Source organism: Myxine glutinosa, chromosome 2 (assembly GCF_964187855.1).
Source record: "Myxine glutinosa chromosome 2, kmMyxGlut1.1, whole genome shotgun sequence".
Taxonomy (NCBI): domain Eukaryota; kingdom Metazoa; phylum Chordata; class Myxini; order Myxiniformes; family Myxinidae; genus Myxine; species Myxine glutinosa.
The window spans coordinates 253,120,144-253,264,322 of NC_136262.1; the positions used below are offsets into that span (position 1 = coordinate 253,120,144).

General features: G+C 45.0%; 2 protein-coding genes and 1 long non-coding RNA gene across 3 annotated transcripts; 1 reads left to right on the forward strand and 2 right to left on the reverse strand.

Annotated features, from left to right (window-relative positions):
• Positions 1 to 17,687: 17,687 nt before the first annotated feature.
• Positions 17,688 to 112,173, forward strand: LOC144890739 (mixed lineage kinase domain-like protein). The gene is made up of 11 exons (XM_078772444.1): positions 17,688 to 17,879; positions 25,659 to 26,084; positions 28,508 to 28,594; positions 33,315 to 33,480; positions 33,706 to 33,815; positions 57,164 to 57,299; positions 58,169 to 58,250; positions 73,743 to 73,882; positions 99,770 to 99,819; positions 101,232 to 101,366; positions 109,077 to 112,173. Exons 1-11 carry the CDS (start codon positions 17,855 to 17,857, stop codon positions 109,121 to 109,123), a joined length of 1,404 nt encoding a protein of 467 aa, XP_078628570.1. The 5' UTR covers positions 17,688 to 17,854; the 3' UTR covers positions 109,124 to 112,173.
• On the reverse strand, positions 70,098 to 70,367 carry LOC144890957 (uncharacterized). The gene is made up of 2 exons (XR_013622611.1): positions 70,247 to 70,367; positions 70,098 to 70,139 (listed from the first exon to the last, which is right to left on the reverse strand). It is a non-coding gene; the product is annotated as an uncharacterized LOC144890957 (long non-coding RNA).
• Positions 112,174 to 138,589: 26,416 nt separating the features above from the next.
• Positions 138,590 to 141,719, reverse strand: LOC144890958 (uncharacterized). Its single transcript, XM_078772839.1, has 3 exons — positions 139,641 to 141,719; positions 139,376 to 139,513; positions 138,590 to 139,284 (listed from the first exon to the last, which is right to left on the reverse strand). The coding sequence occupies exons 1-3, from the start codon at positions 141,475 to 141,477 to the stop codon at positions 139,115 to 139,117; spliced, it is 2,145 nt and encodes a 714-aa protein (XP_078628965.1). The 5' UTR covers positions 141,478 to 141,719; the 3' UTR covers positions 138,590 to 139,114.
• Positions 141,720 to 144,179: the final 2,460 nt, after the last annotated feature.

A 144,179-nucleotide genomic window follows, 5' to 3' on the forward strand; every position in this document is an offset into this window, starting at 1 on the left:
AGAGCAGTGCGCCAATGTGACGTGATCAGCCAGGGATATTATCGAGGGTCGGACGCCATTTTCGGCGGTCCCGGTGTGAGTTGAGATGAGAGCAGAGCGCTGACTTGAGTCAAGAGTTTGAGTGCAGTTCGGAGGTGCGCTGAACCAAGTTGAGAAGAGTTCTGCAGAAGAGTTGGTTCGAAGGAGTTCACAGCTTGAGAGAGTCCCGGTGCGATCCTGAGTTGGCTTGTGAGCAGGGTCCTGGCCCGGAGTTGGCTGTCGTGTGGAAGATCGCCGTCGAGGTGGTTGGAGCTCGCTCCTTTTTGCTGGGTGGATTCGCGCTAGCCTGCTGTGGGACCAAGTGGTGACCGGTGCTTGGTGCTCGGAGCTTGGAGCGGGACCTCGGGTGCAGCGGCGAGGGCATTGGCTCGGGCCTAGCGGGGTGTGCAAGGCGGACGGAGGATTTGTCCAGGCCAAGAAGAGGACGACGAGACAGATAAGCCGCATCCGCGTACATTTTGACACAAAGGACGTGTTTATTTTCCTTAATTCAAATTCCCTCGTTTGTATTTGATATCAGTCGTGTGGGGACGTCCTGATTTAGGATATTAGATTTACTGGCGCGTGCTTTTTCCCTGTCTTTACTTTTCATCAATAAATCCTTGCATTATTTTTGTACATATATCTGAACGCAGTTTTCCTGGGTGTTTGATTTTAATAGGTAAGGCTGCAGAGCTCTCGCTGTGTCCCGCCATTCCGCGCGTTGAATGTATGTATGTATACTGAAACGCAAAATAAACTTACCACCTTTGAAACCTTTAAATATCAACAATAACACTGCGTGTAGTAAATGTGTGAACTTATTTGTGCACAATAGTGTCCTCACTGTCAGACAAAACGGTCACGGATGGTCACTTGAACCTTCAATGGTCACTTCATAGCACAGCTGTTGAACAGCCGTTTTGACTGTCAGTGATTAGCCAAGGGGTACGGGATGATTTTAATGAGCTGCACGTGATGTCTTGATATTGGCTTTAAAAAGGCCAGTGCAAAATGGGCATTTCAATCAACATGCCACGATTGTCAAGGGATCAAGATCCTGGGGGGACAGGGCCTTCTCCATCGCTGCTCCCACCCTCTGGAACTCACTACCTCACACCATCAGAGACTCCTCCTCACTCACCACATTCAAAACATCACTAAAGACCCACCTGTTCAACGCTGCATTCAACATTCAACCCACAGCATTTAACCCCTGACTATCTCTTCTCCTTCTCCCTCCTTTTGCTTTAAATATTTCCCTATTGATTCTTGTCTTTTTGCAATTGTTGTTTTCATGTATTGTTATGCATTATGTTTGCCACTCTGTCAAAGCGCCTTTGGGCTTCTGGAAAAGCGCTATACAAAATAAATGAATTATTATTATTATTATTATCAACAGCAGCGTGCCCTGGCCATGCTGCAAGGCGGACTGAGCTACCGTGAGGTGGCACGTCGCCTTGGCTGTTCACACCAGACGATATCGGCCCTGGTGGACAGAGACACCCTCCACAACTCTGCAGATGACAGACCTCGATCAGGGAGGCCAAGAGTCACCACTGCAAGGCAGGACAGGCAGATGGTCCGAAGTCACCTGCGGGATCGATTCCGTCCAGCATCCCGCACTGCGGCAGAAACTCCGGGGCATGCAAACCCACGGATCTCCAATGATACTGCACGAAGACGACTGCATGACTATGGTCTGACTGCCAGAAGACCATACAGAGGCCCCGTGATGACGGCTGCCCATCGCCGCAACCGACAGAGATGGTGCCAGCAGCATCAGCGGTGGACCTTGGCGCAGTGGAACGAGGGCGCTTTCAGCGATGAGTCAAGGTTCTGTGTGGACAGTCCTGATGGGCGTGAGCGTGTCTGGAGAAGAACTGGCGAGCGATATGCCGATTGTTGCGTGCGTCAAGCCAACAGGTGGGGTGGCCCAAGTGTGATGGTGTGGGCCGCCATATCAGGCCGGTACAGGACGCCACTGGTGGTTGTGGATGGGAATCTTAACGCCCAGTGGTATGTGGATAACATCCTGCGACCTCATCTGCTGCCATTCCTGCTAGACCACCCAGTACTGAGAACCTTTCAGCATGACAACGCTCGTCCCCATGCTGCTCGCTTTACCACTGCATTTCTCCAAGGCGAGAACATCAACACCATGCAGTGGCCTGCACTCTCCCCTGACCTGAATCCCATAGAGCACCTGTGGGATGAGCTTGGGAGATGCGTAGTTGGCAGGGCCAGGACACGGGCAGAGCTGCTTCAGACATTGAGGACTGAGTGGGACAGAATCCAGCAGCAATCCATCCAAAGACTGGTAGGCAGTATACGCCAACGATGCACTGCCTGTATCCAAAACAATTGTGGCCACACACGCTATTGAAAGGGGACTGACATTGCACCCTGTGCTGTTCTGTACTGTAGAACAAACTGATGAGATGGTGTATCTTGGTCAAAAACTTGACATGTCATCAATAAAATGCCAATGTTTCAATTAGCAATTGTTGGTTTGTTTTATTTTGAACTGTTACAATTTTATTACATTTCAAACAAGTGGTAAGTTGTATGGTCTTCTGGCAGTCAGACCATAGTCATGCAGTCGTCTTCGTGCAGTATCATTGGAGATCCGTGGGTTTGCACGCCCCGGAGTTTCTGCCGCAGTGCGGGATGCTGGACGGAATCGATCCCGCAGGTGGCTTCGGACCATCTGCCTGTCCTGCCTTGCAGTGGTGACTCTTGGCCTCCCTGATCGAGGTCTGTCATCTGCAGAGTTGTGGAGGGTGTCTCTGTCCACCAGGGCCGATATCGTCTGGTGTGAACAGCCAAGGCGACGTGCCACCTCACGGTAGCTCAGTCCGCCAGGGCACGCTGCCGTTGATCCCTTGACAATCATGGCATGTTGATTGAAATGCCCATTTTGCACTGGCCTTTTTAAAGCCAATATCAAGACATCACGTGCAGCTCAATAAAATCATCCCCGTACCCCTTGGCTAATCACTGACAGTCAAAACGGCTGTTCAACAGCTGTGCTATGAAGTGACCATTGAAGGTTCAAGTGACCATCCGTGACCGTTTTGTCTGACAGTGAGGACACTATTGTCCACAAATAAGTTCACACATTTACTACACGCAGTGTTATTGTTGATATTTAAAGGTTTCAAAGGTGGTAAGTTTCTTTTGCGTTTCAGTATATGTATGTATGTATATACAGGGTGATTGAAAAGTAACTCCCTATTTTAAAATATTTAGAAATTATTTATTTATTGTAATATTTTTCTCAAATTTTTAGTGTTTGTTCCTTAATGTATGAGAATTTAATCTGTGTTGGTTTTTTTTCAGATTATTTTTTGTTTGAAATTCGGAAGCCCTACAAACATGGCTGGACGTCTTACCCTGCAGGAGCGTGCCCAGCTAGTGGTATGAAGATTGGTCTGATCTCTTTAAAAATATTCTCTGGTCTGATGAAGCGGTATTTCACATCGGTGGGTTTGTGAACCGTCACAACTGCTATTACTGGGCAGGAGAAGATCCTCGTGTTATTTCTGAAAAAACGCAATATCGGCCCAAGGTAACGGTGTGGTGTGGAATGACTTCGGAAAGGATTGTAGGTCCCTTCATTCTTCGCGATACCATAAATGCCAAAAGGTACCTCACCATGCTGCAAGACGAAATCTGGCCAATTATCAGTGCTTCGGAGAATGTTGAAGATTTGATTTTCATGCAAGATGGCGCTCCTCCACATTTTGCTATTGTTGTTCGTGAATGGCTGAATGCCCACTTCCCTGGGAGATGGATGGGTCGTCGTGGTCCGTATGAGTGGCCAGCCAGGAGCCCTGACTTAACACCATGTGACTTTTTTCTTTGGGGTTGGGTAAAAGAGCAAGTCTACTGTACCAAACCAACGACTTTGGAAGAACTTGAAGGGCGAATACGAGAAGTTATGTCTTCCATCCCACAAGAGTTCCTGGTGAAATCAGTTGACGCGGTTCCTGGGCGGCTTGAAAAGCTGGTGGCGAATTCTGGTGCCCATATCGAATTTTAAATAAAACTTCATGCTATACGCTTTCTTCTTATATCCATTTCCTGTAAAAATTATAGTTAATAAATAAATTATAAGTATTTTAAAATAGGGAGTTACTTTTCAATCACCCTGTATATATATATATATGTATATATATATATATATATTGTTGTGGATCCGGGGGTCGGCGCTCCCCTTACCAAGGGGGGGGGGGGTTAATCCCCTTGTCTTTTATACTGGCTGATTTCCCCCAGTCCTGGAAATTACACGCTCCTTTGCGGGGTGAGATTGGCCAGGGTGATTGGTCAATGGGTTCCCAGATATACCTTTGCCAATCCCTCCACAAAGCAGGGATATAATTCCCTGCTCAGACCCGGACAAGATGGAAATTGCCGAGCGGTTTTAGCAATCCGAGGTCCGAGCCGTTAGCGGTTGACTAACCCGATTCTGAGCGGTTCCTATATCGTGCCACAGGTATTCAATTGGGAAATCACAAAGACGAAACGGATGTAAAGGAAAGAAAGGCAAGGTAGGAAGAACAAATATAATTTATTACTAACTATTTACAAGTCAAAAAGAAACCAAGAAAGGAGGAAGAATAATAAAATAAAGACAGAAAGAAGCAATGAGACACAGTGCAAATATTAGCTTACCTATTGCAGTCTTACTTAAACCCAGGGACAAGACAAAAGACAGACTACAAGCACACTTACACGGGGGATGATGACAGGAATGGCAGGAGGTGGATGGCTGGAGGGAGAGGCAGGTTCAGCTGGAACCGGAGCACGGTCGGGCCGGGAGTGAGCAGCCGCCGCCCTTTCTCGATGCGCGCGTTCAGCAGCCGCCGTTCCTTCGCGGCCACGGTCGAAACTGCCGTCAAAGCCCCGAAGCTGTGGTCGTTCAAAGCTGCGATGGTTCCAAAGCTGCGTGGTGGATTCAAAGCTCCGTTGGTTCAAGCTGCTGTCTCTGCCGCATCTGATGTGGGGGCATTGCGTGACGGGTTCTCTCTCTGACGCATCTCCTTTTTGCAATCCTTCCCCACACTCTTTTATAAGGCCTGTCGCGATCAAGCCGCGCCACGCCCGTGATGGTGTCTCACCAGCCCTGATTGGCTGGTGGGGGCTCGCTGGGCTCCACCTTCTCATGACGAGTGGAGGGCAACGCCCTTCTTCCCCGAGACGGAGCACATGGCCAATGGCGGCAAATGCTGAAAACCGCCCGATGCAGTTGGCAACGGAGGCTTTGGGAATGGAAGGGAATGTATATATATATATATATGTTGCGGATCTCAACGTCGGCCCCTTTTCCCCTTAAGAAGGGGGGATTAATCCCCTTGTTTGTGACTGACCGACGTGAGTCCTGAAGCTGCTCAGCTCCCTCCGGAGAGGCAGGTGAGCAACCTCGTTCGCGACCGCGGACAAGATGTTAATTGCCGAGCGGATTAGCAGCCGCGGCACGAACCATTAGCAGAAACTAGACCCGATTCTGAAACGTTCGCCAAATCGTGCCACAGGTATTCAATGAGGGAAAAGACAAGGATGAACGGATGTGAAGGAAAGAAGGCAAGGTAGGAAGAACAGGATTTATTACTAACTATTATGTACAAGACCAAAAGTAACCAAGGAGAAGGAAAGAAACGAAAATAATTTACAGAAGGATGGAAGGACCAGAAGGACACAGAGCAATTCTAGCTTACCTATGCAGTCTTACTTAAACCCCAGGACAACACAGAAGACGGACGACAATCAGACTTACCCAAATGGGGGAGGAAGGCAGGAACGAATGGCTGGAAGGAGAGGAATGTTCAGGTGGGACTGCAGAACGGCCGGGCCGGGAGCGAGCAGCCGCCGACTCTCCACACTCGGGTCCACACGGTCGGGATGCTCGCAGCAACACGTCGGAGCTTGTCGTGGCAAGGCTGGTTGGAACAGCGTCTCCTTTCCCAGAGCTCTCTATTCGGGCTCCTTCAACTCTCTGGCTCCCTCAATGACTTCGTCCTTCACCTCTTTCACCAAGCAGTCCCTCCACTGAACTCTTGCGCGCATCTCTCTCCCTCAATCATCTCTTCGTGGGGGCGTCACGACGCGTGTTATATAGCCACGCCCTACCAAGCCATGGCCACACCTTACCAAGCCGTGCCCACCGAGTCCTGGTTGGGCACAAGGGCTTCCTGGCTCCACCTCCTGAAGACGATGGGCCGGCCACGCCCTTCTCCCCCGAGTTGACCGCGTGCGCAATGGAGTTTGGGGTGAAGAAAACAGCGCAGAAAACCGCCCAAAATTGTTGCGGCGAACGCCGCCGTACTGGCGCTTTTTAGGAGGCCATGGGGGTGTCGGAGGGATCCTATCTTATTTCAATTCGGTGCAATGCAGTGTCAATTAATTGGAGACAGAGCCTTAAACTAATGCACATAATAAGGAAATAACTATTTAGAAGGGTATATGATTTTCTACGTGCATGCGATGGACTAACTAAAAGGACGACCTTTGACCTTTACACAACGGAGGTATTTACAAGAATCACTAGAGGGGCATATTTACAAACAGGATTCTCAAATCCGCAACACTGCACCCTCATCCTCCAGGCACGTCCCGGGCCTATAAAACTTAACTTAGTGTGGCACGTAGGTGTAATTCCCTCTACAATTAACCTGACCCTGAGTGCGACAGTTTTAAAACACAAATAAGTATGTCCCTCTGTTGCATTGCACCCTACCTAACAGAATCACGCCCACAGGATAACCGAATTGCGGAATTGTTTTCAAACTACACATGAACGGTGGGGAGCATTATTTACAAGTGACCCTGATTGTATTTACACTGCAACCCAGGACCTGTGATTTTTCTTTTGGGGGGGGGGGGGGGGGGGACAGCCAGCACCAATAAAGAGCACCATAGAGCACCAAAACGCACCAGAGTGCACAGTCACCATAGTTATAAATAAAAAAACAAAACCCTGTTGGTGGCCTTGTTCTTCGGCTCCCTCTGCTGGCCATTGTGCTTCCAGATGTTGTCAACTTCATGTTCTTCTTGGTTGCGGCCTATTTGATGAAAAAAAAAAAAAAAAGCACAACCGTGTCCACTGTTTTCATTTATGGCCCACAGGGGCCGACTATGAGTGGTTCACCTGTGGGATTGGTGCCACCTCACCGGGTCCGCAAGCAAGATCTTGGGCCATCATGGCCGGTCGCAGCAGAGGGGCCATGCCCCAACCCGTGGGTTCCATGAGTGGTGCTCAGCCACAGACATGTGGTCCATAAGTGGTGCGTGGATGCAAGCAGCTGGTTGTAAGGATTCGGGCACACCGACGCGGCCCCCCCGCACGCTCGCCTCAGTGCCCGGAGAGCACGATCCATGGGTCGGGGAAGGAAGACAGAGAAGACAGGTGAGTGAGGAGTAAGGTCACAAGGGTACACATCAACGAAGGCAATGCAGAGTGAGGTGCGTCTGGAGACTGAGCGGAGAAAAGCTCGTCCCTACCGTACGTCACCCCCCCTGTTACCTACTCTACCCTTGCCCTTACCCCATATGTACACAAAAAATCTGCACATTTACAAATCCGTCACTACGTCTCGTCCTCCCCATATCTCCCAATACCAAATTCGTCACAATCCCATTAACCCAAAATTTGCCATCACCAATTCATCATCAATCCTCATAAGGAGGGAGAGATGGAACATCAGCACAATGTCACACCCACGTCATGGTGCGTCTCACAATCCAAAACATTTGCACAGAAAAATAAAAACATGGCATGGTGTGGCGTTCTGTCACCTCAGGTGAATGGATGTAGATGGTGCGAGGAGATTTCAATCCTAACTACTTTCTAAATGACTAACACACTTTACCCTACCTGGGGTCTTTCCCTGCCAATCCATTGGCCATCTTACTCTATGCGGTTTTAAGAACCAATTCCCATTGACTAAACTGTGGTCCTTCCTCAATTTGGGGTCTCACTCCCCCGATTCAACTCCCTGTGCCTTGGCACAATTTCAGGACTGGGTCGTGTGTCTCTCCAAGCAGGTCTACCCACCTGCACACCTCCACCACGGCAGTTGCCTCCGAGCTTACCTGCTCCTTACCCTAACTGATCTACCTGGGGAAGGCCCTCTGGCGCTCTCCCCACACGGTGCCCTCTGGCACTGGGCTATCCGTGTCCGTCCTCCGGATCCTCGGGCCTCATCCACAACTACCCTACCGGCTCCCACAGCCCACCTGCGGCCTCACCTGGCCGACATCCTAACAGTGGCAGAGTGCCCATTTAACTACAAACACTAACAGGCCACACGCCCAGCCATTTCCACGACACTAATGCTTCAGTCACATTTGGCTCGGCGGCCGTAGGGTCTAAAAAATCTACGGCCACTAGCAATTATAGGGCGGCCACAGTATTTCCACGGTCACACAATGTAGCAGTCACATATGTTTTTATTTTTCGGGTAGCCGCACGGGGTATTTAGAAATTGTGGAGACCGAAAACGTGGGGGTGCCGTACGGTCTTTGATTTGATGTCGCACGGTGACCTTAGGGCGTCCCTGCGGCGGCCATAGAATTTTCAAGGCAGATGCAAGGTAGCCTCAAGGTGCCCGCAAGGCGAACACAGGGGGGCCCTAAGGCGAACGTGCGGCCAGACGGACGGTAACGAGTGGGTATATATACCAGTTCTGTTTCATATGTATATCATATCTCATATCGTCATGGCTACGGCTTGTCGAATTGCTACGGCCACCCTAGAAATGAAAAAAGTTATAACTCCGCGCTATAATTCCACGGCGACGCCTACGGCCTGTAAAAGATAGCCATACGCCCTAGGGCCACCCTGAGGCCACCTCAGAAACTCTGCGGCCGCCGCACGTTTCTGTCAATTTAGGGGAGGTACGGCCGCCGTATCCTAGCCGTAGAGCAAATGTGACTGAGGAGTTATGCACCCATCCAAACACCATTCTTCCACATGCACCACAGATGCCAATATCCAACCACAATTTACCTACTCCCTCTACCTAACTCTTAAACTACCCTCCCCGGGTATTCGTGATGGGGTCCATCCTCCCCATCCACACCTTCGCACCATCCACTCCACTCCACAGTTTTCACCATACTCACTCCGCACCATCCATTCCATACTCCATATATTCCATACCATTCATTTCATTCAACCATGCTCACCTGTATTGGCACACCTGCGCAATCACCCCTACACCTGGTGCTTCCTGCACCCTCCTTCCTCCAGGACCATTTGGTCAACACAACACACAATCACCATTACTCACTCATACACTGCTCCATACACGTGTTCACTTGCACACCTGTGCAATCACACCTGGTGCCTCCTGCACCCTCCTTCCTCCCAGGCTTCTTCAATCACTCAATACAATGCACAACCTCAATTGTTCCTTATGCACTGCTCCATACACTTCCACGCTCAATACAACTCACAATCTCCTCACTCTTTTCACAATACACTTCCGAATCCCAAACACATGGCATCATCTGATCTACCTGGTTTCCCTCTAACTTGGTTCTCCCCGTTTTCCCTTTAAACTAAGCACATCCCACGTCGTTATCATCCATTCTAACCTCTCTATGTCCCCGACTACCTGTCCAATGTCGCTACTTACCTCTACCGTTACCTATGGTCATCTCGAGGTCCCGATACATTATCCGAACCCTCCCGGGCTAGTTTTCACTGCAAAACCCCATAGCTATTGCTCATGTGCCCCATGTGAGGGATGGCAGATTTGCCATCCCTCCACATCGGACATCTCTCACTACCAATTTCGCCATCAAATCCCAACCAATCAAAATTTGCCAATCATTCTACCAATCATCAATCTGCCAATCAAATTTTTGCCAATCACAAATTCCCTATCACTACCAAATGTCCTTTAACTTGAGCCTTGGTGCGTCTTTACATTTTCAAAGCCCGGTTTCGTGGAGCCGAGCAATGAATGCGGGTGGTTTGTTGCCGGCGGTTGGATTCGTCCGGCATTCGGTGTAGGGAAGGGGGCTTACTCGGGCCGATATTCCACGCACCATCTCGGCACGGAGCCGTCCGATGGCCCGATCTCACCCTGCCGGAACGCCTCAACCACAAGGGGTCGCCGTGCCGACCCTTCCTACCGGGCCGCCCGCTCTGCTTAGCGGAGCATGGACGCGACCGTTTAGAGCGAGGCCCGGCATGGATCCCACACGGCGGTTCTTTCGAAACCGCCGTGGTTACGATCTCCGCTGGTTCCCGCTGCACCCAAAGCCCGGCACGAACCGAGGGCTCGCTTCAGCTAAAAGTCTATCTAACCGCTGCTCCGTTTAACGTCGATGCTTCACTTGCATGCTCACACCACGTCTTCCGTTCCTTGCTCACACATCCAGCTGTCTCCATACTCTCTGTCATTGTACCTTCTCTTACACCCCCCCCCCCCCCCCCAGGTACACTCATACACTTTGTCACACACCTGACCACCGCACACCTTGGCACACACTCGTCGTTTGCACACCTCATCAACACACCTCTTCATGCCCACTCCTCGGTCACATCCTCTGTGACAACCACGGGTGTGCACTCATCGGCACACCCAATCACGTGCTTTACTACCAACTCAAGTGTGCATTCCCACACGCGCTCGACCATTCCAGGTGTGCATCCTTTCATTCCAGGTGTACATTCTCTCTCACCTGTCACAACCAACTCGTGCTCCGTGTCACTCTCACTACTCTCACCACCACACTCGGTCGTGCATTCACCCTTACTCTTGACAGCGCACTCTGTAATCATGCACTCCTCTGTTATACACCTTTCTCGCGCGTCCTCTTGTGCACACTCTCCCGTTACACCCTCCGTCACACTCACCACAGGTGTGCACTCTTCCGTTACATCCCCTGTAACACTCCCCATCACGCGCTTCCATGTGCCCTCTCGCACCTGCGCCACGACAAACTCACTCTCGACAGCACACTCACTCCTCGGCGCGCACTTTTTCCTCACACACCCCATAGTCGGACATCCTCGCACACCCCCTCCTTCACACTCTGTACCTGTCGCACACTTTACCAGCGGCCTCTCACGAACACCCGGGTCCACACCAACACTCAAGCTGACTGAATCTCCCCTCACACCATATACATTTCCGAGTATATCGCCACTCACCTCGGCACCTCGTCTTCGCTCCTCCTCCGCCACCTGCAAACTCTTTATTTGGTCAGTAAGCACATCATCACGATTTGAGCACAGACCTTGCACCAATTCCATCACCTCCTCCTTTATCTCTCTCTGAGTTTCCCTCCGTCTCTTCTTAATTTCACTTACCCCCTCTTCCACATCCTCTAATTTTTGCTTCACCTCTTTCATTTCCCGGTGCGCCCCTCAATTTCGTCCTCTAAGGCCACCTTGATCGTTTCTATGTGCGTCCTCACCTCCCGTTCTTTCGTCTCCATTGCCTCTGTCACCTCGTCCAACCTCTTTGTCAACCCCTCATGTACCATCTGACATTCCCTCTTCGTCGCTACCTGTTCCTTTTTTATTTCTTTCTGTGTCGCCTTTAACCCCCCGATTTATCGCAGTGTTCTTTTCCACTTGCTCCACTAATTCCTTCTGTCCCACCGTCAGCTGTTCTACTCCCCTCGTCAGATCCTCTATGTCGCCCTGTAACCTAGCCGTACTATTTCTTACCTCTTTCTCCATACACTCCTCACCTCGCTTTACCTCCTCGCGTACCCCCGCCACCTCCTCGCCCACACCTCGTCTGATCTCCTCCCCCATTTCTCCAATCTCTTTCGTAGATGCTGCCCTCATCTGTTCCAAATCATTCCTCTGGGCATCCAATTTGGTTTCTAACCCGATTTTCACCTCCTCTATTTGATCTCCCATCTGTTTAATTTCCCGGGTGGATTGCTCCCCTATTTCCCTCAATTTTCCTTCCATTGTGTTTTCTAACCCCGTTAACCCATTCTTCACCCCTTTCATCCCGTTGTCTAACCCCTCAAATTTGTTGTCTAAACCCCCAAATTTATTGTCGAAACCCTCAAATTTGGCTTCTAGCCCCCCGATTTTGCCGTCGAGCCCCACGATTTGGCTTCCCATATCATTCCTCAATTCCCCTATTTGATTTTCTAATCCCCCAAATTTACTGTCTAAACCCTCAAATTTATTTCCCATATTACTTAACCCGTCTCTCAATTGCTCACTGGTACCCCTTCCTTCGTCCCTCATTGCTCCCATTTGGCCTCCCAGCCCCCTGTTCTCTTCCATGAAGGCCCGCATTTGCAGCATGAATAGGCCCCAGTCCATTGGCGGCGCTGCTACGGTCACGGGCGCGGCGACATTTGGTGCCGCTGCAACCGCGTGCGCGAGGGCGCTATCTTGTGCGCCTGAAACCTCTGCAACCACATCCTCACTGCACTCCTCCTCCATCATTACTCCCACCTCCTCCCTGGGGTCCTGGGTTGATTCTAACCCCTCTTCTAACTCACCCACCAGCATCCGATCGCCTTGACTATCCATGGAACGATTTTAAATTTAGGATGTTAAATAAAATAAAATCTTGGGCCACTCGTAATTTTGAGTGCGCTAAGCGCACTTCAAGTCCGAATCTCGCTCCTGACACCAATTGTTGCGGATCTCAACGTCAGCCCCTTTTCCCCTTAAGAAGGGGGGATTAATCCCCTTGTTTGTGACTGACTGACGTGAGTCCTGAAGCTGCTCAGCTCCCTCCGGAGAGGCAGGTGAGCAACCTCGTTCGCGACCGCGGACAAGATGTTAATTGCCGAGCGGATTAGCAGCCGTGGCACGAACCATTAGCAGAAACTAGACCCAATTCTGAAACGTTGGCCAAATTGTGCCACAGGTATTCAATGAGGGAAAAGACAAGGACGAACGGATGTGAAGGAAAGAAGGCAAGGTAGGAAGAACAGGATTTATTACTAACTATTATGTACAAGACCAAAGTAACCAAGGAGAAGGAAAGAAACGAAAATAATTTACAGAAGGATGGAAGGACCAGAAGGACACAGAGCAATTCTAGCTTACCTATGCAGTCTTACTTAAACCCCAGGACAACACAGAAGACGGATGACAATCAGACTTACACAAATGGGAGAGGAAGGCAGGAACGAATGGCTGGAAGGAGAGGAAGGTTCAGATGGGACTGCAGAATGGCCGGGCCGGGAGCGAGCAGCCGCCGACTCTCCACACTCGGGTCCACACGGCCGGGATGCTCGCAGCAACACGTTGGAGCTTGTCGTGGCAAGGCTGGTTGGAACAGCGTCTCCTTTCCCAGAGCTCTCTATTCGGGTTCCTTCAACTCTCTGGCTCCCTCAATGACTTCGTCCTTCACCTCTTTCACGAAGCAGTCCCTCCACTGAACTCTTGCGTGCATCTCTCCCTCAATCATCTCTTCGTGGGGGCGTCACGCCGTGGGTTATATAGCCACGCCCTACCAAGCCATGGCCACACCTTACCAAGCCGTGCCCACCGAGTCCTGGTTGGGTGCAAGGGCTTCCTGGCTCCACCTCCTGAAGACGATGGGCCGGCCACGCCCTTCTCCCCCGAGTTGACCGCGTGCGCAATGGAGTCTGGGGTGAAGAAAACAGCGCAGAAAACCGCCCAAAATTGTTGCGGGCGGCACTTTTTAGGAGGCCATGGGGGTGTCTGAGGGATCCTATCTTATTTCAATTCGGTGCAATGCAGTGTCAATTAATGGGAGACAGAGCCTTAAACTAATACACATAATAAGTAAATAACTATTTAGAAGGGTATATGATTTTCTACGTGCATGCGATGGACTAACTAAAAGGACGACCTTTGACCTTTACACAACGGAGGTATTTACAAGAATCACTAGAGGGGCATATTTACAAACAGGATTCTCAAATCCGCAACAATATATATACAGATCAAACCCCCTCGAATAGATCGAACTTGACTCCTCTTTGCTGATGACTTCACTCTCTGCCGCTCCATTCCTCATCCCTCAGATCGGCAGTCTGCATCCTCTGCAGACCTGGACAAAATCAGACTGGTTCCACAAGTGAAACTTCTCTTTCAATCCTTACAAATCTCACACTTTCACTTTGTCTTTCAGAGAAGACCATCTGCACAACACTCCCATCTACTTTCTCAACAATCCTCTCCAAGAAGTTCTGTCACTCAAGTTTTTGGGTCTCACTATCTGCCATGATGTTTCCTGGGAAAACCACATTTCCAAGCTGGCCTCCAAAGCCAGTCGCCGACTGGGAATCCTTCCTTGCAAAGTGCAAGTTTCGTTTAAGTTTGCAAGTGCAAGTGCAATCCTTCCTCCCGTGCAAAGTCCTTGTTTGGCACACCCGGGCTCCTGACCACATACAAGGCTTTCATCCGCAGCTCAATGGAATACTCTTCCCCTCTCTGGGCTGGTGCTCCTGCCTCACACCTAGCTCGGCTTCACACTGTTGAAACCAAAGCTTTCAGAATCATTGGAATTTCCTGCGATGAAGTTATTGATCTCTGAGGATGATGAAAGATGAAGATCTCCGAGGGCCTTTCTCTCACTCACCGCAGGCAGGTTGGTGGTCTTTTTGTCTTCTACCGACTCCTCCCTGGCCCTAGCTCCCCTCCCCACCCCCCCACCCCCCAGCCCTGTCTGTGCTCTGTCCCCCAAATATTCCTGCAGGTGGCACAAGATCTGCCAGCAACCCTCTTCTGGTGAAATTGCCAAAATCAAGACTCTCCTCTCACCTTCATTCCTCTTTACTCCCCCCTCTGGACCAAACTCCCTCACTCTCTTCAATCCCACTTTTCCCTCCAGGTCTTTAAAACAGCTGTTCACCACCATCTCTTATCTTCCCCCATCCAAAACCTTGATCTCTTCTTCCCCCGTTAATTCACCCCAGATCCATTTTTTTTTGTTGAAATACCGACTTCTTTCCGACTTCTCTGCTGTTGTACTTGTGTGCTTCCCTCTCTCCCCCCCATCTTGTCTCCCGCTCCCTTTATTGTGTTTTATGTGTCCATTTGGTTTTTTTTTTGTGATTGATGTTAGCTCGTACACGAGCCTCGATCTTGTATACAAAAAAATATATAAACTTGACCAGCAAAGCACAGATCGAGTCTCTGTCACACCTTGACGTTTTAGCCAGCGTACGCCGACGTATCAAAATTTATCTAAAACGCTGGCGTACGCTGAACTATCTATGTTTTTTTCCAGTTTTGGGCGTGTAATAGCGTATTCATAACAAGCTGGACATATGCATAACGTATTAGTAACGTACACAGAACGGTTCGATAACTTATAGATAACTTATACCAACGAATGCTTAGCGTGTTGTCGGCGTTCACAACTTATGCCCAACGATAGTCTAACGTATGCATAGCGCGCGGCAGCGTATCGCCGACGATCACGTGGCGTAGCATATAAAAGGCTGCCGCCGACGATTCAAATCATAACCGCACTAGACATAGAAGTGTCAACATCAGGAATCACTGACTCCCTTTGGGTCCATATAAATATATATGTTTATTCATACACTTTGAAAAAGGTATAATAATATAATGTACAGTTAATACAAACGTATTACAAAGTAACAAGAACATTTTTTATTTGTTGAATTGTACATGTATATTGCAAAGTGCATCATTGAAAAAAAGCTTTTTATACGATGTTCATTTCAAGAGGAATCTTACTGTCTCTGAGGTCCTTTATTGCCTGAACAATGCAGTAATACAAATATCTAAATCATCCTATCTTGCCACGGAACTGCGCCAGCTGGGGAGTTAACCCAGTGCTTGAGGAGATTCCTCTGTTTCTTTCCGTCCTTGGAGGCAGTGTTGGGGCCAGTAGCTGTCTGTGTATCCTCCAAGTGATGTCCCTCTCGCCATGCTCCTGGAACAAGGTCGCGGTTCTCATTCTCTGCCCGGTCAAGCTGCTGGTTCTGTAGTCCTGGGTACCTGGAATTTGAATTTGATTTTATTTACTTATAAAGCGCACCTATAATAAAAACATATATTCTAATGCGCTGTAAAATAAAAAGTAATATAATGATACATATAACATTTAAGGTAAATCATATAATGTTTATAAGCATAGGCTAAAAGTTAAATTGCATTGTATACTGTATAATATATGCGATGTAAACATGAATTACCTGGTCCTTATGAGGTTGTGCAGGATCAAGCATGCTTTGACAATGAGCTTGACAGTGGAGGGGTGATGCTGCATGGCCTTGCCGGATCCTCCATCTCTCGGATGACATGGACATCTGCTCACCATGGAGTCTGGAACACTGACGGGTTCCTCCTGTGAACCCAATTTATATCAATTCCCCTAAACGCTGCCAATACGCCATTATACGGTAGCTGTAACGTTCAGTAAGTTCTGTGGTCGTCCGGAAGACGTCAAATACGTCTACATACGTCAATATGCGTTGGAGATACGTTACACATAGGTTCAAAGCACGTTACTCATAGGTTAGAAATAAGTTTCGGGTACGCTAGACATTATCTCGACGTATTTCGACTTACAAGTAACGTGTGTCGACGTGTGTCAACGATCGCCTAACGTGCCTACAACTTGTGGCCAGCGTATGCGGAACGTGTGAGTCATACGCTGGCATACGTCGACAGATTTTGTGCATGCACAAAATTTGTCGACTGCCTCGGCGTACTACGACGTATGCCAGCATGCTTCAGCGTGCTTTTAACGTATACAAAACTTACCCATAACGTATTCGACGTGTGCCAGCGTATTCACCAAATTTTTCATACGTGTGTCGCTGGCCAGCTGGCTAAAACGTCAAGGTGTGACAGCCCCTTTAGCAACAAGTGTCGCCTGCCATGCGAACACATTGTCTCGGCCCTGCTGATCACCAGTCAGGAGGTTTGCAGTCGTCATGTGCATAAATTATACCAATGCATCACCTCCAAACTACTAATGCATCCGTATGGTACTCAATTCTTTGCAGACTGAGATTAAAGCTCTATGGTCACAAATGGATGAAGGCAGGGATATCGATGTACATTTCGCCGTTGTTGTGGCCTCATCAGACAAACATACTGCTGATCGTTTTTTTGTGACCAAACTCAGCTCCCAATAAACGTTCGTCTCTCCAGAGACCCCGATGACCCAAAATAATGAAAAGACCCTTACCCTTGACATATTGTGTGTGTGTGTGTGTGTGTGTGTGTGTGTGTGTGTGTGTGTGTGTGTGTGTGTGTGTGTGTGTGTACATATATACAGTATATATACATACACATAGTGATACAGTTTTGCAATTGCTTTCTGAGAAGCGGTTCGTGCTGGCGTCTGAGATGCCAACAGGACTTGACTTTGCATATCTCTCACAATATTACGTTGTCGGGTTTAGTCAAGCTGGGAAAACAATAAATAAAATCTTTCATTCTTCCAGATAGATGTGTGTCTCGCAGGGAATATGCAACACACTTTATACTTTTTAGCTTGTAAATAAACCACGAAAAGGCAATCAAAATAAGATAATTATTTATGTTTAACACAACACAATTAAAATCTGCATTTCTTGCTGCAAAATCAACAAAGTTATCAATTTATAATTGCAAAAACGTTTCGGAATTTCGCTTGCGGTGTAGAGGGTGGTATGTTAGCAGGTGGTATAAACATCGGTTTAGTTTTTGCCTCTTCCATATTTTGTCGTTTCTCCTGCTAATCCCATATAAGCTGTTATATTTTGAGACATTTGAATGCATGTCGATTTGAGAGAGTGATTAATTATACGTGAAGAATAATTTTGAGCACAGAGCTTGGTATTCACACTCGCACGTCTGTGTCCGTGTGGTCACTTCGCTTTGGTACTCCCGAGTTATCTGAGAATGGACTGTTTGGAGCCTTTTTCTGGTACGTATTGACTATAACAGAAGATTTACAGTAACAGACGAAGTTTGTGTTACGATATAGAATACTTTCTTTGTTAAAGTTTGTTTTTCCAAAACTTTTGAACCAACCGATGCGTATCTTTTCTAGTCATAGGAATGGGAAGGCAACTTTTAATCCTCATTCCTGACAAGATAAACAAGACAAATATAGTCTGTGGGCGCTGCGAATTTTGTTTTATCGATCGATGATGAGAAACTACATGGCTTTGGTAACTTCCTGGATGACCCGCCCTGGTAGAAAATGGTGTTGTCCTCCACACGGCGCTGCGTGGCTTCACAACCTGTTTACCCAGCAATGGAATGCACACCTCAGCTCCTGCTTTCTTAACACGGTTTGATGAAAATACCCAAATTGCACCTGTTGGGAATTCTGCACCACAATGAATGGATAAGGTCACCGTGCCCAAATATTTATGTTATGTTCAACAATACTGCAAATAGGAATTAATTATTTAATTAAAAACAGATGAAACTTTGAGTGTAACTTCGCACAATTTTCAAGTGGTGAAACCGCTTCAATATTTGGCTTTGTCCGTCCGTCCATCCATCAAAAATGAATAAGAAGAATCTTTCTAACCCCCCGTGTTTAATGAGAAGGGTTCTAGAGGGTAATTATATTTGGTTAATTCTGCAGGTTAATTAAAGATGTTAAATATAGATGTTAATTCTCGAGGTTAATTGTACAGGTTAATTGTACAGGTTAATTGTACAGGTTAATTGTACAGGTTAATTGCACAGGTTAATTCTAGAGGTAATTATTGAGGTAATTCTAGAGGTTAATTCTGGATGTTAATTAAAGATGTTAAATATAGATGTTAATTCTCGAGGTTAATTGTACAGGTTAATTGTACAGGTTAATTGTACAGGTTAATTGCACAGGTTAATTATAGAGGTAATTATTGAGGTAATTCTAGAGGTTAATTCTGGAGGTTAATTGTACAGGTTAATTGTACAGGTTAATTATAGAGGTAATTATTGAGGTAATTCTAGAGGTTAATTCTGGAGGTTAATTAAAGATGTTAAATATAGATGTTAATTCTCGAGGTTAATTGTACAGGTTAATTCCAGAGGTAATTATTGAGGTAATTCTAGAGGTTAATTCTGAAGGTTAATTAAAGATGTTAAATATAGATGTTAATTCTCGAGGTTAATTGTACAGGTTAATTGTACAGGTTAATTGTACAGGTTAATTGTACAGGTTAATTCTAGAGGTAATTATTGAGGTAATTCTAGAGGTTAATTCTGGAGGTTAATTAAAGATGTTAAATATAGATGTTCATTCTCGAGGTTAATTGTACAGGTTAATTGTACAGGTTAATTGTACAGGTTAATTGTACAGGTTAATTGTACAGGTTAATTCTAGAGGTAATTATTGAGGTAATTCTAGAGGTTAATTCTGAAGGTTAATTAAAGATGTTAAATATAGATGTTAATTCTCGAGGTTAATTGTACAGGTTAATTGTACAGGTTAATTGTACAGGTTAATTGTACAGGTTAATTCTAGAGGTAATTATTGAGGTAATTCTAGAGGTTAATTCTGGAGGTTAATTATAGATGTTAAATATAGATGTTAATTCTCGAGGTTAATTGTACAGGTTAATTGCACAGGTTAATTCTAGAGGTAATTATTGAGGTAATTCTGGAGGTTAATTCTGGAGGTTAATTAAAGATGTTAAATATAGATGTTAATTCTCGAGGTTAATTGTACAGGTTAATTCTAGAGGTAATTATTGAGGTAATTATATTGGTTAATTCTGGAGGTTAATTAAAGATGTTAAATATAGATGTTAATTCTCGAGGTTAATTATACAGGTTAATTGTACAGGTTAATTGTACAGGTTAATTGTACAGGTTAATTGTACAGGTTAATTGTACAGGTTAATTCTAGAGGTAATTATTGAGGTAATTCTGGAGGTTAATTCTGGAGGTTAATTAAAGATGTTAAATATAGATGTTAATTCTCGAGGTTAATTGTACAGGTTAATTGTACAGGTTAATTGTACAGGTTAATTGTACAGGTTAATTGTACAGGTTAATTCTAGAGGTAATTATTGAGGTAATTCTAGAGGTTAATTCTGAAGGTTAATTAAAGATGTTAAATATAGATGTTAATTCTCGAGGTTAATTGTACAGGTTAATTGTACAGGTTAATTGTACAGGTTAATTGTACAGGTTAATTCTAGAGGTAATTATTGAGGTAATTCTAGAGGTTAATTCTGGAGGTTAATTATAGATGTTAAATATAGATGTTAATTCTCGAGGTTAATTGTACAGGTTAATTGCACAGGTTAATTCTAGAGGTAATTATTGAGGTAATTCTGGAGGTTAATTCTGGAGGTTAATTAAAGATGTTAAATATAGATGTTAATTCTCGAGGTTAATTGTACAGGTTAATTCTAGAGGTAATTATTGAGGTAATTATATTGGTTAATTCTGGAGGTTAATTAAAGATGTTAAATATAGATGTTAATTCTCGAGGTTAATTATACAGGTTAATTGTACAGGTTAATTGTACAGGTTAATTGTACAGGTTAATTGTACAGGTTAATTGTACAGGTTAATTCTAGAGGTAATTATTGAGGTAATTCTGGAGGTTAATTCTGGAGGTTAATTAAAGATGTTAAATATAGATGTTAATTCTCGAGGTTAATTGTACAGGTTAATTGTAAAGGTTAATTCTAGAGGTAATTATTGAGGTAATTCTAGAGGTTAATTCTGAAGGTTAATTAAAGATGTTAAATATAGATGTTAATTCTCGAGGTTAATTGTACAGGTTAATTGTACAGGTTAATTCTAGAGGTAATTATTGAGGTAATTCTAGAGGTTAATTCTGGAGGTTAATTAAAGATGTTAAATATAGATGTTCATTCTCGAGGTTAATTGTACAGGTTAATTGTTCAGGTTAGTTCTAGAGGTAATTATTGAGGTAATTCTGGAGGTTAATGAAAGATGTTAAATATAGATGTTAATTCTCGAGGTTAATTGTACAGGTTAATTGTGCAGGTTAATTGTACAGGTTAATTCTAGAGGTAATTATTGAGGTAATTCTGGAGGTTAATTAAAGATGTTAACTATCGATGTTAATTCTAGAGGTTAATTGTACAGGTTAATTCTAGAGGTAATTATTGAGGTAATTATTGAGGTTAATTCTGGAGGTTAATTAAAGATGTTAAATATAGATGTTCATTCTCGAGGTTAATTGTACAGGTTAATTGTACAGGTTAATTCTGGAGGTAATTATTGAGGTAATTATTGAGGTTAATTCCGGAGGTCAATTCCGCAGGTCGATTCCGGAGGTCGATTCCGGAGGTCGATTCCGCAGGTCGATTCCGCAGGTCGATTCCGGAGGTCCGATTCCGGAGGTCCGATTCCGGAGGTCCGATTCCCGAGGTCCGATTCCCGAGGTCCGATTCCGGAGGTCCGATTCCGGAGGTCCGATTCCGGAGGTCCGATTCCGGAGGTCCGATTCTCGAGGTTCGATTCTCGAGGGTTTCGTTTGTTTCTCGGCTTTTCCTATTTCATAATAAAAGTGGCAAACAGAACCGCTTCCTTCGGACATGGGTACGATTTAAAAAAAATTGATTTATGCTGCTGCTTGCAGTCGCAAACAGCTTTATTTAAATAATTATTAATCAGCAGTTATCAAATTTTATAAAACCCAATTTAACAGTTTTTAAAACAATTCTGCAATCAATTACCTTGCTGCCCATTGTAGTTCAGCTCCCCGACGAGCCTCGTCCTTGTATATAAATATACACTTGGCAAGAACAACCAGTGATTCCACATTCAGCCGGTGTACGCAAACCACTGGCTGCAGTCTTTATGGAGAACATTGATTCATGTGTATTCTTTGTCGGTTCTCAAAACTTGTGTTTTGCATGTGGGAACATGGAGAATTATGTAATATCCATATTTTCCTTCATTAACCGTTTGTATGTTATCAGCACTTGGCCTTTGGTAGTATTTTCATGGTCACACAGGTTTTGATTTCTGCTCATTATCCTTCACGAGCAGAGTACCTGCCCTACGGGCAATCTTGTGTGAAGCATGCAACATGTTCTTCTGGCACATCCCTTTATTGGGCGGTGTATAGACCACTGACAGCACCCTCAATCGCTCCCAGAAATAAAAGAAATAACCTGGGTTATGTGCATGAAGCAAAAACATGCCTTCTGCTTATAATTCAAACAACCTCACTGTACTGGAAAACGTGGTGACAGGAATACTGGACTGTAAAGGGTATGGACTTGTAATACCCGCTCCCACCTGGAGGTGGCGCTACATGATACACATTTCCATGGAGAATTTGCGTCCCACATTCTTCCTTCCCTCAGCCCCTCCCCACAATGTCACCGACAAAGATAAAACACCACTTTACACTAATTGGGGTCATGCTGATCTTATGTACCAAGTCTGGATGTGCAGTAATCGGGCCAGAATTGTAGGAGGGGAAGCGCAACAAACAACCACACGAACACCGTCCGTGAATTAGAGTAAGGAAGAAGTACCTTTCCTCCTTCCTGTCATCCCTGAGATAAATGAACAGAGCTTATCAGCCCATCTGCCCACAGAGGTGTGTGTGTGTGTGTGTGTGTGTGTGTGTGTGTGTGTGTGTGTGTGTGTGTGTGTGTGTGTGTGTGTGTGTGTGTGTGTGTGTGTGTGTGTGTGTGTGTGTGTGTGTGTGTGTGTGTGTGTGTGTGTGTGTGTGTGTGTGTGTGTGTGTGTGTGTGTAAGTAACCTTTCTACCATTTCAGCTTTTGTTATCAAATTTCCAACAAATGTTACGATAACGAGCACATTACCTGCAGCGAGACTGTCATTCCCTTCTAGTGACACACACACACACACACACACACACCTGTGGCCAGTCACATTTTGGCTGTGAGTGAACTTACACATACATTTCTGACATGTGAAAAAATAGCAAATATCAGAGGTGGCAGGTCGAATTTGTGGGGTGGGGGGAAGGGGAACAAAACACGAAAAGGGCATATGGTACAAGATCAGACAGGAGGTGGAGGAACACAGACCTCTCGGTGATGGCGAAGTGGTAGGCCCATAGACTCAGCTTCATCGCAGGAGATTCCAATGGTCTTGAAAACCTCTGTTTCCACGGCATAAATCTGAGCAAGATGTGAGGCAGGGGCGCCAGCCCAGAGGGGAGAGCAGTACTTAATTAAGTTGTGGAGGAAAGCCTTGTGGGTGGAAAGGAGCTCAGGTGTACCAAGGAAGGACTTTGCATGATTGAAGATGCCAAGTTGGCATCTGGCTTTGGAGGTCAACTTTGAGATGTGGGTTGCCCAAGAGATCATTGCTGAGAGTGAGACTCAAGAGTTTGAGTGATTGAACCTCTGAGACGGTTGTTGAGAAAGTAGATGGGAGGATTTGCTGTGGGTTCCTTTCAGAGAGCAGGAGAGTGTGTGTGTGAGCGAGATATAGAGACAGACAGAGACAGACAGAGACACACAGATGTGTAGATTTCTCATTGTTGAAATACCTATCCAATTTTTTGACCAGATTGTGATTTTGTCCAGGTCTGAAGAGAGGGAGTAGGCTGCAGACTTCCGATCTAACGGATGAAGAATGAAGCGGCAGAGAGTGGAGTCATCAGAAAAGAGATAGAGAGGATTTTCCAGAGAGTCAGAGAGATCATTAATGAAGACCAGAAAAAGCACAGTGACACTGCCTTGGGGTACACCAGCCTTGACAAGGAGAGGAGAAGAAAGGATTCCGTTGAGAGCCACACGTTGGCTATTGGAGTGGAGGAAGTCAGAAATCCAAGAGAGGAGTTGGCCTTGGATTCCATAGGCAGACAGTTTGGACAGCAAGGCAGGATGCCAGACTGTATCAAAAGCTTGAGTTATGACATGAGAGACGGCCCTGATCTCATGTCTGATATAGAGAACTTCAATTAATTGCTGGGAAAGTAGAAGTCGCATGTCCTCGTTGGTGTGACCAGGTCTGAGTCCAAAATGATGATCTGAGATGAGGCTGTTGGAGAAAAGGAACGATTTTACGTCAACCGTGATGATCAATTTTAGACCTTGCTGATGATTGGAAGTAAGCTAATTGGTTTGTAGTTACAGGGGATCCATTTTTGCAACTTTTTATGCCTCTGTTGACGAACTCGCCAGAGGAATTATGTTTTCAGGTTTTCCGTCTGTCCATCCGTGATAGGTTTTCGTTACCGGGATAACTTGAAAACGGCTGAAGGGAGCTTAGTCAAACTTGGTGCAGGTATGTATAATGAGGTAACGTTGAATTGATTAGAATTTTGGGTCATGAGGTCAAAGGCCAGAGGTCATGTTAGCTAAAAATCCTGTTAGTGCGATAACATGTGAACCAGTGATTGGATTCTGACCAAATTTGGTACAATTATGTAGAATTATGTCACAATGAACTCATTAGATTTTGGGGCCAAGAGGTCAAAGGTCAAAGTCTGTTATAGGTCTATTCTATAACTTGAGAACGGCTGGGATTTATTAATTTAGCCATGCGGCAGTTTCAGCATGCACGCACAGTTACACTGGAGGATGATCCGATGGCTAAAAATGTATAGAAACTCGCTTGGAAAAAACCAGCAGGTTTAACAAATATCTTAGATTGGGAACAGTAATGTGTGGTGCTGGTGTGTGTGGTCTGCCCTGTGGTGAGCATCGGGAGGTGTGACGCAGGTGGATTTTGCAAGCTGGGCAGCGACGCCAATGTTGTTTTGCAGCAGCCTCTCACTTAAGATCCCATTTTAACTCGAGATCCTCACTTAAGATCCCATTTTTGACCTTGCAAACCCTTCTCCACCGGTTTGGTGTATGTTGTCCGGCGTGCTTGGCGTCTTTCCGTCTGTTGCGTCTCTTCTCCGTGGCGTATCCTTGGCTATCTCGTGTGTGTGTGTGTCCCTTAGGGCATGGGATTGTCGCTGCCTTTGCGGACCAAAAACGACATATAGCACGATATCTCAAAAGGTTATGGATGCATTTTATAGCCAGGTCCCTCTATCACCCATGGAGCAGTTCCCACCTCCCCTCGCCTCCCCCATCCCACTTAGCGAATGTCGCACATGCTCTCTCATCCCATTTCATTGGCACACACGGACGGACACCCAATCTCACCAGAACCTGTCCAGGTGCTTGCAGGTAGCTCTCATGTTGAAGTGCAGTTGGATGGTATGAAAGTACAATGGGGGTGATTTAAAAGTCTACACAACGGGGAAATAGGGAGAATTAAGAGAGAGACTTGGGTGAGGATGATAAGGGTGTGCCACGACATCCGATTCTGGTCATTGATAATTGGGGTTACAAACACTTTTGCTGATATTCATTAAGAGATAACTGATGAATAAGTAACCACTCATTAATCCCTGTCATTTTTTGTAACAATATTGTTGGTGCAACATTTAAAACATAACTGGACATTGAACACTTGGGAATTGTACTATTTATGTGGAATAACGTGTCTGAAAATTCCATCATTAAATTGCCCACAATGTATTTCCATTAGCCAGTGCTTTAATTTTGGGATGGTGAAAATACAAAATACCTCCAATCTCGCGCGCTGGAGGATATGTTATTTATTTATTTGTTTGGCATGGGGGTGGTGTATTTTGAATGTAGCTCTGCTTGTCTTGTTTTTGCTCTTTTTTGTGCAGAATATTGATTTATGCTCATGTAACTTTTTCTCTGTTTTGTATTAGAATGAAGAAGTTTTTGTCAACTTTTATATCCTGCTTTCTTTTGTATTGCAGCATTGTTGGGCACAGTTTGCCCAGCAGTCATTGCTTTGTATGGAATCATCCAGAATGTGAAGCGCAACAAGAGGCATTGTGAATCTCTGTGGAAAAGAGTGAAACTTATTGATGGCATTCTTCAGGGAAGCAATATTGATTCAAATCAAGAAGTATTTAAGAAATTTGATGCACTGACAAAGGAGATCATGAAATATATTGAAAAGTTTGAAGGTTACTCTTCTATGCAATCTGTGTTTAAAACTACCAATGCAATGGAACGTTTTCGCAAGTTTGACGAAGAGTTTGATTTTGTGATGCGCGCTTTAACACTGCAAGCTGTCGTGTCCCCTAAAAAGTCAGAGGACGACGAATGGATTGAAGAACAATCGCTGAAGAAACGACAGAAAGATTTCATTGCTGATGCCATTGACGGCATCATTGAAGGTTGTTCTTGTATTTATACAGTTGTGATATACCATGATCAAATGAATGTCAAGTTATTTGTAGCATTTATCATTGGGAAAAAATACGAGTCATGGGAAGTTTTCCTGCAGTTAATTTTTTTATCGTACTTCAGGGTGAGTGGGAGCAACCCAATTTTTCAATATAATTGTGTATTCAATAGCGCCACCTGGAGGAAACCGATAGTTCAACTCAATAAAATACACCAAAGACATGACAATGTTGGGAAATTAGCCCATCAGTTAGAAGTTCATCTAACCTTTTCCTAGTTCCTTTAAATTTACAACATCCTTTAAATGTTAATGTATCTTCCAAAACCTTGATCTTTTCTACCCCCATTAAAACACCCCAAATCCACCTCTTTCAATGTATATTGAAAGAATACACCCCAAATTAATACACCCCAAATCCACTTCTTTCATTTCAAAAATTCCACTTCTTTCAAATCCACATCCACTTCTTCATTCCTGAAATTCCTAGTAGTGTCAATTCGTTTTATACCGTGCACCCCTTCTCTCCCCCTCCCTCCTCACCCTCCAGCCCTCTCCCTTCCACAGATTTCCTGATGTCCCTGTTCTCTACTGTTCTACGTGTGTGCTTTCCTCTCTCTTCCCATCTTGTCTCCCCCTCCCTTTATTACCCTGCACTCGCGAAGCGAAATGCAGGGTTAAGCATTCAGGTACGTACGTACGTGCGTGTCTGCATTTTAAAAATTCATTTTCTCGGTAACCGTTGGTCCGATTGACATGACATTTTCACCATATGAGGGCCTCCTCTTGTAGAATATTTTAGTGAATATGATGATGTCACAAGTCATGTGGTATGGGCGCCCTCTTGGAAAAAAATTTTTGCACCTCTATATCTCAAAAAACTGCTGCACAGAAATAATTGAGACAGGTCTCATTGCAAAGAACTCTCCGTGCAGAATAACATGTGTGAATGATGACGTCATAGGTCCTGCCGTTATGACGTCATAATTCGACAAGTAAAAAACTATCTGATCAGGATGAAATTTATTGAGCATCTTCTCGATATAAATTGATGGAGAAATAAAATTATAATGACGTCGTAGGTCATGTGGTTCAGACGCCATATTGTTTTGAGTGAAAAGCCTGAAAAACTACTAAAATCCAATTTTCTCAAACGACTGAACATATCGAGGCCAATCTTTGCAGGCAGAATCGCATACCCATGATGAACAAAAAAATCAGCGAGCAGGATGAGGTGCGTCACATGGTTTCGGAGTTATGACGTTTTTAAGCATAAACTTTTAAAACCAAGCTTCTCCCTCCTTTTTGATGCTATCGAGGGGAAACTTCACAGATATGTTCAGCGTATCAGTCTACTAAAATGACCTTATGGAATTTTCGATAGGTCACGTGGTTTGGCAGATATAAATATTTAAACTAAAATATTCAAAAATTTATAACTCTTGAACCGCTTCATTGATCGAAGTAAAACTATATATTTTACTAGAGAGAATGAAGTGTAACGTGTGCAAACTTTCAAGATGATTGGATGTACGGTCTGGAAGCTAGAAGTTGTTATTGCGTGAAGAAGAAGAGTTCTAGAATGGTCATGGAATTATCACACTGCACATGACGAGCAGGCAAAGTACGGAGCGACCTCACGGGGTCATTTTGACCTCAAATAAAATTCTGATTTCAGATTTGTCAACCGTTGAGGTATATTAACACATGACCAAAACAGATTTGGCGAAAATTTCCGACGATTTTTGATGAAAATATAACATTTGTGTCTGCATTACAGTAAAGTAAACTGTGCCTTGTCAGCATTTAAAAAATTGAAACGTGGCTCATTGTAAAGAACTCCATATGGCGAATAGGTGTTGTTAACGATGGTCATTGGTGCCATAATTATGACGTCATAATTTGCCAGAGACAATGCTTAGTCTGATCAGTTTGAAATTTATTGCGCATGATCGATGCAACAATTATTTAGAGAATATAAATTTATGATGTCATCACTCACGTAGTCTGGCAGCCATATTGGATCAAAAAAAAAGAAACGTTCAAAAATAGAAGAGTTGGCTTACACCAAGTTGACTGCGCAGGGTAAGTATTCTATGAATACCAGCTCATTGTTTTATGTGTCCGTTTGGTTTTTGTGTTTTATGTGTTAATGTGCCAGCCCTTACACGAGCCTCAATCTTGTATACAAATATACTGTATATATTGCATTATTACATTACAGGTATTACATTAAAAATCATTTTAAAGGTATTACATTAAAAAATAAATTAATTTATATATATATACATAATATATATTTTTTTAATGCAATAACTTAAAAATGATTGTTACTGTTCAATAAATAATTGTAATTGTTGAGGGACAGATATGTGTTGGGGTAGTGTTTTAATTTGTTGTTGTTGCTGTTTTTAGTGGTCCCGCTAGATAAAGAAGATGACAAGAATAAAGAGAAGCTGACTTCACATTTGTGTGAAATATTTTGGAAAATCGATGCCTTTGGTAAGGTTAATTTATTGTGCTTTTGTGTTTAAAAAGTTGAACACAATGAAAATGATATTATACACTGCATCATTTCTCTTGTTTATTCATTGTCAATCATATCTCTCATCTATGATGGCAGCTGTCATTGATTTTCACCTTGATTACCACAGCTGTTTGCTCCAGAAAACAGACAAAGACCCTGCCAGTTTTGAACATGGTTTAGATCCAAATTAGAACTATATGGTAGGCCTGTTTGCCTGTCTGGCAGTCAAACAAAATTGCAAATCATTCAAAACGGGAAACTTACTGTTTTTAAGAACATCATAAAGGACACAAACAGTGGGCACGAATAACAAATGTACATTAGATATGGTAATGTAATTGACACTGCATCATTGGTGGTAAATTCCTGAATTTATTTATATCTTTTACAATTTTTATTTTATGTCAATTGAGTTATACAGTGTGTTCCAGAAAGACCTGGACAACTTTGTTTGTTAATATATTTAGTACCACAAAGGATATAATTGTTTATATGATACAGAAGTTGTGCCTTTGTGTTTATTGTGCCTTTGTTTTATATGTTACAGAAACTCATAAAGTTTTCTTTTTCACGTCTGGTGTTTTAATGTAAAATAAAATGCCAACTCTGCAGGAGAAAGCTCAGTGCGTCGAATGGTTCATCGAGACGAAATCCGACACACGAGTTCAGCGTAATTTCCGTACGATATATGATAGGAATCCGCTATCATGGACTTGTATCAGAGAGTGGTGCAAGATGTTTAAGGAGACCGGAAGTTGTCAGAAACACAAAAGTACCGCTCGACAAAGCACAAGTGCAGCAGAACTTGAAGGAATGCGTGAATCATTTCAACAAAGTCGCAGAAAATTAATCCCATGCGCATCCAGAGAACTCGGACGACCAGTTCTACCAGAACGGGCACTACTGTACACAGGATTTTGCATAAAAGACTGAAACATGATGCCTATAAAGTGCATATTCTTCAGGAACTCAAACCAAAGGACGGACCCAAAATGCAAGGCATTTGCCTGAAAAAGAGGATGACTAAGATTACCTGAAGAGGTCATGTTCACAAACGAAATTTGCTTTCATGTATCGGGGAAGGAACTGGCACAATGTGTAGATCTGAAGCTCCAAAAACCCCCACGTGGTCACTGGTCAAGGAATACATATGCGACAGCCCAAAGGCCAGTGTCGTGTGGCCTTTTCCATGACTGTCTCATTGGTCCGTTTTTCTTTGCGGAGGACACAGTGACCTCAACAATTTACATGAGCATGTTGGAAGGATTCGCTTTCCGACAGATTGAAGACTGGCAACCAGATATCATTTTTCAACAGGGTGGCGCTTCCTCTCATTGGGCCTTAGTCGTCCGAGCCGTCCTGAATGAAACATTTCCAGCTCGTTGGATTGGCCGAGACAGACCAACCGCCTGGCCCCCACAATCGCCAGACATAACCCCCTTGGTTTTTTTTTCTTTGGGGTTGTCAAAGATGTTGTCCACAACACCAAGGTAGCAAATCTGCAGGATCTTCAGCCTCAAATCACAGCTGTATGTGCACTGGTGGATGCAAACATGCTTTGCCGAACATGGCAAGAACTCGTGTACCGCCTTGATGTCCTGCCAAAGCTCACATTGAAGTGTAGTGATGGGGTGCACAAAACTTTGAGTTTCTGTATCGTATACATGTACACTACCGGTCAAAAGTTTTTGAACACCTCAATTTTTTCAGTTTTTATTGAAATCTAAGCAATTCAAGTCCAGTGAATAACCTGAAATGGTAGAAAGGTAAGCAGTAAACTGCTCGAGGTTAAAAAAAAGTTTAGGTTAGCAAAAACGGGAAAATAATGTAAATTGCACAGTTATATTGTAAAAAAGGCTTTTTTCAGGGAACAAGTAATGGGTTAACAACTTACAGCTGTTCTGCAGCAATGTAAGTAAATTAAGCCTTGAAAGTTGATGCAAACAATTCCTACAGGTGTCCCAACCTCTGCTGATTACTTGATTACAAACCCCCTGTCTGTATAAAAGCAGTATTGGAACAGATTGTTGTTACACCCTCTGAAGCATTATTTGGACAATAGTGCACTGCAGGAAGTAGTATATTGCTGTCATAATGGCAAGAAAAGGCAATTAACAAAGGAAGACAGATAGACCATTATAACCCTTAAAAGTGTAGGTCTTTCCTTTAGAGAAATTGCAAAGAAAGCCAAGGTGTCAGTGAGTACAGTTTCCTACACCATCAAAAGGCACTTGGAAACTGGAGGAAACTCTGACAGGAAGAGGTCTGCAGACCCAACGCCACAACAGAATCAGAAGACAAGTTTCTGAGTCAACAGCTTGCGTGATAGGCGGCTCACAGGACAACAGCTTCAAGCACAGCTTAACACTGGTCAAAGTAAGCAAGTCTCAGTTTCAACTGTGAAGAGAAGACTTCGAGCTGCAGGTTTGGCAGGTCGAGTGGCAGTAAGAAAGCCATTGCTAAGATGGCAAAATAAGAAAAAGAGGCTTGCCTGGGCCATGAAGCACCGCCAGTGGACTACTGAAGACTGGAAGAAGGTCTTATGGACCGATAAATCAAAATTTGAAATCTTTGGTTCATCACGCAGAGTTTTTGTACGCCGTCGAGTAGGATGGTTCCTCAGTGTGTGACTGTTACGTGCTCCTCCCCGACCCCCTGGTCACGGTGTACCTCCGAGCCCCGAGAGGAGTCACGGCAGAAAAATGTGTTATTCCGTATGTCAAAGATCAATGGTGAAGCCACACCAATTGTTACTCACAAACAAATATTGTATTAAGATCACACAAGAATAACAGTACAACAATAATAGTAATCAAAAGTACAATCAATATATCCTATGATGGTACCATCAGTTTCGTAATATATAACTCACTGTGCTCCAAGTGAGTGAAACCAGAACATTCCCAATGTCTCTTTCCCGGCCTCAAACCCAAGTTGATTCCGGTTTCAAGCCGAAGTCGATTCGCTCAAGCGATCGCCAGAACGATGTCCAATTGAGACCAGAATCCCATGCGGATAGCAAGTACAGTCACACAGCCCAAAGCTGCACAAAGGTGCCCTCAAGGTGACTGGGAAATCACAAACTCGTGTATGGACTTTCACGGCTCACAGTCGGCGAACCACAAATTAATCTTCAAAAGCCATGGTGCACACACACACACACACACACCAGATACGTCTGAAAGTGGTGAAAACAGCTGACGAAGCAAAGAAACCTTGCTCGACGCGTGAAGCGCGCGAGTCAAATGGCCGACGACCCGTTCTTGAGACGTAACGGCCCGACGATAATTCTCCTCGGAATCCACCGCCAAAAACCTGACACGCAGGTTGATCGGTCACAGCGATGACAACTCTGTCGCAGGGATCCCTTTCCCGGGAAACCCGAAAGTTCGCTCGTGACTCCCGTTCGACAATGTTCGCTTCAGAACTCGGAGCAGCTCGGCTTTCTTGTCCGACTCACTCGCTCCACCCTCTTTTTCTCCTCTTCCTCTTCGTCGCCATCCGGTTCCTGTTTCCTTTAAAACATTAACTTTTAACTTTTGAAAATAGAAATATCTTTTCCCTTTAAATGACAACAATAATAATACATGGAATCAGAAATGTTTACAGTGGATGAAAACCACCACAACGGAAGTGATGGATCCGTAACAGGAAGTGACCAACTGTCAAACATGGAGGAGGAAGCGTGATGCTCTGGGGCTCTTTTGCTGGATCCAGAGTCGGCGACTTGCACAGAGTGACTGGCACCCTGAATCAAAACGGCTACCACAGCATTTTGCAGCGCCATGCAATACCATCTGGTATACGCTGAGTTGGTCAGGGGTTCATCCTACAGCAAGATAATGACCCTAAACACACCTCCAGGCTATGTCAAAACTACCTTCAAGGAAAAGAACAAGACGGTAGGCTTCAAATCATGGAATGGCCAGCACAGTCTCCAGACTTAAACCCCATCGAGTTGGTTTGGGATGAACTAGACAGAAGGGTGAAAGCAAAGCAACCTACAAGTGCAACACATTTGTGGGAACTTCTGCAACAGTGTTGGGAAGAACTTCCTGAACAATATTTGATTTCCATTGCAGAAAGAATGCCACGAGTGTGTTCTGCGGTTATATCTGCAAAAGGTGGCTACTTTGCCGAGTCAAAAATTGAAATTAAATTTTTTTAAACAAAATGATTCTATGATTTCTTTTTTATCTCCAATTGTTTATTTGTTCTATGCTTAATTTCAGAGTACATTGAGACATTAAACTGCGTAAATTTCAATAAAAACTGGAAAAATTGAGGTGTTCTAAAACTTTTGACCGGTAGTGTAAACCAAAAGGTATTGTATCATTTGTGGTTCTAAATATATTAACAACCAAAGTTGGCCGGGTCTTTTTGGAACACCTGTATGCTGTACTTGAAAACTGCAGAAGACAAATCGCCTTCTTATCACATCCAAGAACCTCCAGTTGTGCAGTACTTGGCCATGTTAAATAAGGGTGATTTATGAGACTGCTTCAGTAGTGCTAAAACTTTCAAATTATATTCTGTGCACAGCAATTTCACACCTTGCAATAGATGGAGTTTCTGGATAAGCAAACAGAATCCCCTTTGCCCACCCTCTGAATAACAGCAATCCTACAATCATGAAGTGTTTTCAAGGGTGAATTCATTTGTGTTTATTGGTGTCTGGGTTTCTTTGGTCTGCAGGAAAGGACAACCACCCAATAAACAAACTGAAAAAAATTCATTTGTCATGCATTGAACGGAAGGAGGAGGTGGGCGAGAGAGATCCGCGGAAAATGTACCAAATTTTCAAGGGAACATTCTGTGCCTTCCCAGTCCTGATCAAACGCTTTATTGGACAGGAATTCAAGTAAATCTTGTCTTTTCATCGTAACTTGGACTGTTTGCATTCTAAAGTTTTCATCTGCTTGTTCAATCTGGGATGTTGTACTTGATGCATATTACCTGTATTTGATGATGTTTGCTTTGCACTACTGTTGAGGTGAAGATGATATCCAAGCAAGTTGGATATAATTTCCTTTATTTTGCATGCATTTACTTATCCTGCTTGTTGTTTTGTGTAAATGTTGTGCAGCTCAAACTTGGAACAAAATGAGAAATTGGCGATGAAAGAAGCTAAACATCTGCGCCAATTTGACCATCCAAATATAATTCGCTTGTATGGGATCATCATGGAAAAGCAAGGTTTGTTTGAAATCAAATACCATTTTTTAGATTCAAATGTTCACATGAACCTTAAAGATCAGGTCGAGTAGTGAATAAATGAATGAATGATCGTTTTTTAAGGCCATTTTCCCCCGTGAGAGCAGTGGTTAGCCTTGCGGGCCCCATGACTTGTGGGCCCCATGACGTCATGGTTCCCTTTTTGAGGCAATATTTTTATGGACGGATGCCCTTCCTGACGCCAACCCTCTTCGATGCGCAGGGATACGGTGTGCCTATTCTAAATCGGGGGTCCACACCGGGATCATTCATCCCAGCAAGCTGGTACTCAAATTGCCGACCTCGGAAGGATGACAGCCTGAGTCAACCCCCCTGGCGTTAATTCAGCAATTGACCGGGATTCACAGTCAGGATCCCAGGATCCCAAGCCGGCACCCCAACCGCTAAGCCAACACCAAGCTAGGTCGAGTAGTGCCTTTTCAAATTTATCTCTGAAACACCACATCTCTATCAAGACGATCATTTGTATATTGTGAATCGGATATATTTATAGACCGTAGGCTGAACGCCTAAATTGTTTAGTTTTGTGACCCACCTCTGGTATTTACCTGTATTTTCCAAGAAGGTAGCTTAAATATTGTTAAAAAATAATTCAAAACTCATCGGTACAAAAGGTTGCACATTAATTAGTTATAGTAATTAATTTAAAATTAAAATAAAATAAAATTATATATATATGTATATATATATGTGTATATATGTATCTACTATCTATGTATGTATATATATATATATATATATATATATGTGTATATATGTATCTATGTATGTATATATATATATATATATATATATATATATGTATATATATATATATATATATATATATATATATATATATATATATATATATATATATATATATATATATATATATATATATATGTATATATATATATTGATTCTTGTCTTGTCTTTTTGATTCTTGTCTTATATATATGCCGTATATCGCTGCTGTTTGTTTTCTTGATTCTTGTCTTTTTGCAATTGTTGTTTTCATGTATTGTTATGCATTATGTTTTCCACTCTGTCAAAGCGCCTTTGGGCTTCTGGAAAAGCGCTATACAAAATAAATGAATTATTATTATTATTATTATTATTATTATTATATATATATATATATATATATATATATATATATATATATATCTCTCTCTCTCTCTCTCTTCTATCTATATATATAAAAGAAAGTTTTTGTTTTTTTGTTTGTCTGGAAGCGCTAATCTCCTGAACGGTGAAAGATAGGAGGAAACCTCTGAAACAAAAAATGCCGGGACAGGCCCAGGGAAGGTTTTAGGCTCGGTGGCGAGGCCGGTCGAGGTCGCCTCGGCCGGGTTGGGCCCATTTCGCAATAAATCTTCTTCTTCTTTCAAAATTCTCTTGAAGTACAACTTATGCACTTAGTAGGAATATCTGACTGATTGCAACACATGCTTTTAAAATTCTCTCTCGCGGGGCCCGACAGAAGAAAGAACAAGGAATCGTTGAGCACTAACTAATACTGGGCTCGTGTCGGACCTATGTACAGAAGATTAAATTCATTCAAAAAGAACCCGGGCAACGCCAGGTGCATTCAGCTGGTATATATATATATATGTATATATATGTATATATGTATATATATATATGTATATATATGTGTATATATATATATATATATATATATATATATATATATATATATATATATATATATATATAATATGTATGTACACATACGTACAGTCACGTGAAAAAGTAAGTACACCCATGTAAAGTTTTGACTTTTTCAACATATTTCAACATACAGCTATTTGATCTTCATTTCAACAATATTGATAGATAAAGGTGATATAATATAACAAATATCATGAAACATTTACATTTTGTAGTCCATTGTATCATTTAAATAAACATAAATGCAAATTTCGCATGTGGAAAAAGTAAGTACACCCCTACATTTATCACTACTTCAAATACCTAAAATTAGAATCAGGTGCACCAGCTCAGGTGCAAGTGATTAGAACATCGTTAGAGAGGATCTTGGAGGAACCTGTCTTCTTTAAACCTCAGCCGTTTAGTTTGGTTTGCTCTTTTTTTTTTTTTTTTTTTTTTTTTTGTATACAAGATCGAGGCTCGTGAAAGAGCGAACATTAATCACACAGAAAGACAAACAGACACACAAAACAAATAACATCGGGAGCGGTAGACAAGATGGGGAGAGAGGGGGAAGGACACAAACACAACATTTGAGAGCAGGGACCGAGAGACATGGAGACATCGAGAGAACTGTGGGAGGGAGAGGGCTTTGGGGGGGAGGCATGGGAAGGGGGGGGGGGGGGGGGTGGGAGAGGTATAAAACATATGGACACTGCCAAGACTTCCAGGAAAGAAGTTGGAATTTCAAACAAGGTGGATCTGGGGTGAATTAGTGGGGGTAGAAAAGATCAAGGTTTTGGATGGGGGAAGATAAGAGATGGTGGTGAACAGCTGTTTTGAAGACCTGGAGGGAGGAGTGTGATTGAAGTGAGTGTGGGAGTTTGTTCCAGAGGCGGGAGAAAAGAGGAATGAAAGAGTGAAGGTGAGCAGAGAGCCGAGATTTCGGCAGTTTAACCATCAGAGGGTGGCTGGCAGATCTTGTGCGACCTGTAGGAATATTTGGGGGACAGAGCACAGAGAGAGCTGGGGGAGCAAGGCCGGAGAGGAGTCGGTAGAAGACAGAAAGACCACCTACCTGCCTGCGGTGAGTGAGTGAAAGGCCCTCAGAGATAGCTTCATCGTGGGAGATTCCAATGATTCTGAAAGCTTTGGATTCAACAGCGTGAAGCCGAGCCAGGTGTGAGGCAGGAGCACCAGCCCATAGGGGAGAACAGTATTCCATTGAGCTGCGGATGAAAGCCTTGTATGTGGTGAGGAGCTCAGGTGTGCCTAGGAAGGACTTCGCACGACGGAGGATGCCCAGTCGGCGACTGGCTTTGGAGGCCAGCTTGGAAATGTGGTTTTCCCAAGAAAGATCATGGCAGATGGTGAGACCCAAAAGCTTGAGCGACAGAACTTCTTGGAGAGGATTGTTGAGAAAGTAGATGGGAGGGTTGTCCAGTCGATCTTTTCGGAGAGACATAGTAAGAGTGTGAGATTTGTCAGGATTGAAAGACATGTTCCACATGTTTGACCAGTCTGTGATTTTGTCCAGGTCTTCAGAGAGTGAGGAGGCTGCAGACTGCCGATCTGAGGGAAGAGGAATGGAGCGGCAGAGAGTGGAGTCATCAGCAAAGAGATACAGAGGATTTTCCAGAGAGTCGGAGAGATCATTGATAAAGACCAGAAAAAGCACAGGGCCCAGCACACTGCCTTGGGGAACTCCAGCCTGAACGGGAAGGGGAGATGAGAGAAATCCATTCAGGGCCACACGTTGACTACGTGTGGCGTCACCTTTGTTGTTGAAGTGTGCGGCGTCACCATGCCTAGATCGAAAGAGCTCTCTGAGACCTTCATAAAGAAGGTTATAGATGCCTACGAGTCTGGGAAGGGATTTAAAAAGATCTCCAAACAATTTGAAATCAATCATTCGACTGTCTGGAAGATCATCTACAAGTGGAGAAGATTCCAAACAACTGCCAACTTGTTCAGGCCAGGCCACCCCAGCAAGTTCAGCCCAATAACAGACCACAAGATGCTGAAAGAAGTCTCTAAGAACCCCAGAATGTCATCACGGGACCTACAGGTAGCTCTTGCCACTGTTGATGACAAAGTGCATGAGTGTACCATTAGAAAGAGGCTGCACAAATTTGATCGACATGGGAGAGGTGTGCCAGGAGGAAACCGTTGCTGTCCAGAAAGATCATCAGGGCAAGACGAAAGTTTGCCAATGAACACCTCGGCAAAGACCAGCACTTCTGGAACAATGTGCTCTGGACAGATGCGTCAAAGGTAGAGCTATTTGGTCACAGTACCAGAAGACATGTTTGGCGAAAACAAAAGACAGCATTTGACCACAATAGTCCTTGAGCCAGACCAAAAGTAATGCTCCGGCGGGGGGAGTAATTCTCATTATGATTTTCCATTAGACCAATGTCTCAAGTGTCAGAAAAGGTGTGATGGACATCTGAGAACGGTAGCTTAGTGCCCGGATGGACGCCATCTTTGAAACCACCCAGCTCGAAAATGCCCATTTGGTGGGGTACATTGTTGCACGTGTATCTGGACTTCTATACTAGCTATCGATGTGCGGTTGACGACTAAATATACGTCCGATGTGTACCGTCTAAATAAAAAATAATATGAAGCATTTTGTTTTAGATTAATTATTATAAAAATCAATTATCGAAAAAAAAATCATATATTTTTCAATATTTTATTATTAGACTTGTACTTTTTTTAGTGAAACAACACTGGTATGATTTTCCAAATTATGCATTGTGCTACACCGTTTATCTGTCTATAAAAATAACTCAAAAACTAAAACATATCATCCACCACGAGTTTACAACAAATAAATGTAAAGAGGCATAAAATGACTTAGGCCGCCGCTGGCATTATCTATTCTGACGATAACGCAAGTTAGGAATGTCGTACGGAGAGGATTTTAACACCATACGATATCTAATAAGCAGGCGGAAATTGTTACATAGGAAATCTGCTCTTTGGTGGCCATCTTGGATTTCAAAATGGCCGCCAATTATATTAATTATTCATTACTAGAGTTTGGAAAGACGTATGGAGCTGATTTTAACACCATACGATGTATATTCCTAATAAGCAAGCGGAGGTATCATTGAACATGTCATGTTTTAGTCAAATAACACCGGTATGATCTTCCAAATTATACATTTTGCTAAACCGTTTATCTGTCTATAAAGATTTTCAGGCAATTTGGCCTGCATTATAATAGAGAACAACATATGCTATACAATATACAGTGCACACAAAGTTAATCATCAGAGTCGCCATCAGAGTCATTGGCATCCTGAGCCACGATAGCATCATCCTGCACCATGTTGGAGCATCCCTGCAGCTTACACACAACAGTGCACTTCAACCCATTCAGTATGCAGGAGCAATCTGACGGTCGACACGTCCTTCTGCATGTGCATGAGATGAGATTCAAGACGACATCTGGAGCTGGTAGACCCGCCATCCATCGGATTGTGAGCGAACCGCCATCATCGAGTTCCCAACCATGTCCTGCTGATGGTGTTGGGACGTCTGGTAGGTTTTCAAGGCTGCGTCGCCAGATAGCCGCCTGATAGTTGGCCCTAAGCGTATGCTGCATCAAGGAGTCTTCACAAGGCGGCAATTGTCCAGATTCGATCTGGCCCTTCTTTGCACAGAACATGTGATAACGGAGCGAATTAACACCGACGATCTTCGTGTTCTTGGCGTACAGCTGACACGTGAAGGCCTGAATGCTATTGAAGACGTCTGTTGGTACATTCCACGAAGATCCCAGATCTGTGAATGCTTGAAGATACAGCTCATTCGCTTGCACAAGCTTCAAAGCCTTTATCTTTCCTTGGCTAGCCAGAGCACTCACAGTGTCACACCCGCTCCATGCATGAAGCCCTGGCAATGCACTGCAAACTCCAGACCCCAATACCGCAGCCAACTTTCCAACGTCGATCATTCTGACTCGAACCTTTGTTCCTCGTCTGATGAAGAGCTGACTATCGATGGTTCTGCTGAGATGAAGACTGATGATCAGAACGTCGGTGTCATCTGCCACTAAGATGATCGTCTTGTAGTGGGTAGCGGCGTGCTTTGCGTGGAGAAACATACGCGTGTCTGCTTCCTCGTGGCTACATTCGAGTGCTTGCACCAACTTCCACCTATCGCGGGTCAGTACCAGACATTTTTCACCACAGGTGACATACAGTGTTCTGTTGCCTAGCTTTTCGCGATTTGTTTCATGTTTCCACGACTCCGCCAGAAACACAACCAGTTTCTCCTTTGTCTGGCTGCAAGCAAGGAGACGCCGCCAGTTCATGATTTTGTGTGCGGGTCTGATCTCGCTGAAACTGATGCCTTCATTTGAACCGCGGTTCACACGCTCAGCTGCTTTGATGGATTCTTCTGTGTATGTGTCAAAGACAACATCGATGCGCTCACTGCCTTGACCAGCGTGAAGCGCTGCAGCAAGGATGCGGTCAGATAGTTCTTCGAACGTGTCGTTCTCGCCATGCATCTTTTGTATGAGAGCCATCGCATCAATTATTGTTGCACTTCGCTTGTCAACGTTCTCGGCTGGTTCCACAAGACCTTCCATGTGTTTCGCAAGTGCAGCTTTGTTCGTTTTTTTCATTGACCCATCAACGTTTGCCAAAGACCATGGTAACGGCCCTAGTGGGTGACAAAGGACAAGTTGCATGTCGAGGTTCCTTGTCTTGGCGATGAGTATCATGGTGGCAAACAGTTGTCTGTCAGCTCTCAGGACGATCTCCTTGTTTGTGCCCTTCACAACTTTCTGCTTGATCTTACCAAAGGTCTTCAAGTTTAGCTTGTTCAATGTGTCATGGAAGCCTGTTCCCTCTTCAAGACGTTTCTGGAAGCTTTGATACGCCGCTTCCCCCTTTTGCAGGGTGTTGAGTAGGTCATTAGAAACGTCCTCCCTCGCAGCCGCTCCGGTAGATATACTGAGAAGACATGACGGATCATCGGCGAATGGATTGGTCCAGTCATTTTCCAGTAGATCACAGATAGCTGTGACGCCAGACTCATCACGTTTGATGCGAGAAGTAGACAAGTCAGGGTGCTTGGCGTGAGATGTGTCGCTGTCATTCACAAGGATAGTTTCTCGTAGTTGCCTCAGTGCAGTAGCCCGATTTTCTGCAGTTAGATAGTATCGTGACACAGCCCCTTGGCGAAGACTAAAACCTCGTGTTCCTCCAGCTGTTTGCGTATCTTTGTTTACTGTTTCTTCTGTTGTCTGATCAACAGCGATTCTGGCAAATGGATTCCCTGGTCTAAGCTGTACGGAGAAGTAGCCTTGATTGAAATGCCTGTACAACTCGGGGCATGTTTCGTGGAGTTGCGTCATCTGTGCATAGTACACTGGTAGATATCTAGCATAGTTCACCTTGTTCATTGCGAAACACCAAGGGATCACTCTTCTGACACAAGCCAAGTGAAGCATCCAGTCGCCTTCTCTATCCGCACGAATCAACCCCAGCAGGGTCTCTACCATATCAATATACATCATCCAGAAGCGAGCCAGGTCTCCATGTTTGGTTCGCAGAAAATGTAGGTATTTCGCGAACATGTCAAAGCTCTGTACACATGAATCATCATCGAGAGCAGCAGCGAGAGTCTCGTGGCAAACATCCTCCTTGATGCTGCGAATTTTGAGGTCAGTGCTTCGAATCTGGGGTTCCTTGTCAGGATGATTGCTTTCTATCCACACCTGGAAGCCCTTCCAAATGATGCGCATTAGTGCCTCGTACATCAACTTGTGGAGTCGCACAGCACGGTTGTATTGCTTGCCTTCCAGAACCCTGTTGATGGAACCTTCAGCGATTACTCCTGACTCAACAGCTACATCCCGAAGGCCTGCATCTCCAAACATTTTCCCAATGCTCGACATGAAGTTACAGATGGTATGGAAGTTCCCCATCATGAGCACGATTCTTCCATATCGATCGACATCTTTCCATGCTATTTCGGTCGCCTTAGCAAATAGTGCCTGGTCTAGCACCACCGGTATACGCTCAAGCTGAAGTGATGACATGATGTTCAGAGCTTCTCTGAGGATTTCTTGCACTGTTGCCATATCTGTGGCAGGCGCGTTTATAGTCGGCAGGTAGCCAACTACATCTTCCGTCACCTGAACACGATCTCTAGTCATGATGTTGAAACCAGTCCACGAACTGATTGTCTGGTCGCATGGTTCCAGCATGCGAGTCATAATCCATACGTGATTTCGGCGCTGCGCAAGGGATGTTGCGCCTGCAAGAGTGTCAGAAAGATCTGCAGGCTTGATTGCAGGTGGGCCCTCTCGTTTCCCACCGCTGTATATTGGAACTAAATCGCTGGATGACGGGATAGATCGCTTCTTATCTGCTTTGGATACTGCCGATGGAGGTTGGGGCGGCAAACACGACTGCGACTTCGGTTGGACGATGATACCGTTGACGCGATGCGATGTTCCGCCACCACTCAGCGATTCCTCTAGCCTGTCGATGTTATCGAATGCTAATACAGTCGGGACCGAAGGGTGCACATGTGACGGAAGTGGTACTGTATCTTTCTCCACACTTGCTAATTTGTCTATGCATAGCGCTGTCTCGATTTCTTCCAGAACTGTGTACGAACATCCGTGCCCGAGTCGATTCAATATTCTGATGACCTCTGTATTACCGGTGAGCGTTTTCATGACCCACGGAAGTCGGACATGCTTCGATGTTCTGATGGTACCCCGGTGTACAGCATTGATGATATCTTGAGCCATCGACCATACCAGTGTGTCGGCACGCGCAGAGCTACCCCCACTCCTGCAAATCAAAGTATGCAGAAATACACGAAGAGAATCTGGTATCTTCACGTAATCTGAAGTGAGTTCTGCTGGCTGAGGCGGCCAACGTTCATTGTAATGAGCATCTTTGATCTGGTGTCGCAGTGAAGTAGCTGCACGCACAATGTTACTTTCACCGTCCGTTCGTTCAAATGCTTTCACTTCTGCTTTCAGGTTTACGCACTCTGCAGCAATCTCTCGCTTTGTCAGATTATCGGGCATCAAGTATACACGGTGTTTCACATTGAAGAAGATGAGCGATTCTCCAAACTCTCTTTGTAATGTGCGCTGCAGATTCTTCTTGATGGAGTCACGAACATCAACTGAAAATGTATCTGAAGACAGGATATCTGTTGCAACATCAACTATTGGAACAATCCTCGGGTTCAAGAACAAGTCAGTGCGAATGAAATTGAATATACATCGTATCATTTCTTTTTTCTCGATATTATCTTCAATGTCAGTTTCTACTTGAGGTTTTTGGGGCCGTGTGTAGTTTCTATAGCAGGAGAAGTGGTAGTGAGCCTCAGCTGCAACCATATCTCGTGTAGTCAATGCCAAAACTCTCTCATCATTGCGAGCTGTCGCAGCATCTCTTATTGTCTTATCTGCTCAAAGTTCAACAGCCAAGACAACTGTTTCACGGGTACGACTGCCTTTTATGAATTTTGAAGCACGCTGGCAAAAAATGCATTTATCATCGTAGACCGTTGAAGTTGATCCTGTCTCTTCCCGTGATGATCGCCGTCGCACCGCATCGCCAGTATCAACTGAAGAACTTCTAGCTGCATTGGTCAAAGTAGCTAGGTGGTTTTTGTGAGTGAAGTCTGATCTACAAGCCCTATGGTATAATATTGGAATATTAGGAAGTTCAACTGCGCCTTCTTGGACTAGTTTTAGAATTGGATAAAAGTTTCTAACTGCGGCTGCCTCACACAATGTCTTCCAAGAACTGTTGCCCGCTGCCTTGCTTAGTTCAGAGAGTGGCGACTTCTTGCTGCACAGGATGCACGTTCCGGACTCAGGTTCAATCTTCGCCCGTTTCGCCTCGACACCGGCCATCTCAGCTGAAAGAACAAAAAGACTGACGTTAGATTACTCCGATATCCGAAAAGCTCGCCAGCTTACATAGACATACTCATCCAAGTCAGTGAACATGTTAGATGGCGCCACAATACAACTCTATAATAGAGTTGTATGTGGCGCCATCTAACATGTTCACTTTTAGTTCTTAAGCCACCCACCCCCCCCCCCCCCCCCCTCAGAAATTAATCAGGTCACCGCAACAAATCTCAGACTGAGATATAGAATATAGAATATAGATATAGAATAGACTGACGTCACTTTCGGCACTGGGTTCTGTGGGTTGATTATCGGCGGGAAATTCCAACTGACATAGTTTCGGTTTGTGGAAAGTGCATGCCTTTTCATATATTTTTTGTGTACACTCGTGGTGGATGATATGTTTTAGTTTTTGAGTTATTTTTATAGACAGATAAACGGTGTAGCACAATGCATAATTTGGAAAATCATACCAGTGTTGTTTCACTAAAAAAAGTACAAGTCTAATAATAAAATATTGAAAAATATATGATTTTTTTTCGATAATTGATTTTTATAATAATTAATCTAAAACAAAATGCTTCATATTATTTTTTATTTAGACGGTACACATCGGACGTATATTTAGTCGTCAACCGCACATCGATAGCTAGTATAGAAGTCCAGATACACGTGCAACAATGTACCCCACCAAATGGGCATTTTCGAGCTGGGTGGTTTCAAAGATGGCGTCCATCCGGGCACGAAGCTACCGTTCTCAGATGTCCATCACACCTTTTCTGACACTTGAGACATTGGTCTAATGGAAAATCATAATGAGAATTACTCCCCCCCCCGGAGCATTCACTTCAAAAAATGGCCGGTTGGCTCAAGGACTACAAGAACCTGATACCAACTGTAAAGCATGGTGGTGGAAATATTATGGTTTGGGGCAGCTTTGCTGCATCAGGGCCTGGGCAGCTCACCATCATAGAATCCACTATGAATTCTTCATTGTACCAGAGGGTGCTTGAGGATAATGTGAGGCCATCTGTCGGAAAGTTGAAGCTCAATCGAAGGTGGACCTTGCAACATGACAATGACCCTAAACATACCAGTAAATCCACCAAGGAATGGCTGAAAAGAAAGAAATGGAGGGTTCTGGAATGGCCAAGTCAAAGCCCGGATCTAAATCCCATCGAGATGTTGGGGGGTGATTTGAAACGAGCTGTGCATGCAAGAAACCCCTCAAACATCGCACAGCTGAAAGAATTCTGCATGGAGGAGTGGGCAAAAATTTCTCCCAGTCGATGTCGGAGAGTGGTGGACAGCTATAAGAAATGCCTACGTGAGGTTGTTTCTGCCAAAGGGGGCAATACCACCTATTGGAGCCAAGGGTGTACTTACTTTTTCCACATCCGAAATTTGCATTTATGTTTTTATAAATTATACAATGAACTACAAAATGTAAATAATAATAATAATAATAATAATTCATTTATTTTGTATAGCGCTTTTCCAGTGTTTCATGATATTTGTTATATTATATCACCTTTATCTATCAATATTGTTGAAATGAAGATCAAATAGCTGTATGTTGAAATATGTTGAAAAGTCAAAACTTTACATGGGGTGTACTTACCTTTTCACGTGACTGTATATATATATATATATATATATATATATATGCTCATGACGCAATAGCACGCTATATATGTATCTATATATATATATTTGTGCAGCGTCTGTCCTGTCCTGTGTTGTGTTGTCTTGTGTTGTGTTGTCACTGAACTACTTTCTCAAACTTTTGTGAAATCGTACCAAACTTCTGGTATGCACATATCTCTCCCGTCGGTATGTCCTAAGGGTATTTTTTTTAATTTTATTATATATATATTTTTTTTTGGGAATTTTTTTTTTTTCAACTTCAATTGTTTCTAAAATGTGATATCACGTATATTACAAATACATTTGTGCAAAATAATTGTTTGAATTATGATTGGTTTAAACCATGACAAAATGGCAACTCGGGTACAGTCATTTATCTATATATCGACACATCTGGCTGTGTTGTCACTTATCGACTCCCTCAAACTTTTCTTTCCGTGGTTGTGAAGTGTTTTTAATAACGTTGTGGTGGTTTTGAATCACGTGGTGGTGAACTTTTTGAATTATGTGGTGGTGAGGTGTTTTTAAATGACGTGGCGGTGAGGTGTTTTGAATTACGTGGTGGTGAGGTATTTATAATTACGTGGTGGTGAGGTGTTTTGAACTATGTGGTGGTGAGGTGTTTTGAATTACTTGGTGGTGAGGTGTTTTTAAATGACGTGGTGGTGTGTTTTTAATTTCGTGGCTGTGAGGTGTTTTTATTACGTGTTTTATGGCTGTGAGGTGTTTTTATTACGTGTTTTATGGCTGTCAGGTGTTTTTAATTTTGTGGTGGTGATGTGTTTTTATTACGTGTTTTATGGCTGTGGTGTTTTTATTACGTGTTTTATGGCTGTGATGTGTTTCTTTACGTGTTTTATGGCTGTGAGGTGTTTTTAATTTTGTGGTGGTGAGGTGTTTTTATTACGTGTTTTATGGCTGTGGTGTTTTAATTACGTGTTTTATGGCTGTGAGGTGTTTTTATTACGTGTTTTATAGCTGTGGTGTTTTAATTACGTGTTTTATGGCTGTGAGGTGTTTTTAATTTCGTGTTTTATGGCTGTGAGGTGTTTTTATTACGTGTTTTATGGCTGTGGTGTTTTAATTACGTGTTTTATGGCTGTGAGGTGTTTTTATTTCGTGTTTTATGGCTGAGGTGTTTTTATTACGTGTTTTATGGCTGTGAGGTGTTTTTATTACGTGTTTTATGGCTGTGAGGTGTTTTTATTACGTGCTTGATGGCTGTGAGGTGTTTTCAATTTCGTGGTGGTGAGGTGTTTTTATTATGTGTTTTATGGTGGTGAGGTGTTTTGAATTACTTGGTGGTGAGGTATTTTGAATTACGTGGTGGTGAGGTGTTTTGAATTACGTGGTGGTGCGGTGTTTTGAATTACTTGGTGGTGAGGTGTTTTGAATTACGTGGTGGTGAGGTGTAATCGTCCCAAACTTCCAGTCTGCACCTACCCCTCCCCGATGTATGTGCTGAGGGGTTCTTTCCTTGAAAAAAAAACATTCAACCTAAATCTTCAACCTAAATTGCCTATAAAAATGTAATATCACAAACACAACAAATACATTTGTGCAAAGTAATTGTTTGTATTATGATTGGTGAAAATCATGACAACACAGCAACTCAGGTACAGTCATTAGCCTCAACTAAAATAAGCCCGTTCCTCAGTATATACAGACTTGGCATTTAATATGGAATATTTTTTTTGTGGGGGTGAACTTACTTTTCAAGATGACTTAGAAGCAAAAGTTCATTTGGAATTATGTGGAAATTATTCTAGATTTTGTTAATGTGATCTTTAAAAGAAACAAAAACCACATTTGACATTTCGAAGCAAATAAATTGATCCTTGAAAGTGATGTAAACTGATATCGAACTCAATTCACGGACAGTACTGTGTTAAACTTCTGTACGTTTTCCAGAAGTATCTCCTTATTTTGCACATTAGCCAAAAAAAATTTCAACAAAAACAAAAGCTAAATTATTACTGGGATTACGGACAGTAAAATTACAGTTCAGTACTTCGTGTAACCCCCACGAGCATTCAGGAGAGCACATATACGTCGAGGCATGCTGTTCACGAGATTTGCAAAGGTTTGGACAGGAATTGCTTGCCATGCAGTGACAATAGTCTGCTGCAATTCATGCACAGAGGTCCAAGTTGTCGATTTGGTCCAAGTTGGTCACGCTGGTCCAAGTTGTCGATTTGACGCATTCATTCTGCCCACAAGTTCTCTATGATTCAATCCGGGGACATGGCAGGCCACTCCATATGCTCTACACCACGGTCAGCAAGAAAGTGTTGGATCATGCGAGCACGATGAGGCCGTGCATTGTCATCTTGGAAGACAAAGTTTCCTCGAAAGGCTGCACGAGCAAATGGAAGCAATGTTTCTTCCAGAATGACCCTGTACTTGAACTGGTTCAGGTTTCCATTCAGAACAACCAGGTCAGTTTTTCCCCCTGCATGAAAAGCAGCCCAAACGGTCACCCCACCACCTCCAGCTTGGACTCTTGGCACTATACAATCTGCGTTGTGGGCTTCATGCACTTGTCTGCGCACTCGGACGCGGCCATCTTGACGATAGACCAGAAATCTAGACTCGTCACTGAAGGTCACGTGATTCCAGTGTCCTGGCTACCATTGACGGTGGTCTCTGGCCCACTGCAATCGGCGCTGGCTGTGTTGGCTGGTCAAGCGTGGCTTTCTCAGGGGACGCCTGGCACGATAGCCTGTTTGAACCAGTCGTTGGTTGACTAGCCTTCTGGATACAGGCACATTTGTCAGTTGCTGCCACTCAGCCCTAAACCGATTAGCTGACTTGGTACGGCCATTGCAGACTAACCGGTGCAGCTGGCGATCATCTCTCCTTGTGGTTCTGCATGGACGTCCTGGCCTCGGTATCGGAGTAGGGACACCCCTCTGAGCATTTCGTTTCAGGATCTTTGACACCTGACCTTGAGTGATGCCATTCTGCCGAGCAATAGCACGCTGTTTCATGCCAGAATTTCGTAAAGCCACCACTCCATGACAAACAGCATTGTCAAGTTGACGGACCATCTCCAGAGGAAGCGGCAATAACTTTTGTAGACGTGCAGCAGTTGTTTTCCACTAATACAGAACGCAACAACCCTTATATACCCGATTGTGAAGCCAATCATCAAATGTACCTGTCCTTACATTTTGTCACGCCACCTGTGATATAATCCTGTTATTGACTTCTTGCTGCGAAAGACAATCAGTGACATGGTTATTTCAACAAAGACATCACCGAAGGGTAAAAGAAACTCCCCAGATTGATATACTGAGTTCAGAAAGTAAACCCAAGTCAAGAAAAATAATATATATTCCATATTAAATGCCAAGTCTGTATATAGCCCCACCTCATGACCATATGTGGAGAACTGTGTATAAGTGTATGGGAAAATCAATACTCAAAATGTGCCCTGATGTAATAAATCCTTCCAATTCACAGACAAGAAAGAAATCTTGCTCAGGAAGGTTAAAACACAATTAACAATCGAAGGATATCGAAGAACCCAGTTGAGTTTAAGTTTAAGGAGGTGAGGGTGAATTTATGTCACTGACGCAAAAATGAAGATATAAAGGTAATCAACTTAAATATTTGTCACATTGCAACAGGATGGGGTTTCAATTCTTTCCATATGCATTTTTTTTTTTTTTGTATACAGCATCGAGGCTCGTGTAAGAGCTAACATTGGTCACAAAAAGACAAACTGACATAAAACATATGATAAAGGGAGCGGGAGACAAGATGGGGAGAGAGAGGGAAGCACATAAACACAACATTTGAGAGCAGGTACATCGGGAGATCTGTGGGAGGGTGTGGGCTTGGGGGGAGGAGGCGTGGGAAGGGTGGGGGGGCGGCGGTGGGAGAAGTATAAAACACAAGGACACTGCAAGGACTTCCAGGAAAGAAGTTGGTATTTCATAAAAGTGGATCTGGGGTGAAATTAGCGGGGGAAGAAAAGATCAAGGTTTTGGATGGGGGAAGATAAGAGATGGTGGTGAACAGCTGTTTTACAGACCTGGAGGGAGGAGTGGGATTGAAGAGAGTGAGGGAGTTTGTTCCAGAGGCGGGAGAAAAGAGGAATGAAGGAGTGAAGGTGAGCAGAGAGTCTTGATTTTGGCAGTTTAACCATAAGAGGGTTGCAGGCAGATCTTGTGCGACCTGTAGGAATATTTGGGGGACAGAGCCCAGAGAGAGCTTGGGGTGCAAGGCCGGAGAGGAGTCTGTAGAAGACAGAAAGACCACCAACCTGCCTGTGGTGAGTGAGTGAAAGGCCCTCGGAGTTAGCTTCATCACAGGAGATTCCAATGATTCTGAAAGCTTTGGTTTCAACAGCGTGAAGACGAGCTAGGTGTGAGGCAGGAGCACCAGCCCAGAGGGGAGAGCAGTATTCCATTGAGCTGCGGATGAAAGCCTTGTATGTGGTGAGGAGCTCAGGTGTGCCAAGAAAGGTCTTCACACAACGGAGGATGCCCAGTCGGCGACTGGCTTTGGAGACCAGATTTGAAATGTGGTTTTCCCAGGAAAGATCATGGCAGATAGTGAGACCCAAAAGCTTGAGTGACAGAACTTCTTGGAGAGGATTATTCAGAAAGTGGATTGGAGGGTTGTCCAGTCGGTCTTTTTGGAGCGACATCGTAAGAGTGTCAGATTTGTCAGGATTGAAAGACATGTTCCACTTGTTTGACCAGTCTGTGATTTTGTCCAGGTCTGCAGAGAGTGAGGAGGCTGCAGACTGCCGATCTGAGGGATGAGGAATGGAGTGGCAGAGAGTGGAGTAACCAGCAAAGAGATAGAGAGGATTTTCAAGAGAGTCAGAGAGATCATTGATGAAGACCAGAAAAAGCACAGGGCCCAGAACACTGCCTTGGGGAACTCCAGCTTGATCAGGAAGGGGAGATGAGAGAAACCCATTCAGGGCCAAACGTTGACTACGACTAGAGAGGAAGTCCGCCAGCCATGCGTGGAGATTTCCATGGATACCATCGGAGGAGAGTTTGGTGAGCAGAGCGGGGTTCCAGACCGTATCGAAGGCACGTGATATGTCAAGGGAGACAGCTCTAATTTCCTGTTTGGCATTGAGGACCTCCATCCATTGTTGAGACAGCAGAAGCAGCATGCCCAGAGTAGAGTGACCTGGTCTGAAACCAAATTGATGATCAGAGATCAAGCCATTGGAGAAGAGGAAAGATTTCATATCCGAAGCAATGATGGATTCCATGACTTTGCTGATAATTGGGAGAAGGGGGATTCGTCTGCAGTTGCAAGGATCTGTTTTTGCAACTTTTTGTGTGAAGCGGTGATGTTGGTTGATTTCCAAGCTGATGGCAGATGACCTTGCACAAAAGAGAGGGTGAAGAGAACAGAGAGAGGGAGTGAAAGAGAGGCAGAACAGGATTTTAGGACCCGTGGGCTGATGGTGTCAGTTCCAGTTGCAGAATCAGAGTCGTGGGTTGACAGAAACTTTTCCACCTTGTCAGGAGGAAAGGACACAGAGTCCAGGAGCAGCTGGGTACGACTGGTTAAGGTGGGTACAGAGAGGGATGGGTTTGGGACACAAGATTTGGAGGCAAACACAGAGTTGAGGCATTCAGCTTTTTCACGTGCGGAGTCAGCTGTGCAGCCGTTTGAGGTAAGGGAGGTGATGGAGGGAGAACAAACACCAGAAACAGATTTGACCAGATGCCACCAGGATTTGGAAGTGGGAGACAGATTTGAGAGTTCGGTCTTGAGAATGGTGAGATATTGTTTCCTGGCTCTCCTGAGGGTGGACACACACTTGTTTCGGGCTTTCTGAAAGGAAATGAGATATTTCCTTCTGTTGGATTTCCTTTCCATGAGGCGAAGGCAAGTTGTTTCTGGGCAACAGCCTCATCACAAGATTCCGTGTACCATGGACGGGAGGAAGAGTATGACAACTGAAGACGAGATGGGATAAATCTGTGCATGAGAGAGAGCAATTTACTTTGGAAGAATTCCCAGGATGAGTTGATGTCAGAGGCGGTAGAGATGGGAGACCAGTCCAGATGATTGATGGCTGCTTGAAGACTGTGCCAGTTGGCCTGAGTGAAATGCCAGACTCGTCGACACTGAGGAGGCTCTCTGAGAATGGCCAGAGAGATGTCCACTTTAACAAGCATATGATCAGATGAGCCGATTGGAGCAGAAGAAGAGCAGCAGACATTTGCGGGGAAGTTAGTCATAACCAAGTCTAGAAGAGAAGATGCTCCGTTGACTGAGATCCGGGTCGGGAAATTGACAGATTGTGTGACTGTGTCAGTCCCAGTGAGTCGCAGAAGTCCTTTGCTGAGGAGCCATGGCTGGTGAGAGAGGTACCCACACCCAGCCAACTGGCATGGTGACAATTGAAATCACCACATATGAGGAAGAGAGAGTTGGGATGAGTGGATAGAAGTTGGTCCATATTATCAGACAGCGAGATGTAGATGGAGTCTTCACTGTTTGGTGGATGGTACAACACACATATGAACAAAAGGTGGGAGTGAAGGGGAAGCCGTAGCCAGAGGTATTCCTGGGGGTGAGGTGGAGAGAGGGCAGTGCAGGGCGAGTGAGGAAGAGAGTTTTTGATAAAGATGGCAACCCCACCTCCAGGACGAGGCTCAGGTCTATCATACCAGAGGAGGGAGTAACCCAGGAGAGATATTTAGGAATCAGAGACATAAAGGAGGAAAGTTTCTGTTAAGCAGATCAAGTCTGGTTTGTCAGAAGCAACCTGTATGGAGAGATCAGTCAAGTTTGAGTGAAGGCCCCGGATGTTTGAGGTCCATACCGTTAATGAAGAGGAAGGGGGAGCATCGGATACAGAACAGGGGGGGGGGGGAGGGGGAGGGAGGGGTAGGGTAAGATGTGGAAGAGGAGGCAGAGGTAAGGAGAGCTCTTGACAGTGTGTCAGAGATTTCAGAATAGCTAAGAAAGGGAAGGAGGGGGTGGACAAAAGGTTTGATGGTGATTGGGTGAGGCACAGTGAGGTGTTATTTGAGGGGGGGGGGGCAGAGCGAGGCAGAAGGTTGGGGGAGATGGAGGTGAGAGTTGGAAGGGGGAAGAAGCGGGGAGGACGCTTTGAGGAGGAGGGGTGAGAGGGGGGAATTAGAGAAGAAATCAGGGTGGGGAGATTTGAAAGGGAGGGGTGAGGGGGAGTTTATGAGGGGAGGGGTTAGGGGGGAGTTTAGGAGGGAAGGGGCAAGGGGGGGATTTGAAAGGGATGGGAGATGGGGGAGATTTGGAGGGGGGCGGTGAGGGGGGAGTTTAGGAGGGGATGTGTGAGGGGGAGTCTAGGAGGGGAGGGTGCGGGGGGAGTTTAGGAGGGAAGGGGCAAGGGGGGAGATTTGAAAGGGATGGGTGATGGGGAAGATTTGGAGGGGAGGGGTGAGTTTGGATTTTAGAAAGTGTTGTATGATTAATGGGAAACGAACATTTATTGCAAAATGAGTTTCTTGTGACCTTCGAGTCAAAGATACGTTTGAGGACGCTGGAGGGTGTGGTGGAGTGCCAGTGAGTTTAGGGAATGTCGGAAAGAGGAACTGTAAGAGATGGAACTTTTTTGGGGAATGAATAGATTTGGTGAGCAAGTCGAAAGCAACCTTTTAAAGAAGAAAAACAAAAAGGTGTTATTATATACGACAGAAGACATCACTTCAGGGGAAAGTTTAAACATTTTAAAATTGAACAGTGAAAACTATCTGGGGAAATGGGGGTGAAACACGTGGTCGAACAACGAATAAATGAATCAGAACAAAGTAGGAAATGTTTTTTCTTTTTTTCTTTTTTTTCTTTTTATTTTTAGTTGAGATTTTAAACAAGGAAGTATGGGGTGAAAAGACTGGGAAAAACCGAGAGAACGAAAGTAATTTGACCACAATCGACCACTGAGAGAAAAACAAAGCCTCAAGGTGGGACACAAGGTACTAGGTCGTAAAAAACACGGCACGAAATAACCGACGATTTTTTATACAGGTATGAAAGATTAACACCGCGAATCTTCCTCGGGGCACACTATGAAGGTGCACACACCGAAAGATAAATACAGTTTCGCCAAAAATACAATTGTGAACAATTACTTAACTTCAAAAGCGTGGAGAGCGTGTGCAGCTTCGAAAAACCGTGCCCTCGCCGATGAGATCCCGTGCCGACTTGCTCTACAAACTGTCTGTCGATGGAATCCAAGGCCAACTCCACTCATTCGTTCCTCTTTTAACCACCTGTGGAACCACCACACACATTCTCTTCAGTCTCATTCTTCTCAGCTGTTCACCACCATCTCAAATCGTACCCCATCCAAAACCATGATATTTTGTTCAAGCGTTAAAGCTCCTCCACCCTTCCCAAAATTTTGCTCCTGTATCAATCTTGTGCACCTCTTACGTTCTCCCCTACCAGTCTTCGTTACATGCATCCCTTGTTTGTCCATCTCTGTCTATTTTCTCCTTCTGCCTTGCTGTTGGTATTTGTCCCCTTCTACTTCTGGTTGTCCTTCCTGATATGTGTTGGTCTGATCCGTTTTGTTATAGTTATAGCTCTTTCACGAGCTTTAACTGTCTACAATAAAATAAAAATGCATATCGAAAGAATTGACACCCCATCCTGTCTGCAAGGTGACAAATGTTAGAGTTGATTGCCTTTTCATCTTCGTTTTTTGTGTCCAAGTGACATAAATTTGCCTTCCCCTCCTGAAACCCAATCTCAACTGGGTTATTGGATGTCCTTTGATTAGTAATTGTTTGTTTTTCCCCTCCCGAGCAAGATTTATTTATTGTCTGTGAATTCGATGGATTTATTACATCAGGGCACATTTTGAGTCCATATAGTGACTTCAGAAAGTATTATCATGTTCACCGCTGGGGATTAAGGTCCCCAAGGTGACGAATGGCCGATCGAGCTTTACACTCCCAGGCATTTGTTCAAATATGCCGGTGTTATTTATACACGTGAGGGTGGAGTGGAGGGCAGCGAGGCTCTTACCTGCACGGTCGGACGCGAAGTGGGTTTTCCGAACTACCAACAAATAAACGAGACAGGACAAGGAATTGAAATTCAAGAATTAACGGGTTTAATAAAAGTAATTTCAGAATACAAACTGAACGGTACACTAAATTCCTCACGGAGGGACCCTCCGCACGGACTCGTATACGACACAAGGGGAAAACGAAAGTGTAAAATAAATGTGTGTGTCGTGCGTTTGCCTGCACTCTGCCTGGCGTCTGTGACCATCTGGGATCGTCAAAGGTCCCGCGTCCCTGCGTGAGAAAACACACGCCTTGGCGGGCCTTTGCTCCTTCCTTGCCACCCACTCCACAAAGCACCGAGGTGAGACAAGAGAAGGATGCGTCTGCCAAGAGTGTGCACGAACTGTGACTGCCCGCGATGCCAGCCACAAACCCAGAAAGTCAGAGTGCACTATGCGTCTGTTCATAATGACAACCCAGCGCCAAGAGAAAGAGCACGAACTGTGACTGCTTGCGACCACATCCACGAAGCAAGAGAGAGAAAATGGTGGTCCTCAGCCTTTTTGTCCCTGGTCCTCGAACGTCATGTGATGACGTCCGTGCGCACTCCAATCAAATAGTCCCATCGCATCAGTCCATCGCCTCGACCAATCATTCTTTGGAGCGTGGCCTCACGGCCTCTTGCCGGCCCTTGTGAAGACTCGGCTGGTGGTGTCAGTGGTAGTCCCAAATGTCTGAATCCGGTGGCTTTTATTTCGTGTGATTTAATTTAGGTGCGGAGTGCATGGCTGGTGTTGCATATGTGATACGGAACAAAGGAAAAACCACAGGTAATTTACACACAGGAAATTAATTGCCCTTATACCCTACCTAATTAATATAGCCCCACCCCTCGCCATGGAGACAAATATACAACCTTACGCGACATCCGGCCTAACGGATTCCCTACTTAGTTACATGGAGGTTCTTCTTCTTCGTCGTGACATTCTGAGCACACCACCTAATGCAATCCTACCTGGCCCTATGGTATTTCATTGCCTACCCCCCATAAACGCAACAGTATTCACACCCATTAACTTTCTCACATTTTGTTGTGATGCAGCCTGAATTTAAAATGGAATACATTGAGATTTTTTGTCTGATTTACTCATAATACCCATAATGTCAAAGATCAATTTTTTCGTATTGGTGAAGTATCGAGTATCGGTGAACAGCAATCTTCAAGTCTTTCCACAGATTTTCAATGGGATTCAAGTCTGGGCTTTGGCTGGGCCACTCAAGGACTTTCACGTTCTTGTTCTAAATCTATTCCAGTGTTGCTTTAGCTGTGTGCTTGGGGTCATTGTCCTGTTGGAACGTAAATCTTTGTCACATTCTAACGTCTTTTGCACTCTGAAGCAGTTTCTCTTCAAGATTTGACTGTATTTGGCTCCATTCATTGTTCCCTCTATCCTTACAAGTCTCCCATTTCCTGGTGCTGAAAAGCATCCCCAGAGCATGATGCTGCCACGACCATGCTTCACAGGAGGGATGGCGTTAGACGTGTGAGGAGATGTGTTCGGTTTCTGCCAGACATAGCGCTTTGCATTCAGGCCAGAGTTAAATTTTTGTCTGATCAGACCACACAATCTTTTTCCTAATGCTCTCAGTCTTTCATGAGCATATTTTCAAACTCCAGCATGCTGTCATGTACCGTTTTCTCAGGAGTGGCATCCGTCTGGCTACACTCCCATAAAGCCTAAATTTGTGAAGTGATGCAGAGACTGTTGTCCTTCCTGCAGGTTCTCCCATCTCAGCCAAGGAACTCTATAGTTCTGTCAGTGTTCATTTGGTTCTTGTTCACCTCCCTGACCAAGGTCCTTCTTGGCCAGTTGCTCAGCTCAGTTTGGTCGGATGGCCAGCTCTAGGAAGAGTCTGGGTAATTCCATATTCTTTCCATTTCCTAATGATAGAGCTCACTGTGCTGTTGGGAACTTTCAACACTAGAAATTGTTTTATACCTGATTTACGCCTCCTCACAATTCTATCTCGGAGTTCTATGAACAGTTCCTTGGACTTCATCATGGAGTTTCTGCTCTGACATGCACTGTCACCTGTGGGACCTTATATAGAAAGGTGTGTTTCTTTCTAAAGCATGTCCAATCAATTGAATTTTATACAGGTGGACTCCAATCAAGTTGTAGAGACATCTCAAAGATGATCAAAAGAAATTGGATGCACCTGAGCTCAATTTTGGAGTGTCATAGCAAAGGTGTTGAATACACATTTACTCGAGACATTTCAGCTTTTCATTTTAACTTCATTTGTAAACATTAAAAAAAAGAAAATCCAATTTGACATTATGGGGTATTTATTGTGTGTAGATCAATGCCAAAAATATTAAATTTTATCCATTTAAAATTCAGGCTGCAACACAACAAAATGTGAAAAAGGTGAAGGGGTGTGAATACTTTCTGAAAGCACTGCAGATGGACAGGATTTCCTCTTTCTGCATTTTTTTTCTAGTTTGCCGGAAAATATGCTTGTATATTCCAGGTGTTGGCAGGAAGGCCTATTGGTACACACATACACCTCGTAGCCATCTCATCTGGGTTTTAATGCAAACCCAGCTATAAACTGTCATCCTGGTGTTTCACAGGCAGTGTGATTCATCAATGTGCGTGCCATCCCTCGGATAGATATTAGACTGGGTGTCCCACCTGCCGGCATTAGTTGTTGGAAGTTAAAGATCCCACGGTATCTTTGCGAAGAGTAGGCGATCTGTCACCAGTACCCTGACTAAATTATAAATTCCTGCCGTAACATTGGTTAATGTTGTCATTTGTATATGTTATTTCCAACAACCATTTTTACACCTCCCCTAGCCAACCGTACAAGAACGTGGGGAATAATGGTGGCCATTAAAATACGAACTTGTACGGTTTTGGCATGACTTCCACATGGCAATGTAAGATGTGAAAAGATGGAAAATGTGATGCAAAAGAAATACTTGCATACATATTGCAATGTTGGAAATCGATATATGGAAATGCAAACGACAGTGATCCTTCTTCTTCCAAACTTCCCCTTGGAGCTATGTAAATACACCTGCTCCTTTACAGGAGGTTGATCCTGAATGATGTGTTTCTCCACAGAAACGGGTAGTTTCTGTGGTATTGTCATGGAATACTGCAGTAAGGGCTCTCTGTCTTCACTACTGCAATCAAACGAGGAACTGAGCTGGAAACTGAGAGTTCACATGGCACAGGAGGGTGCCAGTGCTCTCTTTCGGTAAACAACCTTCTTATGCTATTTCAAATAGCAATTATTTATTTGTTTGGATGACTTGTATGGTGACCGTTTATTTATATTGTTTCAAATTCGTTGTTAAAAGCAGAAGATTGTGCTCAAAATTTAACTTTGATAATTACCCTCACCAGAGGAGAGGGTATTGCATTTGAGTCCGTTTCTGTCTGTTTGTCCGCACAGAATAAATATAATTTTCTCTGCAACCATTGGTCTGATTGGGAGGAATTTTTCACCATAAGTGCACCTCCTCCTGTGGAAAATTTTAATAATTATGACATCATAGGTCACGGGGTGCAGGCGCCATCTTGGAAAAACCGTAAAACTTTGCACCTCTCTATCTCCGAAAGTACTGCACAGACAAAAATGAGACGTGGCTCATTGTAAAGAACTCTCAATGGGGAATCACAGATGTTACTGATGATGTCATAGGTGCCTCCATTATGACGTCATAATTAGACAAGTACAAAACTTCATCCGATCAGATGAAATTTCTTGACTGTCATCGAGGGATAAATTGGAGGAGAAAAAAAATGATGCTATTGTCAGTCATGTGGTTCGGCCGCCATATTTGTTTCACCACAGAAGCCTTAAAACCACTAAAAAAACATGTCCTGGTGAGGGTCTACAATCTCTGATTGCTCTTTCTTGTTCTCATTTGAATCTGTCAATTCCAACAACCATTTTCAAATCCTTTTTATTTCACACAGATGTCAGTCTTATGATTCAATTGCATCTTGTGTTTGTCATGGGAATGCAATTGTGGGAGCAATTTCTATAAATTACAAGAGTTAAATCCTGTTTTTTTGATGGTGAAAAGAAAAAGTGTGTGTGTTTTGTGTGTGTTCGAACAGGCTCCACGGTTGGTCAAGTCCTTTTGTGCACAAACATGTGCGTTCTGAAAGCTTTCTTGTGAATGAGAACAACAGTCTAAAGGTACAAATTCAGTTAGGAGTATAATATGAAGTGATTTTAAGCAAATGTTGGGTAGACAGGATGAGAAGTTGGCCAGATGGATATTTTAGGATACTGTGTGTGTTAAGGTCTTTGCTTTCGTTTTGAGCCTCGGTCCATCTTTTATGATCCATTGCCATGCTTTATTTCAAATTGATGAATGTATGCGTTTCCGTGCTTTGTTTGTTTTTGACGCAAAATCGGGTATCTCCGGGGAATAAAACCACAGAAGATGAGGGAATTTCAACTTGCACAAAACGATAGGAGGGAGTAAGCCGACAGTCAATGACATTTAAACGTGGCCTCTAATAATTTGTGGCGTGTGACAGGATCTGAATTGGAAAATACAAGTTCATCAATGGATTTGTTGGATATGAGATGATGGAAAACTGCAACCTTGAAGGAATGGAGTAAGAACATCATCAAACAGATTCAGGGAGGCAATTTCGCAGCTGGGAAAAGACAGAATAACCAAGAAATGCAGTTGAGCCAGAAACCTGTACTTCACAAGGTTGACAAGGACGGTGTTGCTGGATCAATGTGTTCACCCTTGTGGAACTGGGTAGAGTTTCATGGTTGAATGGGAAGGGAGAGCAAGACTGGAGAAAACAGTATGGAAGATCGATAGGCTTTGAGCCAGTCTGTGGTGAGAGCAGAATAGAATTGTGAAAGCAGAAATCCAGCTATAAACTGCCATCCTGGTGTTTCACAGGCAGGGTGATTCATCAATGTGTGTGCCGTCCCTCGGATGGAAGTTACACTCGGTGTCACATCTGCCAGCATTAATTGGTTGACGTTAAAGATCACATGGTGTCCTTCGCGAAGAGTTGGCGATCTCGAGCTGGCACCCTGAACAATTTTCGAATTTCTGCCCTGTCTTCCTATGTCAGAGCAGTGACCCGATCAGGATTGCAACTGCATTCGCAGTACCACCGCTCTGCATAGGGCTTTGGTACATTATGATGGTGATGATGAGCGAATAGATAGCCAATCTATAATAATAAAAGGCAGTGTCCGTCCGTCAGCCTGCCTCCTCCATAACTCCAAAACCATGAAACCTAGCGGCCCCAACTTTGCATGCATACACCTGAACCTCCAACAGATTGTAAGGATGAAAACTGGATGTTTGGGTTTTTTATATTTTTTTGGACACAAGATCGAGGCTCGTGTAAGAGCTAACATTAATGACCAAAAAACGGACACATAATACGTATAATAAAGGGAGTGGGAGACAAGATGGGGAGAGAGGGGGAAGCACACAAGTACAACATTTGAGAGCAGGGACATCGTGAGATCTGTGGGAGGGAGATGGCTTGGGGGGTGAGGGGGGGGGGGGGGGGGAGGTACGAAAACACATGGACACTGATCGGACTTCCTGGAAAGAAGTCAGTATTTCAGAAAAGTGGATCTGGGGTGAATTAATGGGGGTAGAAAAGATCAAGTTTCGGATGGGGGAAGATAAGAGATGGTGATGAACAGCTGTTTTAAAGACCTGGAGGGACGAGTGGGATTGAATAGAGTGAGGGAGTTTGTTCCAGAGGCGGGAGAAAAGAGGAATGAAAGAGTGAAGGTGAGCAGAGAGCCTAGATTTTGGCAGTTTCACCAGAAGAGGGTTGCTGGCAGATCTTGTGCGACCTGTAGGAGTATTTGGGGGACAGAGCACAGACAGGGCTGTGGGGGCTAGGCCAGAGAGGAGTCTGCAGAAGACAGAAAGATGACCAACCTGCCTTCAGTGAGTGAGTGAAAGGCGCTCAGAGTTGGCTTCATCGCAGGAGATTCCAATGATTCTGAAAGCTTTGGTTTCAATAGCGCGAAGCCGAGCTGTGTGTGAGGCAGGAGCACCAGCCCAGAGGGGAGAGCAGTATTCCATTGAGCTGCGGATGAACGCCTTGTGTATGGTGAGGAGCTCAGGTGTGCCAAGGAAGGACTTCACACGACGGAGGATGCCCAGTCGGCGACTGGCTTTGGAGGCCAGCTTGGAAATGTGGTTTTCCCAGGAAAGATCATGACAGATTGTGAGACCCAAGAGCTTGAGTGACTGAACTTTTTGGAGAGAATTGTTCAGAAAGTATAAGAGAGGGTTGTCCAGACGGTCTTTTCGGAGAGACTTGGTGAGAGCATGAGATTTGTCAGGATTGAAAGACATGTTCCACTTGTTTGACCAGTCTGTGATTTTGTCCAGATCTGCAGAGAGTGAGGAGGTTACAGAATGCCAATCTGAGGGATGAGGTATGGAGCGGCAGAGAGTGGAGTCATTAGCAGAGAGATCGAGATGATTTTCCAGTGAGTCGGAGAGATCGTTTATGAAGACCAGAAAAAGCACAGGGCCCAGAACACTGCCTTGGGGAACTCCAGCCTGAACAGGAAGGGGAGATGAGAGAAATCCATTCAGGGCCACTCGTTGACTACGACCAGAGAGGAAGTCCGCAAGCCATGTGTGGAGATTTCCATGGATAACATTGGAGGAGAGTTTGGTGAGCAGAGCGGGGTGCCAGACAGTATCAAAGGCACGTGATACGTCAAGGGAGACAGCTCCAATTTCCTGTTTGACATTGAGGACCTCCATCCATTGTTGAGACGGCAGAAGCAGCATTTCCAGAGTGGAGTGACCTGGTTTGATTCCAAATTGATGCTCACAGATCAAGCCATTGGAGAAGAGGAAGGATTTCATATCCAAAGCAATGATGGATTCCATGACTTTGCTGATAATTGGGAGCAGGCTGATTGGTCTGTAGTTGCAAGGATCTGTTTTTTCACCTTCTGTGTAAAGTGGTAATGTTGGCTGATTTCCAAGATGCTGGCAGATGACCTTGAGCAAAAGAGAGGGTGAAGAGAAAAGAGAGAGGGTGTGAAAGAGCAGAAGAGCAGGATTTTAGGACCCGTGGGCTGATGCTGTCTGGTCCAGTTGCAGAATCAGAGTCGAGGATTGACAGAAACTTTTCCACCTTGTCAGGAGAGAAGGACACAGAGTCCATGAGCAGCTGGCTATGATATCATGGGTGGGTTATAATATCCTTTTTGAAGATTGTTAACGAGGTGCTCATAAGAAAAAAAACTCAATATGGCGGCCAGCGATCTTGGTCTTGGCCCACTGCACCTTGCTGGGCTCACAAGCCGCCATTTTGTTTCGGCCCACTCAAACATGCCTTGCCCTCGAAGCAAGATTGATTAATCATTACATAATTGAAACATATCAAAATCTGGATTCGGATATGAGGATTGGATGCTGTCGACTAAATAATGTCCAAATCTGGACTGAAATCTGACAAAATTTACCATGTCTTGCGATTTTATAACTGAGTGTATGCAGTCGTGGCCAAAAATAGTGGCACCTTTGCACTTTTTTCAAATAATGCACCATTTCTTCCAGAAAATTGTTGAAATTAAAAAATCTTTTGGTGTCCACACATGTATTTCTTTGGTTTGCAGTGGAACAAAACAAAAAAAGCTGAAACAATGACGAAATCTTAACTTATTCCACACAGAAACCCTTAAATAGCCCAGACAATGTTATTGGCACCTTTTAGAAGTTGTTAGAAATAATTAGATTTCAAGCAGGTGATTCTCCTTTACTTTGGAATTGAACTCACCTGTGGTGAGTTGCAGGTGCCTTCTATATAAAAATGACTCATTCAACCAATTTGAATGGAGAAAAGGAGACATTCTGCTGTTTTGTGCCACTGTGTGTACCGCAATGAGCATGGAGAAAATATAGAAAACCAGAGAATTGTCTGAGGAGGTCAGACACAATATTGTAGCCAAGCATGGACAATCTCAAGGCTACAAGTCCATCTCCTTGAGACCTTGATGTTCCTGTGTCACCAAATGCAATGTTATCAGGAAGTTTAAGGCCCATGGCACTGTGGCCATGGAAGATTTTTTATTTATTTATTATTATTATTATTACTTTGTCAGGTACAACGCAACTCGCGATATGAGATTGGTGCCGGTGATATAAATACGCATCTCACTATACCGTATACAAGATCGGTGTGTGTGTGTGTGTGTGTGTGTGTGTGTGTGTGTGTGTGTGTGTGTGTGTGTTACTGTGTGCGTGTGTTGCTGTGTGTGTTACTGAAGCTGAACGAAACTGTCAGGTGAAGGAGCAAAAGAATGCCATTGTCTTACACGAATGGTTTATTAAATTGCAGAAGCATAGCCTGGTACTTCGTAAGCAGTTTGTGAGTGTAACTTTCATGGGATAGGGTGTTACTCCACTGCATCAGAGTCCACTGTACCTGCGATACATTATTAAAAATTCGCTCCAGATGATGGACCCAGATTGCGTGTATCATATTCCCGTCAGGAAGCGATTCATTGTTACCCGGCAACGCCGGGTACTTTTGCTCGTAATGGATAAATGTGAATGTGTGCATATTACTGAATTGTGTACTCAAAGTAATGGCATCGCCAGTCAGCCATTGTATTGTGCCTAGATGTGACGAAGAAAATGCAATAGTGTGTAGTGTTCTCTGCCCATTTTAAGCCTTGCTTTTTGCTATGCGTGCGTGGGGTAAAAATACAGTTGTACTGAAGTAGCCTTTTGAAGATTTGTTTGACCTCGAAAATTTGACCTTGTATGTCATCATATCGTCATCCAAGTCCTAATAATACATAAAGAGAACCTGATAAAAACAAATAGCTTACAAAAAAAAAATCTACATTTTCATTTGTTTATTGAGCAAAATGATCTAACATTCAATTTATTTGTCGGAAGAAGTATGAACGTTTCATCATCGTCATTTTCCTGAAGTAAAAGGTGATCCGATTTAAACTTCCAATCATCCATTACTTCCAATCTCTTAAAGTAATTGAACATAATTTATTGTGAGGTGCGCATGTTTGTTGTGTAGTCATGACATTCACTAACTGGTGGCACCGCCTTGAGCAGGTATAACTTGAACCAAACGTTTCCTGTAACTCTTGATCAGTCCTGTAGATCGGCTTGGGGGGAATTTAGACCCAGTCCTCCTTACAGAACTGCTTCAACTCAGAGATATTTGTGAGCTTTCTTGCATGAACTGCTCGCTTCAGGTTCTGCCACATTTCACTTGGGTCTGAACTTTGACTTGACCATTCCAAAATGCAAAATCTCTCTGCTTCAGCCATTCTGTTGTAGATTTACTTGTGTGTTTAGGATCGTTGTCTTGCTGCACGACCCACACTCTGTTAAGCTTCAGCTCATGGATGGATACCCTGGCATTCTCCTGTAGAATTTGCTGGTACAATGCAGAATTCATAGTTCCGTCAATGATGGCAAGCTGTCTGGGTCCTGACGCAGCAAAGCATCTCCAAGCCATGATACTCCCACCACCACGCATCAGTGTTGGGATGAGGTTCTTATGTTGGAATGCTGTGTTTGGTTTTCACCAAACATAACAATTCTCAAATTTCACCAAACAAACCAAAAAGTTCCACTTTCCACAGAAAGTTCAAGGAATGGTACACTGCCAGAGGAGGTATGTGCACTAGCTTTGGGCCCAGTGCTACATGCTGGTTGTCTTTTGTTGTTGAGACCATTGCTTTTGATAAAAGCCACACCATGTCTTCTTTTTTGTGATGCAAATAAGTTTTGCATTTCTCCCACAACAAAACCTTCATATGTCGGAGTCTTTGGCTTGGTCTTGGTAGTTATGAAGCACTGTATCAGTTGTTGATCTTTTGGGCATTGAAAGGACTTGCTTGAAGTCGATGATGGAATGACGGCTGGTGTTGTATCACCAGCAAACTTCTGGAACACTGCAGTAGCTGTTGCATGGGTTGTCCACTTTCCATCTGGCGTAACCTCATTTTAAGTTAGAATCATCTTCAGGAAAAAATATGAAGTGGCCTTCATGGAGTCCTGGTGGGATGTATAATCCCTCAACAGTGGTTTTGACAACTATTGCTTCAGCAAGCTGTGTTTAGAGGCACAGGATTATGGAGTATTCTACTTTGGTCCAAAAGAGTGTGGAATATCAACAAGTTGTCTGCTTCGAGTGGACCGGTGAACTGTTTTGCCAAGCTACAGGGGCCATTCACTGTGAGGGTGGAAAGTTGTTTGGCATGCCTTGGGGGTGTCTTACTTGTCTGCTATATTTGAAAGCGTGCATTATCACATCAGAAATGATGACCACATCGTTGAGAATCCTCTCATCTCGATTCTTGTTATCAACACAAGCTTTTGACCCAGCAAGAGCCATCTCAAAAAGGAATAAGACTCAAGAGGTACATGGTCTTCTGTTTCTAAGAAGGATCCTTGAAGGTTCCATCCCTCACAATATTTAGTTGTTATCACTGATCATAAAATTCTGGTACTCTTGAAAATTGCTTCCATGTCATCCTGTTCTGCAACATGTTCAATTGCTACATCTGCTGCAGCTTTCAGAAAGACTCTCTCAGACTCGTTTCTGTGAAAAGGTTTACCAACTGTATCTTGGAGGGTTCTTTCATTTTGTTTTTCAGTGTTCTCCTCTCAATGTCAGCATTTGTGATGTGATGGCTCTTCTGATATCTGCAAAGGTCTTCTCTATGGCAGCAATGTCAAGAATGAGGCCATCTTGCAACAGACTCTGCAACATGCTGAAAAATTAAATTCCAGCCAGCCCTGCCCTTTGCTTTTTCTCTAAATTTTTCTCTCTTTTTCTCTAATCTCTTTTCTCTTTTTTCTTTTTCTCTTTGCTGATGGCTCTACTCTCTGTCACTCCATTCTTCATCCCTCAGATCGGCAGTCTGCAGCCTCCTCACTCTCTGCAGACCTGGACAAAATCACAGACTGGGCAAACAAGTGGAACATGTCTTTCAATCCTGACAAATCTCCCACTCTTACGATGTCTCTCCGAAAAGACCGACTGGACAACCCTCCCATCCACTTTCTGAATAATCCTCTCCAAGAAGTTCTGTCACTCAAGCTTTTGGGTCTCACTATCTGCCATGATCTTTCCTGGGAAAACCACATTTCAAATCTGGCCTCCAAAGCCAGTCGCCGACTGGGCATCCTCCGTCGTGCGAAGTCCTTCCTTGGCACACCTGAGCTCCTCACCACATACAAGGCTTTCATCCGCGGCTCAATGGAATACTGCTCTCCCCTCTGGGCTGGTGCTCCTGCCTCACACCTAGCTTGTCTTCACGCTGTTGAAACCAAAGCATTCAGAATCATTGGAATCTCCCGTGATGAAGCTAACTCCAAGGGCCTCTCACTCACTCACCGCAGGCAGGTTGGTGGTCTTTCCGTCTTCTACCGACTCCTCTCTGGCCTTGCCGCCCCAGCTCTCTCTGGGCTCTGTCCCACAAATATTCCTACAGGTCGCACAAGATCTGCCTGCAACCCTCTTATGGTTAAACTGCCAAAATCAAGACTCTCTGCTCACCTTCACTCCTACATCCCTCTTTTCTCCCGCCTCTGGAACAAACTCCCTCACTCTCTTCAATCCCACTCCACCCTCCAGGTCTTTAAAACAGCTGTTCACCACCATCTCTTATCTTCCCCCATCCAAAACCTTGATCTTTTCTACCCCCGCTAATTTCACCCCAATTCCACTTTTTTGAAATACCAACTTCTGTCCTGGAAGTCCTTGGTGTCCTTGTGTTTTATACTTCTCCCACCCCCACCCCCCCTTCCCATGCCTCCTCCCCCCAAGCCCTCTCCCTCCCTCACATCTCCCTGCTCTCAAATGTTGTGTGCTCTCAAGTGTTTGTGTGCTTCCCCTTCTCTCCCCATCTTGTCTTCCGCTCCCTCTTTTTATATATTTTGTTTGTCTGGTTGATTTGTTTGTGAAGTAAATGTCAGCTCTTTCACGAGCCTCAATTCAGTATACAAAAATAAATAAATAAATGTTTCTATAATGGCTCTGTTATGGATTCGTCACATCCGCTGTTGTGGTTTTCATCCACTTGATACACTTCTGGTTCTATGTATTATTATTATTATCATTGTTTAAGTAAAATGGCCATTAGTATTATCACCATGTAAAAGGGTTTGTTGTGAAAATCAACCAAATCCACAACTCGTCCCATAGATAGGTTTAATTTCAATTAGATCGTAACATCATCCTGTAAAATACACCATGCAACATATATGTCAGGATCAAGGCATCATATGAGAAAGATTGGATATATCAGTCTATGCAAGCAAGCCGAGAATATAAGTGGGTACGTACCATTCAATTCTACATGTCATTGTATAAAGTCGCAGGAGTGGCCTCGAGTCGCGGACGTCCCGAGGTCTTATAGACACCGCCCAGTGGTTTAAGTGAGCGTCACACCTGGGTTCAACTTACATTTTCACCACATTCTCCCCGCCGTTAGAACTATGCTGCCACTAGGCAGGAAGCGAGCGCGCGTCAGCATTAATGGGTAGAGGAAGTCATTATATCATTATTAGGGTGTCAAAGAAATATCCCTATTGATTCTTGTCTTTGCGCCATTGTGTTATGTTTCGCACACTGTCAAAGCGTCTTTAGGGCTTCCTGGAAAGCGCTATACGAAACAAATCCATTATCAGTAGTACAGGTCAGTCGGTCCATCCGTAGAGGTCAGTGTGGCGAATTACCCTGCCAGCACAGGTTCGGAAACTACCGGGTACGACGTCCCCAAATCCGGAGTCCCCTGCTTCGGAGTAGCCGCTGGAGGCAGGTGTCGGAGGGGCACCTCAGTGCCCTCACCGCTTCAGGCAGGGGTGTATCAGGCGAAGGGAGGGACGGCAGATGTTCTCTAGGCACACTCATAGCCTGGTTAGCAAACATGTCCGATACTGGCAGACGATGAGCCTGTGGGTCACAATAGTCTAGTCTCACAGGCCTATGTGCTGGATAAGGTGTACCTTTGCGATATGCAACTCATTACATAAGGTGTACCTTGTCGAAGAGCGAATGTCCATTCGTCGCAATGCAACGCATTTCAGGCAGATGTGTCGATGTGGAAGATGTGTAAATCAGTAAGTCTCTTTACAGTAAGCTGTAACAGTAAGTAAGATTACATGACAGGAGGCCATGACAGTGTAAGTCAATTACAGTAAGTCTGTACCGGCCTAGGAGTTGTAACAGTAAGTAAGATTACATGACAGGAGGCCATTACAGTAAGTCCATTACAGTAAGTCTGTACCTGCCTTGGCTCCCAAGGGTACATGGTCGATCCACATTAGATCCATGTCATGGAATTGCCGAGGGAGAGATCCGACACCCCGGAGTCCCCCTGTTTTGAAATCACGAGACTCGAGCGCTCTCTGACGGCAGCGCGTACGAATTACAAGCTCCGGCAAATAGTTTCAAGCAAAACGTTTGCCACGAGTGCCCTCCGTAGGCTGCCCGAACGACCGGCATGGCAGTTATGATGACGCACAAAACGACCGAAATGCGCCTTCCCAGCGAAGCGCGCAGAATCTCCCGACCTGCAGCACAGCGCGCAGAGGATCGGAGAAGATCGGCTATACCGGCTACCGTCCCGGAGGGATTGTCGACATCCAAGAGGATGGCCCGGATCATCACCCCCTCGCTCATCCATCAGCCCCCCCCCCCACCCCCCGTCATGAAGTGTGAGATAACAGCCGCGCACCGCGCACCGAAGTCGAGCGACCTTCACAGTCTGGGTCAGAGGGAACGCAATCAGGCAGCGGCTGGGCGAGGCGTCTCGCAGTCTCAAAATGTGTGGAGGCGAGCCAGGAGACCTGTCCTAGAAGCAACAAGCCCAGAGTCAAGGGCGATCCGGCGGGCCGGTGCCCACATGGCTTGCTCAGGAGACGAGGGAGTCGGGCGCAACGCTCAATGTCACCGTGTCATGGGGTCACCGTGCACCCCCAAATGCCCCGTGCCTTATCGATTAACGGCATAAGTCCGCGATGTTGGCTAGTCGCCCTCGAAGGCCGCCACGTTATGACACGCACTTTCGGGCAGGGGCGGTCAGATTGAGTATTTCTGCTATCTGTAGAGGTACCCAGGTAGACGAACTCTGATGACGCAAGTGCGGGAAACAGTTAAATGGCGCTGTAAAGCAAACGCGTGATTTAGTCGATGACGTCATCAATTGGTTCGGGCGCGTGCGGGCGGGTTTGACGGCAAGTTCCAGCCGAGAGGTATCCCCAGACGGAGTAAAGTAGCACTCCGAAATCTAAAGTCTCGCGTCCATTGGGCAGCAGCATTCGAGCGGGCTCGAGATCGGTGTACGGAATACGAACCCGGCCGACGAGCGAAAAGTATTATCTAGGGCGCACCGCGTACGAGGGAAACCGAAAGTTGAGCTCGGCCCGTTGAACCAGTGCGGCTTCGCCGAGTCGAGAGGGCGAGCACGCCGAGTCGAGAGGGCAAGCACGCCGAGTCGAGAGGGCGAGCATGCTTGGCAGCGATAGACTGCACGACCTGAAGTAGCGTCTCGTTTGTTAGCTTTCGGGTCAAAGGATCGAATACATATCACGCCCTGAAGTAGCGTCTCGTTTGTTAGCTTTCGGGCCGTGTTTTGTCCGGAGTTTTAGACATAGTTAGTCATATAGAATACTCATGGTATACGATCATCTATCATAAGCATAAGCCCGAGTGTCGTGAAAGGCTATGAAGGTCCCGCTCGACGTCCTTAGAAACTCATCCGTGCTGCGGCGAGTCCTCGCATGGTGCCAAGCGAGCCTCCATTGAGGCGATTCCGGGCAGCGGAGTTCGCCGGCCTCGTTGAGTAGCCACATGTAGGTGGGATTTCGACGAGTTGCGATCAGAATCGCCGGCCTCGCAGAGTGGTGCCCGCGAAGGGCGCAGTGCGCGATTTGCGCGTAGGAGGTGATTCCACCGAGCAGCGATTGATCGGGTTGTGCCCGCGATGGGGCAGCGCGCGATTCGCGCATAGGTGGGATTTCGACGAGCCGCGATCAGAATCGCCGGCCTCGCAGAGTGGTGCCCGCGAAGGGCGCAGTGCGCGATTTCCACCGAGCAGCGATTGATCGGGTTGTGCCCGCGATGGGGCAGCGCGCGATTCGCGCGTAGGAGGTGATTCCGACGGGCAGCGATTGGAATCACCGGCCTCGCAGAGTGGTGCCCGCGTTGGGCGCAGCGTGGCTTCGCGTGGGAGGAGGTGATTCCGATGTGCAGCGATTGGAATCGCCGGCCTCGCAAAGTGGTGCCCGCGTTGGGCGCAGCGTGGCTGCGTGTAGGAGGAGGTGATTCCGAGCAGCGATCGGAATCGTAGGCCTCTCGTAGGCCTCACAGAGTAGTGCACGCGACGGGTGCAGCGCGCGCGATTCACGCGGGGAGGTGCTTCCGAGCAGCGATCGGTCGGGCACAGAGTAGTGCACGCGACGGGTGCAGCGTGCGGCGTCGCGTAGGAGGAGGTGATTCCGAGCAGCCGCGCGTGGAGGTGCTTCCGAGCGCGGCATGACAGTCAAGGGAGTCGTGAACACTCGCGTGGTCATCTCATCTCGGGCCGAGGCACGCAAATCAGTTGGTCGGGCCGTCGGCTCCAAGCGGGTCCGTCGTTCCGACGGGGTTTTGGCTGCAGGACGTTGCCCAGTAGCATCGTTCTCCAGGCGTCTTGCCGGAGTCCGTCATGCCTGCTCCGGCGTTTGGGCCTCAGGAGAGCAGTTTGCGTTTTGACGACGCGGTCCCGCAAAAGGCTTGCGAGGTCCCCATCGCATCCGGTCCTTTTGAGGCAGACCGGCGGCGAGAGTAGTCGGAGCTCCGTAGCTGGAGCTAGCTCGACGGGTCCTCCGCCGGTCATTCTTCTCCGAGGTGGGCCTCGCAGGAGCGCGGAGAATGTCGGGAACGCTCGTCTGTGATCTGCGTTCATCCGGCCATCGCAAGACTCGTGTCCCGCCATTTCCGAAGATCATAATTGAAATTAAGTGTTGTGAAAATCAACCAAATCCACAACTCGTCCCATAGATAGGTTTAATTTCAATTAGATCGTAACATCATCCTGTAAAATACACCATGCAACATATATGTCAGGATCAAGGCATCATATGAGAAAGATTGGATATATCAGTCAATGCAAGCAAGCCTAGAATATAAGTGGGTACGTACCATTCAATTCTACATGTCATTGTATAAAGTCGCAGGAGTGGCCTCGAGTCGCGGACGTCCCGAGGTCTTATAGACACCGCCCAGTGGTTTAAGTGAGCGTCACACCTGGGTTCAACTTACATTTTCACCACAGGGTTAACTGTAAATGCAACCGGAAACCGGATCGGGAACCGGATGACGATGCGAAGACGAGGAGGAGGAAGAGGAAGAGGAAGGCGTGGCGAGTGAAGTCGGACAAGACGCGTGGCTTCCAGCTCCGTAGCGAGCGTTATCGAACGAAAGTCATGAGTGAACTTTGAGTTTCCTTGAAAGGAATTTCCTGCGATAGGTGTTATCGCTGGAGGATTGAGAAACCTGCGTAGTCAGGTTTAGGCGTGGAGGTTCTGTAGAATCCTCGCCGGGTCGCTTCGTCTCAAGTAAGAGCCGTCGGCCATTTTGATCCTCGCGCTTCGTTCACCGAAAAAGGCTTTTGCTACCCGTCAGCTTTTCTCACCATCCTGTTGCCTTTGGTTTTGGACCACGTGACTTGCTACGCTTTGCCTATGCTTATGCCTCGTCAGTATCAACGGGGTGCGGGTCTCGATTCGATCTCGCTCTGACACTCGCTGGAGGGGATCACCTTTGAGTTATAGAGACATTGAGGAGGGTTCCTTTTTCACTCACTTGGAGCGCAGTGAGTTATCTTACTTTAGCTGATGGTACCATCATAAAATGTATTGAGTGTACTTTTGATTTCCATTGGTGTTATCGTTATTCCTGTGTGATTTTTAATACAATATTTGTTCGTTTATAATCATTGGTGTGGTTTCACTATTGATTTTGACACAGAGTAACACATTTTTTTCTGCCGTGGCTCCTCTCGGGGCTCGGAGGTACATCGTGACCAGGGGGTCGGGGAGGAACATGTAACAGAAATTGGGGGCTCGTCCGGGATAAAATTCCCGAATAACATCCGTTCGGGATTGACCCAGATTGAAATTGGGGGCTTGTACTATGGAGAAATTGGGGGCTCGGCTTTGCTGATTAAATTCCCTAATTCTCGTACTGTGGATTAAATTCCCTAAATTTTGTCTGGGAAAGAATTCCCTAACATTCCCAGAATTCCCAAATTTGGAATTTTTCCAACATTCCCAAATTTTTCAAAAAATTGGAAAGTTTTTGTGCGAAGGTTAACAGGTGTTAACGGATAGTCACCATGGTGTTTGACGCAGGAAAGTTTGCGGCGTCCCCTAGTGAGGCACAGTTCCAAGCATTAAAAAAATCGGAACTCTTGATATTGGCCAGACATTTTAGCTTGGAGGTCCGAGCTAATATGAAGAAAGCAGAGATGCAGAGATTGGTGATAGAATCTCTGGTGGGACAAGGAACATGGAAAGAGGTAGCCTTGGATTGGTTACCAAGGAACAAGAAAATGTGGAGCTCCGGAAAATGGAGATGCAATTGCAGAGCCAGGAAAGGTTAAAAGCAGAGGAAAGGAGAGCTGAAAGAGAACTCGAGGAAAAAAGAGCAGAACAGGAAAGAGAACTCGAAGAGAGAAGAGAAAAGGGAAAAGCAGAGGAGAGAAAAGCCGAAAGGGAGTTAAGGGAACGTGACATGGAGCTTCAGAATGACATTAAATGCAAAGAGCTGGAGTTGATGAGAGAACGGGGAGAGGTACCATTCATGCCGGCTAGTTCGACAACTAGTCAGAACACCTGGGATGTGGGTAGACATGTGAGGCTGGTTCCACTCTCCAATGAAAAGGAGGTAGCCAATTTTTTTTTACACTTTGAGAAAGTGGCTCAAATGCTAAAATGGCCTGAGGAGTCCTGGACCATGTTAGTGCAAAGTGTTCTGGTGTTAGTGCAAAGTGGGATGTGGGTAGACATGTGAGGCTGGTTCCACTCTTCAATGAAAAGGAGGTAGCCAAGTTTTTTTTTTTTTTACACTTTGAGAAAGTGGCTCGAATGCTAAAATGGCCTGAGGAGTCCTGGACCATGTTAGTGCAAAGTGTTCTGGTGGGTAAAGCTCAAGATATATTTTTGTCTCAACTGGTTGACCAATGTGCAGATTATGAGATGGTGAAGAAAACCATTCTCAAAGCCGATGAATTCGTCCCTGAAGCTTACCGGCAAAAATTCTGGAATGCCAGGAAGAGGGAGAGTGAGACCCATGTGGAGTTTGCCAGAATGAAAGAAACCATGTTTGATCGGTGGTGTGATTCAAAAGGGGTTGGGAAAGACTTCGAACTATTGCGACAATTAATCCTGGTGGAGGAATTCCAACAGTGTGTCCACGAGGACATTAAAGTACATCTGGAGGAAAGGAAAGTACCAAAGTTGTATGAGGCAGCAACCATGGCAGATGACTATGCCTTAACACACAGGATGAGGTTCCATAAATGAGGGGTCGGGGATGAGGGGTCGGGGAGGAACACGTAACAGGCTCCTATGTACCCTTTACACATGACTTATCCCCCCTTGAAATAACATGTCTAACCCAACATTTCAGATGGTCTTTCACATCAATGGCATATACAATTATACATCCTTTGGGCCAATTGCTGTGCTCATTCTCACCTTTAGAGAATCTGATCCAGAGGTGTTTGCAGAAGTTTTTACTTTCTCTCCTGCATTAATTGAGGAAACTTCATGTAGCCTTTATTTTTAATCATCTTTTTGACAGAAGAAACAGAGGGTTTGATTAAGTAGCATATAATGATCTTATGTAGGCTTTGGAAGGATGGTCATCATCCACTGTATTGGAGGATGTTGCTGTTGTTGTTGTTGTTGTTGTTGTTGTTGGACAACCTGGGACCTGTCTGTGTGAGGAATTCCTCCCGAACTGCATTGATTTCTCATAGTGTTTCTTAGCAGCTTCTACCATTTTCTTGTGGCATGTTTTGGCATAACATTCTCCATGCCAGAAAGCATGGTTGTCTTTTTGTTGGGGTGAAGTTGTGCCTTGCAAGCTTGCAAAGACAGGTGGATAATGGTTCCTCTCCGTATTCTGCTCCTTATTTAATGAATTCAAGAACCCTTTCAAATTATTCAGAAGCTGTGCCGTTCACTATTTGCCCTGCACACTCCTCTTGGCAGATGAGGCATTGTTTGTAGTCCATATTCAGTCGGGATTTTTTCATGGGCATCACAGTGGCAAAGTGGATTCATATTTGTAATAAAATAAAATAAATTTTCCAAAAATAAAAAAAACGTTTTCAAAACTTGAAGGAATCAAACGAAACTTACACATGCACAACTTCAGGGTGCTCGCATTAAACCCTGAAAGTTTAAGCAACTTAGGTGAAATCTTGCTCCATTATATATAGATTACCTGAAGGTTTTACTTGGAGGGGAACAATCATCAGTATAGTTAAGGGTAGGGAAGGACAAGCACCAACCAGTTTAAAAATAATTATTGTACATGTAAATTTTAGTCCGTAATGCGAGGATAGTGATGACAAAATATTGGGAAGTAAAGTGATGTTAATGACTGTTGATGTTGCACCCTCTCAAAGCTGACGGATTTTGAATTTGCAAGGGCATTCACCTCCAGCCTGCGAAAGCCTGTTGAGAACAAGCACGCTTGGCTGATATACCTTGCTCCAGAAAATAACGACATCAACAAGAAATGCACAGTCTGCTCAGACATCTACAGGTAATGCTATATCCCTGAATATGTTGTGGGTATTGTGAGAAATAGATATTTTCCAGACATCATGTTGTTTTAAGAACTTTGAGTTGTTGTGCTTTGCTGAGGTTGCTTTCATACTCATAAAAAGTCGCATTTATGCATTACTACTTCATATATTGGGACTAATCACTCTCAGGAAGTATTTCTGATATAAATACAAGTGGAACAGACAAAAGTACAGAAAAACAATCGTACTCGACAGGCGGGTTTTCCAAGCATCCTCCAAAGGAAACTGGACTGTATAATCCAGCACCTTCTGAAAAGACACCCATGGGGTGAGGTTTGTCGACTTCTGCCAGTTGGAGTAGTTGTGCATAAGATACAGTCACGCGAAAAAGTAAGTACACCCCATGTAAAGTTTTGACTTTTTCAACATATTTAAACACACAGCTATTTGGTCTTCATTTCAACAATATTGATAGATAAAGGTGACATAATATTGTTACGGATCCGGGAGACGGCACTCCCCTTACCGAGGGGGGTTTAATCCCCTCGTCTTTTTAAGCTGGCCGTCCGACCGGTCCTGGGGGTATGACGTCACGCCCGGTCAGCGCTGAATAGGGTAGGAGGCCAATCCTTCCTATGACTTAAGTACCAGCGCCTTCCGGTACGCGAGGAAATACTCCCGCCTGAGCCACAGCGTAATTGATGGATTGCGCCGAGCGAAGCGAGCTGCGACGCGGGCCGTTAACAAAAGACTAAACCCGATTGTAAGCGGTTCGGCCGAAATCGCACCACAGGTACTCAATGGGGAAATCACTAAAACGATCGGACGAGAAAGAAGCCAGAGAATAAGAAGGAACAGGGATTTATTAACTATTTACACAAAACCAAAGAAACCAAAGGAGAAACGAAAGCAATATACAGGGAGAAGAAGAAGAAGCAGATACACAGAGCAATTCTTAAACACTCTTACTTATACCCAGGGACAAGACAAACAGAACAAACTCACGTACACTACAAGTGGAGAAGATTCCAAACAACTGCCAACTTGTTCAGGCCAGGCCGCCCCAGCAAGTTCAGCCCGAGAGCAGATGCTGAAAGAAGTCTCTAAGAACCCCAGAATGTCATGACGGGACCTACAGGCAGCTCTTGCCACTGTTGATGTCAAAGTGCACGAGTCTACCATGAGAAAGAGGCTGCACAAATTTGATCTATATGGGAGGTGTGCCAGGAGGAAACCTTTGCTGTCCAGAAAGAACATCAGGGCAAGACTAAAGTTTGCCAATGAACACCTATGCAAAGACCAGCACTTCTGGAACAATGTGCTCTGGACAGATGAGTCAAAGGTAGAGCTATTTGGCCACAGTACCAGAAGACATGTTTGGCGAAAACCAAAGACAGCATTTGACCACAAGAACCTGATACCAACTGTAAAGCATGGTGGTGGAAATATTATGGTTTGGGGCAGCTTTGCTGTATCAGGGCCTGGGCAGCTCACCATCATAGAATCCACTATGAATTCTTCATTGTACCAGAGGGTGCTTGAGGATAATGTGAGGCCATCTGTCGGAAAGTTGAAGCTCAACCGAAGGTGGACCTTGCAACATGACAATGACCCTAAACATACCAGTAAATCCACCAAGGAATGGCTGAAAAGAAAGAAATGGAGGGTTCTGGAATGGTCAAGTCAAAGCCTGGATCTAAATCCCATCGAGATTTTTTGGGGGGATTTGAAACGAGCTGTGCATGCAAGAAACCCCTCAAAGATCGCACAGCTGGAAGAATTCTGCATGGAGGAGTGGGCAAAAATTTCTCCCAGTCGATGTCAGAGACTGGTAGACAGTTAAAAGAAACGCCTACTTCAGGTTGTTTCTGCCAAAGGGGGCAATACCACCTAATCGAGCCAAGAGTGTACTTACTTTTTCCACAGAAGGAAATGGCATCACTGTTAATTTTTTGTTGAATAAATTATTGCAAAGTCAATTTTGTCATTGTTTTTTGTTCAATTAGATCACCTTTATCTATAGATACCGTTTAAATGAAGATCAAATATTGATATGTCCACATATGTTAAAATGATTTTTAAAAACATTTCATGGCCTCCTCTCCAGACACACTCCCACCCGCAACCTCCGCTCTGCTGGTACCAACCTCCTGACCCCCCCCCCCCCCACCCCATGCGGACCAAATTCAGATCCTGAGGGGACAGGGCCTTCTCCATCGCTGCTCCCACCCTCTGGACTCACTACCTCACACCATCAGAGACTCCTCCTCACTCACCACATTCAAAACATCACAAGACCCACCTGTTCAACACTGCATTCAACATTTAACCCACAGCATTTAACCCCTGACTATCTCTTCTCCTTCTCTTTCCTTTTGCTTTGATTATTTACCTGTTGATTTTTGTCTTTTTGCACTTGTTTTTTTGTACTCTGTCAAAGCATGTTTGGGCTTCTTGAAAAGCGCTATATAAAATATATGTATTATTATTATTATTATTATTATTATGGGGTGTACCTACTTTTTCCACATGCGAAATTTGCATTTATGTTTATTTAAATTATACAATGGACTACAAAATGTAAATGTTTCATGATATTTGTTTTATGATATCACCTTTATCTTTCAATATTGTTGAAATGAAGATCAAATAGCTGTATGTTGAAATATGTTGAAAAAGTCAAAACTTTACATGGGGTGTACTTACTTTTTCACGTGACTGTAATTATGCATTCATCGCTGAGTTATCCCCTCTGGAGTTTAAGCTGGTCCAGCTATAAATTATCATCCTTGTGTTTTGCCTACAGGGCAAAAGATCGATGTGTGTGCCGTCCCATGGATGGATGTAAAATTTGGAATCACATCTGCTGTCATTAGTGGACATTAAAGATCCGATGGTGTCTTTTGTGAAGAGGAGGTGATTTGTGGCCAAAATGCTGAACAAATTCCAAATTCCTTTCTGAATGTGCAGGGGCATTGCAGCAACATCGCCTTGTCTCAGCAGTCATGCAACGAGCATGCTAAATTCAGAATTCAATCCCAGCACAATATACATTTGTTAACTGCATCCTCCTTCCTGGTAGTGAAGCGGCATAGCTAAATATACTGTAACAATTGTGCACTTATTTGTACAAGCAAAAAAGTTCCCACACTTGTTTAGGAGTTTGCATCAAACGATTTTGGATAGAGAGGCATTTTCAAAACAAGACCGAAAGTCTAACAGCGGCGTAGCCAGTCTTGTTTGATACTTTAGTTGAAGAGGATAGGGTGACCTGGATTGGAGATACCAGTTAGCAAATAATGTAAGTATTTAATTTTTTTGAAGCACTAAGTTTCCTCAGCTGTCTGTCACCATGGAAGTGAAGAGATTGCATTGAGACAATGGTTTATTCTATATGTTTCGAGTCAACAATGAACCAACCACACACCGCTTCAATCCAGTAACTTTGCAGTCACGACAAAGGGATTGCAGCGTTACGATTATTGTCCCCCGTCGCACCGCGGAGCGAAAGGCGGACAATGGCTTTCCCCTCCGTGCGTGCGGGCGTGCGTGCGTAAGCGAAGGACCGCATTCGAATTTGGTGTGTGGGTGCAACACACGTCAAAATCCAAGATGGCCGCCGCCATGTATGTCTGATGCCATGTATGTCTGAACCTTGTGAGCTGAATATCTTGAAAAATAAGCAAAGTACCAACTTCTAATCTGGTGTGTCGGTTTATCTAGGCACAAGGAAGAACTCTATTGAAAATTGGGTCGCCATGTCAAAATCCAAGATGGCCGCCGCCATGTATGTCTGAACCTTGTGAGATGACTATCTTGAAAAATAAGCGAAGTACCAACTTCTAATTTGGTGTGTGTGTACCGCGGCATAAGGAAGAACGCTATTGAAAATTGAGTCGCCACGTCAAAATCCAAGATGGCCGCCACCATATATATGTCTGAACCTTGTGAGCGAAATATCTTGAAAAATAAGCGAAGTACCAACTTCTAATCTGGTGTGTGGGTGTATCTCGGCACAAGGAAGAACGGTATTGAAAATTGGGTCGCGACGTCAAAATCCAAGATGGCCGCCGCCATGTATGTCTGAACCTTGTGAGATGAATATCTTGAAAAATAAGCGAAGTACCAACTTCTCATTTGGTGTGTGGGTGTATCTCGGCAAAAGGAAGAACGCTATTGAAAATTGGGTCGCCACGTCAAAATCCAAGATGGCCGCCACCATATATATGTCTGAACCTTGTGAGATGAATATCTTGAAAAATAAGCGAAGTACCAACTTCTAATTTGGTGTGTGGGTGTATCGAGGCACAAGGAAGAACTCTATTGAAAATTGGGTCGCGACGTCAAAATCCAAGATGGCCGCCGCCATGTATGGCTGAACCTTGAGATGAATATCTTGAAAAATAAGCAAAGTACCAACTTCTAATGGGTGTATCTCGGCATAAGGAAGAACGCTATTGAAAATTGGGTCGCCACGTCAAAGTCCAAGATGGCCGCCACCATATATATGTCTGAACCTTGTGAGCGAAATATCTTGGAAAATAAGCGAAGTACCAACTTCTAATCTGGTGTGTGGGTGTATCTAGGCACAAGGAAGAACACTATTGAAAATTGGGTCGTGACGTCAAAATCCAAGATGGCCGCCACCATATATATGTCTGAACCTTGTGAGATGAATATCTTGAAAAATAAGCGAAGTACCAACTTCTAATTTGGTGTGTGGGTGTATCGAGGCACAAGGAAGAACTCTATTGAAAATTGGGTCGCGACGTCAAAATCCAAGATGGCCGCCGCCATGTATGGCTGAACCTTGAGATGAATATCTTGAAAAATAAGCAAAGTACCAACTTCTAATGGGTGTATCTCGGCATAAGGAAGAACGCTATTGAAAATTGGGTCGCCACGTCAAAGTCCAAGATGGCCGCCACCATATATATGTCTGAACCTTGTGAGCGAAATATCTTGGAAAATAAGCGAAGTACCAACTTCTAATCTGGTGTGTGGGTGTATCTAGGCACAAGGAAGAACGCTATTGAAAATTGGGTCGTGACGTCAAAATCCAAGATGGCCGCCGCCATGTATGCCTGGACCTTGTGAGATGAATATCTTGAAAAATAAGCGAAGTACCAACTTCTAATTTGGTGTGTGGGTGTATCTCGGCAAAAGGAAGAACGCTATTGAAAATGGCGTCGCCACGTCAAAATCCAAGATGGCCGCCACCATATATATGTCTGAACCTTGTGAGCGAAATATCTTGGAAAATAAGCGAAGTACCAACTTATAATCTGGTGTGTGGGTGTGTCTAGGCACAAGGAAGAACGCTATTGAAAATTGGGTCACCACGTCAAAATCCAAGATGGCCGCCTTGCGTCTTCCACTTTGTCAACTCGCATCACTTCACCGACGGGGGACCTAGGCGTAACACTTGTATTTACTATATTATTATTATGAACATTATTATGATTGTTATGAAAACTATACTACTGTATTAAGAAACTTGGGCTAATTTGTACGAAGTGGCCTGAAGGTAAGGCATGAAGCCTAAGGCCGATAAGTTCTGTGTTGTTAGAAGACCCGTAACACCGTTGCTTTTGATATTTGATGGTCATTTTAACAATCGGTTTGTTGTGTTTCACACTGAATGAGAAACGTAAAGGTAGAGCATGCCGATTGTGATTTATGACAGGTTCGACGATATTGTTACGGATCTGGGGGTCGGCGCTCCCCTTACCAAGGGGGGGGGGGGGGGTTAATCCCCTTGTCTTTTAAACTGGCCGATCCCCCAGCCCTGGAAGTTACAACGCTCCTCCGCGGGTGAGATTGGCCAGGGTGATTGGTCAAGATGGAGTGCAAAATACCTGTGTGCCAATCCCTCCGCGAAGCAGGGAAATAACTCCCGCTCGAACCACGGACAGGTGGAAATTGCCGAGCGGTTTAGCAATCCGCGATTCGAGCCGGTAGCAAAAAGACTAACCCGATTCTGAGCGGTTTTAATCGTGCCACGTATACTCAATTGAGAAATCACTAAAACGATCGGATGGAGAGGAAACCAAAAGGTAGTGTTAGGGAACTTTTAACTGAACCCTAAAATAAATTCTCAAGACGAGACTCAGACTCAAAGAACTCAGACTCGTCTATTCAAGCCAAGGTTTATTCCGAATTTAGAGAGAAACTGTTACACAAAATATAACCAAGATATGACGCGTCGCTTGGTTGAAGACTTCTTCCTTCTCTTCTCTCCTCTCTCGTCCTGCTCTCCCTTCTCTCGGAGCATTCTCCTTAAGTAGACCTCTGTTACTTTGATGTTGTGGGATTGAAATGTAGAGATCAACACAGAACTTAGTCGACTCCATCTTCTTGGCACCAAAAGCCCATCTGGTTTCTATTCTACAGTCACTGAAAGCTTTACATAAGATACTATCGCAGGCAAAGGAGGAGAAACCATGGTCTTATCCCCTATATGTCAACCTACTCTGACCTGCACAATCTCACTACTTGATTAATGCATTTACCCTGGGCTTGAGTCAACACTCAGCGCTGGGGCTCTCCACTTAAGGGCAGAAAACTATTTACAGATGTCCCCTTATCGCTTCGGTTCCACTCCCAAGGCCTTGCTCACGCTGCCGAGCTTTGAAAGCACATTCTGGTTTGTAAATACTAATTTAACAATGGGCCAAAACTTGCCTTTTCCATATCCTTTACATGCGTTAAGAACAAAGTTCACATTGACGTACAATTTAACTACTTGCATAACTCACCGACCCTAATAATTATAGAAATCTCCCATAATTCCTCAATTTTTTTTCTTTTGTTAAATTAAACAATTAATTTAAACAACTACCTATTATATATTCAAACGACAAATTTGGTAATCCAATTTTCATACATAAAGCATACACCGTCATCCTGGAAGAATCTGATCACAAAACATTTCTTTGTTCGTTGACTCTTTCCATATTGATAATGCAGTTCATTTCATTTGCATAAAGCATACAACACTTCACCTTTACCAAAACACAACAATTTCAATTCACCATTTAAAAATAATAATAAAGCATCTGCAACATTTGGCAATACGTTTTGCTTCAAAACAAATGTTGACTTTGTGTTTGAAAAGAAGAGGCTGATCACTTGTGTTTGAAATTCAAGTAGATTTCCATCCATCTTGGATTTTGGATTTTCCATCTTGGATTTTCCTTCTCAGGTCTTATTCGTTTAATTGTTGGTCTTATTTGTTCGTTCGTTCTTCGTTCACGTTGTTCGCGATCACGCGATCACGTGGTTAGAAATGTATAATCTCTCCCCTGAACAACTATTTTCTCTCATATATTATAACACCTTTTTCTTCTTCTCCTGCAAAAGGATGCTTTCGTCTTGCTCACCAAATCTATTCATTCCAAAAAAATAAAATAATACCATCTCTTACAGTTCCTCTTTTCTACATTCCCTAAACTCTCCAGAACTCCACCCCTCCTTCAGCGTCCTCAAACGTATTTTTGACTTGAAGGCCTCAAACTCATTTTGCAAAAAATGTTCGTTTCACATGAATCGTACACTTTTCAAAATCCAATCTCACCCCTCCCCTCCAAATCTTTCCCATCCCCCCTTCCCTCCAAAACTTCCCCATCCCCCCTCCCCTTCAAAACTTCCCCATCACCCCTCCCCTCCAAATCCTCCCCATCACCCATCCCTTTCAAATCTCCCCCCTTGCCCCTTCCCTCCCCTCCCTCCTAAACTCCCCCCACACCACTCCCCTCCGAGACTCTCCCTCGCTCCTCCCCTCCTAGACTCCCCTCTCACCCCTCCTCCTCAAAGCATCCTCCCTGCTTCTTCCCCCTTCCAACTTTCACCTTCATCTCCCCCAACCTTCTGCCTCGCTCTTCCCCCTCCTCAAATAACACCTCACTGTGCCTCACCCAATCTCCATCAAACCTTTTGTCTGCCCCATTCTTCCCTTTCTCCAAGCTATTCTGAAATCTCTGAAATCTCTGACACACCTTCAACAGCTCTCCCTACCTCTTCCTCCTCTTCCACATCTTACCCTACCCCTCCCCCCCCACCCCCCCTGTTCTGTATCCGATGCTCCCCCTTCCTCTTCATTAACGGTATGGACCTCAAACATCCGGGGCCTTCGCTCAAACTTGACTGATCTCTCCATACAGGTTGCTTCTGACAAACCAGATGTGATCTGCTTAACAGAAAAGTTCCTCCTTCATGATGTCTCTGATGCCTTGGTATCTCTCCCAGGTTACTCCCTCCTCCGGTATGATAGACCTGAGCCTCGTCCTGGAGGTGGGGTTGCTATCTTTATAAAAAACTCTCTTCCTCACTCGCCCTCCACTGTCCTCTCTCCACCTCACCCCCAGGAATACCTTTGGCTACGGCTTCCCCTTCGCTCCCACCTTTTGTTCATATGTGGGTTGTACCATCCACCAAACAGTGATGACTCCATCTACATCACGCTGTCTGATAATATGGACCAACTTCTATCTACCCATCCCAACTCTCTCTTCCTCATATGTGGTGATTTCAATTGTCACCATGCCAGTTGACTGGGTGTGGGTACCTCTCTCACCAGCCATGGCTCTTCAGCAAAGGACTTCTGCGACTCACTGGGACTGACACAATCTGTCAATTTCCCGACCCGGATCTCAGTCAACGGAGCATCTTCTCTTCTGGATTTGGTTATGACTAACTTCCCTGAAAATGTCTGCTGCTCTTCTTCTGCTCCAATCGGCTCATCTGATCATGTGCTTGTCAAAGTGGACATCTCTCTGACCATTCTCAGAGAGCCTCCTCAGCGTCGACGAGTCTGGCATTTCACTCAGGCCAACTGGCACGGTCTTCAAGCAGCCATCAATCATCTGGACTGGTCTCCCATCTCTACCGCCTCTGACATCAACTCATCCTGGGAATTCTTTCAAAGTAAATTGCTCTCTCTCATGCACAGATTTATCCTATCTCGTCTTCAGTTGTCATACCCTTCCTCCCGTCCATGGTACATGGAATCTTGTGGTGAGGCTGTTGCCCTGAAACAACTTGCTTTCGTCTCCTGGAAAGCAAATCCAACGGAAGGAAATCTCATTTCCTTTCACAAAGCCCGAAACAAGTGTGTGTCCACCCTCAGGAGAGCCAGGAAACAATATCTCACCGTTCTCAAGACCGAACTCTCTTATCTGTCTCCCTCTTCCAAATCCTGGTGGCGTCTGGTCAAATCTGTTTCTGGTGTGTGTTCCCCCTCCATCCCCTCCCTCACCTCAAACGGCTTAACGGCTGACTCCGCACGTGAAAAAGCTGAATGCCTCAACTCTGTGTTTGCCTCTAAATCTTGTGTCCCAAACCCATCCCTCTCTGTACCCACCATACCCAGTCGTACCCAGCTGCTCCTGGACTCTGTGTCCTTTCCTCCTGACAAGGTGGAAAAGTTTCTGTCAACCCTCGACTGATTCTGCAACTGGTCCTGACGGCATCAGCCCACGGGTCTTAAAATCATGTTCTTCCGCTCTTTTTTTTTTTTTTTTTTTGTATACAAGATCGAGGCTCGTGAAAGAGCGAAAAGCTCGAGCTTTCACTCCCTCTTTCTGTTCTCTTCACCCTCTCTTTTGCTCAAGGTCATCTGCCATCTGCTTGGAAATCAGCCAACATCACCGCTTTGCACAAAAAAGGTGCAAAAACAGATCCTAGCAACTACAGACCAATCAGCCTTCTCCCAATTATCAGCAAAGTCATGGAATCCATCATTGCTTCAGATATGAAATCTTTCCTCTTCTCCAATGGCTTGATCTCTGATCATCAATTTGGTTTCAGACCTGGTCACTCTACTCTGGACATGCTGCTTCTGCTTTCTCAACAATGGATGGAGGTCCTCAACGTCAAACAGGAAATTAGAGCTGTCTCCCTTGACATTTCAAGTGCCTTCGATACGGTCTGGCACCCTGCTCTGCTCACCAAACTCTCCTCCTTTGGTATCCATGGAAATCTCCACGCATGGCTGGCGGACTTCCTCTCTGGTCGTAGTCAACGTGTGGCCCTGAATGGGTTTCTCTCATCTCCTCTTCCTGTTCAGGCTGGAGTTCCCCAAGGTAGTGTTCTGGGCCCTGTGCTTTTTCTGGTCTTCATCAATGATCTCTCTGACTCTCTTGAAAATCCTCTCTATCTCTTTGCTGATGACTCTACTCTCTGTCGCTCCATTCCTCATCCCTCAGATTGGCAGTCTGCAGCCTCCTCACTCTCTGCAGACCTGGACAAAATCACAGACTGGGCAAACAAATGGAACATGTCTTTCAATCCTGATAAATCTCACACTCTTACGATGTCTCTCCGAAAAGACCGACTGGACGACCCTCCCATCCATTTTCTGAATAATCCTCTCCAAGAAGTTCTGTCACTCAAGCTTTTGGGTCTCACTATTTGCCATGATCTTTCCTGGGTAAACCACATTTCAAATCTGGCCTCCAAAGCCAGTCGCCGACTGGGCATCCTCCGTCGTGCGAATTCCTTCCTTGGCACACCTGAGCTCCTCACCACATACAAGGCTTTCATCCGCAGCTCTATGGAATACTGCTCTCCCCTCTGGTCTGGTGCTCCTGCCTCACACCTAGCTCGTCTTCACGCTGTTGAAACCAAAACGTTCAGAATCATTGGAATCTCCCGCGATGAAGCTAACTCCAAGGGCCTTTCACTCACTCACCGCAGGCAGGTTGGTGGTCTTTCTGTCTTCTACCGACTCCTCTCAGGCCTTGCCCCCCAAGCTCTCTCTGGGCTCTGTCCCCCAAATATTCCTACAGGTCGCACAAGATCTGCCTGCAACCCTCTTATGGTTAAACTGCCAAAATCAAGACTTTCTGCTCACCTTCACTCCTTCATTCCTCTTTTCTCGTGCCTCTGGAACAAACTCCCTCACTCTCTTCAATCCCACTCCACCCTCCAGGTCTTTAAAACAGCTGCTCACCACCACCTCTTATCCTCCCCCATCCAAAACCTTGATCTTTTCTACCCCCGCTAATTTCGGTCCCCTTGTGTTTTATAGCTCTCCCCTCCCCCCCCCCCCTTCCCACACCTCCTCCCCCCAAGCCCTCTCCCTCCCACACTTCTCCCTGCTCTCAAATGTTGTGGTTGTGTGCTTCCCCTTCTCTCCCCATCTTGTCTACCGCTCCCTCTTTTTGTATATTTTGTTTGTCTGGTTGATTTGTTTGTGAAATAAATGTTAGCTCTTTCACGAGCCTCGATTCAGTATTCAAAAAAAAAAGAAAAAAAAGTATGAAACATTTTCTTCTGATGTCTTCATAGCACCTACACTATTTCGTGTAGGGTTCTGCTGTTGTGATAGCTGAGCGGAGTCATAGACTGACCCTGCTCTGCATGTAGCATCCTTGCCCCTCTTGCTGTGAGCCATAGTAGATTTGAACAAGGCCTTCATCCAGTTGTAGTCGACTTGCCTCCTCACTCATCATGAGTGGGCAGCAAGTATTGACGTGATGTTGGTTGACCAGCAAGATGTGGAACAGAGATGCCAGATGCATCCACAACGATGTTAGGACCATGGTGTTCAAGTTGTCCATGGTCCATACCAGGAGCAACCAGGAGAATCATGCACAGCTGTTGTGGAGGAAAGCACAGCCGTCCACTTACAGCTCCACGCTGGTTCCCCGGATGTTGGCGGAGTAATGACACACGTCACCGCATCCAGTAGAAGTCGCAGGCAAGATGTCGTCGTCCCGCAATTGCTGACTTGATCAATGTTCGAGGCATTCGAACAAAAGTAAGTGATTGCCTTTCTTCCATATGTTGCAGTGTGATCCAGGCAAATGGTCACATAAATTTTCCTTGGTGAAAGTAAGCATCCGTCTCCAATTTTACAAAGGAGAATGTCTTCATCATTCTTTGAGAAGGAGGGTGTATGCTACGATTAACTTCATTTTTTAGCCACAAATATTCTTTCTCAAACTTCTTCCCAATTCCGTTATCACTCCATTTGAGATGTGATCTGGTCTTATCCTTTACTCAGCCACATCTAAATCTGCTTTCCACACACACTGAATCAGATAGGGTACATCTTAACATGAAATCACCATATTTTAACTAATCATGTATTTCTTATAACAGTTTCACATTCAACAATTTGTTGTTTTCCTTAAAACATTCAAAAAAGTTATATTCATTTATATGCTTCACACGAATAACATTCAAATCAGGTATATATATATTTTTATTAAACTAAGAATAGCATTTGAAATTGCTTTCAGATCAATATAGTTTGAAAAATTAAACTCATGCAGTTATTTTAACACTACTCAAAGAAAATAAATGCATTAATAATGAGTGTATATGATTAAAATCACAAACAGGAATATCTAATTGCCAACAAATTTTGCAAACAAACAAACTATGCATAATGTATTATTATCATAGTTCCTCCCTACGTTTTTTTTTTTTTTTAAACAGTGTGTAACTTGTGGTGATATGAGTTCACTGATCTTGTAAAACTGACACAATTCATAACATTTTCGTTATGCCATTATCTTAACTCTACTGTACTCATTTACAACATTACTTAATTCAATCTTTTAATCTCGGTATTCATATTGTTACAGACGCGGTTTTAGATGTTATATTGACCGAGCGGTGGTGTATTACCGCGTCCGAACAGTTACTCCCCGATTAGAACCCGATTCCACCCGACGTTGACCAGATCGCACCGCAGATATTCAATCGGGAAACCTCTAAAGCGACCGAAAGAGAATGAAAAGAGAAGAAGACAGAGTACGGAGGAAGAACAGATTTATTATACACACACAAGCAATGGATGGAAGAAGCAGTCACACAGCGAATCGTTAACTTACACTATTCATTTTACTTAACCCCAAGACAACGAGTAGGACAGACGACGTTCACACTTACTCGGGGGATATTGCAGGCAGGTAGGGCTTGAGGTGGATTGCTGGAGAGGGAGGAGGGTCGGAGGCAGCAGCTCTCAATTCCTCGCGGTTTTTGGCGGGAAAACCCTTCGTCGCGTATCCGCTGCCGATGCTTTAGACGTCCCGCGCTGGCTCGGGCACACCTGCTCCTCTCCTTCTGGTGGAGCCGTCTCCCTCCTTTCAGCGCGTCTCTCCAAAACTGGTTTCCTTTCCGAGTACCTCTCCTCTTTGGCTTGGAGCGTTTCGCATCTCACCGCTCCTCTTGGTGCCGCCTCTTCGCTCCTCTCCCAGGTCATCTGCTGAAGCAGTCCCTTACAGTCGCTTTTATAACTCGGGGCGGAATCAAGCCGCCGGCTGCGAGGGCACGCCTACCGGGTCGCTCACCGCGGTGCTGATTGGCCATGTGGGGTTGGCTCACTCCTCCCCTCTATGCCGAGGTGGAGACACGCCTTTCTTCTCCGAGATTAGCACATGGGCAATGGCGGCTTGCGGGATTGAACACAACTCGCACCCTTTTGAAAGGAACTTTGGAGAGCGGAGATGTTTGGGGAAATTGCAAGGGCCTATGCTTATTTTGTTTGATACAATGCAAAGTCAATCTAGTGGGAAACACATATTTAGCCTACATAGAATAAGGAAATACACTATTTAAAAAGATATATCGTGACCTGCGTGTAAGTTTCATGGAATTAACTAGGAGGACGGCTGCGACCATTATTTACATTAACAGGGTGTTACACATAACAAAACCATACTTTTTACATTCGTTACACTTCCTCCAAAATTGTTACACTTCTCAAAAACCGTTACACTTCTCAAATTCGTTACACACTTCTCAAAACCGTTACAATATTATCATAAAAAGTCTTTCTATTTTGGGTCCATATTTGTTTCTATTCTCATCAACCTCCTATGGTTTATCAATTTGTTCCAAAACACTGTAACCTAAGGTTTTAACCAAGGCTCTACCAAACTATTTCCAATTTGAACTCAAAATGCTAGTGAAACAACAATTCGAAGAATTAACTTCAAAGGGTCAACAAATTCATTTTATAAACAGATCTAATTTTCATCCAATAATTTTCCTTACCAACTGTCATATTGCAACACTTTAATAAACCTTTGAAAAATGTTTCCCAAATCAATAAATTCCCTTTTACTTCCCAAATACTCATCTGTAAATTACATATTCAATTACAGTTTCTCCCAATTTGTGTGGCCTAAATGGCCGCAAAAGTGGCTGCCAACATGCAGTACCGTTTTTATCTACCAAGCAAGTATTCGTCCACATAAGACCTCTACCAAATTTTTTTTTAATCTGGGATTTCTAATTATATGGATGCACACTCTCAGGACATTTCAGGCTGCTGTTAACAATCCACTATGATAAATTAATTCCTTTATCCACAATTAAATAATTAATACAATTTGAGGATATCCCTATCACATTCATTTATAGATTCATTGTTTTGGATCTGTCTTTCAACTGCTGCAAGGAAGAATAATAGCTCTTATGAGTCTTCGTAATATCCCACTTAATTTACCTAGCCTCTAAAAATTATTTACTATCCATTCTCCTTCTGTTAACCAGTAACTTTGTTTAAAACTCCAAAGCTTAATTTGATGAATCCCATGTGTACAACCACCACTTATTCAAACCCCTACTTTGTTATGTTGTAGAAAATATCCAAGTAAGTTTTTACGCCCCCTTAACTGTTTCTCATCTATTTCTATGCAACTAGTGAGTACTACTGACACCAGTATGCCAATATAGGTGTTGCAGATCATCAAAATATGTTGCAGGTACACGTAACATCGCGTTCTGAGCTTAAACGACGTAACAGCGCGTTCATGTCTGCCCCTTGGTTTAAGATTCACAATGTATTCCGTTTTAAAAACTCACAATAGTTCAATTCAGCAAGATTTTCTTTACTATTTTCCCATATCATCTATGCCTAATACACATACATACATACAGCACAATTTATATGCTGATAAAATTCAAGTTTATATATATATCAAAAATCCGTGAGCAGAGTATTCTGATAAATCCATGTAAGATCTCTTACAAATTTAGCTAATTTTGTACTCCCACATTTTTTTATGAAGCTCATATCCATAAATAGCTTTTATTCTCATATAAATTCTATCAAAAATGGAATCCCAAGATTACTCATTTCTTTACTATTAATTAATGGCTGCTTATAACTCAGCACATCAAATCTTTATATTCCATCTGCCTTGACAAAAGAGATAATTTTCATAATCAAATTATGTTTTTATTTTATTTTATGGATTCTATGGATATTCGATCCCATCCACATGAAACTATCTATTTCCAGACAGGCACACTGTCGGTTTCAACAATCTTTTAAGATTGACACGCAAAAAAAAAACACAAACATTGACACAAAAAATACACAAACAGACAAAAAAAAATTTATTCTTAGAAAACCCCTATAATGTCGCATTGAAATTACCCTTCTGGTTCCCACATTAACTTATCCAAATTTGACAACACCCATTTACATGTCAGTCGACCACTGACCTATCAATCATGCAAAACAATAGTCCGACATTCCCACCTGATGATCATGTGACTCTTGTCACTTGGTTCCCAAAAAAATTTGCAAAGCAATTGTTCCAAACTTTGTAAATTCAAAAATTGTTTTGCCCAAAATGCTCCCTAAAGCCACATTTACATTTGGCAAATATGAGGCTTCCAGAATGAACTCTAATCCTGGATCTTTTGATTCTATGTTCCAAAAAGTGTCCAATTTTGGCATTTGATCAATTAATTATTATTTTGCTAATAAAATTTTGCTAAGCCTGGTGTTGGGCTAGCGGCTAGGGTGCAAGCTTAGGATCCAAGGATCCTGGGTTTGAATCCCGGTCGATCGCTGAATTAATGCCAGGGGGGTTGACTCAGCCTGTCATCCTTCCGAGGTCGGCTAATTGAGTACCAGTTCACTGGTAATTCCCTGCTTGTCGTAAAAAGGCGACAAAAAGTGTTGGCGTCAGGAAGGGCATCCGGCCGTAAAACATTGCTTCAAAAAGGGGACCAAAAAACAACAACAACCACGGTCCCCGAAAAAGGCCAACCCCTGCTTTGCGGGGAAAATGGCCTCTAAAGGTGGTTTAATAAGCAAAAAATGAATCATTCTTGCTCCGAAAACTTTTCAGACACAAGAAGCATCGACAGTTACTCATGTTGGTCTAGTGATCTAATCTGTTGAGGCCAGTCATCATTTGGGATCTGCAGCAATGAAGGCCTAATCGTTATCTGAGGTACCGGTAAGCACTGGTACCCTTGATCTTGGTTTTTCCCTATGAACTAGTCTTCCTATTTGAATATGGACAACGTCGTTTCCAGTGTCCCATATTTCGACACTTAAAACACCTGGCCTTGTCATGAGATCTCTGATTTTCCCTCGGATCATAAGAAAATTCTCTGTACTGTTCTTTTTGTGGAGACAAATGGGAATCAGATGGGACAACTGTCACTTTTATTCCTACATTCGAGGGCAGTTGTGCATTTATCTCCTCCAATGGATCCTGCATCCTTTTTAGTTTAAGTTCTAGGTCCGTTATCCTTTCTTGCTGTTCTCATTTCCTGGATTCAACATCCCAATAATAGAATGCTGGCCAGTCTACCGTTAGGTTCTGTCTCTTCCTGGCTTTCAATTCTTGTCCTAATCTCTCCAATCGACTTCGCTCAAATGTACCATCTCTTGGAAACTCCTTGGCATGTCCCTTTATCCACAAATACCAATTCTCAACCTCCCTAATGGCCTCTACACCATAACGGTCGTACATATAATATGTACAAGTACCTTTCCGTGGAATATCTAGTTCAACTTTTGTACCCTGACAGGCCCCATTCCCCATTCTGCCTGTGTGTGAATAACAGTCAGTATTCACTCAATGTACCAGGTAAACTATTAGAATCTGCACTTTGGAATACACCTGTATATGCTATCCACTATGTGTACTGTAAATAAAATCTATTGAGGTTTGTTCCACCTTGTACAGAGTAGTGTTGGATGCGTTGTTGCCTAGCTTATTCCTATAAGCTCCACTCGTACTTCCAGGAAGTATCTCTCCACCTTTTCAATCGATGATTGTAGGTGATTTCCAGAGAGTCTCCCTCACTTGTGGCTTTTCGACAACCCAATCTCACAGATCGGTATTGCAGATGAGCCAAATGGGTCAGTATCAAATGGGTCAATCAGCAGATATCCCGGTCTGTTGAGGGGGAATCACACAGAATAGTAACCACATGTATAATGTATCTATATATAGACTCTTTCCCTTTTCCCAACTTACCACCTTGCTCATTTTCCAAGGTTTCTTCACATTGATGATATCTCACAAATATGTCAAAGCTTCTTTCTTGAGAACTCACTTACACATCAATCAATCAATTTATCAATATTCATCAATAAATCAAATTAATCATTTAGATGACTCCACGCATAAGCCCTTTCCCCGATGTTGTCAGAATAGCTTTATCTGTTGACTGAGATCTATGATCATTGATCGTCACCTCTGACCCATACCTCATGTCAATTGACGAATCACTGTTCTGTCCTAGGGTCATATCTGACATATCTTTCAATTTTGCCTGGCCATTACATCACAAAATTCAACTTTTGCAACCACTGAAGGCAACTCATCCTTCATTCGTGAGACAGTCAGCCAAAATTGATCAGACAGATATGAAACAGTTCATTGGGAAAAAAGTCTCAATTTGAATGGTACCCAAACCTCTTGACAATTAAAATTTTGTAAAACTCCTGAAATGTTCTACCAACGAAAAACAATCAATTCATAATATTGCCAATTTTGATCCAATCATGCTGAAATTTTGAAACTCTATTTAACTCTATTGCTTGTAATGCACAATTGATCCTATAGGGCTTAAGCTGTTCCCTAAACCCATGCAACCATTTTACATCGAAAACCTCAGGATATCAATTCGTAGTAATCATCAATCATACGCATCACACAAGAACAACAAACATTTCCTGTATAAACATTTTGCATTTATCATGACATGCATGTCTTCAAAATCATCATACAACCAAAAGAAAGAAAAAATGAATGAAAAGAGAAAAAGAAAAAAAGAAAGAAAGGACCCAGACAGGACAAGACAGGACCCAATAAGAAGCTACAATGCGAGGGGGAGGGGAGGGGAGGGGTTGGGGGGTGGAGGGAAGGGAGGGAGGGGGGGGGCAGGTAATACAGGTAGATTGGGAGAAGAAAGGCATGGGAAGGGAGGAGGGAAAAGTGAAACAAAGAGATAGAGGGAAGGAATTGAGGGATGAATGGAAGAGGGAGGAATGACGCAGGGGAAGAAAAGAGATAAAGCATGGGGATTGAATAAAAAAATGAGAGAGAAAAAAAAAACACAACAACAACAACACTGGCGATTATTTGCTCCATGTTGAAAGCATTTGCTACCTGGAAACTTTCAAAACACATACATCCTGACCCTAAAGGGTCATGCAATGGGCCACAATGCATGGTCATACAATCCCATGCATCCTGACTCCAAAGGGCCCTTATGAGGCCAGAGCTGAGGCCTGCCTTTTTTTACGATGAAAAAAGGCAAAAAATCAAACATTTGAACAGCCTTGGACGTGCACCTTCACCCCATGGCCAAGGCACAACGTCTATCAAGGCTGTCCCAATAACATTACACATGCACCTCAACCCCAAGGCTGAAGCACATGGTCATACAATTGGACCACTCCTCTCAATAGGAGTGAGTCCACTGACGAGGTTTTATTTTAGGCCAAAGCTAAGGCCTGCCTTTTTTACGTGAAAAAGGTAAAAAATCAAACATTTGAACAGCCTTGGACGTGCACCTTGACCCCATGGCCAAGGCACAACGTCAACAAGGCTCTCCCAATAACATTACACATGCGCCTCAACCCCAAGGCTGAAGCACATGGTCATTCAAACACATGCATCCTGACCCCGAAGGGCCACAATGCATGGTCAAACCATTGGACCACTCCTCTCAATAGGAGTGAGACCCCTTGATCCACTGACTGGGCTTTGCTTATGAGACCAGCAATTAAGGCCTGCCTTTTTTACAGTGAAAAAAGGTAAAAAGTCAAACATTTGAACAGCCTTGGACGTGCACCTTGACCCCATGGCCAAGGCACAACGTCAACAAGGCTGTCCCAATAACATTACACATGCGCCTCAACCCCAAGGCTGAAGCACATGGTCATTCAAACACGTGCATCCTGACCCCGAAGGGCCACAATGCATGGTCATACCATTGGACCACTCCTCTCAATAGGAGCGAGACCCCATGATCCACTGACCGGGCTTTATTTTAGGCCAAAGCTAAGGCCTGCCTTTTTTACGTGAAAAAAGGTAAAAAAATCAAACATTTGAACAGCCTTGGACGTGCACCTTGACCCCATGGCCAAGGCACAACGTCAACAAGGCTGTCCCAATAACATTACACATGCGCCTCAACCCCAAGGCTGAAGCACATGGTCATTCAAACACATGCATCCTGACCCCGAAGGGCCACAATGCATGGTCACACCATTGGACCACTTCTCTCAATAGGAGTGAGACCCCTTGATCCACTGACCGGGTTTTATTTTAGGCCAAAGCTAAGGCCTGCCTTTTTTACGTGGAAAAAGGTAAAAAATCAAACATTTGAACAGCCTTGGACGTGCACCTTGACCCCATGGCCAAGGCACAACGTCAACAAGGCTGTCCCAATAACATTACACATGCGCCTCAACCCCAAGGCTGAAGCACATGGTCATTCAAACACATGCATCCTGACCACGAAGGGCCACAATGCATGGTCATACCATTGGACCACTCCTCTCAATAGGAGCGAGACCCCTTGATCCACTGACCGGGCTTTATTTTAGGCCAAAGCTAAGGCCTCCCTTTTTAGGTTTTAAAAATCAAACATTTGAACAGCCTTGGACGTGCACCTTGACCCCATGGCCAAGGCACAACGTCAACAAGGCTGTCCCAATAACATTACACATGCGCCTCAACCCCAAGGCTGAAGCACATGGTCATTCAAACACATGCATCCTGACCCCGAAGGGCCACAATGCATGGTCAAACCACTGGACCACTCCTCTCAATAGGAGTGAGAGTGAGAGCCCTTGATCCACTGACAGGGAAAATTACTCCTGGCAGGTAACCAACGTAGATTTGAGCATTCTCCAAAAAACACGTCAGCTCTTCCCTTGCTCAAACCACATAACATTAGTGGTGATCATAGAATTATGACTTAAATTGATACCCATTTAATAGAGAACATTAAATTATATCTCTTAGGCTCATTTACCTATAAAAATAATAAATATTTATTATGTTTTACGGCAAAATCCACACAAATGGACTGGCATAACAAAAAACGTGATGTCATAACGCATGAATGTACTGTACTTCCGGATATTCATCCCGACCCAATTGTGCCGTTTTACTTTGACAATACAGTACACGCGAACTGGCGTGCTGAGGTCACAGTTCACTATCTCCCATCACTCGATACAGTTAAGATGAGATGATGATGAGATGATGGAGAGGTGTGAGAAGGGTGAGGTAGGGGTAAGTTGAGGTTGGGGTAGGGTGGGGGTAAGGTGGGGGTGGGGTTGGGGGTAAGGTGGGGTAGGGTGGGGGTGGGGGTAAGGTGGGGGTGGGGGTGTGGGTAAGGTGGAGGTGGGGGTAGGGAGGGGGTGCGGATAGGGAGGCGGAGAAAAAGAGGGGAGAGAGAAACAGAAAAGGACAGAGTGTACATTTGAAAAAAAAAACATTTCCGATCCCGTACGCAATTTGTCAACAGGAAACATGACTATGGAATTATTTGCCGTTTATTATCGATTTATATATTTATTGCTCAAAATCGTGTTTGCCACGAGAAAAAAACCTGGTATTAATTGCAATTTATCCCTATATTCTGTCATTCCAACTAATCGGTAAAGAGATGGGAAACATATTTTACTAAAAAATATATAAACTGCTCAATACGCCGTCATGGTGGACAAACACCGTCTAGATTTTACACAAACATCGTCAGCAGAAGACGCAATGTGAACCAAAACACCTTACAGCCTGAACAGATCATTCAAAAATGTTCACAATCCTTCCCTCAAACCAACCCACAGTGTTATTCAAACAAAAAAAGTGTCATATGGGAAAAATCAATCAAAAAATGTCCCAAACAAAAATAATTGGACTCTTCCACGGGATTTGAACCAAGACCGTTATAATTTCGTCCCAGCGTATTTAACCGCTCGGCCATTTCCAAGTGGAGAAGAACAAACAAACAAAAAAATAACAAATATATATCTGTGTAGGTGTCGCGCATTTCGTGTGCAATTTCGTGTACAATAAACAAGAATTTGAAAGATCATGCAAAACTCGAGCGTGCTATGTACGTACATGCACATGCGCTCAGCGCCCACCCACGGTTTGACCCGCGAAGCGGCAACTGAACACATCAGCACATATCGGTCCCCGTGTGCATGCGTACCTTACATGACTTTCAAAAAATGAATTGACGGTGCACACATAAATTCATTTTCTGTCAGTACATCGTAAGATTTTAATTTGTAAACAAACTCCAACGAATCATTCTAGAATTTCCATGTTTTGTGTTCGTACGAGCACACCTGGCCAATCACGCACGCGAATGTGCGCAAAATGCAGACGCGCATCAAAACAGCCCGCGGGTCTGATCAACCCGTGCCAAAGTGCTTTACAAACCCACGCATTGCAAGACGTATTTACAGAAAAGTCGTAAAAAAAAATCAGATAATCGCTAAAAAAAATCACAAATAATCGCTCTTGATGTACCATCCGTCATTCTGCTCGTTTTTTCGTCATTACCGAATCGAAATAAGGGAGCTCAACCGTACACAGCGCATTTAATAGCGCATTTAACAGCGCCTGAAATACACATGCAATGGGAACTCAACGTAATTGCGAATCGGCAACAAAAGGGACGAGCAGATATCTCAGGACGTTACCTCAAACAACGTCACCTCAACAACGTTAATCGTAACATATATACATACGAGGTGTGTTCAAAAAGTATGCGACCTTAATTTGTCGTGCGTAAACAGATGAAGCTAGGGAGGCGTTGATTGGTGCACGTATGTAGGCGATCCTAATGTGCACGCGTGAATTTTTTCCCACCTGCAGAAGCTGTCATTCGACGGCAGACCGCCGATGAGTGAGGAAGTGTAAGTGAGTGCCGTCGGATTTTCGTTTTTGACAAAATGACGGAAAAACTTGAACAACACTACTGCATCAAATTTTGTGTAAAGCTTGGCGATTCCCAAGTGGAAACGACCCGCAAGATTCAACAGGCCTTCGGGGACGAAGCAATGAGCACCACACAGATAAAGGAGTGGTACAACCGCTTCAAAGATGGCCGCACATCAGTGGAGAGTGAAGCACGTTCGGGTAGGCCCTCAACATCCCGAAATGAGATCGTCATTGACCAATTGAGGACCCTGGTGATGCAGGATCGTCGAATCACGATCAGAGAACTTGCAGACGAGGTGGGCGTCAGCATTGGATCCGTTCATTCCATTATGAAGGAGGATTTGGGCTTCAGGAGAATCTCAGCGAAGTTCGTACCAAAGCTGCTAACGATTGAGCAGAAGCAACTCCGTTTGGAGATCGCACAGGACATGCTGGAGACTGTGAACAGCGATCCCAGCTTCCTCAACACAGTGATCACTGGCGATGAGTCCTGGGTTTATGGGTACAACCCAGAAACCAAGTTGCAGTCATCACAATGGAAGCATCCAACATCCCCGAGGCCAAAAAAAGCAAGGCAGGTTCGCAGCAATGTCAGTCATGCTGACCGTCTTCTTCGACTCCAGTGGCATGGTTCATCACGAGTATGCACCACACGGCACAACCATCACCAAGGAGTATTACCAAGAGGTTCTGCGTCGCCTTCGTGACGCTGTGCGACGCAAACGGCCAGACCTGTGGGCAGCGGGCAATTGGCAGCTCCATCACGATAACGCACCCGCCCATTCTTCACATTTGATACAGAGTTTCTTGGCCAAACACAACACACCTGTGCTTCGTCAGGCTCCCTACTCTCCCGACATGGCTCCGTGTGACTTCTGGCTTTTCTCCAAGCTGAAAATGCCCCTGAAAGGGACCAGATTTCAGTCCAGAGAAGACATCATGCGGAATGCGACGGACCAGCTGCGCGCCATCCCAAAAGAGGCGTTCCAGCGCTGCTTCCGACAGTGGCAGAACCGTTGGGAGAAGTGTGTGGCAGCCCAAGGGGACTACTTTGAAGGAGATAAGTATAGGTTTGTTGTATCTGGATACGAGTATTTTTTATGAACAAAGGTCGGATACTTTTTGAACACACCTCGTATATACATAAGGTCGACCATAATTTACATAATTATACTGTATTACACCATTTCAGTGGATCTACATGAAAAAAAGACAAGAGTACAGCACCATTACTAAAGACAAAAAGTCTTATTAGTGGATCTTTGGACTAAAAAAAAAACAACGAAAAAACAAAAAAATTCATGGCACCATTACTGAAATGTGTATATATCTGTATTTTCCAGGGCTTTCTGCATACATGCCTTGTGGAGCTGCCCACCAGGTGTGCCTTGTGGATTCGCCCACCGACCACATTTAATTATACAGTATAAACAATAACTGAGCAGGTTCTTGTATCGTGCTGTAAAGATCAACAAGAGGCACGCTTACCTTGGACCTGGAATGATCGTCTTGCCGAACTTCACAGTCGATCCCGGTACGGGCTACCAATTGTTAGGGAACTTTTCACTGAACCCTAAAAGCAATTTCTCAAGACGAGACTCAGACTCAAAGAACTCAGACTCGTCTATTCAAGCCAAGGTTTATTCCGAATTTAGAGAGAAACTGTTACACAAAATATAACCAAGATATGACGCGTCGCTTGGTTGAAGACTTCTTCCTTCTCTTCTCTCCTCTCTCGTCTTGCTCTCCCTTCTCTCGGAGCATTCTCCTTAAGTAGACCTCTGTTACTTTGATGTCGTGGGATTGGAATGTAGAGATTGGAATTCAACACAGAACTTGGTCGACTCCGTCTTCTTGGCACCGAAAGCCCATCTGGTTTCTATTCTACAGTCACTGAAAGCTTTACATAAGATACTATCGCAGGCAAAGGAGGAGAAACCATGGTCTTATCCCCTATATGTCAACCTACTCTGACCTGCACAATCTCACTACTTGATTAATGCATTTACCCTGCGCTTGAGTCAACACTCAGCGCTGGGGCTCTCCACTTAAGGGCAGAAAACTATTTACAGATGTCCCCTTATCCCTTTGGTTCCACTCCCAAGGGCCTTGCTCACGCTGCCGAGCCTTGAAAGCACATTCTGGTTTGTAAACATTAATTTAACAATGGGCCAAAACCTGCCTTTTCCATATCCTTTACATGCTTTAAGAACAAAGTTCACATTGACGTACAATTTAGCTACTTGCATAACTCACCGACCCTAATAATTATAGAAATCTCCCATAGTAGTAAGAACAGAGATTTATTAATTACGTACAAAAACCCGAAGAGGAAACGAAAGAAGGGCATGTACAAGGGAAGAAGAAGAAGCAGACACAGGGCAAACTTATACAGTCTTAATTAACATGCCCAGGACAACACAAACAGATTTACACGAAAGGAGGAATGATCGTAGGGAGGGAAGGTTTCGGCAGATGAACAGCGTGGCTCCGGCCCTGGTCCACGGTGTACCCCGGCAGGCAGCGGCGGTCGAACGCGAGCGGACCTTGGGTAATACGGGGTATATATCGGGGAGGGGGGCTTCCAATGTTCCGGACTCTGATATTCGGCAGACCTCCCAGCTGTCGTCCTCGAAGTAACTCGTCTCTCAGCTCACTCATCACAGCTCTTAGCAGCACGCCTTCTCTCCAAACTCACAGCTCCAGCTCTGCCACGCTCTCTCTCTCTCTGTAAGTAGTCTGCCGCGGCGCTTATATTATGCGCCTTCCAAATCAAACCGCGTGCGCTTAGATCTGCCTACCAGTGAACACGCCTCGGCTCTGATTGGTCGCGAGGGTTCACCGGCTCCTCCCTTCGTGACACGTTGATGGGGCCACGCTTCCGTTCCTGGCGCTCCTCCCCCTTCTTCTCCAACTCTGCCGCATGGTTAATGGCGTTTGGAGCAAGCGCTGCGGCTGGCAGAGACGCGCAATACAATTTGGAGAGAGGCCGCAAAATGAATGGGATTTGGAAAAGGGCCTAGGTTATTTGATTAATGCAACGCAGAGTCAAACTATTGGAAACAGAGCCTTACCTGAAACACATACGAATGAAATAACTGAAGAAGGTTCCTATGGTGTCCTACGTGTTGCAATATGGACTAACTAGGGTGCGACCTTTGACCTTTAGAAGATGGGGATATTTACAGGGAATTATTTACAAGGCTTATTATTTTACAAAGTGAAGGTTCTAAAAACCGCAACAATATGTTCATCCTTAACGGCACAGGAATCAAAATGGAGGTGTGTGGAGTCGTAATGTTTTTTTGTTTGTTTTAAAAACAAGCAAATAATTATCCGTTACGGACGAGTTAATCTCTTCTCCCCCTCCCCCCCCCCCCCCCCATTCCTCCCTCCACCACCGGTCCACCCAGATTTAATAATGGATTACTTGTAATACCCGGTAACGGTGCTATACGACAAACATTTATATATTGAGAATCGGGGTCCTCACTGTGCAAGGAACCCTCAGTAATATGAATTTATTTTACTGCCTAAAACCATCTCATGCACACTTCTCAAGTTGATTCTGTATTTTATAACATTGTTCTTGTACCTCAGCCTCGTTTATGATCAATGAAGCACATAATTGTGCATCAATGCTATCCACCCAAAAGGTAGTTTTTGCATCTTGCTTTTTATTAACTTTATCATAATTTTTTTATTATTTTTCTTCTGAACTAGCTTCGGCGTTGTCATGTGGGAGCTTGCTACAAGGAAGATACCATTTGCAGGTAAGTTGTTTTGTCTCTAACATGAACAGCAGTGCGAATTCCTTTCTGGAATCTCCACATCCACCACTTGTGAACATAAAACATTTTGTAACTTTTATGTTTGTTGGTTGGTACTGTACGAATCAACGATTTACTTGATTTGCTGATATCCAGACATCATAGGTTTCTCAACCATGACATTTTTGTCCCCCGTCGCTCCGCCGAGCGAAAGGGGGACTATGGTTTTCCCCTCCGTCCGTGTGTCTGTCCGGGCGTGCGTGCGTGCATGCGTAATCGAAGGACCGCATTCGAATTTGGTGTGTGGGTGCAACCCACGTCAAAATCCAAGATGGCCGCCGCCATGTATGTCTGAACCTTGTGAGCTGAATATCTTGAAAAATAAGCGAAGTACCAACTTCTAATCTGGTGTGTGGGTGTATCTAGGCACAAGGAAGAAGGCTATTGAAAATTAGGTCGCCACGTCAAAATCCAAGATGGCCGCCGCCATGTATGTCTGAACATTGTGAGATGAATATCTTGAAAAATAAGCGAAGTACCAACTTCTAATTTGGTGTGTGGGTGTATCTCGGCATAAGGAAGAACGCTATTGAATATTGGGTCGCCACATGAAAATCCAAGATGGCCGCCACCATATATATGCCTGAACCTTGTGAGATGAATATCTTGAAAAATAAGTGAAGTACCAACCTCTAATTTGGTGTGTGGGTGTATCTCGGCATAAGGAAGAACGCTATTGAATATTGGGTCGCCACGTGAAAATCCAAGATGGCCGCCACCATATATATGTCTGAACCTTGTGAGATGAATATCTTGAAAAATAAGTGAAGTACCAACCTCTAATCTGGTGTGTGGGTGTATCTCGGCATAAGGAAGGACACTATTGAAAATTGGGTCGCCACGTCAAAATCCAAGATGGCCGCCTTGCGTCTTCCACTTTGTCAACTCGCATCACTTCACCGACGGGGGACCTAGGCGTAACGCTTGTAACAGGAAAGAATGATTAAGAAATAATGGAGTGGATCAGAAAAGTGTTGAAGGGAGAAATAACAAAGGACTGTCCTGAAGATTTGAAAAAGATTATCAACAACACAAACGACCACAAGAAACTTGAGAATTGTGAAGCAGGTAAAAGGTTAACTTGGGGTATTTTTAATGTGCTTACAACTTTGAAGGATAACTACAATTCAAATCAAAACATTGAACGTTTTTGTTTTGAGAAGATAATGCTTTTTTTGTTTCTGACATGAACGAGGTCATTTGTGGCAACTCAACATCCACCACATGTGAACGTGTTTGCGTAACATTTGTTTCCTACTTTCGCGTTTGCAATAATTTTACTGTTATCATTTACATTCTCATTTGTTTCCCTCATATCCACAAATCAAAGATATGCAACTTTCATATGTTAACAGATGAAACATCCAAAATCAATGAGTCTTTCAAAGAAAGAGAAATGGAAACTATGCCAGACGACTGCCCGAAAGAGTTTCAAGATCTTGTCAAACGAGCACAAAAAAAGGATCCATTCGATCGTCCCACTGCAAAAGGTACGGCATTATTAAAAAAAAAACTTTTTATCAAGGGCTGACAATGTTAAATAATTACTGCCAGGTGAAATGAAAACATGCCATAAAGCTAGGCAACCACTCCTTGTAAAATCTGTTTATTGGATTTTAAAAATTACATGAAAGTAGCTATTGAGTTCAAACTTGAGAAGAACAGGAATTTACCTTGTAGTTGGTTGTTGAGGTTTTTATTTCTTGGAATCAAAGGTGTTCTGCAGTATAGCAATGCAGAACAACAATCAGGTTAAGTCAAAGATTAAAATCATCATTTCCCGGAATGCATAAATTTCTACAAACAGCTAACTAACTACCTGTCACCTCATAACATGATACAAATCACAGGAAAAACAAGCCCGAACTTGCACAACTTTGTTATGAAGAAAACCATGCTGTATTCTGGATTATTCTGGATTGTAGAATATTATGGACTCCAGGTTTTTTTTAATTCTTTTTTTTTTTGGATACAGAATCGAGGCTCGTGAAAGACCTAACATTTATCACACAAACAAATCAAACAGACAAACAAACAAAGTATATAAAAAGGGGAGTGGTAGACAAGATGGGGAGAGAAGGGGAAGCACATAAACACAACATTTGAGAGCAGGGACATCGGGAATGTGTGGGAGGGGGAGGGAGGCGGCGTGGGAAGGGGGGGGGGGGGTGGGATAAGTACAAACACAAGGACACCAAGGACTTCCAGGAAAGAAGTTGGTAGTTCAAAAAAGTGGATTTGGGGTGAAATTAGCGGTTGTAGAAAAGATCAAGGTTTTGGATGGGGGAAGATAAGAGATGGTGGTGAACAGATGTTTTAAAGACCTGGAGGGGAGGAGTGGGAATAAAGAGAGTGAGGGAGCTTGTTCCAGAGGCGGGAGAAAAGAGGAATGAAGGAGTGAAGGTGAACAGAGAGTCTTGATTTTGGCAGTTTAACCAGAAGAGGGTTGCAGGCAGATCTTGTGCAACCTGTAGGAATATTTGGGGGACAGAGCCCAGAGAGAGCTGGAGGAGCAAGGCCGGAGAGGAGTCGGTAGAAGACTGAAAGACCACCAACCTGCCTGCGGTGAGTAAGTGAAAGGCCCTCAGAGGTAGCTTCATCGCGGGAGATTCCAATGATTCTGAACGCTTTGGTTTCAACAGCGTGAAGACGAGCTAGGTGTGAGGCAGGAGCACCAGCCCAGAGGGGAGAGCAGTATTCCATTGAGCTGCGGATGAAAGCCTTGAATGTGGTGAGGAGCTCAGGTGTGCCAAGGAAGGACTTCGCACGACGGAGGATGCCCAGTCGGCGACTGGCTTTGGAGGCCAGATTTGAAATGTGGTTTTCCCAGGAAAGATCATTGCAGATAGTGAGACTCAAAAGCTTGGGTGACAGAACTTCTTGGAGAGGATTATTCAGAAAATGGATGGGAGGGTTGTCCAGTCGGTCTTTTCGGAGAGACATGGTAAGAGTGTGAGATTTGTTGGGGTTGAAAGACATGTTCCACTTGTTTGCCCAGTCTGTGATTTTGTCCAGGTCTGCAGAGAGTGAGGAGGCTGCAGAATGCCGATCTGAGAGACGAGGAATGGAGCGGCAGAGAGTGGAGTCATCAGCAAAGAGATAGAGAGGATTTTGAAGAGATTCGGAGAGATCATTGATGAAGACCAGAAAAAGCACAGGGCCCAGAACACTGCCTTGGGGAACTCCAGCCTGAACAGGAAGAGGAGATGAGAGAACCCCATTCAGGGCCACACGTTGACTACGACTAGAGAGGAAGTCCGCCAGCCATGCGTGGAGATTTCCATGGATACCATAGGAGGAGAGTTTCGTGAGCAGAGCGGGGTGCCGGACCGTATCGAAGGCACGTGATATGTCAAGGGAGACAGCTCTAATTTCCTGTTTGGCATTGAGGACCTCCATCCATTGTTGAGACAGCAGAAGCAGCATGTCCAGAGTAGAGTGACCTGGTCTGAAACCAAATTGATGATCAGAGATCAAGCCATTGGAGAAGAGGAAAGATTTCATATCCGAAGCAATGATGGATTCCATGACATTGCTGATAATTGGGAGAAGGCTGATTGGTGTGTCGTTGCAAGGATCTGTTTTTGCACCTTTTTTGTGTAAAGCGGTGATGATGGCTGATTTCCAAGCAGATGGCAGATGAGTGATGTGAGTGAGTGAGTGAGTGATGGCAGGTGAGGGTTATTTTCACATTCACTTTGCCTCCGTTGATTTAGAGTTCACTTGACTGCAAAAAAAATCCGGAGGAATTCCCTTTTATCACGTGTTCCCACCTTGGGAAGGTGTATATTTATCAGCTTGAGCCATCGTTTTACCTCATGGCGTTTTTCAATGGCCAATTCAAATGATGGAGTAAAATACCAGTAAAACAAGCATTCTGAGTATTGCGCTGCAATACATGTCCCCTACCGGCAGTCTGTCGTCCGGAAAACTGTTGGGGAAATTACCAAGGGTTATTTACCCACAGGTTCTGAATCGTTCCCAATCGCTAATTACCTCAGGACGGACTCACCTGTGATTCGCACTTGGGACTTCGATTTATACACCTCACAGACAGGTCAGCAGAAGCACGAGAAAATAAGTTGTTGATAAAGAACCTATCGAGTCGCTAAATATCAGTAATTTATTATATTTTCTGGTTCATGATCAATGATCGATGTGTATATATATATATGTTGCTGGGCTTGGCTCCGCCCCTCCGGAAAGCGCGCGCTGTGTCGCGCTTTTGACGTTCGCAGACGAGGCTGAGGGCGCGCGGTGCGGCTTGAGGAGAACTAGAATAAACAAGAGATATCCATTTTTAAAAATATTTTTCGTTTAATTAACGATATCTGCCAAACCACGTGCCCTATCACAAATTCCAAAAGGACATTTTAGTAGACTGACATGCTGAACAGATCTGTGAAGTGTCCCCTCGATTGGTTCAAAAATGAGGGAGCGGCTCGGTTTTAAAGGTTCATGCTTAAAAACGTCATAACTCTGAAACCATGCGATGCATGACGTCATGCTCGTTGACTTTTTTGTTCATCATGGGTATGCGATTCTGCCTGCAAAGTTTGGCCTCGATCTGTTTAGCCGTTGCAGAGAAAAAGGGGTTTTTCGTGTTTTCACGAAAAACAATATGGCGGCCGAACCACGTGACCTGTGACGTCATAATTACCATTCAAATATTCTTCAGACCGAGTCCCTTCTATGGTGAAACTTTGATCTCAATCGGTCCTATTATTGCAGAGAAAATATTTTTTTAAGGAAATTAAAACTTAAAATGGCACTGAATTAAGGATCATCAGAATTATCAGAATTACCAAAGTTCAAAGTGCCATAACTTTGTCAAAAATGATCGAAACGTCGTGAAGTTCGAACTCGATCTGTAACTTATCATGAGGAAACCATGTGCCAAGTTTGAAATCATTAGCATTAAGGGTTTAGAACAAAGGTCCGGAAAACTGTTCTTTGCGTGACGGACTGACGGACTGACAGACGGAGGGATGGCGTGCAAACCTATAGTCCCCTCCGGTGTACACCGGTAGGGGACTAATAATTGGCAGTATTAAAAAAGAATAGCGTGATCCACGTGACCAGTCCTGTGAATATATTTTAATTTCTTTTGGGATTATAATAACGGTAATTAGCCCCTTAATGATTAATCTCACCTGACACGACGTAAACAAACTTGTGCAAACAGCTTGTGCAGATGTGACGTCACATAATCAATGAGCTTGCCAATCCAGCCGTCCCTCAGTAACTGTTTCCATGGAGTCGAGTGCCAGCTTGAGTGCTTAAGCCACTTGGCAAGCGCTTTTCAAGCTGCTTTGTAATGGAACACACCCACACCGACTGAGCTGTATCAACAAGCACCTGAGTATTGCGCTGCAATACATGTCCCCTCCCAAAGTTCAAAGTGCCATAACTTTGTCAAAAATGATCGAATATGCAAATTTATGCACGGTTGATGCTGGTTTTCAAACTTGATCTGAGGTATGCTGAGACACGTGTGTCACGCCTCGCCTCGTTGATATGCCCGCAAGGTCGCTCCGTGGAGTGGCCTGCCCGTATTGCACTGTGTGAATTATATAATTACCAACTCACGGTCTGAGGTACTCGCGATTCAAGAGATATCCATTTTTAAAAATATTTTCGTTTAATTAATGATATCTGTCAAACCACGTGACCTATCGCAAATTCCAAAAGGACATCTTAGTAGACTGACATGCTGAACAGATCTGTGAAGTTTCCCCTCGATTGGATCAAAAATGAGGGAGGGGCTCGGTTTTAAAGGTTCATGCTTAAAAACGTCATAACTCTGAAACCATGTGACGCATGATGCCATGCTGGCTGACGTTTTTGTTCGTCATGGGTATGTGATTCTGCCTGCAAAGTTTGGCCTCGATCTGTTCAGCCGTTGCAGAGAAAAAGGGGTTTTCGTGTTTTCACGAAAAACAATATGGCGGCCGAACCACGTGACCTGTCACGTCATAATTACCATTAAAATATTCTACAGACCGAGTCCCTCCTACGGTGAAAATTTGATCTCAATCGGTCCTATTATTGCAGAGAAAATGTTTTTTAAAGGAAATTTAAACTTAAAATGGCACTGAGTTAAGGATCATCAGAATTATCAGAATTCCCAAAGTTCAAAGTGCCATAACTTTGTCAAAAATGATCGAAACGTCGTGAAATTCGAACTTGATCTGTAACTTTTCATGAGGAAACCATGTACCAAGTTTGAAATCATTAGCATTAAGAGTTTAGAAAAAAAGTCCGGAAAACTGTTCTTTGCGTGACGGACTGACGGACTGACGGACTGACGGACTGACGGACGGACGGACTGACGGACGGACGGAGGGACGGAGTGCAAACCTATAGTCCCCTCCGGTGTACACCGGTAGGGGACTAATAACTGGAGTGAACCTCACTGTGGTCATATTTAGGTAGTGAGTAGCGTCATTACCTCCACCTTAGACTACCATAGCCCAAGGTAGGATGTTTACCTCACTGGTTTCTGTTAAAAACATGGTGTTCATGTTCAGTAGTGTTTTGCTTTCGGCTACAATCAGTCATTCCCGGCCAATTGAAAGGGATCAAAACCATCACTTTTCACAAGTAAGGAAACTTTTCACAAGTTCTTTTATATTAAACAACATTTTGAAATGTTTAACGATGTTATTATTATTATTATTATTATTGTTGTTTGGCTCTCGGCGGTGAAGGTGAAACTCTATCGTATTTGCCTGATCAGTCGCCGATTCGGCTTATGTTTATGTCTATGACTTGATGTGTTTAATTTGTCATGTGAATGTATATTGTTATAATCACCAGTAAAGTGTTTCATAGTGAGTTTGTGTGTGTGTGTGTGTGTGTGTGTGTGTGTGTGTGTGTGTGTGTGTGTGTGTGTGTGTGTGTGTGTGTGTGTGTGTGTGTGTGTGTGTGTGTGTGTGTGTGTGTGTCGAAATAACTGGCTTTTCTAGAAACAACTATTGCTCAAAGAAAGATGGAGGGATGCTATGATCATTCCTGCCTTGTTTAGAGAACTTTGTAAGTGATCCTTCACCATTGAGTGATCAGGCTAAAACCGATATCCAGCACGATATTTAAAAAGGTTGTGGACGACTTTTGACAAAACTAAGTAGATGAGTTGGGTAAGTGATAAGAAGCAGCCGATTCGATTTTGGTTTTGGTTCGGATTCAGATATGACCTATCAGTGGGTTCCTAAACGTAAACTGTTCAGCCTGATGGAGGTGTGCTCTCTACCGAGTGCCGTTCTAGTTTATAAATGTTGTAGTCCAAACTTTATAAATATACTCGCATTGTAATGATACAGTACTGTACATACTTTATAGACGATCTACCATTCTAAATTAAATGATGTCAAATGTGTATTGCGGCCCCATCCCCATCAGGCTGATTGACAGTCGCTGTCCCGCCCACCCCTTTTGGCACTTCATTGCCCAATACGCTAATATGCAGGTACACCTATTTTTCATGGAATCCTTTCAAGGTATAAAAAATTGAGGTGTCATGGACCTTTCCGCTGCAAAATGCAGTAGATTCGCGTTTGAACAAAGTACTGAGCTTAACCCAATTTTGAGTTATTGTCGAAAAATAAGAATTCCAAAGGGGGCTATTTTTGTTCTATCAATTGTGATGTTCAACGATGCTGTCCAAACGTTTAACCCTTTGCATGCAGCGGTTACAGATTTGTAACAAGATCAAAATTGTTTGAAAAAAAAACATTTTAATAACAAAAAAATTATGTAATTTTTTAATGAAAATTAAAAAAGAAGATGCAGCACACAAAGGGTTAATGAGTGTTATTTGATGTGACGTCCTCCACAGACGACTCACTGGAAGGTACTTTCATCGATTTACAAGTTGATATCTTGTAGCTTGGTATTCTTGGTATTGTTGGTATTCTTGTTGGTTGGTATCTTGGTAGATTTTCTTTTTTGAGGAATGTTGTGTCATCCCTCCATAGAAAGTCTTCCAAATTTCTGATGTCTCATCAATTCAATTTGAAGTTTGACATCAGATTTCAAATTGTTGATTTTTATGCGATTATATATTCCTGATATTCTCCTCCATGCATCCCCCCCCCCCCTCCTCCCCGTCCCTGGGTACCACAGATGGTGTTGGACCCCCAGGTGTACTAAACCAACATTTATATATTTTTTTTCTCCCTGCACTCTCAACACTGTATTCCGTTTCCGAGCTCTATCTTCGAACTGGCTGGGCCTTCTGCAATGAAATTTTGCATCAATAATGTGAATCAATAATTTGAGGGCATGACCCAGTTATAGACAGTTAAACATTTTCACCAAAACTCGACTCAGGTTTGTGCAATCAGAACGGAATTGCCCTCTCTAGATAGCCTTGAGTAAGTCGCATTATGCTTCATTTACATCACACCCCTCCGAGTTAAAGGTCAAGGTCAAAGGTGATCTGAAAAAAAAAAAACACATTTTTATCATCACAATTTTGCCAATGCGAAATCTCAATGTCCGCTAGGCCTTCCAAGATGTTTTTGTATAATAATGTTGTGCATGCACTGATGTTGTGCACCTGATATTTGACGATTCATGTCCTTGACCTACCTTTTTCGGATTGCGACGTAATTCACAAAAAAACACATTTGTGGGCCAAGGGTAAGTCACGGGTGATCACCAACTTATTCACATGAACACAAGACAGACAGGTTAGCACCTGAAACTTTGGATCCCTACTCGTCCCTTATTTACCAACCGATTGCTCTGAAACCCGATAGAGCCCTTCTACTCGATGGTCTGCACAATCGCACAGGCTTTGATTTTTCAATTTCGGATCATGGAGGTACCCAGGGGGGTTAGCCCCTGAAACTTTGGATCCCTACTCGTCCCTTATTTACCAACCAATTGCTCTGAAACTCGATGATCTGCAGGATCACTCAGTCTTTGATTTTTCGATGTTTGGATCAGGGGGCCTCCCAGGGAATCATGGGGCTCCCAGAGGGTTCCCCCAAATGAATCAGCAGAGGTCTAAAGTAGACCTTTAGAGATGACCGTCAGCCCACTCGGGGCTATTTATTTGGTATGGGATTCTATTGTATAAGTATATAACAAACAATTCCTTCAGCCTCAACATTTTTAGTGTGGAGAAAAGTTTTTTTTAATTTAAAATTCTGAAAGTGTGAAAATTGTTTGCTGTGTGAATATTTGTGTTTCAGACCTTGTTGAACAGTTGATGGACCTTCACGGGAATTTTGACGATTAGAAGAAAGAAAGGACCGCCTTTCGGGGCCATTTTTCCCCGCAAAGCAGGGGTTGGCCTTTTTTGGGTACCGTGGTCCCCTTTTTGAAGCAATGTTTTACAGCCGGCTGCCCTAGGATCCCAAGCCGGCACCCTAACCGCTAAGCCTTGAAATTAAATCGTCCTTATTTTGAGCCATTTTAAAGGGGTTTGATATTAAGACTATATGGAGCAATCAGGATGAGCATTTATGAAACTTACATGATTTATGACACTTACAGAATGCAAACCCATCACTTTTACAGTCACTCAGTTTTCCTGCCAGCAATTTTTACAACGAATCTTGGGAATCTGAACTTGACCTTTGCTATGAAGGCTTCTTCAAATTCAACACTTTTGTTTCCACTGACTTTAATTTGGAGAACCTCAAAAGAACGAGGTTTCTCTTTTAATTGCTTCTCTTATCATTTGATTATAAAAATAAAAATAACCACCTTTAGAGGCCATTTTTCCCCGCAAAGCGGGGGTTGGCCTTTTTCGGGAACCGTGGTTGTTGTTTTTTGGTCCCCTTTTTGAAGCAATGTTTTACGGCCGGATGCCCTTCCTGACGCCAACCCTTTTTGCTGCCTTTTAACGACAAACAGGGAATTACCAGTGAACTGGTACTCAAATTCGCTGACCTCGGAAGGATGACAGGCTGAGTCAACCCCCCTGGCGTTAATTCAGCGATCGACCGGGATTCGAACCTAGGATCCTAGGATCCTAAAGCCGGCACCCGAGCCGCTAGCCCAACACCAGGGCTTTGGTATTTGATTGTTTAATGCAATTCATATCATACGTATCGCACAGTGGTGGCTTCTTGATGAAGACATTTGATTGGCATTCCCGAAGTTGTGGGTTCAAATCCAGCCAAAGGCAGCAGTATTAGGTATTTTTATTTTAACCTTCAGGAAGTACATTTGGTTTCAGGAAAACGACCACATCATGATTTGATTGTTCGTAAAAACACAGCTGGTTTAATTAACGATCTTCATGGTGAGGATAATCTGCCTGTCCCACCTGGTCTGTCAGTTCATTCTTTGTGGTGGATTCTGATTCCCTTCTGTTGTCACAGAACTCCAATCTTAATGTTCAGGAAGGTACCCAGGGGTCTTAGCCTTCTGCAATTTCAACTTCAAATAAACCTCCACATTCCCCTTTACATCCCTAAAAGGGACATGCAAAATTCAGTTCAAAATCCTGCAATGTAATTCACTGCAGTATATTCAGCACTTCTGCTAATTCGATCTTTTTACATATATATATTCCGTAGCGTTGCACTTTGATTACTGCAACTCACTGTTAGGTCTACCTGCCTCTTCGGTCCGACAACTTACGTCAACCCCTTGCAACATATTCAGAATATGGCAACCAGGCTCAAATAGTTAAAGCTCAGAAATCTGTTTGCATCACTCCTAAAGATACCACACACGCCTGCATGAACTTTACGATCTTAAAATAGGGAATCTCCTGCTAGTTGCTCGATATTTGCTCCTCAAATGTGGAACTGTCTTTTAAAACTCACAAAACCTCATCAATTAGTTTTTAAATCTCTCCTAAAATCCCATCTTTTCAAACTTGGTTCTCTTAATTATTTTGATCTGCTGACCCTTCCTTTCTTTATAAAGCACTTTGGGATTTTAAAACGACAATTAAGAGCACTGTTTAATAAATTAATTGATTGCATGTGACTGAACTTGAACAAATGCTATTTTTTGTAAATTTGTCGCATTCTTGTTGAATGGATATAAAAGTGGTTCACAAATTATTTCATCTGGGAAAGATAATGATTACGATTTCTCGTTAACCACTTCAATTTTGGATCTGAGATATTTACATCATCGTTTCTAAATGCAAATACTCTGTGTCTATGCTGTACTTGGGTGGCATTTCCAGCTGAGGTGAAGAAACAGGATAGCCTGTTTAAACGATTATCATTGATTGCTAGTTTTGAGCCATAAAATAATCATCTGGGATGTTCTCGACTAACTTGTTTACAGAGAACTATGCATCAAATCTATATATTTTCCAGAATTCCTGTTGCTATTTCATTTATTAACTTGCTTTCCGTTTGGTTTTTCCATTTCCATTATTTTTCCATTTTACCATCAACCTCAACACTTATAAAGGCAAAAGGAGGAGCACAGCAACAAATTATGATTCTTACAAAATACCTTGTATAATACTACACTTTTATCTTTCACTTTTAATTTACTTTATTTGTTTTGTTCTTGTTACTTCTGCCACCGAACGTGAATCTTACTATAGTTCACCAAATGTCTGTCCGTCCGTCCGTTCGCAGGTACCGCAAATTTTGGGTGGGTAATACTGGGACCTTCAGAGTAAAATAGGCTACATTGTTTTTCCATTTTTGTCCCAATTTTTCCAATTTCCAGTTTTTCCAAACCCACTGGAGTAAAATAGACTATATTGTTTTTCCAATTTTTAAGGAATAGAGCCTGTGATGGATGCTGTGAAGAGGAACAGGTTGAGATGGTTTGGTCATGGGTCTGAGGAAGGATGAAAGTGACTGGTTGAGAAGAGTGATGGAAATGAATGAAGAAGGAAGTAGAGGACAGGGAAGACCGAGAAAGACTTGGCTAAAGATGGTGGAAGAAGAAATGCGGGCAAGGGGATTAACAAGGAGAGATGCAGAAAATAGGGGAAAATGGAGAAGATTGTTATGGGGACTGCAAGGCTCACGCCCGCTCTTGCAGAGAAAATGGCCTTAACATGCATGTTGTGTTGTTGTTGTATTGTTTTTCCAATTTTTCCCCAATTTTACAATTTCCAATTTTTTCTATTTTCCAGTTTTTCCAAACCCCTGGAGTAAAATATGCTGTATTGTTTTTCCAATTTTTACCCAATTTTTAGTTTTTCCAAACACGATGGAATAATATTTACCGATAGGCAAAGCGATGTGGCTTCTATTGAAATTCTACAAATACTGTTTAGATTTTGATGATTTGCATGTGATATGATTTAATGGATGTTTATATAAATCTTTTAAAATAAAAAAAGCCTTCAATTTCTGATATTTTGCCTTTTCATTTGGGCCTCCCAATTGAAGCTCCACCTGTAGGGCGGGTACCGTTTCCTGTGTTTTTAATTTCATGTTGAAGAGCATTTGGTTTTGCAATAAAGAACCATCAATGATATTTAATCATCATTCCTGGCATGTCATTATCATCATCACTGAAAAAGTGACAAATAACGAGATTCTACGATTGAGGTACGGATCACATTTGCTGTACAATATTAGCTTCTTATTGATCAGGAATATTAGCTTCTCATATACAATATTAGCTTCTTATTTATCAGGAATATTAGCTTCTCATGGACAATATTCGCTTCTTATTGATCAGGAATATTAGCTTCACATATACAATATCAGCTTCTTATTTATCAGGAATATTAGCTTCTGATATACAATATTAGCTTCTTATTTGTCAGGAATATTAGCTTCTCATTTACAATATTAGCTTCTTATTTATCAGGAATATTAGCTTCTGATATACAATATTAGCTTCTTATTTATCAGGAATATTAGCTTCTCATATACAATATCAGCTTCTTATTTGTCAGGAATATTAGCTTCTGATATACAATATTAGCTTCTTATTTATCAGGAATATTAGCTTCTGATATACAATATTAGCTTCTTATTTATCAGGAATATTAGCTTCTCATATACAATATCAGCTTCTTATTTATCAGGAATATTAGCTTCTGATGTACAACATTGGCTTTGTATTTATCAGGAATATTAGCTTCTCATATACAATATTAGCTTCTTATTTATCAGGAATATTAGCTTCTCATGGACAATATTAGCTTCTTATTAATTTTTCAGGAATATTAGCTTCTGATATACAATATTAGCTTCTTATTTGTCAGGAATATTCACTTCTGATATACAATATTAGCTTCTTATTTATCAGGAATATTAGCTTCTCATATACAATATTAGCTTCTCATACACAATATTAGCTTCTCATACACAATATTAGCTTCTTATTTATCAGGAATATTAGCTTCTCATACACAATATTAGCTTCTCATATACAATATTAGCTTCTCATACACAATATTAGCTTCTTATTTATCAGGAATATTAGCTTCTGATATACAATATTAGCTTCTTATTTATCAGGAATATTAGCTTCTCATATACAATATTAGCTTCTCATACACAATATTAGCTTCTCATACACAATATTAGCTTCTTATTTATCAGGAATATTAGCTTCTCATACACAATATTAGCTTCTCATATACAATATTAGCTTCTCATACACAATATTAGCTTCTTATTTATCAGGAATATTAGCTTCTCATATACAATATCAGCTTCTTATTTATCAGGAATATTAGCTTCTCATATACAATATCAGCTTCTAATTTATCAGGAATATTAGCTTCTCATATACAATATCAGCTTCTTATTTATCAGGAATATTAGCTTCTCATATACAATATCAGCTTCTTATTTATCAGGAATATTAGCTTCTCATATACAATATTAGCTTCTTATTTATCAGGAATATTAGCTTCTCATATACAATATCAGCTTCTTATTTATCAGGAATATTAGCTTCTCATATGCAATGTCAGCTTCTAATTTATCAGGAATATTAGCTTCTGATATACAATATTAGCTTCTTATTTGTCAGGAATATTAGCTTCTCATATGCAATATCAGCTTCTAATTTATCAGGAATATTAGCTTCTGATATACAATATTAGCTTCTTATTTATCAGGAATATTAGCTTCTCATCTACAATATCAGCTTCTTATTTATCAGGAATATTAGCTTCTGATATACAATATTAGCTTCTTATTTATCAGGAATATTAGCTTCTCATATGCAATATCAGCTTCTAATTTATCAGGAATATTAGCTTCTGATATACAATATTAGCTTCTTATTTATCAGGAATATTAGCTTCTCATATACAATATTAGCTTCTTATTTATCAGGAATATTAGGTTCTCATATACAATATCAGCTTCTTATTTATCAGGAATATTAGCTTCTCATATACAATATCAGTTTCTAATTTATCAGGAATATTAGCTTCTCATATACAATATCAGCTTCTTATTTATCAGGAATATTAGCTTCTGATATGCAATATTAGCTTCTTATTTATCAGAAATATTAGCTTCTCATATACAATATCAGCTTCTTATTTATCAGGAATATTAGCTTCTCATATACAATATTAGCTTCTTATTTATCAGAAATATTAGCTTCTCATATACAATATCAGCTTCTAATTTATCAGGAATATTAACTTCTCATATACAATATTAGCTTCTTATTTATCAGGAATATTAGCTTCTGAGATGCAATATTAGCTTCTTATTTATCAGGAATATTAGCTTCTGATATACAATATTAGCTTCTTATTTATCAGGAATATTAGCTTCTGATATAAAATATTAGCTTCTTATTTATCAGGAATATTAGCTTCTCATACACAATATTAGCTTCTTATTTATCAGGAATATTAGCTTCTCATATACAATATCAGCTTCTTATTTATCAGAAATATTAGCTTCTCATACACAATATTAGCTTCTTATTTATCAGGAATATTAGCTTCTGATATGCAATATTAGGTTCTTATTTGTCAGGAATATTAGCTTCTCATATACAATATTAGCTTTTTATTTATCAGGAATATGAGCTTCTCATACACAATATTAGCTTCTTATTTGTCAGGAATATTAGCTTCTCATATACAATATTAGGTTCTTATTTGTCAGGAATATTAGCTTCTCATATACAATATTAGGTTCTTATTTATCAGGAATATTAGCTTCACATATACAATATCAGCTTCTTATTTATCAGGAATATTAGCTTCTCATACACAATATTAGCTTCTTATTTATCAGGAATATTAGCTTCTGATATGCAATATTAGGTTCTTATTTGTCAGGAATATTAGCTTCTCATATACAATATTAGCTTTTTATTTATCAGGAATATTAGCTTCTCATCCACAATATTGGCTTCTTATTTGTCAGGAATATTAGCTTCTCATATACAATATTAGCTTTTTATTTATCAGGAATATTAGCTTCACATATACAATATCAGCTTCTTATTTATCAGGAATATTAGCTTCACATACACAATATTAGCTTCTTATTTATCAGGAATATTAGCTTCTCATATACAATATCAGCTTCTTATTTATCAGGAATATTAGCTTCTCATATGCAATATCAGCTTCTAATTTATCAGGAATATTAGCTTCTCATATACAATATCAGCTTCTTATTTATCAGGAATATTAGCTTCTCATACACAATATGATGTTGCAAACCCTGGTGTTGGGCTAGCGGCTCGGGTGCCGGCTTAGGATCCTCGGATCCTGGGTTCGAATCTCGGTCGATCACTGAATTAACGCCAGGGGGGTTGACTCAGCCTGTCATCCTTCCGAGGTCGGCTAATTGAGTACCAGTTCACTGGTAATTCCCTGTTTGTCGTTAAAGGCGGCAAAAAAGGGTTGGCGTCAGGAAGGGCATCCGGCCGTAAAATATTGCTTCAAAAAGGGGACCGAAAAACAACAACAACCACGGTCCCCGAAAAAGGCCAACCCCCGCTTGCGGGGAAAAATGGCCTCTAAAGGTGGTTTTTTTATACAATATCAGCTTCTAATTTATCAGGAATATTAGCTTCTCATATACAATATTAGCTTCTTATTTATCAGGAATATTAGCTTCTGATATGCAATATTAGCTTCTTATTTATCAGAAATATTAGCTTCTCATATACAATATCAGCTTCTTATTTATCAGGAATATTAGCTTCTCATATACAATATTAGCTTCTTATTTATCAGAAATATTAGCTTCTCATATACAATATCAGCTTCTAATTTATCAGGAATATTAACTTCTCATACACAATATTAGCTTCTTATTTGTCAGGAATATTAGCTTCTGAGATGCAATATTAGCTTCTTATTTATCAGAAATATTAGCTTCTCATATACAATATCAGCTTCTAATTTATCAGGAATATTAGCTTCTCATATACAATATTAGCTTTGTAGCGGCTACCGCTGGGTTTTCACAATCGCCTTGCACCTATCAAGGACGCGGAGCAATCACCATGCCGGGCTCGTCCAGGACGCCCGGGCAGGCCCGCGCTCAACTTGCCAGGCCTCGGTCGGGACGCTGGGCCACGCCCCCTCTCGCCTTTCCTGGGCAAACGCTCCGGGATAATATGTATATATATTGCTGCCCGATAAACGGGCTTTTCAGAGTGCCTGAGTGTTTGGTTTGATTAAAGCAACTCGGATGAATTCCAGCTTTTTGTCGCGTCCATTCTTCCGATCGACGTGGGAGCCCCAGCTCCTTCATTGGTGACCTACCGACATGGACACGGCAGTCGCCCTTAAACTGCCTACCTTCTGGGAGGCTCACGCGGCGGTTTGGTTCGCACAGGCGGATTCCCTGTTCGCCCTGCGAGGCATCACGACCGACGACACCCGCTTCCACCATGTGGTAGCAGCGCTCGGTTCGGCCACCGCGGCCCGCGCCCTGAGCCTCCTCGAGAGCCCGCCAGCCGCTGACAAATACGGCGCGATTAAGAAGCTTCTCCTCGACGCTTTCGTCCTCCCATCGGCGGAACGCGCACGGCGCCTGCTCGACCTGCCCGAGCTCGGCGACACGCGCCCTTCCGAGCGAATGGACTACATGCTTTCACTGCTCGGCGAGCACTCTCCGGCATTCCTGTTCCGGGAGCTGTTCCTCCGTCAGCTGCCTAACCCGGTACGCCTCGCCCTGGCAAGCACGACGATCACAGATCCCCGGGCCCTTGCCAGAGAAGCCGACAAGATCTCCGCCGCAGGACAGCGCATCGCAGCGGCGACATGGGACCCACCGCCGTCCGACGCAACACCCATGGTGCCCAAGCACCCGGCACGGTCGACGACCGAACTGCCGACGCAATTGGCGGCCGCTACACCGAGCCGACCACCTCCAGCACGACGACCGGGGCCTCCACCTGACCAAGCGTGGTGTTACTATCATGCCAGGTTCGGACAGAAGGCCCGGACATGCCGACCCCCGTGCACCTTCGGCAGGCCGGGAAACGGCCGGGCCGGCGTTCATTACCAGCCATGAGCGCCGGCCACACGGGCAACTTACTGTTCATCATGGATAAAGCGTCCGGACGGCGCTTCCTGTGCGACACCGGCGCCCAACTGAGCGTCATACCCGCCTCTGACTAGGACAGGCAATCCGCGGTTTGCGGCCCCTCCTTGGTTGCGGCCAACGGATCGACCATCCGCACCTTCGGCCCGCGCAACGTCACCCTCTGCTTCGGCGGCCAACGCTTTGCTTGGACGTTTGTAACCGCAAACGTGCCCATGGCTCTGCTAGGCGCCGACTTCCTCTGCACACACGGACTGCTGGTGGACGTCCAACGGTGTCGTTTAATCAACGCCGAAACCTTCAGCTCCCTGGTATGCACATTGAGCAGCTCCGCGCCGACCGAGCTGGCATGCGCCGTCCCGGCGGCGAACGAGTTTGCTCGCCTGCTCACGGAGTTCCCGGCCCTCACGCGGCCGACGTTTTCGGCCGTCGCAGTACGTCATGGGATCGAGCACCACATACCAACCACGGGCCCGCCGGTCTACGCCAGGGCCCGCCGCCTCGACCCAGCCAAGCTCGCCGTGGCGAAGGCCGAATTCGACGCGTTGGAGCACCTCGGCATCGTGCGGCGCTCTGATAGCGCGTGGGCCTCGCCACTGCACATCGTGCCAAAGCCGGGGGGTGGATGGCGCCCGTGTGGCGACTACCGCCGTCTCAATGACGCTACCACCCCCGACAGGTACCTGATCCCGCATATCCAAGACTTCTCCGCCCGTCTGGCGGGACGGGTCATTTTTTCGAAAATTGATCTCATACGGGGATATCACCAGGTACCTGTCAGGGCGGCCGACGTCCCTAAAATGGCAGTCATCACGCCGTTCGGCTTATTCGAATTCTTGCGGATGCCATTTGGTCTCAAGAACGCGGCTCAGGCGTTCCAGCGCTTGATGGACGGCGTGCTGCGTGACCTGCCGTTCCTTTTCGTTTACCTGGACGACATCCTCGTCGCCAGCACGTCCCGGGCCGAGCACCTCCTCCACCTCCGAACACTGTTCGGGCGCCTCAGCGAGCACGGCCTCATCGTCAACCCGGCCAAATGCCACTTCGGCACGACGGCCGTTGATTTTTTGGGCCACCACATCACCAAGAACGGGGCCGTGCCGCTGCCAACCAAGGTCGAGGCCATCACCACGTTACCGCGTCCCCCCACCATAAAGGCCCTGCAGGAATTCCTGGGAATGGTGAATTTTTATCACCGCTTCGTGCCCCGCGCTGCTCAACTCATGCGGCCCCTCTACGAAGCCCTCCGGGGCAAGCCGGCCAAGCACGACATCGCCTGGTCCGCAGCAATGGATGCGGCCTTCCAAAGCTCAAAGCGGGCCCTCGCCGACGCAACACTGCTCGCTCACCCGGTGCTCAACGCTCCCATCGCCCTCACCACGGATGCCTCCGACTACGCGGTGGGCGCCGTACATGAGCAATGGGTGAACAGGGTTTGGCAGCCACTCGCTTTTTTCAGCCGGCAGCTCCGGCCGAACGAGCTCAAATACAGCACGTTTGACCGGGAGCTCCTCGGTCTACACCTGGCCGTCCGCCATTTCCGCCACCTCCTGGAGGGCCGACCTTTCACGGCGTTCGTCGACCACAAGCCGTTGGTTTACGCCATGGCCAAGGTCACGGAGCCGTGGTCGGCCCGCCAACAGCGCCACCTCTCCGCCGTGTCGGAGTTTACCACGGACATCCGGCACGTCGCCGGCAAAAAATACGCCGTGGCCGACTGTCTTTCCCGGGCCAGCGCGAACGCGGTCCACCTGGGCGTGGACTTTGCGCTTATGGCGGCGGACCAAACCACCGACACCACGGTGCAAGCCCTCCGGGTGGCGGACACGGGCCTCCGCCTGGCCGACATCCCCTTCGCGGACACTGTCCTGCTCTGCGACGTCTCCCAAGGCCAGCCTCGCCCCATCGTGCCCGTCACCTGGCAATGCCGCATCTTCGCCTCCCTCCACAGCCTTTCCCACCATTTCCTTCCCAGAAGCTGGTGTCGGCGCAATTCGTCTGGCACGGCCTTCGTCGGGACGTCCGCGATTGGACCAGCACCTGCACGGCCTGCCAACGGGCCAAGGTCCACCGACACACCCAGGCCCCGCTGGCACCTTTCACCGTGCCCGAACGACGTTTCGACCACATCAACGTGGATCTGGTGGGCCCCCTCCCCCCGTCACGGGGGTTCACACACCTGCTCACCATGGTGGACAGGACCACCAGGTGGCCGGAGGCCGTTCCCCTCGTCTCCACCACCACCGCCGACGTGGCGCAGGCTTTCATCGCCACCTGGGTCGCCCGCTTCGGCGCACCGGCGGACATCTCGTCAGACCGCGGACCACAGTTCACCTCCGAGCTGTGGGGCGCGGTCGCCCGCAACCTGGGGGTCAAGCTCCACCGTACTACGGCCTACCACCCCCAAGCAAACGGGTTGTGCGAGCGATTCCACCGCTCCATGAAGGCCGCGCTCATGGCCGGCCTTCAAGACGGCGGTTGGGCCGACCGGCTGCCGTGGGTCCTTTTAGGCCTCCGCACGGCCTCCGCACGGCCTTTTGGGCCTCCAGGCATCCACCGCCGAGCTTGTCTATGGCCAGGCGCTACGCGTCCCGGGCGAATTCGTGCCCGACGCTACCAGTCCCTGGTCCGCAGCTCACCAGCGCTCGGACCTCCAGGAGGCCGCCCGACGGTTTGCCCCCGTGCCAACATCCCACCACGGTGACCCCCAGTCCTACGTCCCCCCAGCACTTCGCACAGCGGAGTATGTTTTTGTGCGTCACGACGCACATCGGGGGCCACTCCGGCCGCCGTACGACGGGCCCTTCCGGGTGCTGCGACGGGACGACAAGTCGTTCGTCATCGACATCGGCGGCAGGTCGGACCGGATTGCGGTGGACCGCCTCAAGCCGGCGCACGTGGACGTCGACCACCCACCACGGTTGGCCCTTCCGCCGCGGCGAGGCCGCCCCCCATCCACGGTGCCCCCCACTCGACCGCCCACCACCACACCGGACCCCCTCCCACGACCCGCCAGGGGTCGCTTCGGCCGGGTCATCAGGACCCCCCTCAAATTTACCCTGCCGGTGCAAGTCGATTCTGGGGGGACGTGTGTAGCGGCTACTGCTGGGTTTTCACAATCGCCTTGCACCTATCAAAGACGCGGAGCGATCACCATGCCGGGCTCGTCCAGGACGCCCGGGCAGGCCCGTGCTCAACTTGCCAGGCCTCGGTCGGGACGCCCGGGCATGCCCGGGCATGCCCGGGCAGGCTCGCCCTCAACTTGCCAGGACGCTGGGCCACGCCCCCTCTCGCCTTTCCTGGGCAAACGCTCCGGGATAATATGTATATATTGTTACAGATCGCGGTTAAAGATGTTATAGACCGAGCGGTGGTGTAAGACCGCGACCTAACAAACTTACCCGATTCCACCCGAACTTTGGCCGTATCGCACCCTAGCTGCCCAATCTGGAAAAGACTAAAACGACGCAATGTAAAGAGGAAAACGAAGACAAAAAGGTTGGAAATACTACTACATTTATTTACTATTTACACACAAGCAAGAAGAAAGCAGTCACGTTTATTTACAAGCACATAAGACGCAGGTGACACAGGGAAATACTAGCTTATAGTTATACAGACTTAATTAACCCCAGGACAGAACAAACAAAGACGACTCACACGGGGAATTGCAGAGTGGATTGGCTGGAAGGAGGTGGGTGGCTGGAGGGGGAGGACGGCACGGAGCTGGCTGGAGCTTGATCCTGCACGGGACGTCGGGCTGGACCTCGACGGCCGCTGATGCCACCGATCCTGTCGTGTGCGCGGGATCACGGGTCGGATCACGGGTCGGATCACGGGTCGGATCACGGGTCGGAGCCGACGCGCTCGTGGGGGGGGGTCTGGCGTGACGGGTTCTCTCCTCTCTCTTTTGTTTGTCCAACCACTCTTTCTCCAACGCAACCACTCGACGCAATCACTGAACGCAACCACTGAACGCAACCACTGAACGCAACCACTGACGACCAACTCAGCTCTTGCTCTGATGACCCAGCTCTTTTTGTGACCCTCCTTCTCTCAGCTCAAAGTGCATCTCTTTTTGGACACGCCCTGCCTTGGGCTATATAGGCCCCCGCCCCTCAACCTTTGCGAACCTCCCTGATCGCTCTTCCTCCGCCCTCTCTAGCCAAACCCCTGGCTCATGGTTGGTCGAGTGGGGCCGGCTCACTCCTCCCCTCTCTGATGAGGTGGGGAACCGCCTTCCTTCCCCCAACCCTGCCTCGTGGTCAATGGCGGATGAAGGGAAAAACCGACCAAAATGCGGAAGGCGCTGCGAATTGCAATTGACGGAAAGGGGGGAATGGAAGGGAATCTATCTCTTTCACTGGTGCAATGGAGTATTTCAATTAATGGAAGACACAGCCTTACGCTAATACACATAATAAGGATATAACTGTCAAAAGAAAAGATATATCGTGTCCTGCATGTATGTTTTTATGGACTAACTACGGGAACGCCCTTTGACCTTTATACAACCACAACGGAGGGAGGAGGGGTGATATCTTACAACAACCTTTTACAACAACATTTTACCACAACAAAAAAAATAAAAAAAACATTCTCATATCCACAACACTGCACCCTCCTCCCCTTAGGCACGTCCCGGGCCTATTACTTTTACCTTAGTGTGGCACGTAGGTGTAGTTCCCTCTACTTTTAACCTGACCCTGAGTGCGACAGTTTTAAAACATAAATAAATGTGTCCCGCTGCTCCATTGCACCCTACCTAACAGACTTACGCCCACAGTTAACCGAATTGCGGAATGGTCTTCAAACTATACACTGACAGTGGGGAGCATTATTTACACTGACGCTAATTTTATTTACAAAACTAACCCAGGACCTGTAATTGTTCTTTCTGGGGGGAGACAGTCTGCTCTGCATCGACGCACCATGAAAGCACCCAAAAACGCACCAATACAAGCACCCTCAAGCACCAATCGGTGCAGTCACCATTGTTCATCCATAAAAATAAACCAACAACCCCTAACCCTGCAGGTGATCTCTTGCTCTTCGGCTCCCTCTGCTGGTTATTATTATTTGTCTTCCAGATGTTGTCATTTTCTTTTGCTTTGCTTACTGGCGGCCTATTTGCAATAAAGTGTGCCCAATGTGTCCTTCTTATTTATTTTATTTATGGCCCACAGGGCCGACTAGTGTGGTTCACCTGTGGGGCATCGGTGCCCTGTGGCCAAGGTCCGCCAGCAAGATTTCGGGCCCTCATGGCCGGTTCCAGCAGAGGGGCCATGCCCCAACCCATGGGGTCCATAAGTGGTGCTCGGCCACAGACATGTGGTCCATAATGTGGTGCATCGATGCAGACAGCTGGTTCTGGGAATTTCGGGCGCACAATGGCCGACCCACGCACGCTCCCCTCGGCGCCCAACGGCGCACAGGTCATGTGGGAGACAAAAGAAAGACAATTGAGCGAGGGGTAAGGTCACAAGGGTACACGTCAAAAAGGCAATGCAAGGCGAAATGCGTACGGAGGGCGAAGTGAGAAAGCTCGTCCCTACCGTACGTCACCCCCCTGTCACCTAGCCCACCCTTGCCCTTACCCCATATGTACAAAACCTACACATTACCAATTCGTCACTACTGTCACGTCTTCCCCATATTTCCCCTATACCAAATTCGTCTCCACAATCCCTCTACTTCAAAAATTTGCCATCATCAATCCTCATAAGGAGGAAGAGATGGAACATCAAAGCACAATGTCACACCCACGTCATGATGCGTCTCACAATCCAAACATTTGCATCATAAAAATAATTAAACCATGGCATGGTGTGGAGTACCTGTCACCTCAGGTGAGTGGATGCAGATGGTGCGAGGAGACTTCATCCTAACTACTTTCTAAATGACATTAACACACTTTACACTACCCGGGGTCTTTCCCTGCCAATCCATTGGCCACTTACACTATGGGTTCTAAAAACCAAATTCCCATTGACCAAACTGTGGTGCTTCTCAATTTGGGGTCTCACTCCCCCGATTCATCTCCCGGTGCCTTCGCACAATTTCTGGGCTGCGACGTGTAGCTCTCCCAGCAGGTCTACCCACCTGCACACCTCCACCACTGCAGTTGCCACCCGAGCTTACCTAGCTCCTCACCCTAACCTATCTAACTGGGGCAGGCCCCTCCTGGCTCTGTCACCCCTCTCGGTGCCCTCTGGCACTGGGCTACCCGGGTCCGTCCTCCGGATCCTCGGGCCCCATCCACAACAACTACTACCGGCTCCCAGAGCCCACCTGCGGCCTCACCTGGCCGACATCCTCACAGTGGTGGAGTGTCCAAACCAACTACACACACTAACAGGCTACACGCCCAGCCATTTCCACAACACTAATGCACCCATCCAAACATCATTCTTCCAACCGCACCACAGATGCCAATATCCAACCACAATTTACCTGTACCCTCTACCTAACACTTACACTACCCACCCCGGGTATCCGTGATGGGGGTCCACTCTTCCCCCATTCCCACCTTCGCACCATCCACTCCACTCCACAATTTCCACCATACTCACTCCACGACCATCCATTCCAATACTCCATTTATTCCACACTACCATTCTCCATACCTGCTGTTGCACACCTGTGCAATCCCCTGGTGCCACCTGCACCCTCCTCCTCTTCCTGGACCAGTTGGTCAACACAACACACATCCCCATCACTCACTCATACACTGCTCCACACACCTGTTCAGTTGCACACCTGTGCAATCACACCTGTTCCATTCTCACCTGTTCAATCCTCACACACACGGCATCATCTCAGCTAACTACTCCCCTCTGAAACTTGCGCTTCCCAGTCGTCCCTTTAAACTATTGCGCTCCCACGTCATTATAATCCACACTAATTTACCTGCGTCCCCACTACAGGTATCAGTCACTAACTAAACTTAACGTTACCTAATGTCCTCTTCGCTAGATCCCTACACATGATATATCCTAACCCACCCGGGCTAGTTTTCACTGCCATACACCCCATAAGCTATTGCGCATTTGCCCCACCTGTGAGAGATGACAGAGTTGCCATCCCACCACAGCGGGGCATCTCTTACTAACATCCCCCCAGTCCTCTGACGCTACGAGCCCCCGTCGCAAGAGGTACTGGGTCCTGCCTCGGCATCTAGAGCCGAGGCAATCCATGAGGGCGCCTGCTCGCCGGCATAAGGTCTTATCCGGTCGGCATGGACGATCCGAGGGGGGGTCCGTGGCCCCATTTTGATCTTAATGACCACGTCACAGATTTGCGACAGGACGACTCCTGGGCCTTGCCAGGGGGAGGTGAGTTTTGGGCACCTTCCCTTCCGCCTCCGGGGATTAAAGAACCAAATCTTCATCCCCGGAGCGTATTGACTCCCCTGGCTCCGGTCGTCGTACCTGCGCTTCATCTTGGCCCCCGCCAGATGGAGCTGGCGGCGGGCGAAGGCATGGACCCGCTCCATGCCTTCCTCCAGGTGACGTGCGTAACCCTCCCTCGGCGGTGTGTCCCTGGGGTCTGGCACGGGACCGCATAGCAAGTCGGCGGGAGCCCGTAACTCCCGCCCATACATAAGCAACGCTGGACTGCATGCAGTGGCCCCGTGCTGGCTAGTTCGGTAGGCCATCAACAGGTACGGGAGATGTTCGTCCCAGTCATCTTGACGGGTGGTGGTGAACAATGCTAGTTGTTGGATCAATGTTCGATTGAACCTTTCCACCATCCCGTCAGATTGTGGCCGCAAGGGCGTGGTTCTGGTTTTCCGAATTGACAGGAGTCTGCACACATCTTTTAGTAATTGGCTCTCAAAATTTCGACCCTGATCGGTGTGCAGCTCCTGTGGAATCCCATGCCGACATACAAATCCTTCTACGAAGGCCTGTGCTACCACCCCTGCTTCTTGGTTGGGGAGGGCATAGGCCTCCGGCCACTTGGTGAAATAGTCCATTACAACGAGGATATGCTTATTACCTTGGCGGGTGCGGGGCAGCGGTCCTAGAATATCCATAGCCACCCGCTCAAGGGGGGCCCCCACCTGATGTAATTGAAGGGGGGCCCTCATCCTCCGTGCTGGTCCCTTTTTGGCAGAACAGGCGTCGCATCTCCGACACCAGTCCTGTATGTCGCGCCCCATATTCACCCAATAGAACCTCCGGCGGACCCGAGATATTGTCTTTGTCCTGCCCAAATGGCCGCCGGAGCGGGTACCATGCACCTGTTGCAATATGACGTTCTTAAATTTGTCAGGGACTATCACCAGCCAGGAAGTTCTATCAGAGGGAACCTCCACCCACTTGCGATATAAGATGTTGCCTTTCAACTCCAGGGTTTGCCACTGAGCCCAATACGCCTTTGTTTGCGCCCCGAGGGGGGTGACCTCTTCCCCCTTTGGTCTTTGCCCCAATTTGACCCATTGGAACACCGGCCCCAGAACAGGATCCTCCTGCTGGGCCGTGCTCCAAGCCAACTCTCCAAATTCCTCGTCCGCGGTTAGTGGCAAAATTGGCCCTCTCACCCGGGTTGCCTGGACAACGAGGGTCGGGTCCGAATCGCCCAATTGCTCCCTCTCCTCGTGTCTCGCACAAAATTTACAGTTTTCCCCCAGACAAGGACGCCGAGAGAGTGCGTCCGCATTACCATGGGCCTTCCCGGCCCTATGGGCCACATCAAAATCGTACTGCTGCAACTTTTCCAACCACCTTGCAATTTGGCCCTCCGGTTCCTTGAACCGAAGGAGCCATTGCAAGGAGGAATGGTCAGTTCTAACCAAAAATTTCCGCCCGTACAGGTACGGGTGGAAATGGTTCATGGCAGCCAGCATGGCCAATAACTCTTTGCGAGTGACGCAATAATTTCGCTCGGGCCTACTTAAGGCCCGACTATAGTAACCAATCACTCTCTCCACGCCCTCCTGTGTCTGAGACAAAACTGCGCCCAATCCTTCCTGGCTCGCATCCGTGTCCAGGGTAAATGCCCCGTCACTAGTGGGGTAAGCTAGAAGGGGTGCGGATGTTAGACACCCCTTCAATTTTTGGAAGGCCTCGTGGCACTCCCGTGTCCAATTAAATCGCGTCCCCTTCTCCGTAAGCCGGTGGAGGGGACGGGCCAACTCCGCAAATTTCGCCACAAAGCGCCGGTAGTAGGAGCAGAGTCCCAAAAATCCCCGCACCTCCTTGATGGTACGTGGTGCGGGCCACTCCTCTACCGCTTTAATTTTGTCTGGGTCCGTTTTTACCCCCTCGCGGCCGATCACGTGACCTAGATAGGCCACCTCTCTTGCAAACAAAGTGCACTTACTCGGGTTCAGCTTCAACCCTGCCTGTCTGAGGCACCCGAACACCTGGTCCAAATTAGCTACTGCCTGGGGGAACGTTTGGGCATGTACCAGGACGTCATCCAGGTACACCAGGCATGATTGCCATGGCATGCCGCCCAGTACATGCTCCATCAATCTTTCAAAGGTGGCGGGGGCGTTACACAAACCAAACGGCATCACAGTAAACTGATAAAGTCCCTTACCTGTGGAAAATGCCGTTTTCTCCTTCCCTGCCCTATCCATCTCCACCTGCCAATACCCACTCTTGAGGTCCAAAGTTGAGAACCAATTTGAGCCCGCAACGGCATCGAGGGTGTCATCAATCCTTGGCAGGGGATATGAGTCCTTGAGTGTCACGTTGTTTAGTTGGCGATAGTCCACGCAGAACCGCGTGGTCCCATCTTTCTTTTTGACCAGCACAACAGGTGACATCCAAGGACTTCCCGAGGGCTCGATCACACCTGCGTCGAGCATTTTTTCAACCTGCTCGTCAGCTTCCGCCCTCTTGCTCCAAGGGAGCCGTCGGGCGGCCTGACGAATAGGCCGGGCCTCACCGGTGTGGATCTGATGTTTCACCAGGCCCGTACGTCCAATATCCTCGGTGGACAAGGAGAAGAGGTCCAAATGGGACCCAACCAGTTTGTGTAAGGCCTCCCTCTGGGTACCTCCCAACTCTACACTACTACGATTTACCATCTCGCAAATGGGATCGGGCCAATTCCTAGAACTTATTGAAGGCTCCCCCTGGGGCCGGCTCGGCTGGACGTTCTCGCCCCTCACTGACGCGACTTCTCTAACTGGGGTGCAGCCAGCTACCTTCGTGCCCCTCACTATAGTGCGTGGTTCTGTGCTAATATTAATTACTCGGACGGCCACCACCGGCCCGTCCGTTTTTACAAGGGTACGGCCCACGATTAAACCAGGTATGGATAGCGCTGCCACCGGTTCGACCAGGCCGCAGGATTCCTGCCATGTCGGGCGAGCTGACCATCGGGCCGGCACTATGGCCTCGGCCCCCGGAGGGATGGTCACGGCCTCAGGAGCCTCCAGCTCCACCCTCTCGGCCGTGCTCACCCCCTCCAATGGTAGCTCTTCCACTCCCCATCGCAGGATCCCCCGACTCAAGTCGATTTTACAACCGCTGGCAGTCAACAAATCCAACCCTATTAAGCATGGGTCGCACACCTCCGCCACCCAAACCTCTATCTGTTGCTTCACCGATCCCAACTTGAGGGTCACAAAACCACGCCCTATGATCGGAGCCGTTGCCCCGGTAGCCAGCTGCAAGCTATGATTTTCCAGACGCTGGATTTTACCCCAGCCGTCTGCACTCGAATTAAGGACCACGGGGCTGATGATCGTGGCGCTGGCTCCCGTGTCCACCACGGCGTCTACCCCCACGCCGGCAATTTTGCACCGAATTGTCAAACTACCCGTCCCAATTCGGCCACAATGAATGACCTGTCGCGTCAACGAGGGCTTCTCCCCATCCTCTACTGCCGAACACCGCCCTGCATGCCCGGCACGTTCTAGTTTCCCGGGCCCTGGCGGGGGGGTGTCTGAGGTCGGCTAGGCCGATCGATACTGGGCGGAGTTGAGGGCATCGGCTGGCGGGGAACGTCCCGGCGCGGAGCTCGACACACCCATGCACGGTGACCCATCCGAGCACAATTATAGCACCTCACCTGGTAAGGTGCTTGCCTCCGGTATTCCAAATTCCCCCCCCTGTATGTCCGAATTGGGGTACTCTGTCGGGGACTACCGGGTGCCACCGCTGGGGCCGCCTGCCATGGTCCAGGTCCCGCCAGGCGCCGATCCACTAACCTCCGGACCATGCTCTCCAGGTCAGGGCCCCCGTCGGGGGCGGGCCCCCTTGGGGGGCCGCCCCCCATCACGGGCCCCATCTGGCGCACCGCCACTGCATGGCGCTCGCCTCCCCGGGCCAGGGGCCTCGCTGCTTCCCAACGGGCTGCAGCGTCGGCCGCCTGACTCATGGTTTGCGGGCGCCACATGGCGAGCTGTTGCCGGAGCTCCAGATCCGGAAGGGCCTGAATAAAGTGATCCAGCGCCAGGCTTTCCTGGGAACTCGCCGCCATGTCCGCGTGTGCAATCCCGACCGCGCGGCGAATATCGTGAGCAAGTTCCCCGATGGTCTCCTGGGGCTTGCGTTTTCGCTGCGCAAGTTGGGCTTTAACAAGCTCGCTTTGCTGTTCAATGCCGAACCGATTAATTAATGCCGCACGGAGGGCTGACAGGGTGAGAGCACCCGGTGGTAAAGCCGTCAGCACCTCCGCCGCCGCGCCGCGCAGTGCCCCCACCAGGTGTACTCCACCTTCGTCCGGATTCCAACCGTTGCCTTTACACACGTACTCAAACTGCGCCAGGTACGCCCTCAAATCACTCTTGCCGTCATACGGCGCGAGTGGGACCTTGTGGGCGCCCGAAGGTCGGACCCCGCGCGTCACTCCTTGCGGGATCAACGCAGGACCAAACCGTTCGGGCTCCCACAGTACGCTATTCCCGGGGGGCTCCCGCGCGTCCCCCGTCCCTCCAAACACTACCCCTCCTGGTGTCGATGCCTGGGTCGCCCCTCCGCAACCCGCTACCCACGCCATACCCCCACAGCCTTGCTCACCAGCACCCCCCTCACTCCCCATAGCCAACCCTCCTTGCACACCTCCTCTGTCCATACACTCCGGACCAGTCATACATCTTACCATTGGTCCCTCACGAACACCCGGGTCCACACCACCCCCCAAGCCGACTGAATCTCCCCTCACATCATGTACATTGCCACTCACCTCCGTACCTCGTCGCACCTCCTCTGCCACCTGCAAACTTTTTATTTGGTTAGTGAGCACCGCATCATGATTTGAACACAGACCTTGTACATATTCCATGACTTCCTCCTTTATCTCCCTCTTAGTTTCCCTCCGTCTCTTCTTAATTTCACTCACCCCTTCTTCCACCTCCTCTAATTTTTCCTTTACCTCCTTCAGCTCCCGGTGCGCCCCCTCTATTTCTTCCTCCATCGCTACTTTAACCGTTTCTATGTGCGTCCTTACCTCCCGGTCCTTCGTCTCCATTACTTCTGTCACCTCTTCCAACCTCTTCGTCAATCCCTCATGTACCATTTGACATTCCTTTTGTGTCGCTATTAATTCATTTTTAATGTCCTTTTGTGTTGCTTTTAAACCCCCGATGATTGCAGTGTTCTTTTCCACTTGGTCCGCTAGTTCCTTTTGTCCCACTGTCAGCTGTTCTACTCCTTTCGTCAGATCTTCTATTCCCCCCTGTAACTTTGCCGTATTATTTCTCACCTCTTTCTCTATACGCTTTTCGCCTCGCTTTACCACCTCGCGTAGCCCCGAAACCTCCTCACTCACCCCTCGTCGTATTTCCTCCATCTCTTTTGTAGACGCCACCCTCATCTGTCCCAATTCATCCCTCTGAGCATCCAGTTTACTTTCTAACCCGATTTGCACCTCCTCTATCTGGTTCCCCATTTGTTTGATTTCCCGGGCAGATTGTTCCCCTATTTCCCTCAATTTGTCCTCCATCCTATTTTCTAACCCCATTAACCCATTTTTCACCTCTTTTATCCCGTTGTCTAACCCCTCAAAATTATTGTCTAACTTCCCAAATTTCTTGTCTAACTCCTCACCGGTACCCCTCGCTTCGTCCCTCATTACCCCCATTTGCCCCATAAGGGCCCCCATCATTCTGCTTTCCATTTGTTCCATACTGTCGTTTTTTTTCTGCATTTCCACCATGAATTGGGCCATGAAGGCTTGTATTTGGGCCGCGCTCATTGGTTCCGCGGCCGTGGCCCCCTCAACCACGTGCGCGAGAGCGCCATTTTGTGCACCTGATACTCCCTCAACCGCCTCCTCATTGCTCCCCTCCATTTGATCCTGGGTTACTTCTAACCCCTCTATCTCTCCCACCGGCATCCCGTCGCCTTGAACAGCCATGGCGCGATTTCAAAATTCGGGTTTTTATTTCCGTAAAACAAAATCAAATTTCGCCGTTATAATTTCGAGCGCGTAAAAAACGCGCTCCGGATCGAATCTCACTCCTCGACACCAATTGTTACAGATCGCGGTTAAAGATGTTATAGACCGAGCGGTGGTGTAAGACCGCGACCTAACAAACTTACCCGATTCCACCCGAACTTTGGCCGTATCGCACCCTAGCTGCCCAATCTGGAAAAGACTAAAACGACGCAATGTAAAGAGGAAAACGAAGACAAAAAGGTTGGAAATACTACTACATTTATTTACTATTTACACACAAGCAAGAAGAAAGCAGTCACGTTTATTTACAAGCACATAAGACGCAGGTGACACAGGGAAATACTAGCTTATAGTTATACAGACTTAATTAACCCCAGGACAGAACAAACAAAGACGACTCACACGGGGAATTGCAGAGTGGATTGGCTGGAAGGAGGTGGGTGGCTGGAGGGGGAGGACGGCACGGAGCTGGCTGGAGCTTGATCCTGCACGGGACGTCGGGCTGGACCTCGACGGCCGCTGATGCCACCGATCCTGTCGTGTGCGCGGGATCACGGGTCGGATCACGGGTCGGATCACGGGTCGGAGCCGACGCGCTCGTGGGGGGGGGGTCTGGCGTGACGGGTTCTCTCCTCTCTCTTTTGTTTGTCCAACCACTCTTTCTCCAACGCAACCACTCGACGCAATCACTGAACGCAACCACTGAACGCAACCACTGAACGCAACCACTGACGACCAACTCAGCTCTTGCTCTGATGACCCAGCTCTTTTTGTGACCCTCCTTCTCTCAGCTCAAAGTGCATCTCTTTTTGGACACGCCCTGCCTTGGGCTATATAGGCCCCCGCCCCTCAACCTTTGCGAACCTCCCTGATCGCTCTTCCTCCGCCCTCTCTAGCCAAACCCCTGGCTCATGGTTGGTCGAGTGGGGCCGGCTCACTCCTCCCCTCTCTGACGAGGTGGGGAACCGCCTTCCTTCCCCCAACCCTGCCTCGTGGTCAATGGCGGATGAAGGGAAAAACCGACCAAAATGCGGAAGGCGCTGCGAATTGCAATTGACGGAAAGGGGGGAATGGAAGGGAATCTATCTCTTTCACTGGTGCAATGGAGTATTTCAATTAATGGAAGACACAGCCTTACGCTAATACACATAATAAGGATATAACTGTCAAAAGAAAAGATATATCGTGTCCTGCATGTATGTTTTTATGGACTAACTACGGGAACGCCCTTTGACCTTTATACAACCACAACGGAGGGAGGAGGGGTGATATCTTACAACAACCTTTTACAACAACATTTTACCACAACAAAAAAAATAAAAAAAACATTCTCATATCCACAACAATATATTGCTGCCCGATAAACGGGCTTTTCAGAGTGCCTGAGTGTTTGGTTTGATTAAAGCAACTCGGATGAATTTCAGCTTTTTGTCGCGTCCATTCTTCCGATCGACGTGGGAGCCCCAGCTCCTTCAGTAATGTGTTTGACTTTGATGTTATCTCAGTTGACTTATTGTTGTTTACTTGCTCGGGGAAATTCCTTAAGGTTGCACATAGATAACATTTTATTGATTCAAAAAAGAGTGATGAGATTTATTAGTAAATAGCAAAGGTACCCGGCGTTGACAGGCAACGCAGTGTCGCTTCGTAACAGGAATATTGAGAGGAGCTGGAATGGAGGGGTAGAGAGAGGAGGCGATGGAGGAGAGGGAGGGGGGATGAAGAGAGGAGTGGAAAGTGGTGGATGAGAGAGGTGGGGAGAAACAGAGAGGGTGGGGAGAAACAGAGAGGGGTGGGGAGAAACAGAGAGGGGTGGGGAGAAACAGAGAGGGGTGGGGAGAAACAGAGAGGGGTGGGGAGAAACAGAGAGGGGTGTGGAGAAACAGAGAGGGGTGGGGAGAAACAGAGAGGGGTGGGGAGAAACAGAGAGGGGTGGGGAGAAACAGAGAGGGTGGGGAGAAACAGAGAGGGGTGGGGAGAAACACAGAGGGGTGGGGAGAAACAGAGAGGGGTGGGGAGAAACAGAGAGGGGTGGGGAGAAACAGAGAGGGGTGGGGAGAAACAGAGAGGGGTGGGGAGAAACAGAGAAGGGTGGGGAGAAACACAGAGGGGTGGGGAGAAACACAGAGGGGTGGGGAGAAACACAGAGGGGTGGGGAGAAACACAGAGGGGTGGGGAGAAACACAGAGGGGTGGGGAGAAACACAGAGGGGTAGGGAGAAACTCATAGGAGGTGGGGAGAAACACATGGGGGTGGGGGAGAAAGAGAGAGTGTGGGGTGGAGGAGAGAGAGAGTGTGTGGGGTGGAGGAGAGAGAGAGAGTGTGGGGTGGAGGAGAGAGAGAGAGAGAGTGGGGTGGACGATAGCGTACGCCCTCTTCCTCGATAGTGGAGTGTCTTTGTTCACTCTCGGTCAAAGTGCGCGAAAAGAAGGCCACTGGCTTCCCCCCCTGGGTGAGTGTTGCTACAATTGCACAATCAGAGGCGTCCGTTTCGACGAGGAATGGTATTGTCTCGTCAATGGAGGTGTTGTGACATCTTTTGGACACTTCTCTCAGCCAAAAGTCAAGCGGACTCCACGAGACTCACTCAGTTTAAATAGATTTATTACTAATCTCGCAAAGAGTATTTACACGAAAATACAGTTATACTTTACAAATAAAAACATGATGCGTCGTTTGGTTGAAGACTCTCCTCTCTCTCGTCCTGCTCTTCTCCCCTCCGCCTCGGAGCATTGTCCTTAAGTAGACCTCGGCTACTTTGATGTAGTTCGATTGAAATTTAGAGGTCAACACAGAGCTTGGTCGACTCCGTCTTCTTGGCGCCAATGCCCATCTGCTGGAGGCACTAACTAAAGGCTTTACAAAAAATGCTATCGCAGGCAAAGGAGAAGAAACCCATTGTCTTAGCTTCTACAGGTCAACCCACTTTGACCTGCACAATCTCACTAATTGACAAATGCATCCACCCTGGGCTGAGTCAACACTCTGCGCTAGGGCTCTCCACTTAAGGGCAAAAAACGATTTACAGATTGTGCTTATCGTACTGGTCCCATCTCTACTGCTTTGCTCAGACTGCGAGCTAAAAGCACACTCTGGTTTTTATCGTCCTAATTTAACAATGGGCCAAAACTTGCCTTACCGCATCCTTATTATTCCACAGAGGTCACACTGGTGCCTGCTATATTTTTCCTTCAGCTGCTGGAATGCGGCCATCGTCAGAGGGAAAGCTTTGCAATCCACAAGAGGCCGAATCTTTTCTGAATAGCCCTGCACCCACCATGAATAATGTACGAATAGCCCCAAAGCACGGCGCAAGGACGCACGATCACACGGTGCCGCCATGTCTAGCAATGGCCGGAGTCGCTCGGCGTCTGGCTTTATCTCCCCTCCGGTAACCGTGTACCCAAGAAGATCTATGGTCTTGGTCGCATATTGACACTTTCCTCCTTGAAGGTCAAATTGTGTTGTTGCGCTACCCACAATAATCGCCGCAAATTGGCATCATGGTCCTCCTGATTGTGGTGCAGACCGTCACATTGTTGATGTACCCAAAAATGTCTTTCAATTGCTCTTTAGCAATTATGTCATCAATGGCACACTGAAAGCAAGACCACCCCGTTTGTTACGCCGAAAGGTAGACGACAAAATTGATATAACCTTTGGCCAGATTCGAACCCCGTGTAGGGTCGTTCCGACTCACGTATCGGAATCTGATGATACGCACTTTTCAAATCCAAGGTGCTGAATACGCAGTGCTTAGCCACCTCCCGTACCATATCATCCATTTTGGGTAATGGGTATGCATCAAGCTGAGTGAACCTGTTAAGCGTCTGAGAATAATCCACCACCATGCACCTCCGATGATTAGCCGTGTGCACCACGAGCACCTGTGCTCTCCACGGAGAACTACTCGGCTCCGTAATGCCCTCCCGCAACAATCGTTTAGTCTTAGCGGCAATGAACTGTGTATCGGCTCGTGTGTATCGTCTAGACTTTATGGTTTGCAGTCAGCCGTTAGGCTGGGGAATAGAGCCGGTGGCTCAATTGACATTTCAGACTGCAGACAGAAAGTGTCCTCACCTTCTCCGAATTGCATCTCCAATCGACTATGTCTATGCAAAAAGTCATGTCCGAGAAGCACATCGGCGCATAAATTCGGCATTATCATGAGTTTTACATCGGGATATGCAACATCGTTGACAACCAAATTAACTATGCACATCCCCTTCATGCACGTCCAAAGGCCCGAAGATGCCATATAGATCCGCCGCGTAGCTGGGCCGATAGTCCATAAGTGTCACTGGACCAGAGCTTGACAAACATAGCTCGCACTGCTGCCCGTGTCTATCAGCGCATCAGCCGCTTTCCCTTTGACGAGTACCGGGAGTACCATGCTGGCGAGGCTGCGAGACAGCGCCGGCTCCGCGGAGCGGGAGGCGCGTGAAGTGTTAGTTCCCGCGAGGGTGGTACGTCGTGTCTTCATCGAGCGACAGACATTCGCAAAGTGCCCTCTTTTCCCGCAAGTATGAGAGCGCTTCCCGAGCGGGACAAAGAGCCCGGGAGGGTCGATGATTTCCGCAGAAGTAACACTTTGCGTTATCAGGTGGGGAGGTAGCGGCCACTGTACTCAGTCCTTCTTCTTCAAGAACCAGCGGAGTGTTGGTCACTCCTGGAGAAGCCGCAGCGCCCGCAAGGGGTCATTCATAAATAGGTGCGAGCTCTGTGTGAGCTTCAACGGTAGCTCCCACTGTTATGTGCGGACGGCTGTACGCCTCCAATCGGGTCTTCACGAGCTGCAAGACATCGAGGCTCCAGGAAATCGTGGCCCGATGGTTTTGCAGGGCGCGTTTCCTTATTCTCGTTTTAATAGCAATACAAGTAGAGATCAAGCGGCATGTTGGGGGTACTGGTGTTAAGCTGTGATCAAGACACTTTGCGCTGTGATTGAAATCTCGGTCCTTCAAATGTCATGACGTCAGTGGGATGGATCCCTTTGTGTTTCGAACTGAGACCCAAACGAGCGGTGAACACGCGAGAAATACAGCAAGTAGCCACGTGATGTGTCTTGGCGTTATGGTGTTCAATGTCATCCACTGTGTGTCTGTGTGTGTGTGTGTGTGTGTGTGTGTGTGTGTGTGTGTGTGTGTGTGTGTGTGTGTGCGTGCGCAATCTATAGATGTGGAGGAATGGTTAAATAACACACATCATTGTAATTGTGAACATTCCGCATTCAAAGATCCACATCATAAACACGTCATCACAGGTGATCTCAGAATAGTGAAAGATAAAAGATTACGTGCATTACTTACAAAGGGACCAAATTATAGAGAAAATAAAAGAATAAACTGGAATAAAGCAATGGAACTTACAATGATGGGACTGGGCGAATGGATGAAAGAACAAATTGATAAACATAAAGTACCAAACACACAAATGGCTTTATGGTTGGAGGAGGTAGAGAAACATGTGAAAAGGAGAGTTGTTGATTTGAAAAGAAAAGTTAGAATCAATAATCCGAAGGCAATTTTAAACAATCCAGAGACACGTGATTGCTTAAGGCAGCTTCAAACACAATATGTTATTGTTCCAATTGACAAAGCAAATAATAATATTGCATTTGTATGTAAAACATTCTACATTCAAACACTTTTGGAAGAATTGGGCTTAGACACGGGAATTTCAAAGACCTACAAAATAAGTAACGATAACAAAACAGACTTGATACAACACCATACAAATCACTCAACGGTGAGAAGACTGCTAGTTCCGGATAAACACCATAAATTACCATTCATTTACTGGATCCCAAAAATGCACAAACACCCTTGTAAGATGAGGTTCATCATCCCAAGTAGAGAATGTAGTTTGAAACCTTTGTCGGGCAGTGTAACAGCGGCAATGAAACTAATCTATAAATGCTTAAAAAACAACCATGAAAAAGTGAAGTTTTATTCTGGTATTAAGAAATTCTGGATCATTGACAATTCCAAACCGGTAATCGACAGTGTCCACAACATTAATAACAAGGGTAAAGCAAAATGTCTTTCAACCTTTGATTTTTCCACATTGTACACAAACATTCCACATGACAAGCTAGTAACCGCATTGGACAGAGCAATAGATAAAGCATTTGCAGGAGGTAATAGGGTATACATTAATGTATATCAAAACAGAGCACACTGGTCTGTAAAGGATAATCAATATTCATGTAGTTTTTCAAAAAGTAAACTCAAAGAAAGTATTCGATTTCTGCTAAACAACAGTTTCTTTACATTTGGCAACAAGATACTCCAGCAGACAGTGGGCATACCCATGGGTTCAGATCCGGCCCCTTTCTTTGCAAATTTGTTTCTGCACATGTACGAATTTGATTGGGTTCAGAACATGTGCAGGAATAAATTAACAACTGCACGAAGATGCGGAAACATCTTCAGATTCATTGATGATTTGTTGGCAATTAATGATGGATTTATATTTGAGCAGCTTCATGATGATATATATCCAAAAGAACTTGAATTAAAAAAGGAAAACCAAACTTCCTCTTCAGTTTCCTTTTTAGAATTACAAATTGGTATCCATAATAATAAATTTCACACCAAATTATTTGATAAACGAGATGCATTTCCATTAGTAGTGTAATAATGTTGCTTCTGGGACACCTCCGTTTAACATGGGAAATCCCTATCTAATGTCATTTACCCCCTTGTCTTTTTCAAAAATCATAAACACCTCTATTTCTCCCACCCTCATCTTTATGAACCTTTTGTCTGTAGTACCTATCCTTAATGTTGTTCATTAGACCACTCAAACACTACAAATATTTGTTTTCTCTTATAGACCTATCATCCTTCTTCTACATATCATCTGGCAGATTAATCTTTGACCCACTCAAACATTGACCCATTCACTTCCATATTAATTCTTTCCCTCCCTCATTGCCCCTAAACACCTATATTTCTCTCACCCTGTTCTTTACGAACCTTCTAACCTTTTGACATGTTATCCTTATTCATTAGACCACTTAAACACCTGTGATCCTTCTGACCTCATGGACCTTTTAACCTTTTACTCTTAATATCATCTGGTGAATATAACCCACTCAAACAACGACCCTACAAATATTTGTTTATGCGTGGGAAATAATTTAATTCTCCTACAACTCTCTTCACCATCTAATATATTAACAAAAAATATGTTTGAGTTTGGTTCTTTATTAAGATATTTTAACTGAGCTAAGATAAAATGGTAAACCTCCCTCAATGTTCTTGTTTGAGCGCCTCCAGTGCCACATACCATTTTTTGGTAAGCCCCGCCCACTTTTTGTTAAGCCACGCCCACTTTTTACTACGCCCCGCCCACTTTCGCTAAGCTCCTCCCACTTTGCTAAGTCCCACCCACTTTATAAACTCTTCAGCATTGTATCATTTCCAGGTAATACATTACATCATTTTCAGGGAATTTCCATCACATCATTTCCAGTTAAGACACGCCCAGGGAATTTCCACAGGAAGACACACCCAGTCCTTATAAAAGGCACCGACCACACAGGCTTTTTCAAACACGCTTTCTGCTTCACTTGAGAATGGACTACTATGCCGAAATGGAATGGGATAACTTTGCTATTCCATGGAGTCCTACTACCTGTGTAGAACTCAACCTTCATAGACAGGTCCATGCCAGGCAGAAATGGCGCCGTTTTCCAGTCAAGGTTTTCTCAGTGGATTTATATACTTTTGATCATACTCTGTCGAATAAGCTTGTGGGCCACCCTGAAATTTGCCTCAAATCCAAGATGGCCACCAGAATAGCTAAAATAGTATTTCTGAGAGTTGCTTTTACCCATAGATGATTTTTTTTCAACTGATTGTGGCCTATTATGATAAAGAAAGATAACTCAGTCATAACTCAGCCATAAAAATTAACAATCGGTACTTTATTAACAAAATGGCCGCCGGGCAACTTCCGTATTACGGAAACTGCTATAACTTCAGTTCCGAGTGTGATATGATTATAATTTTGGTGTCCAGTCATATGTTTTTGGGGTCAAGGAATCCATATTTGTACTTTTTATTTCAGTGAAATCATTGGTTCATAAAGAAATCTAAGATGGCTGCCAATACTGGCCACCGATGTGGCAGATTCAGTCATGTCTTGTGCTCCATAATATATATTACAATACATTTTGATTCAATTTCTTGGTTTCCAAAGTCTGGTTATCCATTTAGTTGGTTTATCATGACACTAGCTCAATAGATCATCCCCTAAATCATGGATGAACAATAAATCCAAGATGGCTGCCGCTGAACGGCTCCTAGTCAGTTTTGCTTCGTCTACCAAACTACACAGGTTTATAAAATGTATCTGAATTCCCATTCAATATGATCCCCGGCTTTGGTTATGCTTTGGGAAAAATATGTTGTTCAAAAGGCACATAATCCTCAGTTACTAAGATCAAGATCAAGATCACTCTCTTCACTCTGAAAGTCTGAATAAAGTCCACAGGTATCCGAAGAAAGTTGTTCCATGGTGCTCTCCGAATTTTCCCCATCTCCTTGGTACTCTTCATCAACTTCAGATTCTTCTGCTCTTTCTTCTGCCCCACCGATACCTATAAAAAATGTGAATGGATATAGTCGGGATTCAAAACAGTAAATCATATAAAAATAACAAAATTACGATTGCATTTTGGACTTATCTACCTTGCTTTTCTCTTTCTCTACAGTGAACTTCACTGTCTTGTACATGTTTTCTGCTTGTATTCCTGTGTCTCTTCTTCCTTGAAGGCTGGCTTCTCTCTTCTACTGCATCTTCTAAATCTGCATCATACTCCGCGAGACCTGTAAGTGGAAGGTTACACATATTTAATCTGGATGAATGCACTGCCAGTGGGAATACATTGGAGGAACTTTATGACAGGAACGAAAAGCAATGATCAAAGTAATGATATATTTTTAGTATACTTACTTTGAATTTGTCTTTTCTTGCTCTTTTTCTTGGAGAGGCTTGGAGGGAGTTGCGGGCAGGTAAACCATATTGGCCTGATACCATCATCTGTATTTTCCCATCCTCTGTCAGTGATAGAAGGATACTCAATGTTTTGCTTGAGACACTGGTACCACACCCATGCCTGAAGGTCACTCCTCTTGAGGTGTTCATTGGTGCTACTCTCGTCTGGAAGGATGCTGGAACTAGATTTCACCTTTTGAGTGTTGTACGTTCGGATCCTTGTTTCAACAAAGCTTTCTTGTTCACTTCCAGAATACATGCAGGTTCTGAAGAAGCATTTAGCACTGGTAGCATCTTGAAAAGATTGATTTGATCTGCCCAGCTGAGAGAGTAGATGGGATTTCTCTTGTTTCAACATCTTCTTCAATGGCTTGATTTTGCCGATGCGAAATGGGAATGATGTCGTGTCACATCCAGTAATGCTATGATATGCTGGGAGAGTTTGACACACTTCATCTCCAAAATGAGTCGTTAGTTTCTTGACACTGACGTACCGATGGTCAATCTTCATGAACCAGTCTTGTGGTGGTTTGCAGACAGAATAGGCATAGCTCAAGAGGATCAGTACATCTGTATCTGAAGCCTTAATCACAACCGGACCTTCGCACTTGCTTGCATGAAGAACAAGCCTGGTGTCAGCCTCATGATGGTTGCAGGATTCAAGTTGTTCAAACTTAGTTTGCGTGATCAACCATGTATTCTGTTCCTCTGTCACGGTGAGTGGAATTCTGAGTTTCGATCTGACTGAATCACTTTTGAAGTAAGTGACCATAAATTTAATCAGCTCAGTCTTGTTTTCAGCATTATGCAGAAATGCGTCCCAATCTTTGCCTCTGGGCATACTCTGCTCGGGGCTTGTGATGTGGGTTCTTCTACCAGAGATCCCTCGGCGTCGTTGGGTTAACTCCTTTGTAGTGGACGTACAGTAGGAATCAAATATGATCCCAAGCTGTTTTGGGTTTGACTGGCTTGGTGGCATGCAGAATTTCAATAGGGCATCAGTGTATTCTCCCCAAGTCTGTTGAGCCGGGATTGACTTTACAGCTGCCATTCCGTCAATCAGCCAGTTGCTTCTATTTGGCGGTTCCTCTGTAGTTGATGAAGATTCCTCAATAAGGTAGTTCCTCAGCGCTGCTTTAGAACCTTGTCGAATGTCTCGTTCTGGTGTGGCAAGGGCAAGTGGAATAGTTGTCAGGGGGTGTGAATGTGCCTCTTCAGGGGTAGTTGCCTTTCCTACCAACACACCAAATGCTTGTCGATCCTCCTTGAGAACGTTCACTGCCTTTGGATTTTTCTTGACCTTCTCCATGCCCGTTTTGATCTTGAGATTCACAATCCTGTCAAAAATGTTCATTCTGCCTTCTCCAGTAGCCTTGAGTCTAAGGTTAACAAAGTCTTGGAATTGTTTCTCTCCTGCTTCGGTTGATGACAACAATCCACTGACAATACCTTGGTTAATTTCCACTCCAGTTTTCATGTGACGCGCAGAACCAATCAGAAAAGGGTCAAAGTACTTATCCAATTGGATGACTAGGTTGCGAACCATGTTGTCATGCTGCCTCCGTGCCCCTATTGTTGTTTCCTTGTGAGTTGAAGAGGTCAGGATATGCAACCTTTCCTTCAATCTTCCTCTGAGCTTTGCCATTAAGTGACTCGTTTTTATGAACGCATCTGTTGTCTGCTTGCTGGTACTGTAACCGCCTTGCATTGGACCACCCCGGACTTTAACCTCTCTGTTGATTGTGGTCTCAGTGATCAAGTCCCCATGGATCGTAGAAAAGGGCTCGCCAGTCATCGACCCTCCGAATCCATTTTGCAACAGATCATCCCAGGCATCTTTGTGATTCACCTTCAGATTTTGGAGATTGACGTGTTGGAATGTCAGGTACCTAGCATAGTTGATGTGCCCGAAAGCAAAGCACTTTGGAAGAAGCGTTCTCTCTGCTGCCAGGTGTGTCGATGTGTCGACATGTGTCGATGTGTCGATTCCCAAACAAGTGGAAGTCGATGGCGTCACCAAATTTCTCAGTCAGTCGTTTTTTCAACATGCAGGTTTTTGAAATCGGAGGGTCCTCAAGTTCATTGTCTTCACTGATCTCCTTTATGTCCTCAATCAATTCTCTCAGGAAATACGCCTTTTGATCCTTGACTACCATGCGGTGAAACAGTTTGAAAAAGCTGTCCATAACCTCGGTAGCTAATCTATCCTTCTCTGCTGCATCCGCCGACAGCAACTTTCTATCATATGCATAGGTAAAATTGTCATAACAACTTTTATGATAGTACACATCAACTGCAAACATGTCATATGATGCTCCACTCAGAATAACATCGAGTCGCTTCGCTGCATCATGGAACTTATCTCCTTCATCTTTGATTTTCATGTCCTTTGAACGTTCTACTTTACTGACAGCATTCTTCTCGGAGCATCTACCAAGACCACCACTATTGTACGGTTTACTGTCATCTTTCGTATCCACGTTGCACACGAAACAGATTTGCTTTTTCTCAAGTGACCCCCTGCGTATCCTATACGCGGGAGCAGCAACTGGTTCATTCGACTCATGAATATTCTCTGAACTGGAAACGGGAAGTTTGCGAGACTGGGCTTCCTTTCGGGCAATTCTGTTCCGAAATGTGATTCTACAGTTCTCATGAATCTTGACATCATGGCCTGCACTAGATAGTCTCACAGCGGCTGATTGAAATTCAGCATATGGTGCCTGAGTACACAGACTCTTGTCAACTTTAACCCATCTTCCCGCTAATTCTTGAATAGACTGCAATCCCTCCTCAGTCATATTATAAGCTGACTCAACGTCCTTAATAGTTTCATTACAGAGGCAGCACAACGGTTTGTCGCCCCTTGCTAAACTCAAAATCGGCGTGGATGCCATTGTGCAACCCTTTTCTCCTGTGCCAAAAAAGTTTTGTCTTTATGTAGTAATTTTATGAGGATTCACTGTATCTGCTAAGCCAGGATTCATGGAATCATTTCTTTGCGTCCGCATTCATGGAATCATTTCTTTGCATCCGGATTCAAGGAATCTGAAATGGAAACCAAGAAATTGAATCAAAATGTATTGTAATATATATTTCACTGAAATAAAAAGTACAAATATGGATTCCTTGACCCCAAAAACATATGACTGGACACCAAAATTATAATCATATCACACTCGGAACTGAAGTTATAGCAGTTTCCGTAATACGGAAGTTGCCCGGCGGCCATTTTGTTAATAAAGTACCGATTGTTAATTTTTATGGCTGAGTTATGACTGAGTTATCTTTCTTTATCATAATAGGCCACAATCAGTTGAAAAAAAATCATCTATGGGTAAAAGCAACTCTCAGAAATACTATTTTAGCTATTCTGGTGGCCATCTTGGATTTGAGGCAAATTTCAGGGTGGCCCACAAGCTTATTCGACAGAGTATGATCAAAAGTATATAAATCCACTGAGAAAACCTTGACTGGAAAACGGCGCCATTTCTGCCTGGCATGGACCTGTCTATCAGATTGATGAACTGGACTCGAACCTCTTATCAATGGAGGTAAGTTTGTTTATTTATTTATTTATTTATTTAATTTTTTTTTTTTTTTTTTTTTTTTTTTTTTAAGATGAGACTCGTGTAAGAGTTAACAAAGTTTATTTTAATATTCATAGAGCTTGATTTATACAAATAAAAAATATTGTATTAAATTAATACATTGTTATTTTCTTTCACAGGAAATTGTATCTGAGATACGAAATGAAAATTCTGCTTTTAACACAACTTGGGATGAAGTTATTTTTTTGTTTGAAGACATTTTGAACAACCAAGACCCCCAGAACGAGTTCTACCTTGATGACCCAGCCAAAGAGTTATACCTTGGAGATCCACAAAATCCTGAAAAAGAGTTTTACCATGATGATACTTGTTGTGAGTTATCAAAACAAAACCCACTGAACAAGTTCTACCTTGATGAGCCAGAATACAAGTCATACATTGGAGACCCACAAATTTCTGAAAATTGGGAAAGGAGAGTTCTCCCTGATGGTCCGCAGTTATACTATGTGAGACACATCATAGAAACCCTAAAAAATTGTGAAATGGGAATTCTCCCTGATGGTCCGCAGTTATACTATGTGAGACACATCATAGAAACCCTAAAAAATTGGGCAAGGAGAGTTCTCCCTGATGGTCCGCAGTTATACTATGTGAGACACATCATAGAAACCCTAAAAAATTGTGAAATGGGAATTCTCCCTGATGGTCCGCAGTTATACTATGTGAGACACATCATAGAAACCCTAAAAAATTGGGCAAGGAGAGTTCTCCCTGATGGTCCGCAGTTATACTATGTGAGACACATCATAGAAACCCTAAAAAATTGTGAAATGGGAATTCTCCCTGATGGTCCGCAGTTATACTATGTGAGACACATCATAGAAACCCTAAAAAATTGGGCAAGGAGAGTTCTCCCTGATGGTCCGCAGTTATACTATGTGAGACA

What these genes read in the sequence shown, in the direction of transcription:
- LOC144890739 (XM_078772444.1), top strand. Translation starts at nt 17,855, where the DNA reads ATGGACTGTTTGGAGCCTTTTTCTG. An exon ending in TTTATTGGACAGGAATTCAA is followed by an intron (nt 33,481 to 33,705) that starts GTAAATCTTGTC and finishes AATGTTGTGCAG; the next exon opens with CTCAAACTTGGAACAAAATG. An exon ending in GGTGCCAGTGCTCTCTTTCG is followed by an intron (nt 57,300 to 58,168) that starts GTAAACAACCTT and finishes GTGTTCGAACAG; the next exon opens with GCTCCACGGTTGGTCAAGTC.
- LOC144890958 (XM_078772839.1), bottom strand. Translation starts at nt 141,477, where the DNA reads ATGACTGGCGAGCCCTTTTCTACGATCCATGGGGACTTGATCACTGAG. An exon ending in CAAGAAAAGACAAATTCAAA is followed by an intron (nt 139,514 to 139,640) that starts GTAAGTATACTA and finishes TTCCACTTACAG; the next exon opens with GTCTCGCGGAGTATGATGCA. An exon ending in TAGAGAAAGAGAAAAGCAAG is followed by an intron (nt 139,285 to 139,375) that starts GTAGATAAGTCC and finishes CATTTTTTATAG; the next exon opens with GTATCGGTGGGGCAGAAGAA.